This window comes from Phyllobates terribilis, unplaced genomic scaffold (genome assembly GCF_046119375.1).
Source record: "Phyllobates terribilis strain yellow unplaced genomic scaffold, ASM4611937v1 Scaffold_271__1_contigs__length_2588678, whole genome shotgun sequence".
NCBI classification, from domain to species: domain Eukaryota; kingdom Metazoa; phylum Chordata; class Amphibia; order Anura; family Dendrobatidae; genus Phyllobates; species Phyllobates terribilis.
The window spans coordinates 1,166,808-1,310,986 of record NW_027363031.1 but is presented as its reverse complement, the minus strand read 5'-3'; positions in this window follow the sequence as shown (position 1 = coordinate 1,310,986).

Below are 144,179 nucleotides of genomic sequence, written 5' to 3'. Positions count from 1 at the left end.
ACAGAGGAAGTGCAAAAAGTAAAGTTCTTACATTTCCAGGAGAGATTACAGAGGAAGTGCATAAAGTAAAGTTCTTACATTTCCAGGGGGAATTAACGAGGAAGTGCAGAAAGTGGAGTCCTTACAAATCCAGGAGGGATTACAGGGGATGTGCACAAAGTAGAGTTCTTACATTTCCAGGAGGATTTACAGAGGAAGTGCAAAAAGTAAAATTCTTACATTTCCAGGAGGGATTACAGAGGAAGTGCATAAAGTAAAGTTCTTACATTTCCAGGAGGGATTACAGAGGAAGTGCACAAAGTAGATTTCTTACATTTCCAGGAGGGATTACAGTGGAAGTGCATTAAGTAAAGTTCTTACATTTCCAGGAGGGATTACAGAGGAAGTGCATATAGTAAAGTTCTTAGATTTCCAGGAGGGATTATAGAGGAAGTGCATAAAGTAAAGTTCTTACATTTCCAGGAGTAATTAAAGAGGAAGTGCACAAAGTAGAGTCCTTACATTTCCAGGAGGATTTACAGAGGAAGTGCACAAAGTAAAGTTCTTACATTTCCAGGAGGGACTACAGAGGAAGTGCACAAAGTAGAGTCCTTACATTTCCAGGAGGGATTACAGGGGAAGTGCAGAAAGTAAAGTTCTTACATTTCCAGGAGGAATTACAGATGAAATGCACAACGTTCTTACATTTCCAGGAGGGATTACAGAGGAAGTGCACAAAGTAGATTTCTTACATTTCCAGGAGGGATTACAGAGGAAGTGCATAAAGTAAAGTTCTTACATTTCCAGGAGGGATTACAGAGGAAGTGCATAAAGTAAAGTTCTTACATTTCCAGGAGGGATTACAGAGGAAGTGCATAAAGCAAAGTTCGTACTTTTCCAGGAGGGATTACAGAGGAAGTGCATAAAGTAAAGTTCTTACATTTCCAGGAGGAATTACAGAGGAAATGCATAAAGTAAAGTTCTTACATTTCCAGGAGGGATTACAGGGGATGTGCACAAAGTAGAGTTCTTAAATTTCAGGAGGGATTACAGAGGAAGTGCATAAAGTAAAGTTCTTACATTTCCAGGAGGGATTACAGAGGAAGTGCATAAAGTAAAGTTCTTACATTTCCAGGAGGGATTACAGAGGAAATGCATAAAGTAAAGTTCTTACATTTCCAGGAGGGATTACAGGGGATGTGCACAAAGTAGAGTTCTTAAATTTCAGGAGGGATTACTGAGGAAGTGCATAAAGTAAAGTTCTTACATTTCCAGGAGGGATTACAGAGGAAGTGCATAAAGTAAAATTCTTACATTTCCAGGGGGGATTACAGAGGAAGTGCATAAAGTAAAGTTCTTACATTTCCAGGAGTAATTAAAGAGGAAGTGCACAAAGTAGAGTCCTTACATTTCCAGGAGGATTTACAGAGGCAGTGCACAAAGTAAAGTTCTTACATTTCCAGGAGGGATTACAGAGGAAGTGCATATAGTAAAGTTCTTACATTTCCATGAGGAATTAAAGAGGAAGTGCAGAAAGTAGAGTCCTTACATTTCCAGGAGGGATTACAGAGGAAGTGCACAAAGTAGAGTCCTTACATTTCCAGGAGGGATTACAGGGGATGTGCACAAAGTAGAGATCTTACATTTCCAGGAGTATTTTCAGACGTAGTGCAAAAAGTAAAGTTCTTACATTTCCAGGACCGATTACAGAGGAAGTGCATAAAGTAAAGTTCTTACATTTCCAGGAGGGATTACAGAGGAAATGCATAAAGTAAAGTTCTTACATTTCCAGGAGGGATTACAGGGGATGTGCACAAAGTAGAGTTCTTAAATTTCAGGAGGGATTACAGAGGAAGTGCATAAAGTAAAGTTCTTACATTTCCAGGAAGGATTACAGAGGAAGTGCATAAAGTAAAGTTCTTACATTTCCAGGAGGGATTACAGAGGAAATGCATAAAGTAAAGTTCTTACATTTCCAGGAGGGATTACAGGGGATGTGCACAAAGTAGAGTTCTTAAATTTCAGGAGGGATTACAGAGGAAGTGCCTAAAGTAAAGTTCTTACATTTCCAGGAGGGATTACAGAGGAAGTGCATGAAGTAAAATTCTTACATTTCCAGGAGGGATTACAGGGGAAGTGCAGAAAGTAGAGTTCTTACATTTCCAGGAGGGATTACAGAGGAAGTGCATGAATTAAAGTTCTTACATTTCCAGGAGTAATTAAAGAGGAAGTGCACAAAGTAGAGTCCTTACATTTCCAGGAGGATTTACAGAGGAAGTGCACAAAGTAAAGTTCTTACATTTCCAGGAGGGACTACAGAGGAAGTGCACAAAGTAGAGTCCTTACATTTCCAGGAGGGATTACAGGGGAAGTGCAGAAAGTAAAGTTCTTACATTTCCAGGAGGAATTACAGATGAAATGCACAACGTTCTTACATTTCCAGGAGGGATTACAGAGGAAGTGCATAAAGTAAAGTTCTTACATTTCCAGGAGGGATTACAGAGGAAGTGCATAAAGTAAAGTTCTTACATTTCCAGGAGGGATTACAGAGGAAGTGCATAAAGCAAAGTTCTTACTTTTCCAGGAGGGATTACAGAGGAAGTGCATAAAGTAAAGTTCTTACATTTCCAGGAGGAATTACAGAGGAAATGCATAAAGTAAAGTTCTTACATTTCCAGGAGGGATTACAGGGGATGTGCACAAAGTAGAGTTCTTAAATTTCAGGAGGGATTACAGAGGAAGTGCATAAAGTAAAGTTCTTACATTTCCAGGAGGGATTACAGAGGAAGTGCATAAAGTAAAGTTCTTACATTTCCAGGAGGGATTACAGAGGAAATGCATAAAGTAAAGTTCTTACATTTCCAGGAGGGATTACAGGGGATGTGCACAAAGTAGAGTTCTTAAATTTCAGGAGGGATTACAGAGGAAGTGCATAAAGTAAAGTTCTTACATTTCCAGGAGGGATTACAGAGGAAGTGCATAAAGCAAAGTTCTTACTTTTCCAGGAGGGATTACAGAGGAAGTGCATAAAGTAAAGTTCTTACATTTCCAGGAGGAATTACAGAGGAAATGCATAAATTAAAGTTCTTACATTTCCAGGAGGGATTACAGGGGATGTGCACAAAGTAGAGTTCTTAAATTTCAGGAGGGATTACAGAGGAAGTGCATAAAGTAAAGTTCTTACATTTCCAGGAGGGATTACAGAGGAAGTGCATAAAGTAAAGTTCTTACATTTCCAGGAGGGATTACAGAGGAAATGCATAAAGTAAAGTTCTTACATTTCCAGGAGGGATTACAGGGGATGTGCACAAAGTAGAGTTCTTAAATTTCAGGAGGGATTACAGAGGAAGTGCATAAAGTAAAGTTCTTACATTTCCAGGAGGGATTACAGAGGAAGTGCATAAAGTAAAATTCTTACATTTCCAGGGGGGATTACAGAGGAAGTGCATAAAGTAAAGTTCTTACATTTCCAGGAGTAATTAAAGAGGAAGTGCACAAAGTAGAGTCCTTACATTTCCAGGAGGATTTACAGAGGCAGTGCACAAAGTAAAGTTCTTACATTTCCAGGAGGGATTACAGAGGAAGTGCATATAGTAAAGTTCTTACATTTCCATGAGGAATTAAAGAGGAAGTGCAGAAAGTAGAGTCCTTACATTTCCAGGAGGGATTACAGAGGAAGTGCACAAAGTAGAGTCCTTACATTTCCAGGAGGGATTACAGGGGATGTGCACAAAGTAGAGATCTTACATTTCCAGGAGTATTTACAGACGTAGTGCAAAAAGTAAAGTTCTTACATTTCCAGGACGGATTACAGAGGAAGTGCATAAAGTAAAGTTCTTACATTTCCAGGAGGGATTACAGAGGAAATGCATAAAGTAAAGTTCTTACATTTCCAGGAGGGATTACAGGGGATGTGCACAAAGTAGAGTTCTTAAATTTCAGGAAGGATTACAGAGGAAGTGCATAAAGTAAAGTTCTTACATTTCCAGGAGGGATTACAGAGGAAGTGCATAAAGTAAAGTTCTTACATTTCCAGGAGGGATTACAGAGGAAATGCATAAAGTAAAGTTCTTACATTTCCAGGAGGGATTACAGGGGATGTGCACAAAGTAGAGTTCTTAAATTTCAGGAGGGATTACAGAGGAAGTGCATAAAGTAAAGTTCTTACATTTCCAGGAGGGATTACAGAGGAAGTGCATAAAGTAAAATTCTTACATTTCCAGGAGGGATTACAGGGGAAGTGCAGAAAGTAGAGTTCTTACATTTCCAGGAGGGATTACAGAGGAAGTGCATAAATTAAAGTTCTTATATTTCCAGGAGTAATTAAAGAGGAAGTGCACAAAGTAGAGTCCTTACATTTCCAGGAGGATTTACAGAGGAAGTGCACAAAGTAAAGTTCTTACATTTCCAGGAGGGATTACAGAGGAAGTGCACAAAGTAGAGTCCTTACATTTCCAGGAGGGATTACAGGGGAAGTGCAGAAAGTAAAGTTCTTACATTTCCAGGAGGAATTACAGAGGAAATGCACAATGTTCTTACATTTCCAGAAGGGATTACAGAGGAAGAGCACAAAGTAGATTTCTTACATTTCCAGGAGAGATTACAGAGGAAGTGCATAAAGTAAAGGTCTTACATTTCCAGGAGGGATTACAGAGGAAGTGCATAAAGTAAAGTTCTTACATTTCTTACATTTCCAGGAGGGATTACAGAGGAAGTGCATAAAGTAAAGTTCTTACATTTCCAGGAGAGATTACAGAGGAAGTGCATAAAGTAGAGTTCTTACATTTCCAGGAGGGATTACAGAGGAAGTGCAAAAAGTAAAGTTCTTACATTTCCAGGAGGGATTACAGAGGAAGTGCATAAAGTAAAGTTCTTACATTTCCAGGGGGAATTAACGAGGAAGTGCAGAAAGTGGAGTCCTTACATTTCCAGGAGGGATTACAGGGGATGTGCACAAAGTAGAGTTCTTACATTTCCAGGAGGATTTACAGAGGAAGTGCAAAAAGTAAAATTCTTACATTTCCAGGAGGGATTACAGAGGAAGTGCATAAAGTAAAGTTCTTACATTTCCAGGAGGGATTACAGAGGAAGTGCACAAAGTAGATTTCTTACATTTCCAGGAGGGATTACAGTGGAAGTGCATAAAGTAAAGTTCTTACATTTCCAGGAGGGATTACAGAGGAAGTGCATATAGTAAAGTTCTTACATTTCCAGGAGGGATTATAGAGGAAGTGCATAAAGTAAAGTTCTTACATTTCCAGGAGTAATTAAAGAGGAAGTGCACAAAGTAGAGTCCTTACATTTCCAGGAGGATTTACAGAGGAAGTGCACAAAGTAAAGTTCTTACATTTCCAGGAGGGACTACAGAGGAAGTGCACAAAGTAGAGTCCTTACATTTCCAGGAGGGATTACAGGGGAAGTGCAGAAAGTAAAGTTCTTACATTTCCAGGAGGAATTACAGATGAAATGCACAACGTTCTTACATTTCCAGGAGGGATTACAGAGGAAGTGCACAAAGTAGATTTCTTACATTTCCAGGAGGGATTACAGAGGAAGTGCATAAAGTAAAGTTCTTACATTTCCAGGAGGGATTACAGAGGAAGTGCATAAAGTAAAGTTCTTACATTTCCAGGAGGGATTACAGAGGAAGTGCATAAAGCAAAGTTCTTACTTTTCCAGGAGGGATTACAGAGGAAGTGCATAAAGTAAAGTTCTTACATTTCCAGGAGGAATTACAGAGGAAATGCATAAAGTAAAGTTCTTACATTTCCAGGAGGGATTACAGGGGATGTGCACAAAGTAGAGTTCTTAAATTTCAGGAGGGATTACAGAGGAAGTGCATAAAGTAAAGTTCTTACATTTCCAGGAGGGATTACAGAGGAAGTGCATAAAGTAAAGTTCTTACATTTCCAGGAGGGATTACAGAGGAAATGCATAAAGTAAAGTTCTTACATTTCCAGGAGGGATTATAGGGGATGTGCACAAAGTAGAGTTCTTAAATTTCAGGAGGGATTACAGAGGAAGTGCATAAAGTAAAGTTCTTACATTTCCAGGAGGGATTACAGAGGAAGTGCATAAAGTAAAATTCTTACATTTCCAGGGGGGATTACAGAGGAAGTGCATAAAGTAAAGTTCTTACATTTCCAGGAGTAATTAAAGAGGAAGTGCACAAAGTAGAGTCCTTACATTTCCAGGAGGATTTACAGAGGCAGTGCACAAAGTAAAGTTCTTACATTTCCAGGAGGGATTACAGAGGAAGTGCATATAGTAAAGTTCTTACATTTCCATGAGGAATTAAAGAGGAAGTGCAGAAAGTAGAGTCCTTACATTTCCAGGAGGGATTACAGAGGAAGTGCACAAAGTAGAGTCCTTACATTTCCAGGAGGGATTACAGGGGATGTGCACAAAGTAGAGATCTTACATTTCCAGGAGTATTTACAGACGTAGTGCAAAAAGTAAAGTTCTTACATTTCCAGGACGGATTACAGAGGAAGTGCATAAAGTAAAGTTCTTACATTTCCAGGAGGGATTACAGAGGAAATGCATAAAGTAAAGTTCTTACATTTCCAGGAGGGATTACAGGGGATGTGCACAAAGTAGAGTTCTTAAATTTCAGGAGGGATTACAGAGGAAGTGCATAAAGTAAAGTTCTTACATTTCCAGGAGGGATTACAGAGGAATTGCATAACGTAAAGTTCTTACATTTCCAGGAGGGATTACAGAGGAAATGCATAAAGTAAAGTTCTTACATTTCCAGGAGGGATTACAGGGGATGTGCACAAAGTAGAGTTCTTAAATTTCAGGAGGGATTACAGAGGAAGTGCATAAATTAAAGTTCTTACATTTCCAGGAGTAATTAAAGAGGAAGTGCACAAAGTAGAGTCCTTACATTTCCAGGAGGATTTACAGAGGAAGTGCACAAAGTAAAGTTCTTACATTTCCAGGAGGGACTACAGAGGAAGTGCACAAAGTAGAGTCCTTACATTTCCAGGAGGGATTACAGGGGAAGTGCAGAAAGTAAAGTTCTTACATTTCCAGGAGGAATTACAGATGAAATGCACAACGTTCTTACATTTCCAGGAGGGATTACAGAGGAAGTGCACAAAGTAGATTTCTTACATTTCCAGGAGGGATTACAGAGGAAGTGCATAAAGTAAAGTTCTTACATTTCCAGGAGGGATTACAGAGGAAGTGCATAAAGTAAAGTTCTTACATTTCCAGGAGGGATTACAGAGGAAGTGCATAAAGCAAAGTTCTTACTTTTCCAGGAGGGATTACAGTGGAAGTGCATAAAGTAAAGTTCTTACATTTCCAGGAGGAATTACAGAGGAAATGCATAAAGTAAAGTTCTTACATTTCCAGGAGGGATTACAGGGGATGTGCACAAAGTAGAGTTCTTAAATTTCAGGAGGGATTACAGAGGAAGTGCATAAAGTAAAGTTCTTACATTTCCAGGAGGGATTACAGAGGAAGTGCATAAAGTAAAGTTCTTACATTTCCAGGAGGGATTACAGAGGAAATGCATAAAGTAAAGTTCTTACATTTCCAGGAGGGATTACAGGGGATGTGCACAAAGTAGAGTTCTTAAATTTCAGGAGGGATTACAGAGGAAGTGCATAAAGTAAAGTTCTTACATTTCCAGGAGGGATTACAGAGGAAGTGCATAAAGTAAAATTCTTACATTTCCAGGGGGGATTACAGAGGAAGTGCATAAAGTAAAGTTCTTACATTTCCAGGAGTAATTAAAGAGGAAGTCCACAAAGTAGAGTCCTTACATTTCCAGGAGGATTTACAGAGGCAGTGCACAAAGTAAAGTTCTTACATTTCCAGGAGGGATTACAGAGGAAGTGCATATAGTAAAGTTCTTACATTTCCATGAGGAATTAAAGAGGAAGTGCAGAAAGTAGAGTCCTTACATTTCCAGGAGGGATTACAGAGGAAGTGCACAAAGTAGAGTCCTTACATTTCCAGGAGGGATTACAGGGGATGTGCACAAAGTTGAGATCTTACATTTCCAGGAGTATTTACAGACATAGTGCAAAAAGTAAAGTTCTTACATTTCCAGGACGGATGACAGAGGAAGTGCATAAAGTAAAGTTCTTACATTTCCAGGAGGGATTACAGAGGAAATGCATAAAGTAAAGTTCTTACATTTCCAGGAGGGATTACAGGGGATGTGCACAAAGTAGAGTTCTTAAATTTCAGGAGGGATTACAGAGGAAGTGCATAAAGTATAGTTCTTACATTTCCAGGAGGGATTACAGAGGAAGTGCATAAAGTAAAGTTCTTACATTTCCAGGAGGGATTACAGAGGAAATGCATAAAGTAAAGTTCTTACATTTCCAGGAGGGATTACAGGGGATGTGCACAAAGTAGAGTTCTTAAATTTCAGGAGGGATTACAGAGGAAGTGCATAAAGTAAAGTTCTTACATTTCCAGGAGGGATTACAGGGGAAGTGCAGAAAGTAAAGTTCTTACATTTACAGGAGGAATTACAGAGGAAATGCACAATGTTCTTACATTTCCAGAAGGGATTACAGAGGAAGAGCACAAAGTAGATTTCTTACATTTCCAGGAGAGATTACAGAGGAAGTGCATAAAGTAAAGGTCTTACATTTCCAGGAGGGATTACAGAGGAAGTGCATAAAGTAAAGTTCTTACATTTCTTACATTTCCAGGAGGGATTACAGAGGAAGTGCATAAAGTAAAGTTCTTACATTTCCAGGAGAGATTACAGAGGAAGTGCATAAAGTAGAGTTCTTACATTTCCAGGAGGGATTACAGAGGAAGTGCAAAAAGTAAAGTTCTTACATTTCCATGAGGGATTACAGAGGAAGTGCATAAAGTAAAGTTCTCACATTTCCAGGGGGAATTAACGAGGAAGTGCAGAAAGTGGAGTCCTTACATTTCCAGGAGGGATTACAGGGGATGTGCACAAAGTAGAGTTCTTACATTTCCAGGAGGATTTACAGAGGAAGTGCAAAAAGTAAAATTCTTACATTTCCAGGAGGGATTACAGAGGAAGTGCATAAAGTAAAGTTCTTACATTTCCAGGAGGGATTACAGAGGAAGTGCACAAAGTAGATTTCTTACATTTCCAGGAGGGATTACAGTGGAAGTGCATAAAGTAAAGTTCTTACATTTCCAGGAGGGATTACAGAGGAAGTGCATATAGTAAAGTTCTTACATTTCCAGGAGGGATTATAGAGGAAGTGCATAAAGTAAAGTTCTTACATTTCCAGGAGTAATTAAAGAGGAAGTGCACAAAGTAGAGTCCTTACATTTCCAGGAGGATTTACAGAGGAAGTGCACAAAGTAAAGTTCTTACATTTCCAGGAGGGACTACAGAGGAAGTGCACAAAGTAGAGTCCTTACATTTCCAGGAGGGATTACAGGGGAAGTGCAGAAAGTAAAGTTCTTACATTTCCAGGAGGAATTACAGATGAAATGCACAACGTTCTTACATTTCCAGGAGGGATTACAGAGGAAGTGCACAAAGTAGATTTCTTACATTTCCAGGAGGGATTACAGAGGAAGTGCATAAAGTAAAGTTCTTACATTTCCAGGAGGGATTACAGAGGAAGTGCATAAAGTAAAGTTCTTACATTTCCAGGAGGGATTACAGAGGAAGTGCATAAAGCAAAGTTCTTACTTTTCCAGGAGGGATTACAGAGGAAGTGCATAAAGTAAAGTTCTTACATTTCCAGGAGGAATTACAGAGGAAATGCATAAAGTAAAGTTCTTACATTTCCAGGAGGGATTACAGGGGATGTGCACAAAGTAGAGTTCTTAAATTTCAGGAGGGATTACAGAGGAAGTGCATAAAGTAAAGTTCTTACATTTCCAGGAGGAATTACAGAGGAAGTGCATAAAGTAAAGTTCTTACATTTCCAGGAGGGATTACAGAGGAAATGCATAAAGTAAAGTTCTTACATTTCCAGGAGGGATTACAGGGGATGTGCACAAAGTAGAGTTCTTAAATTTCAGGAGGGATTACAGAGGAAGTGCATAAAGTAAAGTTCTTACATTTCCAGGAGGGATTACAGAGGAAGTGCATAAAGTAAAATTCTTACATTTCCAGGGGGGATTACAGAGGAAGTGCATAAAGTAAAGTTCTTACATTTCCAGGAGTAATTAAAGAGGAAGTGCACAAAGTAGAGTCCTTACATTTCCAGGAGGATTTACAGAGGAAGTGCACAAAGTAAAGTTCTTACATTTCCAGGAGGGATTACAGAGGAAGTGCATATAGTAAAGTTCTTACATTTCCATGAGGAATTAAAGAGGAAGTGCAGAAAGTAGAGTCCTTACATTTCCAGGAGGGATTACAGAGGAAGTGCACAAAGTAGAGTCCTTACATTTCCAGGAGGGATTACAGGGGATGTGCACAAAGTAGAGATCTTACATTTCCAGGAGTATTTACAGAGGTAGTGCAAAAAGTAAAGTTCTTACATTTCCAGGAGGGATTACAGAGGAAATGCATAAAGTAAAGTTCTCACATTTCCATGAGGAATTAAAGAGGAAATGCACAAAGTAGAGTTCTTACATTTCCAGGAGGGATTACAGAGGAAGTGCATAAAGTAGAGTTCTTACATTTCCAGGAGGGATTACAGAGGAAGTGCAAAAAGTTAAGTTCTTACATTTCCAGGAGGGATTACAGAGGAAGTGCATAAAGTAAAGTTCTTACATTTCCAGGGGAAATTAAAGAGGAAGTGCAGAAAGTGGAGTCCTTACATTTCCAGGAGGGATTACAGGGGATGTGCACAAAGTAGAGTTCTTACATTTCCAGGAGGATTTACAGAGGAAGTGCAAAAAGTAAAATTCTTACATTTCCAGGAGGGATTACAGAGGAAGTGCATAAAGTAAAATTCTTACATTTCCAGGAGGGATTACAGAGGAAGTGCATAAAGTAAAGTTCTTACATTTCCAGGAGGGATTACAGGGGATATGCACAAAGTAGAGTTCTTACTTTTCCAGGAGGATTTACAGAGGAAGTGCATAAAGTAAAATTCTTACATTTCCAGGAGGGATTACAGGGGATGTGCACAAAGTAGAGTTCTTACATTTCCAGGAGGGATTACAGAGGAAGTGCATAAAGTAAAGTTCTTACATTTCCAGGAGGTATTACAGAGGAAGTGCATTAAGTAAAGTTCTTACATTTCCAGGACGGATTACAGAGGAAGTGCATAAAGTAAAGTTCTTACATTTCCAGGAGGGATTACAGAGGAAATGCATAAAGTAAAGTTCTTACATTTCCAGGAGGGATTACAGGGGATGTGCACAAAGTAGAGTTCTTAAATTTCAGGAGGGATTACAGAGGAAGTGCATAATGTAAAGTTCTTACATTTCCAGGAGGGATTACAGAGGAAGTGCATAAAGTAAAGTTCTTACATTTCCAGGAGGGATTACAGAGGAAATGCATAAAGTAAAGTTCTTACATTTCCAGGAGGGATTACAGGGGATGTGCACAAAGTAGAGTTCTTAAATTTCAGGAGGGATTACAGAGGAAGTGCATAAAGTAAAGTTCTTACATTTCCAGGAGGGATTACAGAGGAAGTGCATAAAGTTAAATTCTTACATTTCCAGGAGGGATTACAGGGGAAGTGCAGAAAGTAGAGTTCTTACTTTTCCAGGAGGGATTACAGAGGAAGTGCATAAATTAAAGTTCTTACATTTCCAGGAGTAATTAAAGAGGAAGTGCACAAAGTAGAGTCCTTACATTTCCAGGAGGATTTACAGAGGAAGTGCACAAAGTAAAGTTCTTACATTTCCAGGAGGGATTACAGAGGAAGTGCACAAAGTCGAGTCCTTACATTTCCAGGAGGGATTACAGGGGAAGTGCAAAGTAAAGTTCTTACATTTCCAGGAGGAATTACAGAGGAAATGCACAATGTTCTTACATTTCCAGAAGGGATTACAGAGGAAGAGCACAAAGTAGATTTCTTACATTTCCAGGAGAGATTACAGAGGAAGTGCATAAAGTAAAGGTCTTACATTTCCAGGAGGGATTACAGAGGAAGTGCATAAAGTAAAGTTCTTACATTTCCAGGAGAGATTACAGAGGAAGTGCATAAAGTAGAGTTCTTACATTTCCAGGAGGGATTACAGAGGAAGTGCAAAAAGTAAAGTTCTTACATTTCCAGGAGGGATTACAGAGGAAGTGCATAAAGTAAAGTTCTTACATTTCCAGGGGGAATTAACGAGGAAGTGCAGAAAGTGGAGTCCTTACATTTCCAGGAGGGATTACAGGGGATGTGCACAAAGTAGAGTTCTTACATTTCCAGGAGGATTTACAGAGGAAGTGCAAAAAGTAAAATTCTTACATTTCCAGGAGGGATTACAGAGGAAGTGCATAAAGTAAAGTTCTTACATTTCCAGGAGGGATTACAGAGGAAGTGCACAAAGTAGATTTCTTACATTTCCAGGAGGGATTACAGTGGAAGTGCATAAAGTAACGTTCTTACATTTCCAGGAGGGATTACAGAGGAAGTGCATATAGTAAAGTTCTTACATTTCCAGGAGGGATTATAGAGGAAGTGCATAAAGTAAAGTTCTTACATTTCCAGGAGTAATTAAAGAGGAAGTGCACAAAGTAGAGTCCTTACATTTCCAGGAGGATTTACAGAGGAAGTGCACAAAGTAAAGTTCTTACATTTCCAGGAGAGACTACAGAGGAAGTGCACAAAGTAGAGTCCTTACATTTCCAGGAGGGATTACAGGGGAAGTGCAGAAAGTAAAGTTCTTACATTTCCAGGAGGAATTACAGATGAAATGCACAACGTTCTTACATTTCCAGGAGGGATTACAGAGGAAGTGCACAAAGTAGATTTCTTACATTTCCAGGAGGGATTACAGAGGAAGTGCATAAAGTAAAGTTCTTACATTTCCAGGAGGGATTACAGAGGAAGTGCATAAAGTAAAGTTCTTACATTTCCAGGAGGGATTACAGAGGAAGTGCATAAAGCAAAGTTCTTACTTTTCCAGGAGGGATTACAGAGGAAGTGCATAAAGTAAAGTTCTTACATTTCCAGGAGGAATTACAGAGGAAATGCATAAAGTAAAGTTCTTACATTTCCAGGAGGGATTACAGGGGATGTGCACAAAGTAGAGTTCTTAAATTTCAGGAGGGATTACAGAGGAAGTGCATAAAGTAAAGTTCTTACATTTCCAGGAGGGATTACAGAGGAAGTGCATAAAGTAAAGTTCTTACATTTCCAGGAGGGATTACAGAGGAAATGCATGAAGTAAAGTTCTTACATTTCCAGGAGGGATTACAGGGGATGTGCACAAAGTAGAGTTCTTAAATTTCAGGAGGGATTACAGAGGAAGTGCATAAAGTAAAGTTCTTACATTTCCAGGAGGGATTACAGAGGAAGTGCATAAAGTAAAGTTCTTACATTTCCAGGAGGGATTACAGAGGAAGTGCATAAAGTAAAGTTCTTACATTTCCAGGACGGATTACAGAGGAAGTGCATAAAGTAAAGTTCTTACATTTCCAGGAGGGATTACAGAGGAAATGCATAAAGTAAAGTTCTTACATTTCCAGGAGGGATTACAGGGGATGTGCACAAAGTTGAGTTCCTAAATTTCAGGAGGGATTACAGAGGAAGTGCATAAAGTAAAGTTCTTACATTTCCAGGAGGGATTACAGAGGAAGTGCATAAAGTTAAATTCTTACATTTCCAGGAGGGATTACAGGGGAAGTGCAGAAAGTAGAGTTCTTACATTTCCAGGAGGGATTACAGAGGAAGTGCATAAATTAAAGTTCTTACATTTCCAGGAGTAATTAAAGAGGAAGTGCACAAAGTAGAGTCCTTACATTTCCAGGAGGATTTACAGAGGAAGTGCACAAAGTAAAGTTCTTACATTTCCAGGAGGGATTACAGAGGAAGTGCACAAAGTCGAGTCCTTACATTTCCAGGAGGGATTACAGGGGAAGTGCAGAAAGTAAAGTTCTTACATTTCCAGGAGGAATTACAGAGGAAATGCACAATGTTCTTACATTTCCAGAAGGGATTACAGAGGAAGAGCACAAAGTAGATTTCTTACATTTCCAGGAGAGATTACAGAGGAAGTGCATGAAGTAAAGGTCTTACATTTCCAGGAGGGATTACAGAGGAAGTGCATAAAGTAAAGTTCTTACATTTCCAGGAGAGATTACAGAGGAAGTGCATAAAGTAGAGTTCTTACATTTCCAGGAGGGATTACAGAGGAAGTGCAAAAAGTAAAGTTCTTACATTTCCAGGAGGGATTACAGAGGAAGTGCATAAAGTAAAGTTCTTACATTTCCAGGGGGAATTAACGAGGAAGTGCAGAAAGTGGAGTCCTTACATTTCCAGGAGGGATTACAGGGGATGTGCACAAAGTAGAGTTCTTACATTTCCAGGAGGATTTACAGAGGAAGTGCAAAAAGTAAAATTCTTACATTTCCAGGAGGGATTACAGAGGAAATGCATAAAGTAAAGTTCTTACATTTCCAGGAGGGATTACAGAGGAAGTGCACAAAGTAGATTTCTTACATTTCCAGGAGGGATTACAGTGGAAGTGCATAAAGTAAAGTTCTTATATTTCCAGGAGGGATTACAGAGGAAGTGCATATAGTAAAGTTCTTACATTTCCAGGAGGGATTATAGAGGAAGTGCATAAAGTAAAGTTCTTACATTTCCAGGAGTAATTAAAGAGGAAGTGCACAAAGTAGAGTCCTTACATTTCCAGGAGGATTTACAGAGGAAGTGCACAAAGTAAAGTTCTTACATTTCCAGGAGAGACTACAGAGGAAGTGCACAAAGTAGAGTCCTTGCATTTCCAGGAGGGATTACAGGGGAAGTGCAGAAAGTAAAGTTCTTACATTTCCAGGAGGAATTACAGATGAAATGCACAACGTTCTTACATTTCCAGGAGGGATTACAGAGGAAGTGCACAAAGTAGATTTCTTACATTTCCAGGAGGGATTACAGAGGAAGTGCATAAAGTAAAGTTCTTACATTTCCAGGAGGGATTACAGAGGAAGTGCATAAAGTAAAGTTCTTACATTTCCAGGAGGGATTACAGAGGAAGTGCATAAAGCAAAGTTCTTACTTTTCCAGGAGGGATTACAGAGGAAGTGCATAAAGTAAAGTTCTTACATTTCCAGGAGGAATTACAGAGGAAATGCATAAAGTAAAGTTCTTACATTTCCAGGAGGGATTACAGGGGATGTGCACAAAGTAGAGTTCTTAAATTTCAGGAGGGATTACAGAGGAAGTGCATAAAGTAAAGTTCTTACATTTCCAGGAGGGATTACAGAGGAAGTGCATAAGGTAAAGTTCTTACATTTCCAGGAGGGATTACAGAGGAAATGCATAAAGTAAAGTTCTTACATTTCCAGGAGGGATTACAGGGGATGTGCACAAAGTAGAATTCTTAAATTTCAGGAGGGATTACAGAGGAAGTGCATAAAGTAAAGTTCTTACATTTCCAGGAGGGATTACAGAGGAAGTGCATAAAGTAAAATTCTTACATTTCCAGGAGGGATTACAGGGGAAGTGCAGAAAGTAGAGTTCTTACATTTCCAGGAGGGATTACAGAGGAAGTGCATAAATTAAAGTTCTTACATTTCCAGGAGTAATTAAAGAGGAAGTGCACAAAGTAGAGTCCTTACATTTCCAGGAGGATTTACAGAGGAAGTGCACAAAGTAAAGTTCTTACATTTCCAGGAGGGATTACAGAGGAAGTGCACAAAGTAGAGTCCTTACATTTCCAGGAGGGATTACAGGGGAAGTGCAGAAAGTAAAGTTCTTACATTTCCAGGAGGAATTACAGAGGAAATGCACAATGTTCTTACATTTCCAGAAGGGATTACAGAGGAAGAGCACAAAGTAGATTTCTTACATTTCCAGGAGAGATTACAGAGGACGTGCATAAAGTAAAGGTCTTACATTTCCAGGAGGGATTACAGAGAAAGTGCATAAAGTAAAGTTCTTACATTTCCAGGAGAGATTACAGAGGAAGTGCATAAAGTAGAGTTCTTACATTTCCAGGAGGGATTACAGAGGAAGTGCAAAAAGTAAAGTTCTTACATTTCCAGGAGGGATTACAGAGGAAGTGCATAAAGTAAAGTTCTTACATTTCCAGGGGGAATTCACGAGGAAGTGCAGAAAGTGGAGTCCTTACATTTCCAGGAGGGATTACAGGGGATGTGCACAAAGTAGAGTTCTTTCATTTCCAGGAGGATTTACAGAGGAAGTGCAAAAAGTAAAATTCTTACATTTCCTGGAGGGATTACAGAGGAAGTGCATAAAGTAAAGTTCTTACATTTCCAGGAGGGATTACAGAGGAAGTGCACAAAGTAGATTTCTTACATTTCCAGGAGGGATTACAGTGGAAGTGCATAAAGTAAAGTTCTTACATTTCCAGGAGGGATTACAGAGGAAGTGCATATAGTAAAGTTCTTACATTTCCAGGAGGGATTATAGAGGAAGTGCATAAAGTAAAGTTCTTACATTTCCAGGAGTAATTAAAGAGGAAGTGCACAAAGTAGAGTCCTTACATTTCCAGGAGGATTTACAGAGGAAGTGCACAAAGTAAAGTTCTTACATTTCCAGGAGGGACTACAGAGGAAGTGCACAAAATAGAGTCCTTACATTTCCAGGAGGGATTACAGGGGAAGTGCAGAAAGTAAAGTTCTTACATTTCCAGGAGGAATTACAGATGAAATGCACAACGTTCTTACATTTCCAGGAGCGATTACAGAGGAAGTGCACAAAGTAGATTTCTTACATTTCCAGGAGGGATTACAGAGGAAGTGCATAAAGTAAAGTTCTTACATTTCCAGGAGGGATTACAGAGGAAGTGCATAAAGTAAAGTTCTTACATTTCCAGGAGGGATTACAGAGGAAGTGCATAAAGCAAAGTTCTTACTTTTCCAGGAGGGATTACAGAGGAAGTGCATAAAGTAAAGTTCTTACATTTCCAGGAGGAATTACAGAGGAAGTCCATAAAGTAAAGTTCTTACATTTCCAGGAGGGATTACAGGGGAAGTGCAGAAAGTAAAGTTCTTACATTTCCAGGAGGAATCACAGAGGAAATGCACAACGTTCTTACATTTCCAGGAGGGAATACAGAGGAAGTGCACAAAGTAGATTTCTTACGTTTCCAGGAGGGATTACAGAGGAAGTGCATAAAGTAAAGTTTTTACATTTCCAGGAGGGATTACAGAGGAAGTGCATTAAGTAAAGTTCATACATTTCCAGGAGGGATTACAGAGGAAGTGCATAAAGCAAAGTTCTTACATTTCCAGGAGGGATTACAGAGGAAGTGCATAAAGTAAAGTCCTTACATTTCCAGGAGGAATTACAGAGGAAGTCCATAAAGTAAAGTTCTTACATTTCCAGGAGGAATTACAGAGGAAGTGCACAAAGTAAAGTTCTTACATTTCCAGGAGGGATTACAGAGGAAGTCCATGAAGTAAAGTTCTTACATTTCCAGGAGGAATTACAGAGGAAATGCACAACGTTCTTACATTTCCAGGAGGGATTACAGAGGAAGTGCACAAAGTAGATTTCTTACGTTTCCAGGAGGGATTACAGAGGAAGTGCATAAAGTAAAGTTCTTACATTTCCAGGAGGTATTACAGAGGAAGTGCATAAAGTAAAGTTCATACATTTCCAGGAGGGATTACAGAGGAAGTGCATGAAGCAAAGTTCTTACATTTCCAGGAGGGATTACAGAGGAAGTGCATAAAGTAAAGTTCTTACATTTCCAGGAGGAATTACAGAGGAAGTCCATAAAGTAAAGTTCTTACATTTCCAGGAGGGATTACAGAGGAAGTCCATAAAGTAAAGTTCTTACATTTCCAGGAGGAATTACAGAGGAAATGCACAACGTTCTTACATTTCCAGGAGGGATTACAGAGGAAGTGCACAAAGTAGATTTCTTACATTTCCAGGAGGGATTACGGAGGAAGTGAAGTAAAGTTCTTGCATTTCCAGGAGGGATTACAGAGGAAGTGCATAAAGTTCTTACATTTCCAGGAGGGATTACATAGGAAGTGCATAAAGTAAAGTTCTTACATTTCCAGGAGGGATTACAGAGGAAGTGCATAAAGTAAAGTTCTTACATTTCCAGGAGGGATTACAGAGGAAGTGCATAAAGTAAAGTTCTTACATTTTCAGGAGTAATAAAAGAGGAAGTGCACAAAGTAGAGTCCTTACATTTCCAGGAGGATTTACAGAGGAAGTGCACAAAGTAAAGTTCTTACATTTCCAGGAGGGATTACTGAGGATGTGCACAAAGTAGAGTCCTTACATTTCCAGGAGGGATTACAGGGGAAGTGCAGAAAGTAAAGTTCTTACATTTCCAGGAGGAATTACAGAGGAAATGCACAACGTTCTTACATTTCCAGGAGGGATTACAGAGGAAGTGCACAAAGTAGATTTCTTACATTTCCAGGAGGGATTACGGAGGAAGTGAAGTAAAGTTCTTTCATTTCCAGGAGGGATTACAGAGGAAGTGCATAAAGTAAAGTTCTTACATTTCCAGGAGGGATTACAGAGGAAGTGCATAAAGTAAAGTTCTTACATTTCCAGGAGGGATTACAGAGGAAGTGCATAAAGTAAAGTTCTTACATTTCCAGGAGTAATAAAAGAGGAAGTGCACAAAGTAGAGTCCTTACATTTCCAGGAGGATTTACAGAGGAAGTGCACAAAGTAAAGTTCTTACATTTCCAGGAGTAATTAAAGAGGAAGTGCACAAAGTAGAGTCCTTACATTTCCAGGAGGATTTACAGAGGAAGTGCACAAAGTAAAGTTCTTACATTTCCAGGAGGGACTACAGAGGAAGTGCACAAAGTAGAGTCCTTACATTTCCAGGAGGGATTACAGGGGAAGTGCAGAAAGTAAAGTTCTTACATTTCCAGGAGGAATTACAGATGAAATGCACAACGTTCTTACATTTCCAGGAGCGATTACAGAGGAAGTGCACAAAGTAGATTTCTTACATTTCCAGGAGGGATTACAGAGGAAGTGCATAAAGTAAAGTTCTTACATTTCCAGGAGGGATTACAGAGGAAGTGCATAAAGTAAAGTTCTTACATTTCCAGGAGGGATTACAGAGGAAGTGCATAAAGCAAAGTTCTTACTTTTCCAGGAGGGATTACAGAGGAAGTGCATAAAGTAAAGTTCTTACATTTCCAGGAGGAATTACAGAGGAAGTCCATAAAGTAAAGTTCTTACATTTCCAGGAGGGATTACAGGGGAAGTGCAGAAAGTAAAGTTCTTACATTTCCAGGAGGAATTACAGAGGAAATGCACAACGTTCTTACATTTCCAGGAGGGATTACAGAGGAAGTGCACAAAGTAGATTTCTTACGTTTCCAGGAGGGATTACAGAGGAAGTGCATAAAGTAAAGTTCTTACATTTCCAGGAGGGATTACAGAGGAAGTGCATTAAGTAAAGTTCATACATTTCCAGGAGGGATTACAGAGGAAGTGCATAAAGCAAAGTTCTTACATTTCCAGGAGGGATTACAGAGGAAGTGCATATAGTAAAGTCCTTACATTTCCAGGAGGAATTACAGAGGAAGTCCATAAAGTAAAGTTCTTACATTTCCAGGAGGAATTACAGAGGAAGTGCACAAAGTAAAGTTCTTACATTTCCAGGAGGGATTACAGAGGAAGTCCATGAAGTAAAGTTCTTACATTTCCAGGAGGAATTACAGAGGAAATGCACAACGTTCTTACATTTCCAGGAGGGATTACAGAGGAAGTGCACAAAGTAGATTTCTTACGTTTCCAGGAGGGATTACAGAGGAAGTGCATAAAGTAAAGTTCTTACATTTCCAGGAGGGATTACAGAGGAAGTGCATAAAGTAAAGTTCATACATTTCCAGGAGGGATTACAGAGGAAGTGCATGAAGCAAAGTTCTTACATTTCCAGGAGGGATTACAGAGGAAGTGCATAAAGTAAAGTTCTTACATTTCCAGGAGGAATTACAGAGGAAGTCCATAAAGTAAAGTTCTTACATTTCCAGGAGGGATTACAGAGGAAGTCCATAAAGTAAAGTTCTTACATTTCCAGGAGGAATTACAGAGGAAATGCACAACGTTCTTACATTTCCAGGAGGGATTACAGAGGAAGTGCACAAAGTAGATTTCTTACATTTCCAGGAGGGATTACGGAGGAAGTGAAGTAAAGTTCTTGCATTTCCAGGAGGGATTACAGAGGAAGTGCATAAAGTTCTTACATTTCCAGGAGGGATTACATAGGAAGTGCATAAAGTAAAGTTCTTACATTTCCAGGAGGGATTACAGAGGAAGTGCATAAAGTAAAGTTCTTACATTTCCAGGAGGGATTACAGAGGAAGTGCATAAAGTAAAGTTCTTACATTTTCAGGAGTAATAAAAGAGGAAGTGCACAAAGTAGAGTCCTTACATTTCCAGGAGGATTTACAGAGGAAGTGCACAAAGTAAAGTTCTTACATTTCCAGGAGGGATTACTGAGGATGTGCACAAAGTAGAGTCCTTACATTTCCAAGAGGGATTACAGGGGAAGTGCAGAAAGTAAAGTTCTTACATTTCCAGGAGGAATTACAGAGGAAATGCACAACGTTCTTACATTTCCAGGAGGGATTACAGAGGAAGTGCACAAAGTAGATTTCTTACATTTCCAGGAGGGATTACGGAGGAAGTGAAGTAAAGTTCTTTCATTTCCAGGAGGGATTACAGAGGAAGTGCACAAAGTAGATTTCTTACGTTTCCAGGAGGGATTACAGAGGAAGTGCATAAAGTAAAGTTCTTACATTTCCAGGAGGGATTACAGAGGAAGTGCATAAAGTAAAGTTCATACATTTCCAGGAGGGATTACAGAGGAAGTGCATGAAGCAAAGTTCTTACATTTCCAGGAGGGATTACAGAGGAAGTGCATAAAGTAAAGTTCTTACATTTCCAGGAGGAATTACAGAGGAAGTCCATAAAGTAAAGTTCTTACATTTCCAGGAGGGATTACAGAGGAAGTCCATAAAGTAAAGTTCTTACATTTCCAGGAGGAATTACAGAGGAAATGCACAACGTTCTTACATTTCCAGGAGGGATTACAGAGGAAGTGCACAAAGTAGATTTCTTACATTTCCAGGAGGGATTACGGAGGAAGTGAAGTAAAGTTCTTGCATTTCCAGGAGGGATTACAGAGGAAGTGCATAAAGTTCTTACATTTCCAGGAGGGATTACATAGGAAGTGCATAAAGTAAAGTTCTTACATTTCCAGGAGGGATTACAGAGGAAGTGCATAAAGTAAAGTTCTTACATTTCCAGGAGGGATTACAGAGGAAGTGCATAAAGTAAAGTTCTTACATTTTCAGGAGTAATAAAAGAGGAAGTGCACAAAGTAGAGTCCTTACATTTCCAGGAGGATTTACAGAGGAAGTGCACAAAGTAAAGTTCTTACATTTCCAGGAGGGATTACTGAGGATGTGCACAAAGTAGAGTCCTTACATTTCCAAGAGGGATTACAGGGGAAGTGCAGAAAGTAAAGTTCTTACATTTCCAGGAGGAATTACAGAGGAAATGCACAACGTTCTTACATTTCCAGGAGGGATTACAGAGGAAGTGCACAAAGTAGATTTCTTACATTTCCAGGAGGGATTACGGAGGAAGTGAAGTAAAGTTCTTTCATTTCCAGGAGGGATTACAGAGGAAGTGCATAAAGTAAAGTTCTTACATTTCCAGGAGGGATTACAGAGGAAGTGCATAAAGTAAAGTTCTTACATTTCCAGGAGTAATAAAAGAGGAAGTGCACAAAGTAGAGTCCTTACATTTCCAGGAGGATTTACAGAGGAAGTGCACAAAGTAAAGTTCTTACATTTCCAGGAGTAATTAAAGAGGAAGTGCACAAAGTAGAGTCCTTACATTTCCAGGAGGATTTACAGAGGAAGTGCACAAAGTAAAGTTCTTACATTTCCAGGAGGGACAACAGAGGAAGTGCACAAAGTAGAGTCCTTACATTTCCAGGAGGGATTACAGGGGAAGTGCAGAAAGTAAAGTTCTTACATTTCCAGGAGGAATTACAGATGAAATGCACAACGTTCTTACATTTCCAGGAGGGATTACAGAGGAAGTGCACAAAGTAGATTTCTTACATTTCCAGGAGGGATTACAGAGGAAGTGAATAAAGTAAAGTTCTTACATTTCCAGGAGGGATTACAGAGGAAGTTCATAAAGTAAAGTTCTTACATTTCCAGGAGGGATTACAGAGGAAGTGCATAAAGCAAAGTTCTTACTTTTCCAGGAGGGATTACAGAGGAAGTGCATAAAGTAAAGTTCTTACATTTCCAGGAGGAATTACAGAGGAAATGCATAAAGTAAAGTTCTTACATTTCCAGGAGGGATTACAGGGGATGTGCACAAAGTAACAAAGTAGAGTTCTTAAATTTCAGGAGGGATTACAGAGGAAGTGCATAAAGTAAAGTTCTTACATTTCCAGGAGGGATTACAGAGGAAGTGCATAAAGTAAAGTTCTTACATTTCCAGGAGGGATTACAGAGGAAATGCATGAAGTAAAGTTCTTACATTTCCAGGAGGGATTACAGGGGATGTGCACAAAGTAGAGTTCTTAAATTTCAGGAGGGATTACAGAGGAAGTGCATAAAGTAAAGTTCTTACATTTCCAGGAGAGATTACAGAGGAAGTGCATAAAGTAAAATTCTTACATTTCCAGGAGGGATTACAGAGGAAGTGCATAAATTAAAGTTCTTACATTTCCAGGAGTAATTAAAGAGGAAGTGCACAAAGTAGAGTCCTTACATTTCCAGGAGGATTTACAGAGGAAGTGCACAAAGTAAAGTTCTTACATTTCCAGGAGGGATTACAGAGGAAGTGCACAAAGTAGAGTCCTTACATTTCCAGGAGGGATTACAGGGGAAGTGCAGAAAGTAAAGTTCTTACATTTCCAGGAGGAATTACAGAGGAAATGCACAATGTTCTTACATTTCCAGAAGGGATTACAGAGGAAGAGCACAAAGTAGATTTCTTACATTTCCAGGAGAGATTACAGAGGAAGTGCATAAAGTAAAGGTCTTACATTTCCAGGAGGGATTACAGAGGAAGTGCATAAAGTAAAGTTCTTACATTTCCAGGAGAGATTACAGAGGAAGTGCATCAAGTAGAGTTCTTACATTTCCAGGAGGGATTACAGAGGAAGTGCAAAAAGTAAAGTTCTTACATTTCCAGGAGGGATTACAGAGGAAGTGCATAAAGTAAAGTTCTTACATTTCCAGGGGGAATTAACGAGGAAGTGCAGAAAGTGGAGTCCTTACATTTCCAGGAGGGATTACAGGGGATGTGCACAAAGTAGAGTTCTTACATTTCCAGGAGGATTTACAGAGGAAGTGCAAAAAGTAAAATTCTTACATTTCCAGGAGGGATTACAGAGGAAGTGCATAAAGTAAAGTTCTTACATTTCCAGGAGGGATTACAGAGGAAGTGCACAAAGTAGATTTCTTACATTTCCAGGAGGGATTACAGTGGAAGTGCATAAAGTAAAGTTCTTACATTTCCAGGAGGGATTACAGAGGAAGTGCATATAGTAAAGTTCTTACATTTCCAGGAGGGATTATAGAGGAAGTGCATAAAGTAAAGTTCTTACATTTCCAGGAGTAATTAAAGAGGAAGTGCACAAAGTAGAGTCCTTACATTTCCAGGAGGATTTACAGAGGAAGTGCACAAAGTAAAGTTCTTACATTTCCAGGAGGGACTACAGAGGAAGTGCACAAAGTAGAGTCCTTACATTTCCAGGAGGGATTACAGGGGAAGTGCATAAAGTAAAGTTCTTACATTTCCAGGAGGGATTACCGAGGAAGTGCATAAAGTAAAGTTCTTACATTTCCAGGAGGGATTACAGAGGAAGTGCATAAAGCAAAGTTCTTACTTTTCCAGGAGGGATTACAGAGAAAGTGCATAAAGTAAAGTTCTTACATTTCCAGGAGGAATTACAGAGGAAGTCCATAAAGTAAAGTTCTCACATTTCCAGGAAGGATTACAGGGGAAGTGCAGAAAGTAAAGTTCTTACATTTCCAGGAGGAATTACAGAGGAAATGCACAACGTTCTTACATTTCCAGGAGGGATTACAGAGGAAGTGCACAAAGTAGATTTCTTACGTTTCCAGGAGGGATTACAGAGGAAGTGCATAAAGTAAAGTTCTTACATTTCCAGGAGGGATTACAGAGGAAGTGCATAAAGTAAAGTTCATACATTTCCAGGAGGGATTACAGAGGAAGTGCATAAAGCAAAGTTCTTACATTTCCAGGAGGAATTACAGAGGAAATGCACAACGTTCTTACATTTCCAGGAGGGATTACAGAGGAAGTGCACAAAGTAGATTTCTTACATTTCCAGGAGGGATTACGGAGGAAGTGAAGTAAAGTTCTTGCATTTCCAGGAGGGATTACAGAGGAAGTGCATAAAGTTCTTACATTTCCAGGAGGGATTACAGAGGAAGTGCATAAAGTAAAGTTCTTACATTTCCAGGAGGGATTACAGAGGAAGTGCATAAAGTAAAGTTCTTACATTTCCAGGAGGGATTACAGAGGAAGTGCATGAAGTAAAGTTCTTACATTTCCAGGAGTAATAAAAGAGGAAGTGCACAAAGTAGAGTCCTTACATTTCCAGGAGGATTTACAGAGGAAGTGCACAAAGTAAAGTTCTTACATTTCCAGGAGGGACTACAGAGGAAGTGCACAAAGTAGAGTCCTTACATTTCCAGGAGGGATTACAGGGGAAGTGCAGAAAGTAAAGTTCTTACATTTCCAGGAGGGACTACAGAGGAAGTGCACAACGTTCTTACATTTCCAGGAGGGATTACAGAGGAAGTGCACAAAGTAGATTTCTTACATTTCCAGGAGGGATTACAGAGGAAGTGCACAAAGTAAAGTTCTTACATTTCCAGGAGGGATTACAGGGGAAGTGCAGAAAGTAAAGTTCTTACATTTCCAGGAGGAATTACAGAGGAAATGCACAACGTTCTTACATTTCCAGGAGGGATTACAGAGGAAGTGCACAAAGTAGATTTCTTACATTTCCAGGAGGGATTACAGAGGAAGTGCATAAAGTAAAGTTCTTACATTTCCAGGAGGGATTACAGAGAAAGTGCATAAAGTAAAGTTCTTACATTTCCAGGAGGAATTACAGAGGAAGTCCATAAAGTAAAGTTCTTACATTTCCAGGAGGGATTACAGGGGAAGTGCAGAAAGTAAAGTTCTTACATTTCCAGGAGGAATTACAGAGGAAATGCACAACGTTCTTACATTTCCAGGAGGGATTACAGAGGAAGTGCACAAAGTAGATTTCTTACGTTTCCAGGAGGGATTACAGAGGAAGTGCATAAAGTAAAGTTCTTACATTTCCAGGAGGGATTACAGAGGAAGTGCATAAAGTAAAGTTCATACATTTCCAGGAGGGATTACAGAGGAAGTGCATGAAGCAAAGTTCTTACATTTCCAGGAGGGATTACAGAGGAAGTGCATAAAGTAAAGTTCTTACATTTCCAGGAGGAATTACAGAGGAAGTCCATAAAGTAAAGTTCTTACATTTCCAGGAGGGATTACAGAGGAAGTCCATAAAGTAAAGTTCTTACATTTCCAGGAGGAATTACAGAGGAAATGCACAACGTTCTTACATTTCCAGGAGGGATTACAGAGGAAGTGCACAAAGTAGATTTCTTACATTTCCAGGAGGGATTACGGAGGAAGTGAAGTAAAGTTCTTGCATTTCCAGGAGGGATTACAGAGGAAGTGCATAAAGTTCTTACATTTCCAGGAGGGATTACATAGGAAGTGCATAAAGTAAAGTTCTTACATTTCCAGGAGGGATTACAGAGGAAGTGCATAAAGTAAAGTTCTTACATTTCCAGGAGGGATTACAGAGGAAGTGCATAAAGTAAAGTTCTTACATTTTCAGGAGTAATAAAAGAGGAAGTGCACAAAGTAGAGTCCTTACATTTCCAGGAGGATTTACCGAGGAAGTGCACAAAGTAAAGTTCTTACATTTCCAGGAGGGATTACTGAGGATGTGCACAAAGTAGAGTCCATACATTTCCAGGAGGGATTACAGGGGAAGTGCAGAAAGTAAAGTTCTTACATTTCCAGGAGGAATTACAGAGGAAATGCACAACGTTCTTACATTTCCAGGAGGGATTACAGAGGAAGTGCACAAAGTAGATTTCTTACATTTCCAGGAGGGATTACGGAGGAAGTGAAGTAAAGTTCTTTCATTTCCAGGAGGGATTACAGAGGAAGTGCATAAAGTAAAGTTCTTACATTTCCTGGAGGGATTACAGAGGAAGTGCATAAAGTAAAGTTCTTACATTTCCAGGAGGGATTACAGAGGAAGTGCATAAAGTAAAGTTCTTACATTTCCAGGAGTAATAAAAGAGGAAGTGCACAAAGTAGAGCCCATACATTTCCAGGAGGATTTACAGAGGAAGTGCACAAAGTAAAGTTCTTACATTTCCAGGAGGGATTACAGAGGAAGTGCACAAAGTAGAGTCCTTACATTTCCAGGAGGGATTACAGGGGAAGTGCAGAAAGTAAAGTTCTTACATTTCCAGGAGGAATTACAGAGGAAATGCACAACGTTCTTACATTTCCAGGAGGGATTACAGAGGAAGTGCACAAAGTAGATTTCTTACATTTCCAGGAGGGATTACAGAGGAAGTGCATAAAGTAAAGTTCTTACATTTCCAGGAGGGATTACAGAGGAAGTGCATAAAGTAAAGTTCTTACATTTCCAGGAGGGATTACAGAGGAAGTGCATAAAGCAAAGTTCTTACTTTTCCAGGAGGGATTATAGAGGAAGTGCATAAAGCAAAGTTCTTACATTTCCAGGAGGAATTACAGAGGAAGTCCATAAAGAAAAGTTCTTACATTTCCAGGAGGGATTACAGGGGGAGTGCAGAAAGTAAAGTTCTTACATTTCCAGGAGGAATTACAGAGGAAATGCACAACGTTCTTACATTTCCAGGAGGGATTACAGAGGAAGTGCACAAAGTAGATTTCTTACGTTTCCAAGAGGGATTACAGAGGAAGTGCATAAAGTAAAGTTCTTACATTTCCAGGAGGGATTACAGAGGAAGTGCATAAAGTAAAGTTCATACATTTCCAGGAGGGATTACAGAAGAAGTCCATAAAGCAAAGTTCTTACATTTCCAGGAGGAATTACAGAGGAAGTGCAAAAAGTAAAGTTCTTACATTTCCAGGAGGGATTACAGAGGAAGTCCATAAAGTAAAGTTCTTACATTTCCAGGAGGAATTACAGAGGAAATGCACAACGTTCTTAAATTTCCAGGAGGGATTACAGAGGAAGCGCACAAAGTAGATTTCTTACATTTCCAGGAGGGATTACGGAGGAAGTGAATTAAAGTTCTTGCATTTCCAGGAGGGATTACAGAGGAAGTGCATAAAGTAAAGTTCTTACATTTCCAGGTGGGATTACAGAGGAAGTGCATAAAGTAAAGTTCTTACATTTCCAGGAGGGATTACAGAGGAAGTGCACAAAGTAAAGTTCTTACATTTCCAGGAGTAATTAAAGAGGAAGTGCAAAAAGTAGAGTCCTTCCATTTCCAGGAGGATTTACAGGGGAAGTGCACAAAGTAAATTTCTTACATTTCCAGGAGGGATTACAGAGGAAGTGCACAAAGTAGAGTCCTTACATTTCCAGGAGGGATTACAGGGGAAGTGCAGAAAGTAAAGTTCTTACATTTCCAGGAGGAATTACAGAGGAAATGCACAACGTTCTTACATTTCCAGGAGGGATTACAGAGGAAGTGCACAAAGTAGAATTCTTACATTTCCAGGAGGGATTACAGAGGAAGTGCACAAAGTAGATTTCTTACATTTCCAGGAGGGATTACAGAGGAAGTGCATAAAGTAAAGTTCTTACATTTCCAGGAGGGATTACAGAGGAAGTGCATAAAGTAAAGTTCTTTCATTTCCAGGAGGAATTACAGAGGAAGTCCATAAAGTAAAGTTCTTACATTTCCAGGAGGGATTACAGAGGAAGTGCACAAAGTAGATTTCTTACATTTCCAGGAGGGATTACAGAGGAAGTGCATAAAGTAAAGTTCTTACATTTCCAGGAGGGATTACAGAGGAAGTGCATAAAGTAAAGTTCTTACATTTCCAGGAGGGATTACAGAGGAAGTGCATAAAGCAAAGTTCTTACTTTTCCAGGAGGGATTATAGAGGAAGTGCATAAAGTAAAGTTCTTACATTTCCAGGAGGAATTACAGAGGAAGTCCGTAAAGTAAAGTTCTTACATTTCCAGGAGGGATTACAGGGGGAGTGCAGAAAGTAAAGTTCTTACATTTCCAGGAGGAATTACAGAGGAAATGCACAACGTTCTTACATTTCCAGGAGGGATTACAGAGGAAGTGCACAAAGTAGATTTCTTACATTTCCAGGAGGGATTACGGAGGAAGTGAAGTAAAGTTCTTGCATTTCCAGGAGGGATTACAGAGGAAGTGCATAAAGTTCTTACATTTCCAGGAGGGATTACATAGGAAGTGCATAAAGTAAAGTTCTTACATTTCCAGGAGGGATTACAGAGGAAGTGCATAAAGTAAAGTTCTTACATTTCCAGGAGGGATTACAGAGGAAGTGCATAAAGTAAAGTTCTTACATTTTCAGGAGTAATAAAAGAGGAAGTGCACAAAGTAGAGTCCTTACATTTCCAGGAGGATTTACCGAGGAAGTGCACAAAGTAAAGTTCTTACATTTCCAGGAGGGATTACTGAGGATGTGCACAAAGTAGAGTCCATACATTTCCAGGAGGGATTACAGGGGAAGTGCAGAAAGTAAAGTTCTTACATTTCCAGGAGGAATTACAGAGGAAATGCACAACGTTCTTACATTTCCAGGAGGGATTACAGAGGAAGTGCACAAAGTAGATTTCTTACATTTCCAGGAGGGATTACGGAGGAAGTGAAATAAAGTTCTTTCATTTCCAGGAGGGATTACAGAGGAAGTGCATAAAGTAAAGTTCTTACATTTCCTGGAGGGATTACAGAGGAAGTGCATAAAGTAAAGTTCTTACATTTCCAGGAGGGATTACAGAGGAAGTGCATAAAGTAAAGTTCTTACATTTCCAGGAGTAATAAAAGAGGAAGTGCACAAAGTAGAGCCCATACATTTCCAGGAGGATTTACAGAGGAAGTGCACAAAGTAAAGTTCTTACATTTCCAGGAGGGATTACAGAGGAAGTGCACAAAGTAGAGTCCTTACATTTCCAGGAGGGATTACAGGGGAAGTGCAGAAAGTAAAGTTCTTACATTTCCAGGAGGAATTACAGAGGAAATGCACAACGTTCTTACATTTCCAGGAGGGATTACAGAGGAAGTGCACAAAGTAGATTTCTTACATTTCCAGGAGGGATTACAGAGGAAGTGCATAAAGTAAAGTTCTTACATTTCCAGGAGGGATTACAGAGGAAGTGCATAAAGTAAAGTTCTTACATTTCCAGGAGGGATTACAGAGGAAGTGCATAAAGCAAAGTTCTTACTTTTCCAGGAGGGATTATAGAGGAAGTGCATAAAGCAAAGTTCTTACATTTCCAGGAGGAATTACAGAGGAAGTCCATAAAGTAAAGTTCTTACATTTCCAGGAGGGATTACAGGGGGAGTGCAGAAAGTAAAGTTCTTACATTTCCAGGAGGAATTACAGAGGAAATGCACAACGTTCTTACATTTCCAGGAGGGATTACAGAGGAAGTGCACAAAGTAGATTTCTTACGTTTCCAAGAGGGATTACAGAGGAAGTGCATAAAGTAAAGTTCTTACATTTCCAGGAGGGATTACAGAGGAAGTGCATAAAGTAAAGTTCATACATTTCCAGGAGGGATTACAGAAGAAGTCCATAAAGCAAAGTTCTTACATTTCCAGGAGGAATTACAGAGGAAGTGCAAAAAGTAAAGTTCTTACATTTCCAGGAGGGATTACAGAGGAAGTCCATAAAGTAAAGTTCTTACATTTCCAGGAGGAATTACAGAGGAAATGCACAACGTTCTTAAATTTCCAGGAGGGATTACAGAGGAAGCGCACAAAGTAGATTTCTTACATTTCCAGGAGGGATTACGGAGGAAGTGAATTAAAGTTCTTGCATTTCCAGGAGGGATTACAGAGGAAGTGCATAAAGTAAAGTTCTTACATTTCCAGGTGGGATTACAGAGGAAGTGCATAAAGTAAAGTTCTTACATTTCCAGGAGGGATTACAGAGGAAGTGCACAAAGTAAAGTTCTTACATTTCCAGGAGTAATTAAAGAGGAAGTGCAAAAAGTAGAGTCCTTCCATTTCCAGGAGGATTTACAGGGGAAGTGCACAAAGTAAAGTTCTTACATTTCCAGGAGGGATTACAGAGGAAGTGCACAAAGTAGAGTCCTTACATTTCCAGGAGGGATTACAGGGGAAGTGCAGAAAGTAAAGTTCTTACATTTCCAGGAGGAATTACAGAGGAAATGCACAACGTTCTTACATTTCCAGGAGGGATTACAGAGGAAGTGCACAAAGTAGAATTCTTACATTTCCAGGAGGGATTACAGAGGAAGTGCACAAAGTAGATTTCTTACATTTCCAGGAGGGATTACAGAGGAAGTGCATAAAGTAAAGTTCTTACATTTCCAGGAGGGATTACAGAGGAAGTGCATAAAGTAAAGTTCTTTCATTTCCAGGAGGAATTACAGAGGAAGTCCATAAAGTAAAGTTCTTACATTTCCAGGAGGGATTACAGAGGAAGTGCACAAAGTAGATTTCTTACATTTCCAGGAGGGATTACAGAGGAAGTGCATAAAGTAAAGTTCTTACATTTCCAGGAGGGATTACAGAGGAAGTGCATAAAGTAAAGTTCTTACATTTCCAGGAGGGATTACAGAGGAAGTGCATAAAGCAAAGTTCTTACTTTTCCAGGAGGGATTATAGAGGAAGTGCATAAAGTAAAGTTCTTACATTTCCAGGAGGAATTACAGAGGAAGTCCATAAAGTAAAGTTCTTACATTTCCAGGAGGGATTACAGGGGGAGTGCAGAAAGTAAAGTTCTTACATTTCCAGGAGGAATTACAGAGGAAATGCACAACGTTCTTACATTTCCAGGAGGGATTACAGAGGAAGTGCACAAAGTAGATTTCTTACGTTTCCAAGAGGGATTACAGAGGAAGTGCATAAAGTAAAGTTCTTACATTTCCAGGAGGGATTACAGAGGAAGTGCATAAAGTAAAGTTCATACATTTCCAGGAGGGATTACAGAAGAAGTCCATAAAGCAAAGTTCTTACATTTCCAGGAGGAATTACAGAGGAAGTGCAAAAAGTAAAGTTCTTACATTTCCAGGAGGGATTACAGAGGAAGTCCATAAAGTAAAGTTCTTACATTTCCAGGAGGAATTACAGAGGAAATGCACAACGTTCTTAAATTTCCAGGAGGGATTACAGAGGAAGCGCACAAAGTAGATTTCTTACATTTCCAGGAGGGATTACGGAGGAAGTGAGTTAAAGTTCTTGCATTTCCAGGAGGGATTACAGAGGAAGTGCATAAAGTAAAGTTCTTACATTTCCAGGTGGGATTACAGAGGAAGTGCATAAAGTAAAGTTCTTACATTTCCAGGAGGGATTACAGAGGAAGTGCATAAAGTAAAGTTCTTACATTTCCAGGAGTAATTAAAGAGGAAGTGCAAAAAGTAGAGTCCTTACATTTCCAGGAGGATTTACAGGGGAAGTGCACAAAGTAAAGTTCTTACATTTCCAGGAGGGATTACAGAGGAAGTGCACAAAGTAGAGTCCTTACATTTCCAGGAGGGATTACAGGGGAAGTGCAGAAAGTAAAGTTCTTACATTTCCAGGAGGAATTACAGAGGAAATGCACAACGTTCTTACATTTCCAGGAGGGATTACAGAGGAAGTGCACAAAGTAGAATTCTTACATTTCCAGGAGGGATTACAGAGGAAGTGCACAAAGTAGATTTCTTACATTTCCAGGAGGGATTACAGAGGAAGTGCATAAAAAAAAGTTCTTACATTTCCAGGAGGGATTACAGAGGAAGTGCATAAAGTAAAGTTCTTTCATTTCCAGGAGGAATTACAGAGGAAGTCCATAAAGTAAAGTTCTTACATTTCCAGGAGGGATTACAGGCGAAGTGCAGAAAGTAACGTTCTTACATTTCCAGGAGGAATTACAGAGGAAATGCACAACGTTCTTACATTTCCAGGAGGGATTACAGAGGAAGTGCACAAAGTAAATTTCTTACGTTTCCAGGAGGGATTACAGAGGAAGTGCAAAAAGTAAAGTTATTACATTTCCAGGAGAGATTACAGAGGAAGTGCATAAAGTAAAGTTCATACATTTCCAGGAGGGATTACAGAGGAAGTGCATAAAGTAAAGTTCTTACATTTCCAGGAGGGATTACAGAGGAAGTGCATAAAGTAAAGTTCATACATTTCCAGGAGGGATTACAGAAGAAGTCCATGAAGCAAAGTTCTTACATTTCCAGGAGGGATTACAGAGGAAGTGCATAAAGCAAAGTTCTTACATTTCCAGGAGGAATTACAGAGGAAGTCCATAAAGTAAAGTTCTTACATTTCCAGGAGGAATTACAGAGGAAGTGCAAAAAGTAAAGTTCTTACATTTCCAGGAGGGATTACAGAGGAAGTCCATAAAGTAAAGTTCTTACATTTCCAGGAGGAATTACAGAGGAAATGCACAACGTTCTTACATTTCCAGGAGGGATTACAGAGGAAGTGCACAAAGTAGATTTCTTACATTTCCAGGAGGGATTACGGAGGAAGTGAAGTAAAGTTCTTGCATTTCCAGGAGGGATTACAGAGGAAGTGCATAAAGTAAAGTTCTTACATTTCCAGGAGGGATTAGAGAGGAAGTGCATCAAGTAAAGTTCTTACATTTCCAGGAGGGATTACAGAGGAAGTGCACAAAGTAGATTTCTTACATTTCCAGGAGGGATTACGGAGGAAGTGAAGTAAAGTTCTTTCATTTCCAGGAGGGATTACAGAGGAAGTGCATAAAGTAAAGTTCTTACATTTCCAGGAGGGATTACAGAGGAAGTGCATAAAGTAAAGTTCTTACATTTCCAGTAGGGATTACAGAGGAAGTGCATAAAGTAAAGTTCTTACATTTCCAGGAGTAATAAAAGAGGAAGTGCACAAAGTAGAGTCCTTACATTTCCAGGAGGATTTACAGAGGAAGTGCACAAAGTAAAGTTCTTACATTTCCAGGAGGGATTACAGAGGAAGCGCACAAAGTAGAGTCCTTACATTTCCAGGAGGGATTACAGGGGAAGTGCAGAAAGTAAAGTTCTTACATTTCCAGGAGGAATTACAGAGGAAATGCACAACGTTCTTACATTTCCAGGAGGGATTACAGAGGAAGTGCACAAAGTAGATTTCTTACATTTCCAGGAGGGATTACGGAGGAAGTGAAGTAAAGTTCTTTCATTTCCAGGAGGGATTACAGAGGAAGTGCATAAAGTAAAGTTCTTACATTTCCTGGAGGGATTACAGAGGAAGTGCATAAAGTAAAGTTCTTACATTTCCAGGAGGGATTACAGAGGAAGTGCATAAAGTAAAGTTCTTACATTTCCAGGAGTAATAAAAGAGGAAGTGCACAAAGTAGAGCCCATACATTTCCAGGAGGATTTACAGAGGAAGTGCACAAAGTAAAGTTCTTACATTTCCAGGAGGGATTACAGAGGAAGTGCACAAAGCAGAGTCCTTACATTTCCAGGAGGGATTACAGGGGAAGTGCAGAAAGTAAAGTTCTTACATTTCCAGGAGGAATTACAGAGGAAATGCACAACGTTCTTACATTTCCAGGAGGGATTACAGAGGAAGTGCACAAAGTAGATTTCTTACATTTCCAGGAGGGATTACAGAGGAAGTGCATAAAGTAAAGTTCTTACATTTCCAGGAGGGATTACAGAGGAAGTGCATAAAGTAAAGTTCTTACATTTCCAGGAGGGATTACAGAGGAAGTGCATAAAGCAAAGTTCTTACTTTTCCAGGAGGGATTATAGAGGAAGTGCATAAAGCAAAGTTCTTACATTTCCAGGAGGAATTACAGAGGAAGTCCATAAAGTAAAGTTCTTACATTTCCAGGAGGGATTACAGGGGGAGTGCAGAAAGTAAAGTTCTTACATTTCCAGGAGGAATTACAGAGGAAATGCACAACGTTCTTACATTTCCAGGAGGGATTACAGAGGAAGTGCACAAAGTAGATTTCTTACGTTTCCAAGAGGGATTACAGAGGAAGTGCATAAAGTAAAGTTCTTACATTTCCAGGAGGGATTACAGAGGAAGTGCATAAAGTAAAGTTCATACATTTCCAGGAGGGATTACAGAAGAAGTCCATAAAGCAAAGTTCTTACATTTCCAGGAGGAATTACAGAGGAAGTGCAAAAAGTAAAGTTCTTACATTTCCAGGAGGGATTACAGAGGAAGTCCATAAAGTAAAGTTCTTACATTTCCAGGAGGAATTACAGAGGAAATGCACAACGTTCTTAAATTTCCAGGAGGGATTACAGAGGAAGCGCACAAAGTAGATTTCTTACATTTCCAGGAGGGATTACGGAGGAAGTGAATTAAAGTTCTTGCATTTCCAGGAGGGATTACAGAGGAAGTGCATAAAGTAAAGTTCTTACATTTCCAGGTGGGATTACAGAGGAAGTGCATAAAGTAAAGTTCTTACATTTCCAGGAGGGATTACAGAGGAAGTGCATAAAGTAAAGTTCTTACATTTCCAGGAGTAATTAAAGAGGAAGTGCAAAAAGTAGAGTCCTTCCATTTCCAGGAGGATTTACAGGGGAAGTGCACAAAGTAAAGTTCTTACATTTCCAGGAGGGATTACAGAGGAAGTGCACAAAGTAGAGTCCTTACATTTCCAGGAGGGATTACAGGGGAAGTGCAGAAAGTAAAGTTCTTACATTTCCAGGAGGAATTACAGAGGAAATGCACAACGTTCTTACATTTCCAGGAGGGATTACAGAGGAAGTGCACAAAGTAGAATTCTTACATTTCCAGGAGGGATTACAGAGGAAGTGCACAAAGTAGATTTCTTACATTTCCAGGAGGGATTACAGAGGAAGTGCATAAAGTAAAGTTCTTACATTTCCAGGAGGGATTACAGAGGAAGTGCATAAAGTAAAGTTCTTTCATTTCCAGGAGGAATTACAGAGGAAGTCCATAAAGTAAAGTTCTTACATTTCCAGGAGGGATTACAGAGGAAGTGCACAAAGTAGATTTCTTACATTTCCAGGAGGGATTACAGAGGAAGTGCATAAAGTAAAGTTCTTACATTTCCAGGAGGGATTACAGAGGAAGTGCATAAAGTAAAGTTCTTACATTTCCAGGAGGGATTACAGAGGAAGTGCATAAAGCAAAGTTCTTACTTTTCCAGGAGGGATTATAGAGGAAGTGCATAAAGTAAAGTTCTTACATTTCCAGGAGGAATTACAGAGGAAGTCCATAAAGTAAAGTTCTTACATTTCCAGGAGGGATTACAGGGGGAGTGCAGAAAGTAAAGTTCTTACATTTCCAGGAGGAATTACAGAGGAAATGCACAACGTTCTTACATTTCCAGGAGGGATTACAGAGGAAGTGCACAAAGTAGATTTCTTACGTTTCCAAGAGGGATTACAGAGGAAGTGCATAAAGTAAAGTTCTTACATTTCCAGGAGGGATTACAGAGGAAGTGCATAAAGTAAAGTTCATACATTTCCAGGAGGGATTACAGAAGAAGTCCATAAAGCAAAGTTCTTACATTTCCAGGAGGAATTACAGAGGAAGTGCAAAAAGTAAAGTTCTTACATTTCCAGGAGGGATTACAGAGGAAGTCCATAAAGTAAAGTTCTTACATTTCCAGGAGGAATTACAGAGGAAATGCACAACGTTCTTAAATTTCCAGGAGGGATTACAGAGGAAGCGCACAAAGTAGATTTCTTACATTTCCAGGAGGGATTACGGAGGAAGTGAGTTAAAGTTCTTGCATTTCCAGGAGGGATTACAGAGGAAGTGCATAAAGTAAAGTTCTTACATTTCCAGGTGGGATTACAGAGGAAGTGCATAAAGTAAAGTTCTTACATTTCCAGGAGGGATTACAGAGGAAGTGCATAAAGTAAAGTTCTTACATTTCCAGGAGTAATTAAAGAGGAAGTGCAAAAAGTAGAGTCCTTACATTTCCAGGAGGATTTACAGGGGAAGTGCACAAAGTAAAGTTCTTACATTTCCAGGAGGGATTACAGAGGAAGTGCACAAAGTAGAGTCCTTACATTTCCAGGAGGGATTACAGGGGAAGTGCAGAAAGTAAAGTTCTTACATTTCCAGGAGGAATTACAGAGGAAATGCACAACGTTCTTACATTTCCAGGAGGGATTACAGAGGAAGTGCACAAAGTAGAATTCTTACATTTCCAGGAGGGATTACAGAGGAAGTGCATAAAAAAAAGTTCTTACATTTCCAGGAGGGATTACAGAGGAAGTGCATAAAGTAAAGTTCTTTCATTTCCAGGAGGAATTACAGAGGAAGTCCATAAAGTAAAGTTCTTACATTTCCAGGAGGGATTACAGGCGAAGTGCAGAAAGTAACGTTCTTACATTTCCAGGAGGAATTACAGAGGAAATGCACAACGTTCTTACATTTCCAGGAGGGATTACAGAGGAAGTGCACAAAGTAAATTTCTTACGTTTCCAGGAGGGATTACAGAGGAAGTGCAAAAAGTAAAGTTATTACATTTCCAGGAGAGATTACAGAGGAAGTGCATAAAGTAAAGTTCATACATTTCCAGGAGGGATTACAGAGGAAGTGCATAAAGTAAAGTTCTTACATTTCCAGGAGGGATTACAGAGGAAGTGCATAAAGTAAAGTTCATACATTTCCAGGAGGGATTACAGAAGAAGTCCATAAAGCAAAGTTCTTACATTTCCAGGAGGGATTACAGAGGAAGTGCATAAAGCAAAGTTCTTACATTTCCAGGAGGAATTACAGAGGAAGTCCATAAAGTAAAGTTCTTACATTTCCAGGAGGAATTACAGAGGAAGTGCAAAAAGTAAAGTTCTTACATTTCCAGGAGGGATTACAGAGGAAGTCCATAAAGTAAAGTTCTTACATTTCCAGGAGGAATTACAGAGGAAATGCACAACGTTCTTACATTTCCAGGAGGGATTACAGAGGAAGTGCACAAAGTAGATTTCTTACATTTCCAGGAGGGATTACGGAGGAAGTGAAGTAAAGTTCTTGCATTTCCAGGAGGGATTACAGAGGAAGTGCATAAAGTAAAGTTCTTACATTTCCAGGAGGGATTAGAGAGGAAGTGCATCAAGTAAAGTTCTTACATTTCCAGGAGGGATTACAGAGGAAGTGCACAAAGTAGATTTCTTACATTTCCAGGAGGGATTATGGAGGAAGTGAAGTAAAGTTCTTTCATTTCCAGGAGGGATTACAGAGGAAGTGCATAAAGTAAAGTTCTTACATTTCCAGGAGGGATTACAGAGGAAGTGCATAAAGTAAAGTTCTTACATTTCCAGTAGGGATTACAGAGGAAGTGCATAAAGTAAAGTTCTTACATTTCCAGGAGTAATAAAAGAGGAAGTGCACAAAGTAGAGTCCTTACATTTCCAGGAGGATTTACAGAGGAAGTGCACAAAGTAAAGTTCTTACATTTCCAGGAGGGATTACAGAGGAAGCGCACAAAGTAGAGTCCTTACATTTCCAGGAGGGATTACAGGGGAAGTGCAGAAAGTAAAGTTCTTACATTTCCAGGAGGAATTACAGAGGAAATGCACAACGTTCTTACATTTCCAGGAGGGATTACAGAGGAAGTGCACAAAGTAGATTTCTTACATTTCCAGGAGGGATTACAGAGGAAGTGCATAAGGTAAAGTTCTTACATTTCCAGGAGGGATTACAGAGGAAGTGCATAAAGTAAAGTTCTTACATTTCCAGGAGGGATTACAGAGGAAGTGCATAAAGCAAAGTTCTTACTTTTCCAGGAGGGATTATAGAGGAAGTGCATAAGGTAAAGTTCTTACATTTCCAGGAGGGATTACAGGGGAAGTGCAGAAAGTAAAGTTCTTACATTTCCAGCAGGAATTACAGAGGAAATGCACAACGTTCTTACATTTCCAGGAGGGATTACAGAGGAAGTGCACAAAGTAGATTTCTTACGTTTCCAGGAGGGATTACAGAGGAAGTGCATAATGTAAAGTTCTTACATTTCCAGGAGGGATTACAGAGGAAGTGCATAAAGTAAATTTCATACATTTCCAGGAGGGATTACAGAAGAAGTCCATAAAGCAAAGTTCTTACATTTCCAGGAGGAATTACAGAGGAAGTGCAAAAAGTAAAGTTCTTACATTTCCAGGAGGGATTACAGAGGAAGTCCATAAAGTAAAGTTCTTACATTTCCAGGAGGAATTACAGAGGAAATGCACAACGTTCTTAAATTTCCAGGAGGGATTACAGAGGAAGCGCACAAAGTAGATTTCTTACATTTCCAGGAGGGATTACGGAGGAAGTGAATTAAAGTTCTTGCATTTCCAGGAGGGATTACAGAGGAAGTGCATAAAGTAAAGTTCTTACATTTCCAGGAGGGATTACAGAGGAAGTGCGTAAAGTAAAGTTCTTACATTTCCAGGTGGGATTACAGAGGAAGTGCATAAAGTAAAGTTCTTACATTTCCAGGAGGGATTACAGAGGAAGTGCATAAAGTAAAGTTCTTACATTTCCAGGAGTAATTAAATAGGAAGTGCAAAAAGTAGAGTCCTTACATTTCCAGGAGGATTTACAGAGGAAGTGCACAAAGTAAAGTTCTCACATTTCCAGGAGGGATTACAGAGGAAGTGCACAAAGTAGAGTCCTTACATTTCCAGGAGGGATTACAGGGGAAGTGCAGAAAGTAAAGTTCTTACATTTCCAGGAGGAATTACAGAGGAAATGCACAACGTTCTTACATTTCCAGGAGGGATTACAGAGGAAGTGCACAAAGTAGAATTCTTACATTTCCAGGAGGGATTACAGAGGAAGTGCACAAAGTAGATTTCTTACATTTCCAGGAGGGATTACAGAGGAAGTGCATAAAGTAAAGTTCTTACATTTCCAGGAGGGATTACAGAGGAAGTGCATAAAGTAAAGTTCTTACATTTCCAGGAGGAATTACAGAGGAAGTCCATAAAGTAAAGTTCTTACAATTCCAGGAGGGATTACAGGCGAAGTGCAGAAAGTAACGTTCTTACATTTCCAGGAGGAATTACAGAGGAAATGCACAACGTTCTTACATTTCCAGGAGGGATTACAGAGGAAGTGCACAAAGTAGATTTCTTACGTTTCCAGGAGGGATTACAGAGGAAGTGCATAAAGTAAAGTTCTTAAATTTCCAGGAGAGATTACAGAGGAAGTGCATAAAGTAAAGTTCATACATTTCCAGGAGGGATTACAGAGGAAGTGCATAAAGTAAAGTTCTTACATTTCCAGGAGGGATTACAGAGGAAGTGCATAAAGTAAAGTTCATACATTTCCAGGAGGGATTACAGAAGAAGTCCATAAAGCAAAGTTCTTACATTTCCAGGAGGGATTACAGAGGAAGTGCATAAAGCAAAGTTCTTACATTTCCAGGAGGGATTACAGAGGAAGTGCATAAAGTAAAGTTCTTACATTTCCAGGAGGGATTACAGAGGAAGTGCATAAAGCAAAGTTCTTACTTTTCCAGGAGGGATTATAGAGGAAGTGCATGAGGTAAAGTTCTTACATTTCCAGGAGGGATTACAGGGGAAGTGCAGAAAGTAAAGTTCTTACATTTCCAGCAGGAATTACAGAGGAAATGCACAACGTTCTTACATTTCCAGGAGGGATTACAGAGGAAGTGCACAAAGTAGATTTCTTACGTTTCCAGGAGGGATTACAGAGGAAGTGCATAATGTAAAGTTCTTACATTTCCAGGAGGGATTACAGAGGAAGTGCATAAAGTAAATTTCATACATTTCCAGGAGGGATTACAGAAGAAGTCCATAAAGCAAAGTTCTTACATTTCCAGGAGGAATTACAGAGGAAGTGCAAAAAGTAAAGTTCTTACATTTCCAGGAGGGATTACAGAGGAAGTCCATAAAGTAAAGTTCTTACATTTCCAGGAGGAATTACAGAGGAAATGCACAACGTTCTTAAATTTCCAGGAGGGATTACAGAGGAAGCGCACAAAGTAGATTTCTTACATTTCCAGGAGGGATTACGGAGGAAGTGAATTAAAGTTCTTGCATTTCCAGGAGGGATTACAGAGGAAGTGCATAAAGTAAAGTTCTTACATTTCCAGGAGGGATTACAGAGGAAGTGCGTAAAGTAAAGTTCTTACATTTCCAGGTGGGATTACAGAGGAAGTGCATAAAGTAAAGTTCTTACATTTCCAGGAGGGATTACAGAGGAAGTGCATAAAGTAAAGTTCTTACATTTCCAGGAGTAATTAAATAGGAAGTGCAAAAAGTAGAGTCCTTACATTTCCAGGAGGATTTACAGAGGAAGTGCACAAAGTAAAGTTCTCACATTTCCAGGAGGGATTACAGAGGAAGTGCACAAAGTAGAGTCCTTACATTTCCAGGAGGGATTACAGAGGAAATGCACAACGTTCTTACATTTCCAGGAGGGATTACAGAGGAAGTGCACAAAGTAGAATTCTTACATTTCCAGGAGGGATTACAGAGGAAGTGCACAAAGTAGATTTCTTACATTTCCAGGAGGGATTACAGAGGAAGTGCATAAAGTAAAGTTCTTACATTTCCAGGAGGGATTACAGAGGAAGTGCATAAAGTAAAGTTCTTACATTTCCAGGAGGAATTACAGAGGAAGTCCATAAAGTAAAGTTCTTACAATTCCAGGAGGGATTACAGGCGAAGTGCAGAAAGTAACGTTCTTACATTTCCAGGAGGAATTACAGAGGAAATGCACAACGTTCTTACATTTCCAGGAGGGATTACAGAGGAAGTGCACAAAGTAGATTTCTTACGTTTCCAGGAGGGATTACAGAGGAAGTGCATAAAGTAAAGTTCTTACATTTCCAGGAGAGATTACAGAGGAAGTGCATAAAGTAAAGTTCATACATTTCCAGGAGGGATTACAGAGGAAGTGCATAAAGTAAAGTTCTTACATTTCCAGGAGTAATTAAATAGGAAGTGCAAAAAGTAGAGTCCTTACATTTCCAGGAGGATTTACAGAGGAAGTGCACAAAGTAAAGTTCTCACATTTCCAGGAGGGATTACAGAGGAAGTGCACAAAGTAGAGTCCTTACATTTCCAGGAGGGATTACAGAGGAAATGCACAACGTTCTTACATTTCCAGGAGGGATTACAGAGGAAGTGCACAAAGTAGATTTCTTACATTTCCAGGAGGGATTACAGAGGAAGTGCATAAAGTAAAGTTCTTACATTTCCAGGAGGGATTACAGAGGAAGTGCATAAAGTAAAGTTCTTACATTTCCAGGAGGAATTACAGAGGAAGTCCATAAAGTAAAGTTCTTACAATTCCAGGAGGGATTACAGGCGAAGTGCAGAAAGTAACGTTCTTACATTTCCAGGAGGAATTACAGAGGAAATGCACAACGTTCTTACATTTCCAGGAGGGATTACAGAGGAAGTGCACAAAGTAGATTTCTTACGTTTCCAGGAGGGATTACAGAGGAAGTGCATAAAGTAAAGTTCTTACATTTCCAGGAGAGATTACAGAGGAAGTGCATAAAGTAAAGTTCATACATTTCCAGGAGGGATTACAGAGGAAGTGCATAAAGTAAAGTTCTTACATTTCCAGGAGGGATTACAGAGGAAGTGCATAAAGTAAAGTTCATACATTTCCAGGAGGGATTACAGAAGAAGTCCATAAAGCAAAGTTCTTACATTTCCAGGAGGGATTACAGAGGAAGTGCATAAAGCAAAGTTCTTACATTTCCAGGAGGAATTACAGAGGAAGTCCATAAAGTAAAGTTCTTACATTTCCAGGAGGAATTACAGAGGAAGTGCAAAAAGTAAAGTTCTTACATTTCCAGGAGGGATTACAGAGGAAGTCCATAAAGTAAAGTTATTACATTTCCAGGAGGAATTACAGAGGAAGTGCATAAAGTAAAGTTCTTACATTTCCAGGAGGGATTACAGAGGAAGTGCATAAAGTAAAGTTCTTACATTTCCAGGAGGGATTACAGAGGAAGTGCATAAAGTAAAGTTCTTACATTTCCAGGAGTAATAAAAGAGGAAGTGCACAAAGTAGAGTCCTTACATTTCCAGGAGGATTTACAGAGGAAGTGCACAAAGTAAAGTACTTACATTTCCAGGAGGGATTACAGAGGAAGTGCACAAAGTAGAGTCCTTACATTTCCAGGAGGGATTACAGGGGAAGTGCAGAAAGTAAAGTTCTTACATTTCCAGGAGGAATTACAGAGGAAATGCACAACGTTCTTACATTTCCAGGAGGGATTACAGAGGAAGTGCAAAAAGTAGATTTCTTACATTTCCAGGAGGGATTACAGAGGAAGTGCATAAAGTAAAGTTCTTACATTTCCAGGAGGGATTACAGAGGAAGTGCATAAAGTAAAGTTCTTACATTTCCAGGAGGGATTACAGAGGAAGTGCATAAAGCAAAGTTCTTACTTTTCCAGGAGGGATTATAGAGGAAGTGCATAAAGTAAAGTTCTTACATTTCCAGGAGGAATTACAGAGGAAGTCCATAAAGTAAAGTTCTTACATTTCCAGGAGGGATTACAGGGGAAGTGCAGAAAGTAAAGTTCTTACATTTCCAGCAGGAATTACAGAGGAAATGCACAACGTTCTTACATTTCCAGGAGGGATTACAGAGGAAGTGCACAAAGTAGATTTCTTACGTTTCCAGGAGGGATTACAGAGGAAGTGCATAAAGTAAAGTTCTTACATTTCCAGGAGGGATTACAGAGGAAGTGCATAAAGTAAAGTTCATACATTTCCAGGAGGGATTACAGAAGAAGTCCATAAAGCAAAGTTCTTACATTTCCAGGAGGAATTACAGAGGAAGTGCAAAAAGTAAAGTTCTTACATTTCCAGGAGGGATTACAGAGGAAGTCCATAAAGTAAAGTTCTTACATTTCCAGGAGGAATTACAGAGGAAATGCACAACGTTCTTAAATTTCCAGGAGGGATTACAGAGGAAGCGCACAAAGTAGATTTCTTACATTTCCAGGAGGGATTACGGAGGAAGTGAATTAAAGTTCTTGCATTTCCAGGAGGGATTACAGAGGAAGTACATAAAGTAAAGTTCTTACATTTCCAGGAGGGATTACAGAGGAAGTGCGTAAAGTAAAGTTCTTACATTTCCAGGTGGGATTACAGAGGAAATGCATAAAGTAAAGTTCTTACATTTCCAGGAGGGATTACAGAGGAAGTGCATAAAGTAAAGTTCTTACATTTCCAGGAGTAATTAAAGAGGAAGTGCAAAAAGTAGAGTCCTTACATTTCCAGGAGGATTGAGAGAGGAAGTGCACAATGTAAAGTTCTTACATTTCCAGGAGGGATTACAGAGGAAGTGCACAAAGTAGAGTCCTTACATTTCCAGGAGGGATTACAGGGGAAGTGCAGAAAGTAAAGTTCTTACATTTCCAGGAGGAATTACAGAGGAAATGCACAACGTTCTTACATTTCCAGGAGGGATTACAGAGGAAGTGCACAAAGTAGAATTCTTACATTTCCAGGAGGGATTACCGAGGAAGTGCACAAAGTAGATTTCTTACATTTCCAGGAGGGATTACAGAGGAAGTGCATAAAGTAAAGTTCTTACATTTCCAGGAGGGATTACATAGGAAGTGCATAAAGTAAAGTGCTTACATTTCCAGGAGGAATTACAGAGGAAGTCCATAAAGTAAAGTTCTTACGTTTCCAGGAGGGATTACAGGCGAAGTGCAGAAAGTAACGTTCTTACATTTCCAGGAGGAATTACAGAGGAAATGCACAACGTTCTTACATTTCCAGGAGGGATTACAGAGGAAGTGCACAAAGTAGATTTCTTACGTTTCCAGGAGGGATTACAGAGGAAGTGCATAAAGTAAAGTTCTTACATTTCCAGGAGAGATTACAGAGGAAGTGCATAAAGTAGAGTTCATACATTTCCAGGAGGGATTACAGAGGAAGTGCATAAAGTAAAGTTCTTACATTTCCAGGAGGGATTACAGAGGAAGTGCATAAAGTAAAGTTCATACATTTCCAGGAGGGATTACAGAAGAAGTCCATAAAGCAAAGTTCTTACATTTCCAGGAGGGATTACAGAGGAAGTGCATAAAGCAAAGTTCTTACATTTCCAGGAGGAATTACAGATGAAGTCCATAAAGTAAAGTTCTTACATTTCCAGGAGGAATTACAGAGGAAGTGCAAAAAGTAAAGGTCTTACATTTCCAGGAGGGATTACAGAGGAAGTCCATAAAGTAAAGTTCTTACATTTCCAGGAGGAATTGCAGAGGAAGTGCATAAAGTAAAGTTCTTACATTTCCAGGAGGAATTACAGAGGAAATGCATAATGTAAAATTCTTACATTTCCAGGAGGAATTACAGAGGAAATGCACAACGTTCTTACATTTCCAGGAGGGATTACAGAGAAAGTGCACAAAGTAGATTTCTTACATTTCCAGGAGGGATTACAGAGGAAGTGCATAAAGTAAAGTTCTTACATTTCCAGGAGGGATTACAGAGGAAGTGCATAAAGTAAAGTTCTTACATTTCCAGGAGGGATTACAGAGGAAGTGCACAAAGTAGATTTCTTACATTTCCAGGAGGGATTACAGTGGAAGTGCATAAAGTAAAGTTCTTACATTTCCAGGAGGGATTACAGAGGAAGTGCGTAAAGTAAAGTTCTTACATTTCCAGGAGTAATTAAAGAGGAAGTGCACAAAGTAGAGTCCTTACATTTCCAGGAGGATTTACAGAGGAAGTGCACAAAGTAAAGTTCTTACATTTCCAGGAGGGATTACAGAGGAAGTGCATATAGTAAAGTTCTAACATTTCCATGAGGAATTAAAAAGGAAGTGCAGAAAGTAGAGTCCTTACATTTCCAGGAGGGATTACAGAGGAAGTGTACAAAGTAGAGTTCTTACATTTCCAGGAGGGATTACAGGGGATGTGCACAAAGTAGAGTTCTTATATTTGCAGGAGTATTTACAGTGGAAGTGCAAAAAGTAAAGTTCTTACATTTCCAGCAGGGATTACAGAGGAAGTGCATAAAGTAAAGTTCTTACATTTCCAGGGGGAATTAAAGAGGAAGTGCAGAAAGTAGAGTCCTTACATTTCCAGGAGGTATTACAGGGGATGTGCACAAAGTAGAGTTCTTACATTTCCAGGAGGATTAACAGAGGAAGTGCAAAAAGTAAAGTTCTTACATTTCCAGGAGGAATTACAGAGGAAGTCCATAAAGTAAAGTTCTTACATTTCCAGGAGGAATTACAGTGGAAGTGCAAAAAGTAAAGTTCTTACATTTCCAGGAGAGATTACAGAGGAAGTCCATAAAGTAAAGTTCTTACATTTCCAGGAGGAATTACAGAGGAAATGCACAACGTTCTTAAATTTCCAGGAGGGATTACAGAGGAAGCGCACAAAGTAGATTTCTTACATTTCCAGGAGGGATTACGGAGGAAGTGAATTAAAGTTCTTGCATTTCCAGGAGGGATTACAGAGGAAGTGCATAAAGTGAAGTTCTTACATTTCCAGGAGGGATTACAGAGGAAGTGCGTAAAGTAAAGTTCTTACATTTCCAGGTGGGATTACAGAGGAAGTGCAAAAAGTAGAGTCCTTACATTTCCAGGAGGATTTACAGAGGAAGTGCACAATGTAAAGTTCTTACATTTCCAGGAGGGATTACAGAGGAAGTGCACAGAGTAGAGTCCTTACATTTCCAGGAGGGATTACAGTGGAAGTGCAGAAAGTAAAGTTCTTACATTTCCAGGAGGAATTACAGAGGAAATCCACAATGTTCTTACATTTCCAGGAGGGATTACAGAGGAAGTGCACAAAGTAGAATTCTTACATTTCCAGGAGGGATTACAGAGGAAGTGCACAAAGTAGATTTCTTACATTTCCAGGAGGGATTACAGAGGAAGTGCATAAAGTAAAGTTCTTACATTTCCAGGAGGGATTACAGAGGAAGTGCATAAAGTAAAGTTCTTCCATTTCCAGGAGGAATTACAGAGGAAGTCCATAAAGTAAAGTTCTTACATTTCCAGGAGGGATTACAGGCGAAGTGCAGAAAGTAACGTTCTTACATTTCCAGGAGGAATTACAGAGGAAATGCACAACGTTCTTACATTTCCAGGAGGGATTACAGAGGAAGTGCACAAAGTAGATTTCTTACGTTTCCAGGAGGGATTACAGAGGAAGTGCATAAAGTAAAGTTCTTACATTTCCAGGAGAGATTACAGAGGAAGTGCATAAAGTAAAGTTCATACATTTCCAGGAGGGATTACAGAGGAAGTGCATAAAGCAAAGTTCTTACATTTCCAGGAGGGATTACAGAGGAAGTGCATAAAGTAAAGTTCTTACATTTCCAGGAGGAATTACAGAGGAAGTCCATAAAGTAAAGTTCTTACATTTCCAGGAGGAATTACAGAAGAAGTGCAAAAAGTAAAGTTCTTACATTTCTAGGAGGGATTACAGAGGAAGTCCATAAAGTAAAGTTCTTACATTTCCAGGAGGAATTACAGAGGAAATGCACAACGTTCTTACATTTCCAGGAGGAATTACAGAGGAAGTACACAAAGTAGATTTCTTACATTTCCAGGAGGGATTACGGAGGAAGGGAAGTAAAGTTCTTGCATTTCCAGGAGGGATTACAGAGGAAGTGCATAAAGTAAAGTTCTTACATTTCCAGGAGGGATTACAGAGGAAGTGCATAAAGTAAAGTTCTTACATTTCCAGGAGGGATTACAGAGGAAGTGCATAAAGTAAAGTTCTTACATTTCCAGGAGGGATTACAGAGGAAGTGCATAAAGTAAAGTTCTTACATTTCCAGGAGTAATTAAAGGGGAAGTGCACAAAGTAGAGTCCTTACATTTCCAGGAGGATTTACAGAGGAAGTGCACAAACTAAAGTTCTTACATTTCCAGGACGGATTACAGAGGAAGTGCATAAAGTAAAGTTCTTACATTTCCAGGAGGAATTACAGAGGAAATGCACAACGTTCTTACATTTCCAGGAGGGATTACAGAGGAAGTGCACAAAGTAAATTTCTTACGTTTCCAGGAGGGATTACAGAGGAAGTGCAAAAAGTAAAGTTATTACATTTCCAGGAGAGATTACAGAGGAAGTGCATAAAGTAAAGTTCATACATTTCCAGGAGGGATTACAGAGGAAGTGCATAAAGTAAAGTTCTTACATTTCCAGGAGGGATTACAGAGGAAGTGCATAAAGTAAAGTTCATACATTTCCAGGAGGGATTACAGAAGAAGTCCATAAAGCAAAGTTCTTACATTTCCAGGAGGGATTACAGAGGAAGTGCATAAAGCAAAGTTCTTACATTTCCAGGAGGAATTACAGAGGAAGTCCATAAAGTAAAGTTCTTACATTTCCAGGAGGAATTACAGAGGAAGTGCAAAAAGTAAAGTTCTTACATTTCCAGGAGGGATTACAGAGGAAGTCCATAAAGTAAAGTTCTTACATTTCCAGGAGGAATTACAGAGGAAATGCACAACGTTCTTACATTTCCAGGAGGGATTACAGAGGAAGTGCACAAAGTAGATTTCTTACATTTCCAGGAGGGATTACGGAGGAAGTGAAGTAAAGTTCTTGCATTTCCAGGAGGGATTACAGAGGAAGTGCATAAAGTAAAGTTCTTACATTTCCAGGAGGGATTAGAGAGGAAGTGCATCAAGTAAAGTTCTTACATTTCCAGGAGGGATTACAGAGGAAGTGCACAAAGTAGATTTCTTACATTTCCAGGAGGGATTACGGAGGAAGTGAAGTAAAGTTCTTTCATTTCCAGGAGGGATTACAGAGGAAGTGCATAAAGTAAAGTTCTTACATTTCCAGGAGGGATTACAGAGGAAGTGCATAAAGTAAAGTTCTTACATTTCCAGTAGGGATTACAGAGGAAGTGCATAAAGTAAAGTTCTTACATTTCCAGGAGTAATAAAAGAGGAAGTGCACAAAGTAGAGTCCTTACATTTCCAGGAGGATTTACAGAGGAAGTGCACAAAGTAAAGTTCTTACATTTCCAGGAGGGATTACAGAGGAAGCGCACAAAGTAGAGTCCTTACATTTCCAGGAGGGATTACAGGGGAAGTGCAGAAAGTAAAGTTCTTACATTTCCAGGAGGAATTACAGAGGAAATGCACAACGTTCTTACATTTCCAGGAGGGATTACAGAGGAAGTGCACAAAGTAGATTTCTTACATTTCCAGGAGGGATTACAGAGGAAGTGCATAAGGTAAAGTTCTTACATTTCCAGGAGGGATTACAGAGGAAGTGCATAAAGTAAAGTTCTTACATTTCCAGGAGGGATTACAGAGGAAGTGCATAAAGCAAAGTTCTTACTTTTCCAGGAGGGATTATAGAGGAAGTGCATAAGGTAAAGTTCTTACATTTCCAGGAGGGATTACAGGGGAAGTGCAGAAAGTAAAGTTCTTACATTTCCAGCAGGAATTACAGAGGAAATGCACAACGTTCTTAGATTTCCAGGAGGGATTACAGAGGAAGTGCACAAAGTAGATTTCTTACGTTTCCAGGAGGGATTACAGAGGAAGTGCATAATGTAAAGTTCTTACATTTCCAGGAGGGATTACAGAGGAAGTGCATAAAGTAAATTTCATACATTTCCAGGAGGGATTACAGAAGAAGTCCATAAAGCAAAGTTCTTACATTTCCAGGAGGAATTACAGAGGAAGTGCAAAAAGTAAAGTTCTTACATTTCCAGGAGGGATTACAGAGGAAGTCCATAAAGTAAAGTTCTTACATTTCCAGGAGGAATTACAGAGGAAATGCACAACGTTCTTAAATTTCCAGGAGGGATTACAGAGGAAGCGCACAAAGTAGATTTCTTACATTTCCAGGAGGGATTACGGAGGAAGTGAATTAAAGTTCTTGCATTTCCAGGAGGGATTACAGAGGAAGTGCATAAAGTAAAGTTCTTACATTTCCAGGAGGGATTACAGAGGAAGTGCGTAAAGTAAAGTTCTTACATTTCCAGGTGGGATTACAGAGGAAGTGCATAAAGTAAAGTTCTTACATTTCCAGGAGGGATTACAGAGGAAGTGCATAAAGTAAAGTTCTTACATTTCCAGGAGTAATTAAATAGGAAGTGCAAAAAGTAGAGTCCTTACATTTCCAGGAGGATTTACAGAGGAAGTGCACAAAGTAAAGTTCTCACATTTCCAGGAGGGATTACAGAGGAAGTGCACAAAGTAGAGTCCTTACATTTCCAGGAGGGATTACAGGGGAAGTGCAGAAAGTAAAGTTCTTACATTTCCAGGAGGAATTACAGAGGAAATGCACAACGTTCTTACATTTCCAGGAGGGATTACAGAGGAAGTGCACAAAGTAGAATTCTTACATTTCCAGGAGGGATTACAGAGGAAGTGCACAAAGTAGATTTCTTACATTTCCAGGAGGGATTACAGAGGAAGTGCATAAAGTAAAGTTCTTACATTTCCAGGAGGGATTACAGAGGAAGTGCATAAAGTAAAGTTCTTACATTTCCAGGAGGAATTACAGAGGAAGTCCATAAAGTAAAGTTCTTACAATTCCAGGAGGGATTACAGGCGAAGTGCAGAAAGTAACGTTCTTACATTTCCAGGAGGAATTACAGAGGAAATGCACAACGTTCTTACATTTCCAGGAGGGATTACAGAGGAAGTGCACAAAGTAGATTTCTTACGTTTCCAGGAGGGATTACAGAGGAAGTGCATAAAGTAAAGTTCTTACATTTCCAGGAGAGATTACAGAGGAAGTGCATAAAGTAAAGTTCATACATTTCCAGGAGGGATTACAGAGGAAGTGCATAAAGTAAAGTTCTTACATTTCCAGGAGGGATTACAGAGGAAGTGCATAAAGTAAAGTTCATACATTTCCAGGAGGGATTACAGAAGAAGTCCATAAAGCAAAGTTCTTACATTTCCAGGAGGGATTACAGAGGAAGTGCATAAAGCAAAGTTCTTACATTTCCAGGAGGGATTACAGAGGAAGTGCATAAAGTAAAGTTCTTACATTTCCAGGAGGGATTACAGAGGAAGTGCATAAAGCAAAGTTCTTACTTTTCCAGGAGGGATTATAGAGGAAGTGCATGAGGTAAAGTTCTTACATTTCCAGGAGGGATTACAGGGGAAGTGCAGAAAGTAAAGTTCTTACATTTCCAGCAGGAATTACAGAGGAAATGCACAACGTTCTTACATTTCCAGGAGGGATTACAGAGGAAGTGCACAAAGTAGATTTCTTACGTTTCCAGGAGGGATTACAGAGGAAGTGCATAATGTAAAGTTCTTACATTTCCAGGAGGGATTACAGAGGAAGTGCATAAAGTAAATTTCATACATTTCCAGGAGGGATTACAGAAGAAGTCCATAAAGCAAAGTTCTTACATTTCCAGGAGGAATTACAGAGGAAGTGCAAAAAGTAAAGTTCTTACATTTCCAGGAGGGATTACAGAGGAAGTCCATAAAGTAAAGTTCTTACATTTCCAGGAGGAATTACAGAGGAAATGCACAACGTTCTTAAATTTCCAGGAGGGATTACAGAGGAAGCGCACAAAGTAGATTTCTTACATTTCCAGGAGGGATTACGGAGGAAGTGAATTAAAGTTCTTGCATTTCCAGGAGGGATTACAGAGGAAGTGCATAAAGTAAAGTTCTTACATTTCCAGGAGGGATTACAGAGGAAGTGCGTAAAGTAAAGTTCTTACATTTCCAGGTGGGATTACAGAGGAAGTGCATAAAGTAAAGTTCTTACATTTCCAGGAGGGATTACAGAGGAAGTGCATAAAGTAAAGTTCTTACATTTCCAGGAGTAATTAAATAGGAAGTGCAAAAAGTAGAGTCCTTACATTTCCAGGAGGATTTACAGAGGAAGTGCACAAAGTAAAGTTCTCACATTTCCAGGAGGGATTACAGAGGAAGTGCACAAAGTAGAGTCCTTACATTTCCAGGAGGGATTACAGAGGAAATGCACAACGTTCTTACATTTCCAGGAGGGATTACAGAGGAAGTGCACAAAGTAGAATTCTTACATTTCCAGGAGGGATTACAGAGGAAGTGCACAAAGTAGATTTCTTACATTTCCAGGAGGGATTACAGAGGAAGTGCATAAAGTAAAGTTCTTACATTTCCAGGAGGGATTACAGAGGAAGTGCATAAAGTAAAGTTCTTACATTTCCAGGAGGAATTACAGAGGAAGTCCATAAAGTAAAGTTCTTACAATTCCAGGAGGGATTACAGGCGAAGTGCAGAAAGTAACGTTCTTACATTTCCAGGAGGAATTACAGAGGAAATGCACAACGTTCTTACATTTCCAGGAGGGATTACAGAGGAAGTGCACAAAGTAGATTTCTTACGTTTCCGGGAGGGATTACAGAGGAAGTGCATAAAGTAAAGTTCTTACATTTCCAGGAGAGATTACAGAGGAAGTGCATAAAGTAAAGTTCATACATTTCCAGGAGGGATTACAGAGGAAGTGCATAAAGTAAAGTTCTTACATTTCCAGGAGTAATTAAATAGGAAGTGCAAAAAGTAGAGTCCTTACATTTCCAGGAGGATTTACAGAGGAAGTGCACAAAGTAAAGTTCTCACATTTCCAGGAGGGATTACAGAGGAAGTGCACAAAGTAGAGTCCTTACATTTCCAGGAGGGATTACAGAGGAAATGCACAACGTTCTTACATTTCCAGGAGGGATTACAGAGGAAGTGCACAAAGTAGAATTCTTACATTTCCAGGAGGGATTACAGAGGAAGTGCACAAAGTAGATTTCTTACATTTCCAGGAGGGATTACAGAGGAAGTGCATAAAGTAAAGTTCTTACATTTCCAGGAGGGATTACAGAGGAAGTGCATAAAGTAAAGTTCTTACATTTCCAGGAGGAATTACAGAGGAAGTCCATAAAGTAAAGTTCTTACAATTCCAGGAGGGATTACAGGCGAAGTGCAGAAAGTAACGTTCTTACATTTCCAGGAGGAATTACAGAGGAAATGCACAACGTTCTTACATTTCCAGGAGGGATTACAGAGGAAGTGCACAAAGTAGATTTCTTACGTTTCCAGGAGGGATTACAGAGGAAGTGCATAAAGTAAAGTTCTTACATTTCCAGGAGAGATTACAGAGGAAGTGCATAAAGTAAAGTTCATACATTTCCAGGAGGGATTACAGAGGAAGTGCATAAAGTAAAGTTCTTACATTTCCAGGAGGGATTACAGAGGAAGTGCATAAAGTAAAGTTCATACATTTCCAGGAGGGATTACAGAAGAAGTCCATAAAGCAAAGTTCTTACATTTCCAGGAGGGATTACAGAGGAAGTGCATAAAGCAAAGTTCTTACATTTCCAGGAGGAATTACAGAGGAAGTCCATAAAGTAAAGTTCTTACATTTCCAGGAGGAATTACAGAGGAAGTGCAAAAAGTAAAGTTCTTACATTTCCAGGAGGGATTACAGAGGAAGTCCATAAAGTAAAGTTCTTACATTTCCAGGAGGAATTACAGAGGAAGTGCATAAAGTAAAGTTCTTACATTTCCAGGAGGGATTACAGAGGAAGTGCATAAAGTAAAGTTCTTACATTTCCAGGAGGGATTACAGAGGAAGTGCATAAAGTAAAGTTCTTACATTTCCAGGAGTAATAAAAGAGGAAGTGCACAAAGTAGAGTCCTTACATTTCCAGGAGGATTTACAGAGGAAGTGCACAAAGTAAAGTACTTACATTTCCAGGAGGGATTACAGAGGAAGTGCACAAAGTAGAGTCCTTACATTTCCAGGAGGGATTACAGGGGAAGTGCAGAAAGTAAAGTTCTTACATTTCCAGGAGGAATTACAGAGGAAATGCACAACGTTCTTACATTTCCAGGAGGGATTACAGAGGAAGTGCAAAAAGTAGATTTCTTACATTTCCAGGAGGGATTACAGAGGAAGTGCATAAAGTAAAGTTCTTACATTTCCAGGAGGGATTACAGAGGAAGTGCATAAAGTAAAGTTCTTACATTTCCAGGAGGGATTACAGAGGAAGTGCATAAAGCAAAGTTCTTACTTTTCCAGGAGGGATTATAGAGGAAGTGCATAAAGTAAAGTTCTTACATTTCCAGGAGGAATTACAGAGGAAGTCCATAAAGTAAAGTTCTTACATTTCCAGGAGGGATTACAGGGGAAGTGCAGAAAGTAAAGTTCTTACATTTCCAGCAGGAATTACAGAGGAAATGCACAACGTTCTTACATTTCCAGGAGGGATTACAGAGGAAGTGCACAAAGTAGATTTCTTACGTTTCCAGGAGGGATTACAGAGGAAGTGCATAAAGTAAAGTTCTTACATTTCCAGGAGGGATTACAGAGGAAGTGCATAAAGTAAAGTTCATACATTTCCAGGAGGGATTACAGAAGAAGTCCATAAAGCAAAGTTCTTACATTTCCAGGAGGAATTACAGAGGAAGTGCAAAAAGTAAAGTTCTTACATTTCCAGGAGGGATTACAGAGGAAGTCCATAAAGTAAAGTTCTTACATTTCCAGGAGGAATTACAGAGGAAATGCACAACGTTCTTAAATTTCCAGGAGGGATTACAGAGGAAGCGCACAAAGTAGATTTCTTACATTTCCAGGAGGGATTACGGAGGAAGTGAATTAAAGTTCTTGCATTTCCAGGAGGGATTACAGAGGAAGTACATAAAGTAAAGTTCTTACATTTCCAGGAGGGATTACAGAGGAAGTGCGTAAAGTAAAGTTCTTACATTTCCAGGTGGGATTACAGAGGAAATGCATAAAGTAAAGTTCTTACATTTCCAGGAGGGATTACAGAGGAAGTGCATAAAGTAAAGTTCTTACATTTCCAGGAGTAATTAAAGAGGAAGTGCAAAAAGTAGAGTCCTTACATTTCCAGGAGGATTGACAGAGGAAGTGCACAATGTAAAGTTCTTACATTTCCAGGAGGGATTACAGAGGAAGTGCACAAAGTAGAGTCCTTACATTTCCAGGAGGGATTACAGGGGAAGTGCAGAAAGTAAAGTTCTTACATTTCCAGGAGGAATTACAGAGGAAATGCACAACGTTCTTACATTTCCAGGAGGGATTACAGAGGAAGTGCACAAAGTAGAATTCTTACATTTCCAGGAGGGATTACCGAGGAAGTGCACAAAGTAGATTTCTTACATTTCCAGGAGGGATTACAGAGGAAGTGCATAAAGTAAAGTTCTTACATTTCCAGGAGGGATTACAGAGGAAGTGCATAAAGTAAAGTGCTTACATTTCCAGGAGGAATTACAGAGGAAGTCCATAAAGTAAAGTTCTTACGTTTCCAGGAGGGATTACAGGCGAAGTGCAGAAAGTAACGTTCTTACATTTCCAGGAGGAATTACAGAGGAAATGCACAACGTTCTTACATTTCCAGGAGGGATTACAGAGGAAGTGCACAAAGTAGATTTCTTACGTTTCCAGGAGGGATTACAGAGGAAGTGCATAAAGTAAAGTTCTTACATTTCCAGGAGAGATTACAGAGGAAGTGCATAAAGTAGAGTTCATACATTTCCAGGAGGGATTACAGAGGAAGTGCATAAAGTAAAGTTCTTACATTTCCAGGAGGGATTACAGAGGAAGTGCATAAAGTAAAGTTCATACATTTCCAGGAGGGATTACAGAAGAAGTCCATAAAGCAAAGTTCTTACATTTCCAGGAGGGATTACAGAGGAAGTGCATAAAGCAAAGTTCTTACATTTCCAGGAGGAATTACAGATGAAGTCCATAAAGTAAAGTTCTTACATTTCCAGGAGGAATTACAGAGGAAGTGCAAAAAGTAAAGGTCTTACATTTCCAGGAGGGATTACAGAGGAAGTCCATAAAGTAAAGTTCTTACATTTCCAGGAGGAATTGCAGAGGAAGTGCATAAAGTAAAGTTCTTACATTTCCAGGAGGAATTACAGAGGAAATGCATAATGTAAAATTCTTACATTTCCAGGAGGAATTACAGAGGAAATGCACAACGTTCTTACATTTCCAGGAGGGATTACAGAGAAAGTGCACAAAGTAGATTTCTTACATTTCCAGGAGGGATTACAGAGGAAGTGCATAAAGTAAAGTTCTTACATTTCCAGGAGGGATTACAGAGGAAGTGCATAAAGTAAAGTTCTTACATTTCCAGGAGGGATTACAGAGGAAGTGCACAAAGTAGATTTCTTACATTTCCAGGAGGGATTACAGTGGAAGTGCATAAAGTAAAGTTCTTACATTTCCAGGAGGGATTACAGAGGAAGTGCGTAAAGTAAAGTTCTTACATTTCCAGGAGTAATTAAAGAGGAAGTGCACAAAGTAGAGTCCTTACATTTCCAGGAGGATTTACAGAGGAAGTGCACAAAGTAAAGTTCTTACATTTCCAGGAGGGATTACAGAGGAAGTGCATATAGTAAAGTTCTAACATTTCCATGAGGAATTAAAAAGGAAGTGCAGAAAGTAGAGTCCTTACATTTCCAGGAGGGATTACAGAGGAAGTGTACAAAGTAGAGTTCTTACATTTCCAGGAGGGATTACAGGGGATGTGCACAAAGTAGAGTTCTTATATTTGCAGGAGTATTTACAGTGGAAGTGCAAAAAGTAAAGTTCTTACATTTCCAGCAGGGATTACAGAGGAAGTGCATAAAGTAAAGTTCTTACATTTCCAGGGGGAATTAAAGAGGAAGTGCAGAAAGTAGAGTCCTTACATTTCCAGGAGGTATTACAGGGGATGTGCACAAAGTAGAGTTCTTACATTTCCAGGAGGATTAACAGAGGAAGTGCAAAAAGTAAAGTTCTTACATTTCCAGGAGGAATTACAGAGGAAGTCCATAAAGTAAAGTTCTTACATTTCCAGGAGGAATTACAGTGGAAGTGCAAAAAGTAAAGTTCTTACATTTCCAGGAGAGATTACAGAGGAAGTCCATAAAGTAAAGTTCTTACATTTCCAGGAGGAATTACAGAGGAAATGCACAACGTTCTTAAATTTCCAGGAGGGATTACAGAGGAAGCGCACAAAGTAGATTTCTTACATTTCCAGGAGGGATTACGGAGGAAGTGAATTAAAGTTCTTGCATTTCCAGGAGGGATTACAGAGGAAGTGCATAAAGTGAAGTTCTTACATTTCCAGGAGGGATTACAGAGGAAGTGCGTAAAGTAAAGTTCTTACATTTCCAGGTGGGATTACAGAGGAAGTGCAAAAAGTAGAGTCCTTACATTTCCAGGAGGATTTACAGAGGAAGTGCACAATGTAAAGTTCTTACATTTCCAGGAGGGATTACAGAGGAAGTGCACAGAGTAGAGTCCTTACATTTCCAGGAGGGATTACAGTGGAAGTGCAGAAAGTAAAGTTCTTACATTTCCAGGAGGAATTACAGAGGAAATCCACAATGTTCTTACATTTCCAGGAGGGATTACAGAGGAAGTGCACAAAGTAGAATTCTTACATTTCCAGGAGGGATTACAGAGGAAGTGCACAAAGTAGATTTCTTACATTTCCAGGAGGGATTACAGAGGAAGTGCATAAAGTAAAGTTCTTACATTTCCAGGAGGGATTACAGAGGAAGTGCATAAAGTAAAGTTCTTCCATTTCCAGGAGGAATTACAGAGGAAGTCCATAAAGTAAAGTTCTTACATTTCCAGGAGGGATTACAGGCGAAGTGCAGAAAGTAACGTTCTTACATTTCCAGGAGGAATTACAGAGGAAATGCACAACGTTCTTACATTTCCAGGAGGGATTACAGAGGAAGTGCACAAAGTAGATTTCTTACGTTTCCAGGAGGGATTACAGAGGAAGTGCATAAAGTAAAGTTCTTACATTTCCAGGAGAGATTACAGAGGAAGTGCAAAAAGTAAAGTTCTTACATTTCCAGGAGGAATTACAGAGGAAGTCCATAAAGTAAAGTTCTTACATTTCCAGGAGGAATTACAGAGGAAGTGCAAAAAGTAAAGTTCTTACATTTCCAGGAGGGATTACAGAGGAAGTCCATAAAATAAAGTTCTTACATTTCCAGGAGGAATTACAGAGGAAATGCACAACGTTCTTAAATTTCCAGGAGGGATTACAGAGGAAGCACACAAAGTAGATTTCTTACATTTCCAGGAGGGATTACGGAGGAAGTGAATTAAAGTTCTTGCATTTCCAGGAGGGATTACAGAGGAAGTGCATAAAGTAAAGTTCTTACATTTCCAGGAGGGATTACAGAGGAAGTGCGTAAAGTAAAGTTCTTACCTTTCCAGGTGGGATTACAGAGGAAGTGCATAAAGTAAAGTTCTTACATTTCCAGGAGGGATTACAGAGGAAGTGCATAAAGTAAAGTTCTTACATTTCCATGAGTAATTAAAGAGGAAGTGCAAAAAGTAGAGTCCTTACATTTCCAGGAGGATTTACAGAGGAAGTGCACAAAGTAAAGTTCTTACATGTCCAGGAGGGATTACAGAGGAAGTGCACAAAGTAGAGTCCTTACATTTCCAGGAGGGATTACAGGGGAAGTGCAGAAAGTAAAGTTCTTACATTTCCAGGAGGAATTACACAGGAAATGCACAACGTTCTTACATTTCCAGGAGGGATTACAGAGGAAGTGCACAAAGTAGAATTCTTACATTTCCAGGAGGGATTACAGAGGAAGTGCACGAAGTAGATTTCTTACATTTCCAGGAGGGATTACAGAGGAAGTGCATAAAGTAAAGTTCTTACATTTCCAGGAGGGATTAGAGAGGAAGTCCATAAAGTAAAGTTCTTACATTTCCAGGAGGGATTACAGGCGAAGTGCAGAAAGTAACGTTCTTACATTTCCAGGAGGAATTACAGAGGAAATGCACAACGTTCTTACATTTCCAGGAGGGATTACAGAGGAAGTGCACAAAGTAGATTTCTTACGTTTCCAGGAGGGATTACAGAGGAAGTGCATAAAGTAAAGTTCTTACATTTCCAGGAGAGATTACAGAGGAAGTGCATAAAGTAAAGTTCATACATTTCCAGGAGGGATTACAGAGGAAGTGCATAAAGCAAAGTTCTTACATTTCCAGGAGGGATTACAGAGGAAGTGCATAAAGTAAAGTTCTTACATTTCCAGGAGGAATTACAGAGGAAGTCCATAAAGTAAAGTTCTTACATTTCCAGGAGGAATTACAGAAGAAGTGCAAAAAGTAAAGTTCTTACATTTCCAGGAGGGATTACAGAGGAAGTCCATAAAGTAAAGTTCTTACATTTCCAGGAGGAATTACAGAGGAAATGCACAACGTTCTTACATTTCCAGGAGGAATTACAGAGGAAGTACACAAAGTAGATTTCTTACATTTCCAGGAGGGATTACGGAGGAAGTGAAGTAAAGTTCTTGCATTTCCAGGAGGGATTACAGAGGAAGTGCATAAAGTAAAGTTCTTACATTTCCAGGAGGGATTACAGAGGAAGTGCATAAAGTAAAGTTCTTACATTTCCAGGAGGGATTACAGAGGAAGTGCATAAAGTAAAGTTCTTACATTTCCAGGAGGGATTACAGAGGAAGTGCATAAAGTAAAGTTCTTACATTTCCAGGAGTAATTAAAGGGGAAGTGCACAAAGTAGAGTCCTTACATTTCCAGGAGGATTTACAGAGGAAGTGCACAAAGTAAAGTTCTTACATTTCCAGGACGGATTACAGAGGAAGTGCATAAAGTAAAGTTCTTACATTTCCAGGAGGATTTACAGAGGAAGTGCATATAGTAAAGTTCTTACATTTCCATGAGGAATTAAAGAGGAAGTGCAGAAAGTAGAGTCCTTACATTTCCAGGAGGGATAACAGAGGAAGTGCGTATAGTAAAGTTCTTACATTTCCATGAGGAATTAAAGAGGAAGTGCACAAAGTAGAGTCCTTACATTTCCAGGAGTATTTACAGAGGAAGTGCAAAAAGTAAAGTTCTTACATTTCCAGGAGGGATTACAGAGGAAGTGCATAAAGTAAAGTTCTTACATTTCCAGGAGGGATTACAGAGGAAGTGCATAAAGTAAAGTTCTTACATTTCCAGGAGGGATTACAGAGGAAGTGCACAAAGTAGATTTCTTACATTTCCAGGAGGGATTACAGTGGAAGTGCATAAAGTAAAGTTCTTACATTTCCAGGAGGGATTACAGAGGAAGTGCATAAAGTAAAGTTCTTACAGTTCCAGGAGGGATTACAGAGGAAGTGCGTAAAGTAAAGTTCTTACATTTCCAGGAGTAATTAAAGAGGAAGTGCACAAAGTAGAGTCCTTACATTTCCAGGAGGATTTACAGAGGAAGTGCACAAAGTAAAGTTCTTACATTTCCAGGAGGGATTACAGAGGAAGTGCATATAGTAAAGTTCTTACATTTCCATGAGGAATTAAAAAGGAAGTGCAGAAAGTAGAGTCCTTACATTTCCAGGAGGGATTACAGAGGAAGTGTACAAAGTAGAGTTCTTACATTTCCAGGAGGGATTACAGGGGATGTGCACAAAGTAGAGTTCTTACATTTGCAGGAGTATTTACAGTGGAAGTGCAAAAAGTAAAGTTCTTACATTTCCAGGAGGGATTACAGAGGAAGTGCATAAAGTAAAGTTCTTACATTTCCAGGGGGAATTAAAGAGGAAGTGCAGAAAGTAGAGTCCTTACATTTCCAGGAGGTATTACAGGGGATGTGCACAAAGTAGAGTTCTTACATTTCCAGGAGGATTAACAGAGGAAGTGCAAAAAGTAAAGTTCTTACATTTCCAGGAGGAATTACAGAGGAAGTCCATAAAGTAAAGTTCTTACATTTCCAGGAGGAATTACAGAGGAAGTGCAAAAAGTAAAGTTCTTACATTTCCAGGAGGGATTACAGAGGAAGTCCATAAAATAAAGTTCTTACATTTCCAGGAGGAATTACAGAGGAAATGCACAACGTTCTTAAATTTCCAGGAGGGATTACAGAGGAAGCACACAAAGTAGATTTCTTACATTTCCAGGAGGGATTACGGAGGAAGTGAATTAAAGTTCTTGCATTTCCAGGAGGGATTACAGAGGAAGTGCATAAAGTAAAGTTCTTACATTTCCAGGAGGGATTACAGAGGAAGTGCGTAAAGTAAAGTTCTTACCTTTCCAGGTGGGATTACAGAGGAAGTGCATAAAGTAAAGGTCTTACATTTCCAGGAGGGATTACAGAGGAAGTGCATAAAGTAAAGTTCTTACATTTCCATGAGTAATTAAAGAGGAAGTGCAAAAAGTAGAGTCCTTACATTTCCAGGAGGATTTACAGAGGAAGTGCACAAAGTAAAGTTCTTACATGTCCAGGAGGGATTACAGAGGAAGTGCACAAAGTAGAGTCCTTACATTTCCAGGAGGGATTACAGGGGAAGTGCAGAAAGTAAAGTTCTTACATTTCCAGGAGGAATTACAGAGGAAATGCACAACGTTCTTACATTTCCAGGAGGGATTACAGAGGAAGTGCACAAAGTAGAATTCTTACATTTCCAGGAGGGATTACAGAGGAAGTGCACAAAGTAGATTTCTTACATTTCCAGGAGGGATTACAGAGGAAGTGCATAAAGTAAAGTTTTTACATTTCCAGGAGGGATTACAGAGGAAGTGCATAAAGTAAAGTTCTTACATTTCCAGGAGGAATTACAGAGGAAGTCCATAAAGTAAAGTTCTTACATTTCCAGGAGGGATTACAGGCGAAGTGCAGAAAGTAACGTTCTTACATTTCCAGGAGGAATTACAGAGGAAGTCCATAAAGTAAAGTTCTTACATTTCCAGGAGGAATTACAGAGGAAATGCACAATGTTCTTACATTTCCAGGAGGGATTACAGAGGAAGTGCACAAAGTAGATTTCTTACGTTTCCAGGAGGGATTAAAGAGGAAGTGCATAAAGTAAAGTTCTTACATTTCCAGGAGAGATTACAGAGGAAGTGCATAAAGTAAAGTTCATACATTTCCAGGAGGGATTACAGAGGAAGTGCATAAAGCAAAGTTCTTACATTTCCAGGAGGGATTACAGAGGAAGTGCATAAAGTAAAGTTCTTACATTTCCAGGAGGAATTACAGAGGAAGTCCATAAAGTAAAGTTCTTACATTTCCAGGAGGAATTACAGAAGAAGTGCAAAAAGTAAAGTTCTTACATTTCCAGGAGGGATTACAGAGGAAGTCCATAAAGTAAAGTTCTTACATTTCCAGGAGGAATTACAGAGGAAATGCACAACGTTCTTACATTTCCAGGAGGGATTACAGAGGAAGTGCACAAAGTAGATTTCTTACATTTCCAGGAGGGATTACGGAGGAAGTGAAGTAAAGTTCTTGCATTTCCAGGAGGGATTACAGAGGAAGTGTATAAAGTAAAGTTCTTACATTTCCAGGAGGGATTACAGAGGAAGTGCATAAAGTAAAGTTCTTACATTTCCAGGAGGGATTACAGAGGAAGTGCATAAAGTAAAGTTCTTACATTTCCAGGAGGGATTACAGAGGAAATGCACAACGTTCTTACATTTCCAGGAGGGATTACAGAGGAAGTGCACAAAGTAGATTTCTTACGTTTCCAGGAGGGATTACAGAGGAAGTGCATAAAGTAAAGTTCTTACATTTCCAGGAGAGATTACAGAGGAAGTGCATAAAGTAAAGTTCATACATTTCCAGGAGGGATTACAGAGGAAGTGCATAAAGCAAAGTTCTTACATTTCCAGGAGGGATTACAGAGGAAGTGCATAAAGTAAAGTTCTTACATTTCCAGGAGGAATTACAGAGGAAGTCCATAAAGTAAAGTTCTTACATTTCCAGGAGGAATTACAGAAGAAGTGCAAAAAGTAAAGTTCTTACATTTCCAGGAGGGATTACAGAGGAAGTCCATAAAGTAAAGTTCTTACATTTCCAGGAGGAATTACAGAGGAAATGCACAACGTTCTTACATTTCCAGGAGGGATTACAGAGGAAGTGCACAAAGTAGATTTCTTACATTTCCAGTAGGGATTACGGAGGAAGTGAAGTAAAGTTCTTGCTTTTCCAGGAGGGATTACAGAGGAAGTGCATAAAGTAAAGTTCTTACATTTCCAGGAGGGATTACAGAGGAAGTGCATAAAGTAAAGTTCTTACATTTCCAGGAGGGATTACAGAGGAAGTGCATAAAGTAAAGTTCTTACATTTCCAGGAGGGATTACAGAGGAAGTGCATAAAGTAAAGTTCTTACATTTCCAGGAGTAATTAAAGGGGAAGTGCACAAAGTAGAGTCCTTACATTTCCAGGAGGATTTACAGAGGAAGTGCACAAAGTAAAGTTCTTACATTTCCAGGAGGGATTACAGAGGAAGTGCATAAAGTAAAGTTCTTACATTTCCAGGAGCATTTACAGAGGAAGTGCATATAGTAAAGTTCTTACATTTCCATGAGGAATTAAAGAGGAAGTGCAGAAAGTAGAGTCCTTACATTTCCAGGAGGGATTACAGAGGAAGTGCGTATAGTAAAGTTCTTACATTTCCATGAGGAATTAAAGAGGAAGTGCACAAAGTAGAGTCCTTACATTTCCAGGAGTATTTACAGAGGAATTGCAAAAAGTAAAGTTCTTACATTTCCAGGAGGGATTACAGAGGAAGTGCATAAAGTAAAGTTCTTACATTTCCAGGAGGGATTACAGAGGAAGTGCATAATGTAAAGTTCTTACATTTCCAGGAGGAATTACAGAGGAAATGCACAACGTTCTTACATTTCCAGGAGGGATTACAGAGGAAGTGCACAAAGTAGATTTCTTACATTTCCAGGAGGGATTACAGAGGAAGTGCACAAAGTAGATTTCTTACATTTCCAGGAGGGATTACAGAGGAAGTGCATAAAGTAAAGTTCTTACATTTCCAGGAGGGATTACAGAGGAAGTGCATAAAGTAAAGTTCTTACATTTCCAGGAGGAATTACAGAGGAAGTCCATAAAGTAAAGTTCTTACATTTCCAGGAGGGATTACAGGCGAAGTGCAGAAAGTAACGTTCTTACATTTCCAGGAGGAATTACAGAGGAAATGCACAACGTTCTTACATTTCCAGGAGGGATTACAGAGGAAGTGCACAAAGTAGATTTCTTACGTTTCCAGGAGGGATTACAAAGGAAGTGCATAAAGTAAAGTTCTTACATTTCCAGGAGAGATTACAGAGGAAGTGCATAAAGTAAAGTTCATACATTTCCAGGAGGGATTACAGAGGAAGTGCATAAAGCAAAGTTCTTACATTTCCAGGAGGGATTACAGAGGAAGTGCATAAAGTAAAGTTCTTACATTTCCAGGAGGAATTACAGAGGAAGTCCATAAAGTAAAGTTCTTACATTTCCAGGAGGAATTACAGAAGAAGTGCAAAAAGTAAAGTTCTTACATTTCCAGGAGGGATTACAGAGGAAGTCCATAAAGTAAAGTTCTTACATTTCCAGGAGGAATTACAGAGGAAATGCACAACGTTCTTACATTTCCAGGAGGGATTACAGAGGAAGTGCACAAAGTAGATTTCTTACATTTCCAGGAGGGATTACGGAGGAAGTGAAGTAAAGTTCTTGCATTTCCAGGAGGGATTACAGAGGAAGTGTATAAAGTAAAGTTCTTACATTTCCAGGAGGGATTACAGAGGAAGTGCATAAAGTAAAGTTCTTACATTTCCAGGAGGGATTACAGAGGAAGTGCATAAAGCAAAGTTCTTACATTTCCAGGAGGGATTACAGAGGAAGTGCATAAAGTAAAGTTCTTACATTTCCAGGAGTAATTAAAGGGGAAGTGCACAAAGTAGAGTCCTTACATTTCCAGGAGGATTTACAGAGGAAGTGCACAAAGTAAAGTTCTTACATTTCCAGGAGGGATTACAGAGGAAGTGCATAAAGTAAAGTTCTTACATTTCCAGGAGCATTTACAGAGGAAGTGCATATAGTAAAGTTCTTACATTTCCATGAGGAATTAAAGAGGAAGTGCAGAAAGTAGAGTCCTTACATTTCCAGGAGGGATTACAGAGGAAGTGCGTATAGTAAAGTTCTTACATTTCCATGAGGAATTAAAGAGGAAGTGCACAAAGTAGAGTCCTTACATTTCCAGGAGTATTTACAGAGGAATTGCAAAAAGTAAAGTTCTTACATTTCCAGGAGGGATTACAGAGGAAGTGCATAAAGTAAAGTTCTTACATTTCCAGGAGGGATTACAGAGGAAGTGCATAATGTAAAGTTCTTACATTTCCAGGAGGAATTACAGAGGAAATGCACAACGTTCTTACATTTCCAGGAGGGATTACAGAGGAAGTGCACAAAGTAGATTTCTTACATTTCCAGGAGGGATTACATAGGAAGTGCATAAAGTAAAGTTCTTACATTTCCAGGAGGGATTACAGAGGAAGTGCATAAAGAAAAGTTCTTACATTTCCAGGAGGGATTACAGAGGAAGTGTACAAAGTAGATTTCTTACATTTCCAGGAGGGATTACAGTGGAAGTGCATAAAGTAAAGTTCTTACATTTCCAGGAGGGATTACAGAGGAAGTGCATAAAGTAAAGTTCTTACATTTCCAGGAGGGATTACAGAGGAAGTGCATAAAGTAAAGTTCTTACATTTCCAGGAGTAATTAAAGAGGAAGTGCACAAAGTAGAGTCCTTACATTTCCAGGAGGATTTACAGAGGAAGTGCACAATGTAAAATTCTTACATTTCCAGGAGGGATTACAGAGGTAGTGCATATAGTAAAGTTCTTACATTTCCATGAGGAATTAAAAAGGAAGTGCAGAAAGTAGAGTCCTTACATTTCCAGGAGGGATTACAGAGGAAGTGCACAAAGTAGAGTTCTTACATTTCCAGGAGGGATTACAGAGGAAGTGCACAAAGTAGATTTCTTACGTTTCCAGGAGGGATTACAGAGGAAGTGCATAAAATAAAGTTCTTACATTTCCAGGAGGAATTACAGAGGAAGTCCATAAAGTAAAGTTCTTACATTTCCAGGAGGGATTACAGGCGAAGTGCAGAAAGTAACGTTCTTACATTTCCAGGAGGAATTACAGAGGAAATGCACAACGTTCTTACATTTCCAGGAGGGATTACAGAGGAAGTGCACAAAGTAGATTTCTTACGTTTCCAGGAGGGATTACAGAGGAAGTGTATAAAGTAAAGTTCTTACATTTCCAGGAGAGATTACAGAGGAAGTGCATAAAGTAAAGTTCATACATTTCCAGGAGGGATTACAGAGGAAGTGCATAAAGCAAAGTTCTTACATTTCCAGGAGGGATTACAGAGGAAGTGCATAAAGTAAAGTTCTTACATTTCCAGGAGGAATTACAGAGGAAGTCCATAAAGTAAAGTTCTTACATTTCCAGGAGGAATTACAGAAGAAGTGCAAAAAGTAAAGTTCTTACATTTCCAGGAGGGATTACAGAGGAAGTTCATAAAGTAAAGTTCTTACATTTCCAGGAGGAATTACAGAGGAAATGCACAACGTTCCTACATTTCCAGGAGGAATTACAGAGGAAGTGCACAAAGTAGATTTCTTACATTTCCAGGAGGGATTACAGAGGAAGTGCATAAAGTAAAGTTCTTACATTTCCAGGAGGGATTACAGAGGAAGTGCATAAAGTAAAGTTCTTACATTTCCAGGAGGGATTACAGAGGAAGTGCATAAAGTAAAGTTCTTACATTTCCAGGAGGGATTACAGAGGAAGTGCATAAAGTAAAGTTCTTACATTTCCAGGAGTAATTAAAGGGGAAGTGCACAAAGTAGAGTCCTTACATTTCCAGGAGGATTTACAGAGGAAGTGCACAAAGTAAAGTTCTTACATTTCCAGGAGGGATTACAGAGGAAGTGCATAAAGTAAAGTTCTTACATTTCCAGGAGGATTAACAGAGGAAGTGCATATAGTAAAGTTCTTACATTTCCATGAGGAATTAAAGAGGAAGTGCAGAAAGTAGAGTCCTTACATTTCCAGGAGGGATTACAGAGGAAGTGCGTATAGTAAAGTTCTTACATTTCCATGAGGAATTAAAGAGGAAGTGCACAAAGTAGAGTCCTTACATTTCCAGGAGTATTTACAGAGGAATTGCAAAAAGTAAAGTTCTTACATTTCCAAGAGGGATTACAGAGGAAGTGCATAAAGTAAAGTTCTTACATTTCCAGGAGGGATTACAGAGGAAGTGCATAATGTAAAGTTCTTACATTTCCAGGAGGAATTACAGAGGAAATGCACAACGTTCTTACATTTCCAGGAGGGATTACAGAGGAAGTGCACAAAGTAGATTTCTTACATTTCCAGGAGGGATTACATAGGAAGTGCATAAAGTAAAGTTCTTACATTTCCAGGAGGGATTAAAGAGGAAGTGCATAAAGTAAAGTTCTTACATTTCCAGGAGGGATTACAGAGGAAGTGTACAAAGTAAATTTCTTACATTTCCAGGAGGGTGTATAGTGGAAGTGCATAAAGTAAAGTTCTTACATTTCCAGGAGGGACTACAGAGGAAGTGCATAAAGTAAAGTTCTTACATTTCCAGGAGGGATTACAGAGGAAGTGCATAAAGTAAAGTTCTTACATTTCCAGGAGTAATTAAAGAGGAAGTGCACAAAGTAGAGTCCTTACATTTCCAGGAGGATTTACAGAGGAAGTGCACAATGTAAAGTTCTTACATTTCCAGGAGGGATTACAGAGGAAGTGCATATGGTAAAGTTCTTACATTTCCATGAGGAATGAAAAAGGAAGTGCAGAAAGTAGAGTCCTTACATTTCAAGGAGGGATTACAGAGGAAGTGCACAAAGTAGAGTTCTTACATTTCCAGGAGGGATTACAGAGGAAGTGCACAAAGTAGATTTCTTACGTTTCCAGGAGGGATTTCAGAGGAGGTGCATAAAGTAAACTTTTTACATTTCCAGGAGAGATTACAGAGGAAGTGCATAAAGTAAAGTTCATACATTTCCAGGAGGGATTACAGAGGAAGTGCATAAAGCAAAGTTCTTACATTTCCAGGAGGTATTACAGAGGAAGTGCATAAAGTAAAGTTCTTACATTTCCAGGAGGAATTACAGAGGAAGTCCATAAAGTAAAGTTCTTACATTTCCAGGAGGAATTACAGAAGAAGTGCAAAAAGTAAAGTTCTTACATTTCCAGGAGGGATTACAGAGGAAGTCCATAAAGTAAAGTTCTTACATTTCCAGGAGGAATTACAGAGGAAATGCACAACGTTCTTACATTTCCAGGAGGAATTACAGAGGAAGTGCACAAAGTAGATTTCTTACATTTCCAGGAGGGATTACGGAGGAAGTGAAGTAAAGTTCTTGCATTTCCAGGAGGGATTACAGAGGAAGTGCATAAAGTAAAGTTCTTACATTTCCAGGAGGGATTACAGAGGAAGTGCATAAAGTAAAGTTCTTACATTTCCAGGAGGGATTACAGAGGAAGTGCATAAAGTAAAGTTCTTACATTTCCAGGAGGGATTACAGAGGAAGTGCATAAAGTAAAGTTCTTACATTTCCAGGAGTAATTAAAGGGGAAGTGCACAAAGTAGAGTCCTTACATTTCCAGGAGGATTTACAGAGGAAGTGCACAAAGTAAAGTTCTTACATTTCCAGGAGGGATTACAGAGGAAGTGCATAAAGTAAAGTTCTTACATTTCCAGGAGGATTTACAGAGGAAGTGCATATAGTAAATTTCTTACATTTCCATGAGTAATTAAAGAGGAAGTGCAGAAAGTAGAGTCGTTACATTTCCAGGAGGGATTACAGAGGAAGTGCGTATAGTAAAGTTCTTACATTTTCATGAGGAATTAAAGAGGAAGTGCACAAAGTAGAGTCCTTACATTTACAGGAGTATTTACAGAGGAATTGCAAAAAGTAAAGTTCTTACATTTCCAGGAGGGATTACAGAGGAAGTGCATAAAGAAAAGTTCTTACATTTCCAGGAGGGATTACAGAGGAAGTGCATAATGTAAAGTTCTTACATTTCCAGGAGGAATTACAGAGGAAATGCACAACGTTCTTACATTTCCAGGAGGGATTACAGAGGAAGTGCACAAAGTAGATTTCTTACATTTCCAGGAGGGATTACAGAGGAAGTGCATGAAGTAAAGTTCTTACATTTCCAGGAGGGATTACAGAGGAAGTGCATAAAGTAAAGTTCTTATATTTCCAGGAGGGATTACAGAGGAAGTGCATAAAGTAAAGTTCTTACATTTCCAGCAGGGATTACAGAGGAAGTGCATAAAGTAAAGTTCTTACATTTCCAGGAGGGATTACAGAGGAAGTGCATAAAGTAAAGTTCTTACATTTCCAGGAGTAATTAAAGGGGAAGTGCACAAAGTAGAGTCCTTACATTTCCAGGAGGATTTACAGAGGAAGTGCACAAAGTAAAGTTCTTACATTTCCAGGAGGGATTACAGAGGAAGTGCATAAAGTAAAGTTCTTACATTTCCAGGAGGATTTACAGAGGAAGTGCATATAGTAAAGTTCTTACATTTCCATGAGGAATTAAAGAGGAAGTGCAGAAAGTAGAGTCCTTATATTTCCAGGAGGGATTACAGAGGAAGTGCGTATAGTAAAGTTCTTACATTTTCATGAGGAATTAAAGAGGAAGTGCACAAAGTAGAGTCATTACATTTCCAGGAGTATTTACAAAGGAATTGCAAAAAGTAAAGTTCTTACATTTCCAGGAGGGATTACAGAGGAAGTGCATAAATAAAGTTCTTACATTTCCAGGAGGGATTACAGAGGAAGTGCATAATGTAAAGTTCTTACATTTCCAGGAGGAATTACAGAGGAAATGCACAAAGTTCTTACATTTCCAGGAGGGATTACAGAGGAAGTGCACAAAGTAGATTTCTTACATTTCCAGGAGGGATTACAGAGGAAGTGCATAAAGTAAAGTTCTTCCATTTCCAGGAGGGATTACAGAGGAAGTGCATAAAGTAAAGTTCTTACATTTCCAGGAGGGATTACAGAGGAAGTGTACAAAGTAGATTTCTTACATTTCCAGGAGGGATTACAGTGGAAGTGCATAAAGTAAAGTTCTTACATTTCCAGGAGGGATTACAGAGGAAGTGCATAAAGTAAAGTTCTTACATTTCCAGGAGGGATTACAGAGGAAGTGCATAAAGTAAAGTTCTTACATTTCCAGGAGTAATTAAAGAGGAAGTGCACAAAGTAGAGTCCTTACATTTCCAGGAGGATTTACAGAGGAAGTGCACAATGTAAAGTTCTTACATTTCCAGGAGGGATTACAGAGGAAGTGCATATAGTAAAGTTCTTACATTTCCATGAGGAATTAAAAAGGCAGTGCAGAAAGTAGAGTCCTTACATTTCCAGGAGGGATTACAGAGGAAGTGCACAAAGTAGAGTTCTTACATTTCCAGGAGAGATTACAGAGGAAGTGCATAAAGTAAAGTTCTTACATTTCCAGGAGGGATTACAGAGGAAGTGCATAACGTAAAGTTCTTACATTTCGAGGAGAGATTACAGAGGAAGTGCATAAAGTAAAGTTCATACATTTCCAGGAGGGATTACAGAGGAAGTGCATAAAGCAAAGTTCTTACATTTCCAGGAGGGATTACAGAGGAAGTGCATAAAGTAAAGTTCTTACATTTCCAGGAGGAATTACAGAGGAAGTCCATAAAGTAAAGTTCTTACATTTCCAGGAGGAATTACAGAAGAAGTGCAAAAAGTAAAGTTCTTACATTTCCAGGAGGGATTACAGAGGAAGTCCATAAAGTAAAGTTCTTACATTTCCAGGAGGAATTACAGAGGAAATGCACAACGTTCCTACATTTCCAGGAGGAATTACAGAGGAAGTGCACAAAGTAGATTTCTTACATTTCCAGGAGGGATTACGGAGGAAGTGAAGTAAAGTTCTTGCATTTCCAGGAGGGATTACAGAGGAAGTGCATAAAGTAAAGTTCTTACATTTCCAGGAGGGATTACAGAGGAAGTGCATAAAGTAAAGTTCTTACATTTCCAGGAGGGATTACAGAGGAAGTGCATAAAGTAAAGTTCTTACATTTCCAGGAGGGATTACAGAGGAAGTGCATAAAGTAAAGTTCTTACATTTCCAGGAGTAATTAAAGGGGAAGTGCACAAAGTAGAGTCCTTACATTTCCAGGAGGATTTACAGAGGAAGTGCACAAAGTAAAGTTCTTACATTTCCAGGAGGGATTACAGAGGAAGTGCATAAAGTAAAGTTCTTACATTTCCAGGAGGATTTACAGAGGAAGTGCATATAGTAAAGTTCTTACATTTCCAGGAGGATTTACAGAGGAAGTGCATATAGTAAAGTTCTTACATTTCCATGAGGAATTACAGAGGAAGTGCAGAAAGTAGAGTCCTTACATCTCCAGGAGGGATTACAGAGGAAGTGCGTATAGTAAAGTTCTTACATTTCCATGAGGAATTAAAGAGGAAGTGCACAAAGTAGAGTTCTTACATTTCCAGGAGGGATTACAGAGGAAGTGCACAAAGTAGATTTCTTACGTTTCCAGGAGGGATTTCAGAGGAGGTGCATAAAGTAAACTTCTTACATTTCCAGGAGAGATTACAGAGGAAGTGCATAAAGTAAAGTTCATACATTTCCAGGAGGGATTACAGAGGAAGTGCATAAAGCAAAGTTCTTACATTTCCAGGAGGTATTACAGAGGAAGTGCATAAAGTAAAGTTCTTACATTTCCAGGAGGAATTACAGAGGAAGTCCATAAAATAAAGTTCTTACATTTCCAGGAGGAATTACAGAAGAAGTGCAAAAAGTAAAGTTCTTACATTTCCAGGAGGGATTACAGAGGAAGTCCATAAAGTAAAGTTCTTACATTTCCAGGAGGAATTACAGAGGAAATGGACGACGTTCTTACATTTCCAGGAGGGATTACGGAGGAAGTGAAGTAAAGTTCTTGCATTTCCAGGAGGGATTACAGAGGAAGTGCATAAAGTAAAGTTCTTACATTTCCAGGAGGGATTACAGAGGAAGTGCATAAAGTAAAGTTCTTACATTTCCAGGAGGGATTACAGAGGAAGTGCATAAAGTAAAGTTCTTACATTTCCAGGAGGGATTACAGAGGAAGTGCATAAAGTAAAGTTCTTACATTTCCAGGAGTAATTATAGGGGAAGTGCACAAAGTAGAGTCCTTACATTTCCAGGAGGATTTACAGAGGAAGTGCACAAAGTAAAGTTCTTACATTTCCAGGAGGGATTACAGAGGAAGTGCATAAAGTAAAGTTCTTACATTTCCAGGAGGATTTACAGAGGAAGTGCATATAGTAAATTTCTTACATTTCCATGAGTAATTAAAGAGGAAGTGCAGAAAGTAGAGTCGTTACATTTCCAGGAGGGATTACAGAGGAAGTGCGTATAGTAAAGTTCTTACATTTCCATGAGGAATTAAAGAGGAAGTGCACAAAGTAGAGTCCTTACATTTACAGGAGTATTTACAGAGGAATTGCAAAAAGTAAAGTTCTTACATTTCCAGGAGGGATTACAGAGGAAGTGCATAAAGAAAAGTTCTTACATTTCCAGGAGGGATTACAGAGGAAGTGCATAATGTAAAGTTCTTACATTTCCAGGAGGAATTACAGAGGAAATGCACAACGTTCTTACATTTCCAGGAGGGATTACAGAGGAAGTGCACAAAGTAGATTTCTTACATTTCCAGGAGGGATTACAGAGGAAGTGCATAAAGTAAAGTTCTTACATTTCCAGGAGGGATTACAGAGGAAGTGCATAAAGTAAAGTTCTTATATTTCCAGGAGGGATTACAGAGGAAGTGCATAAAGTAAAGTTCTTACATTTCCAGCAGGGATTACAGAGGAAGTGCATAAAGTAAAGTTCTTACATTTCCAGGAGGGATTACAGAGGAAGTGCATAAAGTAAAGTTCTTACATTTCCAGGAGTAATTAAAGGGGAAGTGCACAAAGTAAAGTCCTTACATTTCCAGGACGATTTACAGAGGAAGTGCACAAAGTAAAGTTCTTACATTTCCAGGAGGGATTACAGAGGAAGTGCATAAAGTAGAGTTCTTACATTTCCAGGAGGATTTACAGAGGAAGTGCATATAGTAAAGTTCTTACATTTCCATGAGGAATTAAAGAGGAAGTGCAGAAAGTAGAGTCCTTATATTTCCAGGAGGGATTACAGAGGAAGTGCGTATAGTAAAGTTCTTACATTTTCATGAGGAATTAAAGAGGAAGTGCACAAAGTAGAGTCATTACATTTCCAGGAGTATTTACAAAGGAATTGCAAAAAGTAAAGTTCTTACATTTCCAGGAGGGATTACAGAGGAAGTGCATAAATAAAGTTCTTACATTTCCAGGAGGGATTACAGAGGAAGTGCATAATGTAAAGTTCTTACATTTCCAGGAGGAATTACAGAGGAAATGCACAAAGTTCTTACATTTCCAGGAGGGATTACAGAGGAAGTGCACAAAGTAGATTTCTTACATTTCCAGGAGGGATTACAGAGGAAGTGCATAAAGTAAAGTTCTTACATTTCCAGGAGGGATTACAGAGGAAGTGCATAAAGTAAAGTTCTTACATTTCCAGGAGGGATTACAGAGGAAGTGCATAAAGTAAAGTTCTTACATTTCCAGGAGTAATTAAAGGGGAAGTGCACAAAGTAGAGTCCTTACATTTCCAGGAGGATTTACAGAGGAAGTGCACAAAGTAAAGTTCTTACATTTCCAGGAGGGATTACAGAGGAAGTGCATAAAGTAAAGTTCTTACATTTCCAGGAGTAATTAAAGGGGAAGTGCACAAAGTAGAGTCCTTACATTTCCAGGAGGATTTACAGAGGAAGTGCACAAAGTAAAGTTCTTACATTTCCAGGAGGGATTACAGAGGAAGTGCATAAAGTAAAGTTCTTACATTTCCAGGAGGATTTACAGAGGAAGTGCATATAGTAAAGTTCTTACATTTCCATGAGGAATTAAAGAGGAAGTGCAGAAAGTAGAGTCCTTACATTTCCAGGAGGGATTACAGAGGAAGTGCGTATAGTAAAGTTCTTACATTTTCATGAGGAATTAAAGAGGAAGTGCACAAAGTAGAGTCATTACATTTCCAGGAGTATTTACAGAGGAATTGCAAAAAGTAAAGTTCTTACATTTCCAGGAGGGATTACAGAGGAAGTGCATAAAGTAAAGTTCTTACATTTCCAGGAGGGATTACAGAGGAAGTGCATAATGTAAAGTTCTTACATTTCCAGGAGGAATTACAGAGGAAATGCACAACGTTCTTACATTTCCAGGAGGGATTACAGAGGAAGTGCACAAAGTAGATTTCTTACATTTCCAGGAGGGATTACAGAGGAAGTGCATAAAGTAAAGTTCTTACATTTCCAGGAGGGATTACAGAGGAAGTGCATAAATAAAGTTCTTACATTTCCAGGAAGGATTACAGAGGGAGTGTACAAAGTAGATTTCTTACATTTCCAGGAGGGATTACAGTGGAAGTGCATAAAGTAAAGTTCTTACATTTCCAGGAGGGATTACAGAGGAAGTGCATAAAGTAAAGTTCTTACATTTCCAGGAGGGATTACAGAGGAAGTGCATAAAGTAAAGTTCTTACATTTCCAGGAGTAATTAAAGAGGAAGTGCACAAAGTAGAGTCCTTACATTTCCAGGAGGATTTACAGAGGAAGTGCACAATGTAAAGTTCTTACATTTCCAGGAGGGATTACAGAGGAAGTGCATATAGTAAAGTTCTTAAATTTCCATGAGGAATTAAAAAGGAAGTGCAGAAAGTAGAGTCCTTACATTTCCAGGAGGGATTACAGAGGAAGTGCACAAAGTAGAGTTCTTACATTTCCAGGAGGGATTACAGGGGATGTGCACAAAGTAGAGTTCTTACATTTGCAGGAGGGATTACAGAGGAAATGCATAAAGTAAAGTTCTTACATTTCCATGAGGAATTAAAGAGGAAGTGCAGAAAGTAGAGTCCTTACATTTCCAGGAGGTATTACAGGGGATGTGCACAAAGTAGAGTTCTTACATTTCCAGGAGGATTTACAGAGGAAGTGCAAAAAGTAAAATTCTTACATTTCCAGAAGGGATTACAGAGGAAGTGCATAAAGTAAAATTCTTACATTTCCAGGAGGGATTACAGAGGAAGTGCATAAAGTAAAGTTCTTACATTTCCAGGAGAGATTACAGGGGATGTGCACAAAGTACAGTTCTTACTTTTACAGGAGGATTTACAGAGGAAGTGCATGAAGTAAAATTCTTACATTTCCAGGAGGGATTACAGGGGATGTGCACAAAGTAGAGTTCTTACATTTCCAGGAGGGATTACAGAGGAACTGCATAAAGTAAAGTTCTTACATTTCCAGGAGGGATTAGAGAGGAAGTGCGTAAAGTAAAGTTCTTACATTTCCATGAGGGATTACAGAGGAAGTGCATAAAGTAAAGTTCTTACATTTCCAGGAGGGATTACAGAGGAAATGCATAAAGTAAAGTTCTTACATTTCCAGAAGGGATTGCAGGGGATGTGCACAAAGTAGAGTTCTTACATTTCCAGGAGGGATTACAGAGGAAGTGCATAAAGTAAAGTTCTTACATTTCCAGGAGGGATTACAGAGGAAGTGCATAAAGTAAAGTTCTTACATTTCCAGGAGGGATTACAGAGGAAGTGCATAAAGTAAAGTTCTTACATTTCCAGGAGGGATTACAGAGGAAGTGCATAAAGTAAAGTTCTTACATTTCCAGGAGGGATTACAGAGGAAGTGCATAAAGTAAAATTCTTACATTTCCAGGAGGGATTACAGGGGATGTGCACAAAGTAGAGTTCTTACATTTCCAGAAGGGATTACAGAGGAAGTGCATAAAGTAAAGTTCTTAAATTTCCAGGAGGGATTACAGAGGAAGTGCATAAAGTAAAGTTCTTACATTTCCAGGAGGGATTACAGAGGAAATGCATAAAGTAAAGTTCTTACATTTCCAGGAGGGATTACAGGGGATGTGCACAAAGTAGAGTTCTTACATTTCCAGGAGGGATTACAGAGGAAGTGCATAAAGTAAAGTTCTTACATTTCCAGGAGGGATTACAGAGGAAGTGCGTAAAGTTCTTACATTTCCAGGAGGGATTACAGAGGAAGTGCATAAAGTAAAGTTCTTACATTTCCAGGAGGGATTACAGAGGAAGTGCATAAAGTAAAGTTCTTACATTTCCAGGAGAGATTACAGAGGAAGTGCACAAAGTAGATTTCTTACATTTCCAGGAGGGATTACAGTGGAAGTGCATAAAGTAAAGTTCTTACATTTCCAGGAGGGATTACAGAGGAAGTGCATAAAGTAAAGTTCTTACATTTCCAGGAGTAATTAAAGAGGAAGTGCACAATGTAGAGTCCTTACATTTCCAGGAGGATTTACAGAGGAAGTGCACAAAGTAAAGTTCTTACATTTCCAGGAGGGATTACAGAGGAAGTGCATATAGTAAAGTTCTTACATTTCCATGAGGAATTAAAGAGGAAGTGCAGAAAGTAGAGTCCTTACATTTCCAGGAGGGATTACAGAGGAAGTGCACAAAGTAGAGTTCTTACATTTCCAGGAGGGATTACAGGGGATGTGCACAAAGAAGAATTCTTACATTTCCAGGAGTATTTACAGAGGAAGTGCAAAAATTAAAGTTCTTATATTTCCAGGAGGGATTACAGAGGAAATGCATAAAGTAAAGTTCTTACATTTCCATGAGGAATTAAAGAGGAAGTGCAAAAAGTAAAGTTCTTACATTTCCAGGAGGGATTACAGAGGAAGTGCATAAAGTAAAGTTCTTACATTTCCAGGGGGAATTAAAGAGTAAGTGCAGAAAGTAGAGTCCTTACATTTCCAGGCCAGGAGGGATTACACGGGATGTGGACAAAGTAGAGTTCTTACATTTCCAGGAGGATTTACAGAGGAAGTGCAAAAAGTAAAATTCTTACATTTCCAGGAGGGATTACAGAGGAAGTGCATAAAGTAAAATTCTTACATTTCCAGGAGGGATTACAGAGGAAGTGCATAAAGTAAAGTTCTTACATTTCCAGGAGGGATTACAGGGGATGTGCACAAAGTAGAGTTCTTACTTTTCCAGGAGGATTTACAGAGGAAGTGCATGAAGTAAAATTCTTACATTTCCAGGAGGGATTACAGGGGATGTGCACAAAGTAGAATTCTTACATTTCCAGGAGGGATTACAGAGGAACTGCATAAAGTAAAGTTCTTACATTTCCAGGAGGGATTACAGAGGAAGTGCGTAAAGTAAAGTTCTTACATTTCCAGGAGGGATTACAGAGGAAGTGCATAAAGTAAAGTTCTTACATTTCCAGGAGGGATTACAGAGGATATGCATAAAGTAAAGTTCTTACATTTCCAGGAGGGATTACAGAGGAAGTGCATAAAGTAAAGTTCCTACATTTCCAGGAGTGATTACAGAGGAAGTGCACAAAGTAAAGTTCTTACATTTCCAGGAGGATTTATGGAGGAAGTGCATAAAGTAAATTTCTTACATTTCCAGGAGGGATTACAGAGGCAGTGCATAAAGTAGAGTTCATACATTTCCAGGAGGGATTACAGAGGAAGTGCATAAAGTAAAGTTCTTACATTTCCACGAGGGATTACAGAGGAAGTGCATAAAGTAGAGTTCTTACATTTCCAGGAGGATTTACAGAGGAAGTGCATGAAGTAAAATTCTTACATTTCCAGGAGGGATTACAGAGGAAGTGCATAAAGTAAAGTTCTTACATTTCCAGGGGGAATTAAAGAGGAAGTGCAGAAAGTAGAGTCCTTACATTTCCAGGAAGGATTACAGGGCATGTGCACAAAATAGAGCTCTATGAAATAAGCCTCCCGATTTGGTATTTCATGGAGAACAAAGGAATTTAATGAAACAGATATGTAAAAAAGAACTAAGTTTAATTTGAATTCTCTGTTATCCCTCCTGGAAATGAATGTCTCAACTGATAACTGGGTGATACAATTTCATGGTAAAAATATCAAACTGTGTAGAGACTCACCACACATTAAAAAAGGAGCACCCTTCTTGTCAAGTAATTTACACATTTCCAGGAGGAATAATAGAGGAACAGCATAAAAAATGCTACAGAATTGTAAAGAAAGTGTATAGTATAAGCCCAGCACTAAGAGAAGAGCATTCTCCTGTGTCCGCAGGGTGGTCCGGCCCCCCGGAGGATACGTCATCCAGGGCTATATCTGTCCTTGTCACTGAGTCAAGTGCCCTGTCAGGACTAGACCCTGTCTGTGACCACCAGGGAATCTGCACTATTCCCAGACCGCATAGTGCCAGGACGCAGGCTGTGATCAGCGCCCCCCCTGGCATGTAGGAAATACTGCACCCAAAGTCTCTCCAACTTCTGCACTAATTGAGTGACTCAAAAAATTTGAGGGGACAAGACGGGAAAAATAATCAGTATTTAGATAAAATATTTTAAAATTTTATTTTACTTTATCGGCCCATTGTTATATAGATCAGTGAAAAGAACTTGACTTTAAAAAAAAAAAGTGCCGTTCCTCTATTATTCCTCCTGGAAATGACTAAATAGGCAACTGGGTCTTATCGTTCCATTATTCATGAGTGTCCAATCAGTACTGACAATATTAGTCACACTCTGTTTTAAATGGGAATGATTGTGCCAAGTTATAAATTGACGCACAGATTTCCAAGAGGAATAACAGAGGACAAGACAGGAGAATTAATCAGTATTTGATCCAAAATGACACTTATTTCCAACATTTCAGGTATTTTATTGGCCCAATGTTATAGATTAGTGAGATGGATTTTGCAGCATTTTTTTTTCTTCTTAAAATTGTGCCACTCCTCTGTTATTCTTCCTGGAAATGTATGACTAAATCGACAATGTTATAGTTTAGTGCATTGGATTTACATAAAGGATCTGTCCTGACATATCACTGATACTTCCCCCAAAAAACAATAATTTGGGAATATTTTTCCTCTGTTATTCTTCCTGGAAATGTATGACCAAATTGACAACTACATGTTACCGTTCCTTTGTCTTTGAGAATGTTTCTGTCCTATCAGTGCTGCTGATTACGATAGCCACGCCCTATTGAAAAGTAAGTGGGTGTGTCAATGGGGCGTGTCTCTACACAGAATGTCCCTCTCTAATCACTACTGACAATGTTAGTCACGCCCTGTTGTAAGGTTAGTACATTTCCAGGAGGAACAACAGGTGAACAGCAAAAAAAAATAAAAAAATAAAAAACAAAATGTGTTCTAAAATAGTCATTCCCCCTGTTGTTCCTCTTGGAAATGTATTTACCTTATAATAGGGCGTGACAAACATTGTCAGCCCTGATTGGACAGGGACATTGTGTAGGGACACGCCTCACTGACACAACCTATAAAATAACAATTCTGGAACATATTTTTTTTTCTGTTCCAATGTTGTTCCTCCTGGAAATGTAAAGTGAAGACATTTCAAGAGGAACAACATGGGAAATAGTTATTCTGGAACATTTTTTTTTTTTTATTGATGTTCCCATATTGTTCCTCCTGGAAATGTATTGACCTTTCATTATTTTTGAAAGAAAAGCAAATTTTTTTCAATGAAGCTAACATTAAATGAATCAGAAATACACTCTATACATTGTTAATGTGGTAAATGACTATTCTAGCTGTAAACGTCTTGTTTTTATTGCAATATCTACATAGGTGTATAGAGGCCCATTTCCAACAACCACCACTCCAGTGTTTTAATGGTACATTGTGTTTGCTAACTGTGTAAGAAGGCTAATGGATGTTTAGAAAACCCTTGCACAAGTATGTTAGCCCAGCTGAAAACGGTTTGGCTGATTTGAGAAGCTATAAAATTGACCTTCCTTTGAGCTAGTTGAGAATCTGGAGCATTGCATTTGTTTGTTCTACGAAACTCTCAAAATGGCCAGAAAAAGAGAACTTTCATGTGAAACTCGACAGTCTATTCTTGTTCTTAGAAATGAAGGCTATTCCATGTGAGAAATTGCCAAGAAACTGAAGATTTCCTACAACGGTGTGTACTACTCCCTTCAGAGGAGAGCACAAACAGGCTCTAACCAGAGTAGAAAGAGAAGTGGGAGCCCCGCAGCACAACTGAGCAACAAGACAAATACATTAGAGTCTCTAGTTTGAGAAATCGACGTCTCACAGCTCCTCAACTGGCAGCTTCATTAAAGAGTACACGCGAAACGCCAGTGTCAACGTCTACAGTGAAGAGGCGACTCCGGGATGCTGGCCTTCAGGGCAAAGTGGCAAAGAAAAAGCCATATCTGAGACTGACTAATAAAAGGAAAAGATTAATATGGGCAAAAGAACACAGACATTGGACAGAGGAAGATTGGAAAAAAGTTTTATGGACAGACAAATCAAAGTTTGAGGTGTTTGGATCACACAGAAGAACATTTGTGAGACGCAGAACAACTGAAAAGATGCTGAAAGAGTGCCTGACGCCATCTGTCAAGCATGGTGGAGGTAATGTGATGGTCTGGGGTTGCTTTGGTGCTGGTAAAGTGGAAGATTTGTACAAGGTAAATGGGATTTTGAATAAGGAAGGCTATCATTCCATTTTGCAATGCCATGCCATACCCTGTGGACAGCGCTTGATTGGAGCCAATTTCAACCTACAACAGGAAGATGACCCAAAGCACACCTCCAAATTATGCATGAACTATTTAGGGAGCAGGCAGCTGGTATTCTATCTGTAATGGAGTGTCCAGCGCAGTCACCAGATCTCAACCCCATTGAGCTGTTGTGGGAGCAGCTTCACCGTATGGTGCGCAAAAAGTGCCCATCAAGCCAATCCAACTTGTGTGAGGGGCTTCAGGAAGCATGGGGGGAAATTTCTCAAGATTACCTCAGCAAATTAACAGCTAGAATGCCAAAGGTCTGCAATGCAGTAATTGCCCCAAAGGGAGCATTCTGAGACGAAAGCAAAGTTTGAAGCAGAAATTATTCTTTCTAATAAAAATCATTATTTCTAACCTTGTCAATGTCTGGACTATTTTCTATTAATTTTTCAACTCATTTGATGAATAAAAGTATGAGTTTTCATGGAAAAAACAAAATTGTCTGGGTGACCCCAAACTTTTGAACGGTAGTGTGTATGTATGTATGTGTATATATATATATATATAAATATATATATACATATATATATATATATATATATATATATATATATATATATATATATACTGCTCAAAGAAATAAAGAGGGAGCATCATGTGACACTCCCTCTCCCATCATTCCTCCTCTGCGTCTGACGCAGCGGCATGATGACGCGCCACGCTGTGTCAGACAGTGGAGCTGGCAGCTGCTGAGGTGATCAGCTGCAGAGACTGAAGCAGCAGGGAACGAGGAGCGGTAAGTATGTATTTATTTTTAAATCAGTGTGTACTGATAATACTGGAGGACTGGGGCTGCATTTTACCCTATGGGGGGCTGCATTATACTTCGTACAGGACCATGGGGGAATGCATTATACTGAGTGGGGAGCCATGGCGAGTGTCTTATACTGTGTGGAGGACCATGGGGAAGCGCATTATACTGTGTGGAGGACCACGTGGGAGTGCATTATACTGCGTGGAGGACCACGAGGGAGTGCATTATACTACGTGGAGGACCACGAGGGAGTGCATTATACTGCGTGGAGGACCACGAGGGAGTGCATTATACTGCGTGGAGGACCATGGGGAGTGCATTACACTGCGTGGAGGACCATGGGGACTGTATTATACTGCGTGGAGGACCACGAGGGAGTGCATTATACTGCGTGGAGGACCATGGGAGTGCATTATACTGTGTGGAGGACCATGGCGAGAGTCTTATACTGTGTGAAGGACCATGGCGAGTGCATTATACTCTATGGAGTGTGGAGAGGTGTGGGGCAGTTGGGGCATCATACTGTGTTGGTGTCATCATACTTTACCCTGGGAGTTGAGGTCGGGTACAGTAGGGTCATTATACTGCGCATATGGAGAAATTCACCATGGGGGTATCATACCGTGTTTGGGGGGCACTTTTGTTGGCACCACACTTTATGGGCAATGAAAAAGGATCTAGGAAAATTACTATGTAAAGGCTGGAAGGTTGTGAGATCTGCTCTTCTGTGACCCCGACAATTATTTACATTTTTACATTTTTTTGTTGGGGGGCCCTATTAGAACTTCTGCTATGGGGCCCCATGATTCCTATGTACGCCCCTGATTGTACCAAATCCTCAGCTGTGCTGGTACTAAGGATATGGACACTCAGACATTTTGGGCTAAATATATACATACAAATATTTTTTCAATAACGTTTCATAAACAATTTGGCTTTTTTATTTCCTTTGCATTGCTAGTTGCAGAATGAGCTCACTGAGAATTTATCAGTGAGCTCATTCTGACCTTCTCTGTGCTGATTATGTTCACAGACCAGCATGAAAGTTGGGCTGATCTCTGATGCAGTCATAAATCATCGCAGAAATAAAAGAGCTGGAAACTCCACATCATAAGGAGCTCACTGACTGAATCTCAAGTTAACTCATTCTGCAGCCATCAATGTGCTGCTGGGAAACAAAAAGCTGGTAAAGGCCGAACAGAGCAAATGTTACAAGAAGCAAAATAGTAAAAAGTATTTTTAGACCAATATACATGTATTTAAAGGGATTGTCCGGTGTGAAGCTGAAGGCCTGCAGTCATCTGTGTGACTCTCTGTGACTGCAGACTTGTAATCCTCACATCATGTAGACTGCGCGCTGCCAGCATTATTCTCAGCCCAGAGATGGCAGAAGCCCCTGTATCATGTGTACAGGAATTGTGCCCCCTCTCCCCGAGGAGCAGCAGTGCCTCGTCCTCCAGATACATGAGGGTCCCATCGGGGAGATCCGCATGTACCGGCCATGATGTCATCTCCATGGATACGGCATCAATGTGCAGAGCAGAAGACCCCTGTAAGGGAGAGCTCAGACGTGGGGGGATTGATGTGGATGTGAGGAGCAGATCCCCCCCATATTCACAGATTATCGCACAATACATGTGGCCTTGCACAGGAAAAACTGTGAGGAAAGAAGAAATCAGATTTCTTACAATATAGAATAATGTCCTCCTGCCCTCGCTCATGTCCAGTATTATTTATCCCCTGACCTTTTGGGTGGGGAACCCCTCCTGAGCCCCCTCCAGTATATAGGAGCCATATATCTGCTCCATTACTGGCAGAAGGTAAGGAGCCAATCACACTGCACGGCTTCTACTTCCTGCTCTAAGCCCCGCCCACCTGCCTTCCCTTGAGATCTCCATGACAACCCTTGTGTGACTACAGTGACAGGCCACGCCCCCGAGGATTCTGATCAGTGCGGATGTCTCCATATTGCTGAGGAAAAGAGCGGCTGATGGGCGGAGCCAGCAGCGATGTGAGGGGCGGAGCCAGCAGCGATATGAGGGGCGGAGCCAGCAGCGACATGAGGGGCGGAGCCAGCAGCGATATGAGGGGCGCTCACAGCGCTGACAGGAGCAGGTGTGTGTGCAGCCAGTTCCTCTGCTGTGGGTGTTGTGGTGTGTGAGCTTCGCCGTGTATATAATATACACACATATATATATATATATATACACAGTTGAAATCAGAAGTTTCCATACACTGTATAAATAGACACATCTGCAGGTTTTTCTCAATATCTGACATGAAATCAGAATAAACCTTTCCCTTTTTAGGTCAATTAGGATTACCATCATTTTTAATATTTGCCAAATGCCAGAATAATGAGAGAGAGAGAGAATGTTTTAGGACATTTTTATTACTTACTGCTAAGTCAAAAGTTTCCCTCTTTCCCTCTCATTCATTGGGAGTGGGGCGCGGAGGATGCTGGGTGGGACGCGTGGGGTAACCCCCGCCCACAGCCCAGCATCCACCGCGGGGTCCGCGACTCTAATGTCACCCCTCATTTGACGTGACATCAGCGGAAGAAAGAGCCGGCTGCAGCCGGGGGGTCACGTGATGCCTGTGAGTGGCGCTATCGCCAGTCCCTCCTACAGGAAATCAACCCCACATGATGCTGCCACCCCCATGTTTCACAGTTGGGATGGTGTTCTTAGGCTTCCAAGCTTCTCCTTTTTTCTTCCAAAAGTAACGATGGTCACTATGCCCAAAAAGTTCAATTTTAGTTTCATCAGACCACGGGACATGTCTCCAAAAATTAAGGTCTTTGTTCCTGTGTGCATTTGCAAACATTAATCTGGCTTTTTTATCTTTCTTTTGGAGTAATGGCTTCTTCCTGGCACAGTGGCCTTTCAGCCTATATTGATACAGTACTAATTTCACTGTGGATATTGACACAATCTTATCAGCTTTCCCTATCATCTTCACAAGATCTTTTTCTTTTGTCCTTGATATGCACATATCGGACCAAAGCACGTTCATCTCTGGGACACAGAACCCGTCTCCTTCCTGAGCGGTATGATGGCTGGACATTCCCATCTTGTTTGTACTTGCATATAATTGTTTGTACAGATTAACGAGACACTTTCAGGTATCTAGAAATTGTACCCAAGGATGAGCCAGACTTGTGCAAGTCCACAATTCTCTTCCTGATATCTTGGTTGATTTCTTTAGACTTTCCCATGATGCTACACAAAGAAGCAGTGTGTTTCAGGTGTGCATTAAAAAACATCCACAGGTGTGTCTCTAATTAACTGAGATGTTGCCAAAAAAACTCAGAAGTTTCCAAACACATGACATCATCATATGGGCAGTCCAGAATTGTTTAAAGGTATAGCAATATTAGTGTATGTAAACTTATGACTTTGCAGTAAGTAATAAAAATGCTTTAAAACATTCTCTCTCTCTCTTATTATTCTGGCATTTGGCAAATCTTAAAAATTATGGTAATCCTAATTGACCTAAAACGTGAAGGTTTATTCTGATTTCATGTCAGATATTGAGAAAAACATGCAGATGTGTCTTTTTATTGTTATGATCTGCAACAAGTACTAAGGAAAGAAAGGAGAAAGCTATCCCTACAGTAAGACTAAGCTGAATCCCTACGATGTAGCGGCTGCCTGTTCCTAGCGAACAGACCCGCCTTAGTCCTCGGCTAGTCTGAACGAAGACCTATAGCATAAAGGAGAGGGGTCCCTAAAAGAACTAAGGACTGGAACAAAAATGGGACATCTCCTAAACAGAGAAGTTGTTACAAAACACAAAAAGATAAACTGACAAAAAGGTACTAGAGGTCCCAGAAGGACCAAGCGAACTGACAGAGAAAGGCACAGAAGCACCTGGCTAGAAAAGCAGTCAAACAACACTGAAGTCCAACACAGCCAAAAGGGCGGAGCTGGAATATAAAGGCAGATGGTCTTGTGACCGCAAAACACAAGATGGAAAAAACAAACAGGAGGGTTCTAACATTTATATAGTGTATGTAAATTTCTGGTTTCAACTGTGTATACAGGTGACAGGAGCAGGTGTGTGTGCAGCCAGGTCCGCTCTTTTTGTGGCGCCGCAGCGGAGCGTGTTGTGGTGTGTGAGCTCTGCCGTGTATATAGTACAGAGGAGTATATATATATGTGTGTATGTATATATATATATATATATACATATGTAGCACCCTGAGGATTCGGCTGCTACAGGGGTATTGCACCTCAACCCAGAGGTGTGATATTCCACTCCCGGGTAAGGATGGAGTGTGGAACTGAGCTCGGTAGGCTGCATGCACTACATACATCCCATTTCCGAGGAACAGGCCGACGGTACTCCCACTTAGAAATGTGCAGGTACGACCGAGTCTGTTCCTGGCTGGAGTGGGAGGGGGGGTGGTACATCCCAAGTAGTGTAGGGGCAGATAGGGGGAGCAGCCTGGGTAAAGATAGGAGCTCATTGGGTGCTGGTCACCTGAGCTCACACATAGAGGGTGTATATAAGGTGGGCACCATCAAAGAACAGGGTCAGTCAGTCTTTGCAGGCAAGTCAGTCTGTCAGCCTTTGCAGAGAAGTAAGAAGCAGAGGAGCAGAGCAGCCCCAGAGAGAGAGAGAGGAGAAAGCAAGAGAGACCCAGAGGGGGAAACAGAAGAGAGGACTCTGAGACCCCAAATCCAATCCACGGGTGAAGAGTCGGCATCAGGGTACCGGAACCCAAGCTGGTGGGGGCAAAAACACACCCCAGCCAGAGACCGGAGGCCGTGGGCAGCGTCTGCCACGGCCACCCACCACATCCACCCCGAAGGCATGCCACGTGGAGGGTCAGGGAACCCAAGGCCAAGGGTCTCCCAACAGAAGGCCCGAGGGAGCTGGACCTGGGTGGATCACTAGTGGGGACGGCCAGAGAAAGGACAGAAGGAGAGCTCAGGGTCACGCTCCGGACTCGCTTGGGGGTTGGCTGGATCCAGGACCTGGTGGATGCAGCACGGCTCGGGAGGTCACTTGAAGCTGGAGTGACCGGAACATCAGCAGTGAGTAAATACCCTTAACTGCATAACCCGACTCTGTCTTCCTTTAACATCTATGCTGCACCACCACAACCCCCATCCTCTGCACCTGACCCCCTGAGGCTATACCCCACCCGTTGGGGGTTATACCATCAAAAGCTGCACCTACACCATCAGCCTCAGCGGACCCTGCTGCAGCGGCGGCCATAGTGACCGCAATACAACGGGTGGCGTAGTCGACATTAAGAACTTATTAACATCTGTAGGACTGCCACATACAACTGAGTTTGACACCCTGGGCACGGACCGGGTCACAGCCACTCGGAAGACTACAACTCCCATCTGATCCGGCTCCGGATATTCCCCCTAAAGAATATGGCCCAGGGGGCGCGTCACATACACACAGCCGGGGCATGCAGGAGTTTTTAGTTTACCAGTTTGGGTCCATGCGGAGCAGCTATAGGATTCACTGGTAACATTTTGGGGAACAGACAACGTTTTTATAATTTTTATTCCATTTTTCTTTTGCGTGAGATTAATAAAAAAACAATTCTGCTGATGTTTTTTTATTTTTTCCAGCATTCAATGGCAAAACCCCAGGAATGGTTCTTATATTTTTTCTTTCCAGCGTTTATCATGCAGTATAGAGACAAAATGAACAAAAGCTACAATTTTGCCATTAATTCTTACTATTTTATTCTTGATGCTGTTTTTCGTGCCAGATAAATCATGTGATCGTTGTACAGTTTGGGTTGTTGTTCTCTGCGATGTTAATCAGGTTTAGTTGTTTTGTTCTTGTTTTTTGGGGGTTTATTTTAATAAAATCTAGTTTTAATGTAAGAAAAAAAATTATATTTGAGTTTTTACTTTGTATATTTCCAAATATTTTATTGAAACGGAGTAAAGGAAAGAAGGATGAACTAGTGGGAGAGCAACTGTAAAGGACCCCTGCCAGTCCCTAAAACTAAAGGGGCCTGTGACGACACAGCATTTAATCGTAATTATCCAGATGTAAATTCCATAGGCCCAGAATGATAGACTATTGCCTGAATTATTAACTATTGAATTTATGTGTTTCTTTCTTCGGTTGGTCAACGCACATGATCTTTTGTCATTAGTCCGAATGTTGACTCATCTTGTAGGTTGAGGTGATATTTGTTAATTGATAAATGGTTATTTACCTCTTATATCAACTCTTCTGGTTTATTGTACTGTTATCTTTGCAATACAGGGACGTAGGCTCTTTGAACAATGGATGTTTGCTAAATATGTTGATTACCATTTTATAAGTCCATGCAATTTGTTGACTTGCATTGTTTCGGAATTTATAGTTTATCCTTCAATGTTTGCAATGTTTGCAAGTCAACATTGGGGGATGAACTGTGGATGCTCCAGTAATGAGAATTAGTAACACCACCCCTTTCTCTTGACCTGTGGATGAAGTCATGAAGAAGGACAGTTGTAAACTACATAAAGGAGTCTTTTTACAAAACCACTGCCAGGAACACTCTATGGGACAGCTCTACAGAACACCATGAATCCATTAAGAGGGACACAGATTTGGTTTCTACAGGATGCCAGCTTAAGGGACCACAGCCCTGGCTGGAGGAATACAGATCTGCTCCATTGACTACTATAGAACCCATGGATACATCTGGGAAAACCAGGTTGGGACCCACCAGTCACCTGGTCCCATGGAGATGTTTGGAGTAGCCAGGTTGGGACACTCCGGCCACCTGGAACTCGTGAATATGCTCGGAAAAAGCCAAGTCGGGACCTTCCGGTCACCTAGTTAAATGGATATGTTCGGAGAAGCCAGGTTGGAACTTTCTGGTCTCCTGGCCACGTACCTCAATGGACTGTCAGCTTTCTAAGCTTGTTGTTACCTCCTCTTTGTGGGTGCTCTTTGGTGGGGGTGCCATTGGTGGGGGTAGTCAGCCCCAGAAGCCCCTCGGATTGGCAGCTGCTTTAATCCCAGCGAGTCAGCGGAAAGGTGAGACTCTGTAATTTGCACCATATTAGGTATTTGCTGGGACTGTTCGATATGTTTATTGTGTGTTTGGTGGCTCAATAAAATATTACCTCACTGTTTTACAATCATCCTGTGTTGTTGTTTATGTATCTTCTATCAGTGATGGATTATAATGAGTGTGATCTGCTCCACCATGAGGGGCCCGATCCTCCCGGGGGTCCACGTTCAAAGATCCCAGCACGGCTCAGGACGGATTCTTGTAGTGCTGATGTTTGATAAATAGGATAATAGAGCGCTCATAGAAAATAAATGTCTGACCTCTTCTTTCTGATGGGCATTTTAGAGCGAGGAGCTGCGCTCTGGACTCACCGCTGCACTCCCCATGCCATTGCGGTGGCCATCTTAATATCGATCTGTGCGGAGGAGACTGTGGGAGTCAGACGGAGGTGTCAAATGTACGGACCCTTTTAATCACAGGATAGAGGGTCACTGTGAATATTAATTCATGAACCACTGTGCATAGTGACTCGCCCCCAGGGCCGTGGGGCACTCGGCAGCCGGGCCTCTGGTTGCCGGGGGATATCACGGTGGCTGGCCCAGTCCGTGGCCCAGGGCGGTCACTCAAAGGGGGGGGGGATGCTTATAGGGGAAATTGTCGTGATGCCACCTGTGGATTCTGGTAAGAGGTTACCAGCGCTGCGACAGTCCACTGAGGCTGATGTTAGGGGCAGCTATGATGGGACGGCTCCCCACAGGTAGAGCAGGCCTCAGGGCAGTGTAGAGGTGTAGAAAGATGGTGGAAGCAGGAGGGAGACGGCAGGACGGTCCCAAAGGAAGTACAGGCACACACACAAGGGTAAACTTCAATACCTTTACTGGTGGTGATGCAGGTACGGTCCAGGGCTTGTGGGGGCCCCGGGGGGATGCTGCGGGCTTGTGGGGGCCCTAAGGGGATGCTGCGGGCTTGTGGGGCCCTGGGGGGGATTCTGCGGGCTTGTGGGGCCCTGGAGGGGATGCTGTGGGCTTGTGGGTGCTCTGGGGGGGATGCTGCAGGCTTGTGGGGTCTATGGGGGGGATGCTGCAGGCATGTGGGGGCTCTGGGGGGGGGTGATGCAGGCTTGAGGGGGGCCCTGGGGTAATGCAGCCGGCTTGTGGGGGCCCCGGGGAGGATGCAGCGGGCTTGTGGGGCCTCTGTATGGGGTCCAGCCTGCATATGGCATTACATGGGGACCAGGCAGTATTCTCTATGGTGAATTATATGGGATCCAGTATTTTGTATGGAGCATTATGTAGGGCTCATAATACTGTATGGAGGACTTAGTGGTGCCATAACACTGTATGGAGGACTATACTGTCCGGTCTGCACTGTGCGCTGTGAGGATTCACCGGTTTCTGAGCTATTGTAGAATTTACAAAAGATATCACTCATGAAATGTAAGAAGTCAGTGAAATTTTTGGCATTGTACTATATCTATAATTTCTCTGCTGTATCTGTGCATCATGAATGGTTGGATGTGTTAAAGGGGCCACTGAGACTCTTTCGCCCGGGGCCCACGAAAACCTGGAGGAGGGAGCATCATGTGACACTCCCTCTCCCTTCATTCCTCCTCTGCGTCTGACGCAGCAGCATGATGACGCGCCACGCTGTGTCAGACAGTGGAGCTGGCAGCTGCTGAGGTGATCAGCTGCAGAGACTGAAGCAGCAGGGAACGAGGAGCGGTAAGTATGTATTTATTTTTAAATCAGTGTGTACTGATAATACTGGAGGACTGGGGCTGCATTTTACCCTACGGGTGGGGGGGGCTGCATTTTACCCTATGGGGGGCTGCATTATACAGCGTACAGGACCATGGGGGAATGCATTATACTGAGTGGAGAACCATGGCGAGTGTCTTAAGGCCCCGTCACACTAAGCGATGCAGCAGCGATCCCGACAACGATACGACCTGTCAGGGATCGTTGCTGCATCGCTAATACATCGCTGGTGAGCTGTCAAACAGGCAGGCTCACCAGCGATCAGGGGAGCAGCGATATCGTGGAAAGAATCGTTCCACGATGTCCTGCTCCTGTTACCAGCCTGCTGCTTAAGCAGGAGCAGGCTGGTAACTATGGTAAACATCGGGTTACTAAGTGCGCATGTGCCCCTAGTAACCCGCTGTTTATCATGGATACCACTCTGCTAAGGTGAACGGTAGCCTCCGCGCACCATAGCAGAGTGGTATCCATGGTAAACAGCGGGTTACTAAGTGCGCGCGTGCCCCTAGTAACCCGATGTTTATCATGGATACGACTCTGCTAAGGTGAACGGTAGCCTCCGCGCACCGTAGCAGAGTGGTATCCATGGTAAACAGCGGGTTACTAAGTGCGCGCGTGCCCCTAGTAACCCGATGTTTACCATGGTTACCAGCCAGATCGTTGGTCCCGCTGGTCACACACAGCGATGTGTGCTGGCCAGCGGGAGGCCAACGACCAAAAAATGGTCCAGGACACTTTGCAGCGATCAGCAACCTCACAGCAGGGGCCTGATCGTTGCAAAGTGTCACACATAGCGACATCGCTGGTGAGGTCGCTGGTGAGTCACCAAAACCGTGACTCAGCAGCGATCTCGCTAGCGATATCGCTATGTGAGACGGGGGCTTTATACTGTGTGGAGGACCATGGGGGAGTACATTGTACAGTGTGGAGGACCATGGGGGAGTGCATTGTACTGTGTGGAGGACCATGGGGGAGTGCATTGTACTGTGTGGAGGACCATGGGGGAGTGCATTATACTGTGTGGAGGACCACGGGGAGTGCATTGTACTGTGTGGAGGACCACGAGGGAGTGCATTATACTGCGTGGCGGACCACGTGGGAGTGCATTATACTGCGTGGAGGACCACGAGGGAGTGCATTATACTGCGTGGAGGACCATGGCGAGTGCCTTATACTGTGTGGAGAACCATGGCGAGAGTCTTATACTGAGTGCATTATACTCTATGGAGTGTGGAGAGGTGTGGGGCAGTTGAGGGATCATACTTTACCCTGGGAGTTGAGGTCGGGTACAGTAGGGTCATTATACTGCGCATATGGAGGAATTCACCATGGGGGTATCATACCGTGTTTGGGGGGGACTTTTGTTGGCACCACACTTTATGGGCAATGAAAAAGGGATCTAGGACTTCAGCAGGAGGAAAATTACTATGTAAAGGCTGGAAGGTTGTGAGATCTGATCTTCTGCGACCCCGACAATTATTTACATTTTTGTTGCTGGGGGGGGGGCCCAATTAAAACTTCTGCGTCCTATGTACGCCCCTGATTGTACCAAATCCTCAGCTGTGCTGGCACTAAGGATATGGACACTCAGACATTTTGGGCTAAATATATACATACAAATATTTTTTCAATAACGTTTCATAAACAATTTGGCTTTTTTATTTCCTTTGCATTGCTAGTTGCAGAATGAGCTCACTGAGAATTTATCAGTGAGCTCATTCTGACCTTCTCTGTGCTGATTATGTTCACAGACCAGCATGAAAGTTGGGCTGATCTCTGATGCAGTCATAAATCATCGCAGAAATAAAAGAGCTGGAAACTCCAGATCATAAGGAGCTCACTGACTGAATCTCAAGTTAACTCATTCTGCAGCCATCAATGTGCTGCTGGGAAACAAAAAGCTGGTAAAGGCCGAACAGAGCAAATGTTACATGAAGCAAAATAGTAAAAAGTATTTTTAGACCAATATACATGTATTTAAAGGGATTGTCCAGTGTGAAGCTGAAGGCCTGCAGTCATCTGTGTGACTCTCTGTGACTGCAGACTTGTAATCCTCACATCATGTAGACTGCGCGCTGCCAGCATTATTCTCAGCCCAGAGATGGCAGAAGCCCCTGTATCATGTGTACAGGAATTGTGCCCCCTCTCCCCGAGGAGCAGCAGTGCCTCGTCCTCCAGATACATGAGGGTCCCATCGGGGAGATCCGCATGTACCGGCCATGATGTCATCTCCATGGATACGGCATCAGTGTGCAGAGCAGAAGACCCCTGTAAGGGAGAGCTCAGACGTGGGGGGATTGATGTGGATGTGAGGAGCAGATCCCCCCCATATTCACAGATTATCGCACAATACATGTGGCCTTGCACAGGAAAAACTGTGAGGAAAGAAGAAATCAGATTTCTTACAATATAGAATAATGTCCTCCTGCCCTCGTTCATGTCCAGTATTATTTATCCCCTGACCTTTAGGGTGGGGAACCCCTCCTGAGCCCCCTCCATTATATAGGAGCCATATATCTGCTCCATTACTGGCAGAAGGTAAGGAGCCAATCACACTGCACGGCTTCTACTTCCTGCTCTAAGCCCCGCCCACCTGCCTTCCCTTGAGATCTCCATGACAACCCTTGTGTGACTACAGTGACAGGCCACGCCCCCGAGGATTCTGATCAGTGTGGATGTCTCCATATTGCTGAGGAAAAGAGCGGCTGATGGGCGGAGCCAGCAGCGATGTGAGGGGCAGAGCCAGCAGCGATATGAGGGGCGGAGCCAGCAGCGATATGATGGGCGGAGCCAGCAGCGATATGAGGGGCGGAGCCAGCAGCGATGTGAGGGGCAGAGCCAGCAGCGATATGAGGGGCGGAGCCAGCAGCGACATGAGGGGCGGAGCCAGCAGTGATATGAGAGGCGGAGCCAGCAGCAATATGAGGGGCGGAGCCAGCAGCGATATGAGGAGCGCTCACAGCACTGACAGGAGCAGGTGTGTGTGCAGCCCGTTCCTCTGCTGTGGGTGTTGTGTTGTGTTGTGTGAGCTTCGCCGTGTATATATTATACACACATATATATATATATATATATATATATATATATATATATATATATATACATACACAGTTGAAATCAGAAGTTTCCATACACTGTATAAATAGACACATCTGCAGGTTTTTCTCAATATCTGACATGAAATCAGAATAAACCTTTCCCATTTTAGGTCAATTAGGATTACCATCATTTTTAATATTTGCCAAATGCCAGAATAATGAGCGTCTCTTGTATGGGGCATTAAAAGAGTCTTGTTATACCACTCTGACCTCCACGTGTCTTGTAAGGGGCATTAAAACCGTCTTGTTATACCACTCTGACCTCCACGTGTCTTGTAAAGGGCATTAAAACCGTCTTGTTATACCACTCTGACCTCCACGTCTCTTCAGAGGGGCATTAAAACCATCTTGTTATACCACTCTGACCTCCACGTCTCTTCTGAGGGGCATTAAAACCATCTTGTTATACCACTCTGACCTCCACGTCTCTTGTAAGGGGCATTAAAACCGTCTTGTTATACCACTCTGACCTCCACGTCTCTTCTGAGGGGCATTAAAAGCGTCTTGTTAAGCTACTGGGACCTCCACGACTCTTCGAACGGGCATTGCATTTCCTCATAATTTTTGGAAGCTTTTGCTTGGAAGGCATAAGCAAATACTATGGGAGACCCACTCCCCAACAATGGGAATAATGTTTTTAAGATGCTGTACTGTATGGCTCTTGTAAGGGGCATTAAAACCATCTTGTTAAGCTACTGTGACCTCCACGTCTCTTCAAAGGGGCATTAAAAGCGTCTTCTTAAGCCACTCTGAACTCCACAGCTCTTTCAAGGGGCATTGAAATGTTGTTTTTAATTACCTTACCTCTAATCTCCACAACTCTTCCAACGGGCATTGCATTTCCTCCTAATTTTAGTCAGCTTTTGCTTTTCAATGCAAAGGTGAAAACTAAGGGAGACACACTCCCCAATAATGGGTAGAAGGTTTTTAGTACGCTGTAATCCACGTCTGTTTCCAGGGGCATTGCAGTTCCTTATAATTTTTGGAAAGCCTTCCATTCACTGCTTAGGCCAACAGTGCACAGGAGACCCAGTTGCCATAAATGGAAAAAAAGGTTTAGTTAAGGCCCTCTGACCTCCATGTCATTTCCAAGGGGCATTGGAGTGCCTCAAAAGTTTTGGTAGGCATTGCACTCACTGTATGCCCTATAACTGTGTAGCCAAACCGCTCCTTTTGTTACAGAAACATATCCTACAAGACATATGTGGTTGACTGGCCTGATATTGATGTGAATGGTCCCTGTTCCTCCTGCTCTTTCTCCTTTGCCACTACCTCATCCATCATTTATCACTTGAAGCTTTGTTTTAACGAGAGTCATAGAACTTGGATAGTAGCAGGAAAACATCCAGCAATCCTCGGAGGAGGTAGGATATGCGCCAAAACGCTGACCACCTCAGGCCTAGCCGCTACTACATACATAGAATCATAGAATCATAGAATGGTAGAGTTGGAAGGGACCTCCTGGGTCATCTGGTCCAACCCCCTGCTCAAAGCAGGATTCACTAAATCATCTCAGACAGATGTCTGTCCAGCCTCTGTTTGAAGACGTCCAAACAGAGGACGCTTGCATTCCTTGAAAACAAAGCAGATGCTAACTTCTATCATCCTCATCATGCTCCTCACCTTGGCACTCTCAACTCCCCTGATAGAGAAGCCAGGGCCCACCGGAGAAGTCGGGTTCTTTGGTGGGCTCGTCCAATGCTGCCCTAAAGCAGGCCAGTCTAAGAAAAGTGTGTGGGGATGTTCCGCGGAGAAATCGGGGCGGCTTGGAACCGTTTATGGACACCTGGCCGCGGGGCGGCTGGGGACCGAGTGTGGACACCCGGCCGCCCCCTGGCGGCTGGGGACCGAGCATGGACACCCGGCCGCCGGGCGGCTGGGGACTGAGTATCGATACCTCGCTGCCGAAGCAGCCATGAGGTAGTGGCCAGCTCTGGCCTCCACATGTCTAAAAGGCCCAATTTCAAGTGCACGCATGCTAGCAGTATGGTATTGCAGCCTCGGGGTGGGTTGGTGGCAGGTTGCACACTTATGCTTGCATTCCAACAAAACAAAGCAGATGCTAACTTCTATCATCATCATGCTCCTCACCTTGGCATTCTCACCTCCCCTGATGGAGTCGGGTTCTCTAGTGGGCTCATCCAATGCTGCCCTAAAGCAGGCCAGTCTAAGAAAAGTGTGTGGGGATGTTCCGCGGAGAAATCGGGGTGGCTGGGGACCGTCTATGGACACCCCGCCGCCCCCAGGCGGCTGGGGACCAGGTGTGGACACCCCGCCGCCGGGCGGCTGGGGACTGAGTATGGATACCTCGCTGCCGAAGCAGCCATGAGGTAGTGGCCAGCTTCGGCCTCCTCAAAACTAAAAGGCCCAATTTCAAGTGCAAGCTAGCAGTATGGTATTGCAGCCTGGGGGTGGGTGGGTGGTTGGCTGCATATTTGCGCTTGCATTGCAAGGAATGGGGGAGGTACAATTGAACACTGCCCTGGGACAAGGACTTGCACGGGGATAGTTGCAAGTCTGCATCTTCTGATGCGGCAAGGATCACTTCTGATGGGCACATTTTTAGGCAGTGACCTGGGAGTCAGAGATCCTTCCAGGGGTCTTCCCCATGCTGTTCCCATGTCTTTTCAGCACTGTATGCATGTGTCACACAGCACATGGCCAGATAAGGTTGTAAAATGTTAAAATGACATTTCCTGGTGAATGCATTTGTCACAGTTGAAAGCAATACAAAAGTGCAAAAACGCATAAAAAATGCTACTTGTGAACATAGCCCAAGGTGTGGAGGAGTATTTTTGTTTTTGGTTATTTATTTTACCTTATACACAAGTCTTTACCCTGGAAAAGAAATTCCTTAACATATTTCACAGGAAAAAAGTTTCACTTTCGTTTTTGAACATTTTCTTATGAGCCTGTAAAAGTGGCTTAATACCTCTGACCACGTTGTTGACAACAGTGACCTGGGGGTCAGAAATGCTTCCTGGGGCGATCCCCATGCTGTCCCCATGTCATCTGTGCACTGTCACTATCATTTTGGGCACTTTTTAGGCTTTCTACAGACTGCCGGGGGTGCCTCCGCAAAAATGCTCGGGTCTCCCATAGACTATCATGGGCTCGTTGCTCAGGTCGAGCACCCGAGTATCACGGCGAGCTCGGGCCGAGCTTCGAGCACCCGAGCATTTTAGTGCTCGCTCAACACTATTTATAACGGGGGCACAAGCTAGTGACTGATTTATATTCTCAGTGGAGCAGACTTCATTGCGGTGAATGATATACTCATGGGCACAGTGTGGCACATATTTGCATTTGGTGGCACAGTGGGCGGCATTATTTATTTAAGTCGCTTATATTTGTAACATTTTTGTTTTTCAGGAGTGTGGTGATCTGCTGAAAAGTGCGGAGCAGCCGAAACCTGGACAGCAAACTGCAAAGACGAATCATGGCGGGAAGTCGTCACGAAAGACTGGACTAGGTAAAGAAGAGAAGAAAGAGAGCGACTGCAGTGTATAAACTGGAGGGTTAGGTGGGGCCCATTATATTATAATAAATCTATGTGGGGCCCATTATATTATAATAAATCTATGTGGGGCCCATCATATTATAATAAATCTATGTGGGGTCCATAATATTAAAGGGACGGATATGTGGGGCCCATTATATAATAATAAAATCTATGTGGGGTCCATAATATTATAATAAATCTATGTGGGGTCCATAATATTAAAGGGACGGATATGTTGGGCCCATTATATTATAATAAATCTATGTGGTGCCCATTATATTAAAGGGAAAGCTATGTGGGGCCAATTATATTAAAGGGAAAGCTATGTGGGGCCAATTATATTAAGGGGAAAGCTATGTGGGGCCCGTTATATTAAAGGGAAAGCTATGTGGGGCCCATTATATTAAAGAGAAAGCTATGTGGGGCCAATTATATTAAAGAGAAAGCTATGTGGGGCCCATTATATTAAAGAGAAAGCTATGTGGGGCCCATTATATTAAAGAGAAAGCTATGTGGGGCCAATTATATTAAAGAGAAAGCTATGTGCGGCCCATTATATTAAAGAGAAAGCTATGTGCGGCCCATTATATTAAAGATAAAGCTATGTGGGGCCCATTATATTAAAGAAAAAGCTATGTGGGGCCCATTATATTAAAGGGAAAGCTATGTGGGGCCCATTATATTAAAGGGAAAGCTATGTGGGGCCCATTATATTAAAGGGAAAGCTATGTGCGGCCCATTATATTAAAGAGAAAGCTATGTGGGGCCCATTTTATTAAAGAGAAAGCTATGTGGGGCCCATTATATTAAAGAGAAAGCTATGTGGGGCCCATTATATTAAAGGGAAAGCTATGTGGGGCCCATTATATTAAAGAAAAAGCTATGTGGGGCCCATTATATTAAAGAAAAAGCTATGTGGGGCCCATTATATTAAAGAGAAAGCTATGTGGGGCCCATTATATTAAAGGGAAAGCTATGTGGGGCCCATTATATTAAAGAGAAAGCTATGTGGGGCCCATTATATTAAAGAGAAAGCTATGTGCGGCCCATTATATTAAAGATAAAGCTATGTGGGGCCCATTATATTAAAGAAAAAGCTATGTGGGGCCCATTATATTAAAGGGAAAGCTATGTGGGGCCCATTATATTAAAGGGAAAGCTATGTGGGGCCCATTATATTAAAGGGAAAGCTATGTGCGGCCCATTATATTAAAGAGAAAGCTATGTGGGGCCCATTTTATTAAAGAGAAAGCTATGTGGGGCCCATTATATTAAAGAGAAAGCTATGTGGGGCCCATTATATTAAAGAAAAAGCTATGTGGGGCCCATTATATTAAAGGGAAAGCTATGTGGGGCCCATTATATTAAAGGGAAAGCTATGTGCGGCCCATTATATTAAAGAGAAAGCTATGTGGGGCCCATTTTATTAAAGAGAAAGCTATGTGGGGCCCATTATATTAAAGGGAAAGCTATGTGGGGCCCATTATATTAAAGAAAAAGCTATGTGGGGCCCATTATATTAAAGAAAAAGCTATGTGGGGCCCATTATATTAAAGGGAAAGCTATGTGGGGCCCATTATATTAAAGGGAAAGCTATGTGGGGTCCATTATATTAAAGGGAAAGCTATGTGGGGCCCATTATATTAAAGAGAAAGCTATGTGGGGCCCATTATATTAAAGGGAAAGCTATGTGGGGCCCATTATATTAAAGGGAAAGCTATGTGGGGCCCGTTATCTTAAAGGGACATCTACGTAGGGCCCATTATATTAAATGGATGGCTATGTGGGGCCCATTATATTAAAGAGAGAGCTATGTGGGGCCGATTATATTAAAGAGAAAGCTATGTGGGGCCCATTATATTAAAGAGAAAGCTATGTGGGGCCCATTATATTAAAGGGAAAGCTATGTGGGGCCCATTATATTAAAGAGAAAGCTATGTGGGGCCCATTATATTAAAGGGAAAGCTATGTGGGGCCCATTATATAATAATAAAATCTATGTGGGGCCCATTATATTAAAGGGAAAGCTATGTGGGGCCCGTTATCTTAAAGGGACATCTACGTATATGATAAATTCTATATGGGGCCCATGATATTTAATGGAAGGCTATGTGAGGCCCATTATATTAAATAGAGAGCTATGTGGGGACCAATACATTAAAAAGAAAGCTATATTGGGGCCCACTATGTTATCTGGAAGGTTTTGTGGGGCCCTCTGTATTAAATTGAGGGCTATGTGAGGCCTATTAAATTAAATGGAAAGCGTTGCGGGGCCCATAATATTATATGGAGGGCTATGTGAGGCGCATTTATCAAATAAAGGGCTATGTAGCGCCAATTATATTAAATGGAAGCCTGTGTTTTGTCCATTATATTAAATAGAGATGTATCTTGGCTCCATTATATTAAATGGAAGGCAATGTGGGGACCATTATATTAAATGGAGGGTTATGTGGGGCCCATTATATTAAATGGAAGCCTATATGGAGCCCAGTAAATTAAATGTAAAGCTATGTGGGGCCCAATATTTTAGATGGAAGGTTAAGTGGGGCCAGTTGTATTAAATAGAGGGCTATGTGGTGCCCAATATAAAACATGGAAGGCTTTTTGGTGCCCATTATATTAAATAGAGGGATATTTTTGCCCCATTTTATTAAATGGAAGGCTGTGTCAGGTCCAATATATTAAATGGAGTCCAGTGCGGCCTATTATATTAAATTGACGGTTATGTGGGGTTCAATAAATTAAATGAAAAGCTATGTGGAGCCCAATAAATTAAATTATAGTACATGGAAGGCAATGTGCGGCTCATTATACTATATAGAGGGCTATGTGGGGGCCATTATACTTTATAGAATTCTATGTGGGGGTCCATTATACTTTTGCCAATGGCAAATTGTGTGTTCCGGTGGCACTCCAAAGGTAAAGGGTGTGCTCCGGTGGCACTCCAACGTCATAGGGTGTGCTCTGGTGGCACACCAATGGCAAAAAGGCCAAAGAGTAGACTCTGGTGGCAGACTGAGCAGCCCTAGAGTGCGCCCCAGTGATAAGCAATAAGGACAAAGAATGTACCCTGGTGGTAGGCTAAAAAGCCCTAGAGTGCGCCCCAGTGGTAAGCAATAAGGCCAAAAAGTGCACCCCGGTGGCAGGCTAAAAAAGCCTAAAATGAGTGCCCCGGTGGTAAGCAAAATGGTCAGAGTGTACCCCGGTCGCAGTTAAAAAGCCCAAGTTGGGTGCCCCGGTGGTAAGCTAAAAGGCCAAAGAGTGCACCCCGGTGGAAGCTAAAAAGCCCAAGATGGGTGCCCCGGTGGTAAGCAAAAAAGGTCACATATTGGGCCCCTCTGGTAGGCCTACGGGAAATAGAGTTCTCCAATGGCACACCAACGGTAAAGGGTGTGCCCGATGGTACTCCAATGGTAAAGGGTGTGCTTCAGTGGCATGCCAGTGGCAAAAAGTGTACTCCGGTGGCATGCTAATGGTGAAAGGTGTGCTCTGTTGGCACCCCAACTGTAAAGAGTGTGTTCCAGTGGCACCCCAGCAGCCAATGGTGTACTTCGGTGGCAGACCATCGGGAAATGGTGTGATATGTAAGGCTCATCATAACAAAAGGGAGGGCTATGTGGGACCCATTATTTTATATGGAAAGCAAGGTGGGGCCCATTATATTAGTTAGGGGCTTATGTGGGGCTCTTTATATTAAATAAAAACATATGTGGGTCCCATTAAATAAAATGGAAGGCTATGTGGACCCCATTAAATTAAATGGAAGGCTATGTGGACCCCATTAAATTAAATGGAAGGCTATGTGGGGCCCATTATATTAAATGGAAGCCTATATGGGGCCCAATAAATTAAATGAAAAGCTACAGTATGTACAGCAATAATAAAAATGGTAATAATACAGGGTGGGCTATTTATATGGATACACCTAAATTAAATGGGAATGGTTGGTGATGTCAACTTCCTGTTTATGGCACATTAGTATATGGGAGGGGGAAACTTTTCCAGATGGGTGGTGACTATGGCGGCCATTTTGAAGTCGGCCATTTTGGATCTAACTTTATTTTTTTCAATGGGAAGAGGGTGATGTGACACATCAAACTCATTGAGAATTTCATAAGAAAATACAATGGTGTGCTTGGTTTTAACATAACTTTATTCTTTCATGAATTTTTTACAAGTTTATGACCACTTATAAAATGTGTTTAAAGTGCTGCCCATTGTGTTGGATTTGTCAATGCAACCCTCTTCTCCCACTCTTGACACACTGATAGCAACACCGCAGAAGAAATGCTAGCACAGGCTTTCAGTATCCATTGTTTCAGATGCTGAAAGGTTATATGGGGCCTATTAAAATAAATGGAAGACTATGCAGGACCTCTTGTAATAACTAGAAGGCAATTTGTGGCCCATCATATTAAACTAGATGGTGGCCCGATTCTAACTCATCGGGTATTCTAGAATATGTATGCGGCCGGCCGCGACCAATCAGCGAACCGTGTTAGTGAGGACCGGAGAGCATGTTTAAATTTGGCGCCAAAACCGGTGATTGGTCACGGCTGGCGGCCGCAACCAATCAGCGAATCGTATTAGTGAGAACCGGGGAGCGGGTACCTCCACTGTGAGCAGCCGGGAGATGACCGGCTGCTCGCAGCAGAAGTATCCCAACCGGCGGCGCCGCTCCCCGGTCCTCCCTTCACACTTGCCGTCGGGAGATCAGCGGCCCTAGCCGCTGATCTAGCGACGGTAGCCGCATGGAGGTCAGCGGCGCCGCAGGTCGGGGTACTTCTGCTGCAAGCAGCCGGGAGATGACCGGCTGCATCGCCACTGACCTCTGTGCAGAGCGGTGTTTAAATTTGGAGCCAATATCGCTGATTGGTCGTGGCCGCCGAATCGTATTAGTGAGGACAGGGGAGCGGCGCTGCCTGTGCGGGTACTTCCACTGCGAGCAGCCGGGAAATGACCGGCTGCTCGCAGCAGAAGTATCCCGACCGGTGGCGCCGCTCCCCGGTCCTCCCTTCACACTTTCCGTCGGAAGATCAGCGGCCCTAACCGCTGATCTCCCAACGGTAGCCGCATGGAGGTCAGCGGCGCCGCTGGTCGGGGTACTTCTGCTGCGAGCAACCGGGAGTTGACCGGCTAGCCCCAGTCATCTCCCGGCTACATCGCCGCTGACCTCCGTGCGGCAGATGAGCTGCTAATGGCCGCCATCTTTTTCTGAAATCCCACGTCGCTGATTGACCACGGTCGGACCAATCAGCGACGCAGGACTTCCTGGACAGAAGGACAAACAGACAGACATGATAAGACGATTATATATATTAAATGTAAGGTTATGTAGGGCCCAATATATTCAATGAAAAACTATATGGGCCCATTATATAAAAGAAAAAGCTAAGTGTGGCCAATTTTATTAAATGGATGATGGCGTGCTCCCTTGGCAAGCCAGCGGGAAAGTGGCGTGCTTCCGGTGGCAAGCCAGCGGGACAGTGGCGTGCTCCGGTGGCAAGCCAGCGGGAAAGTGGCGTGCTCCGGTGGCAAGCCAGCGGGAAAGTGGCGTGCTCCGGTGGCAAGCCAGCGGGAAAGTGGCGTGCTGCGGTGGCAAGCCAGCAGGAAAGTGGCGTGCTCCGGTGGCAAGCCAGCGGGAAAGTGGCGTGCTCCGGTGGCAAGCCAGCGGGAAAGTGGCGTGCTCCGGTGGCAAGCCAGCGGGAAAGTGGCGTGCTCCGGTGGCAAGCCAGCGGGACAGTGGCGTGCTCCGGTGGCAAGCCAGCGGGAAAGTGGCGTGCTCTGGTGGCAAGCCAACGGGAAAGTGGGGTGCTTCGGTGGCAAGCCAACGGGAAAGTTGCGTGCTCCGGTGGCAAGCCAACGGGAAAGTGGCGTGCTCCGTGGCTAGCCAACGGGAAAGTGGCGTGCTCCGGTGGCAAGCCAACGGGAAAGTGGCGTGCTCCGGTGGCAAGCCAACGGGAAAGTGGCGTGCTCCGGTGGCAAGCCAACGGGAAAGTGGCGTGCTCCGGTGGCAAGCCAACGGGACTGTGGCGTACTCCGGTGGCAAGCCAACGGGAAAGTGGCGTGCTCCGGTGGCAAGCCAACGGGAAAGTGGCGTGCTGCGGTGGCAAGCCAACGGGAAAGTGGCGTGCTCCGGTGGCAAGCCAACGGGAAAGTGGCGTGCTCCGGTGGCAAGCCAACGGGAAAGTGGCGTGCTCTGGTGGCAAGCCAACGGGAAAGTGGCGTGCTCCGGTGGCAAGCCAACGGGAAAGTGGCGTGCTCCGGTGGCAAGCCAACGGGAAAGTGGCGTGCTCCGGTGGCAAGCCAACGGGAAAGTGGCGTGCTCCGGTGGCAAGCCAACGGGACTGTGGCGTGCTCCGGTGGCAAGCCAACGGGAAAGTGGCGTGCTCCGGTGGCAAGCCAACGGGAAAGTGGCGTGCTCCGGTGGCAAGCCAACGGGAAAGTGGCGTGCTCCGGTGGCAAGCCAACGGGAAAGTGGTGTGCTCCGGTAGCAAGCCAACGGGAAAGTGGCGTGCTCCGGTGGCAAGCCAACGGGAAAGTGGCGTGCTCCGGTGGCAAGCCAACGGGACTGTGGCGTGCTCCGGTGGCAAGCCAACGGGAAAGTGGCGTGCTCCGGTGGCAAGCCAACGGGACTGTGGCGTGCTCCGGTGGCAAGCCAACGGGAAAGTGGCGTGCTCCGGTGGCAAGCCAACGGGAAAGTGGCGTGCTCCGGTGGCAAGCCAATGGGAAAGTGGCGTGCTCCGGTGGCAAGCCAACGGGAAAGTGGCATGCTCCGGTGGCAAGCCAACGGGAAAGTGGCGTGCTCCGGTGGCAAGCCAAAGGGAAAGTGGCGTGCTCCGGTGGCAAGCCAGCGGGACAGTGGCGTGCTCCGGTGGCAAGCCAATGGGACAGTAGCGTGCTCCGGTGGCAAGCCAACGGGACAGTGGCGTGCTCCGGTGGCAAGCCAACGGGACAGTGGCGTGCTCCGGTGGCAAGCCAACGGGACAGTGGCGTGCTCCGGTGGCAAGCCAACGGGAAAGTGGCATGCTCCGGTGGCAAGCCAACGGGAAAGTGGCGTGCTCCGGTGGCAAGCCAACGGGAAAGTGGCGTGCTCCGGTGGCAAGCCAACGGGACTGTGGCGTGCTCCGGTGGCAAGACAACGGGACTGTGGTGTGCTCCGGTGGCAAGCCAACGGGAAAGTGGCGTGCTCCGGTGGCAAGCCAACGGGAAAGTGGCGTGCTCCGGTGGCAAGCCAATGGGAAAGTGGCGTGCTCCGGTGGCAAGCCAATGGGAAAGTGGCGTGCTCCGGTGGCAAGCCAACGGGAAAGTGGCATGCTCCGGTGGCAAGCCAACGGGAAAGTGGCGTGCTCCGGTGGCAAGCCAAAGGGAAAGTGGCGTGCTCCGGTGGCAAGCCAGCGGGACAGTGGCGTGCTCCGGTGGCAAGCCAATGGGACAGTAGCGTGCTCCGGTGGCAAGCCAACGGGACAGTGGCGTGCTCCGGTGGCAAGCCAACGGGACAGTGGCGTGCTCCGGTGGCAAGCCAACGGGACAGTGGCGTGCTCCGGTGGCAAGCCAACGGGAAAGTGGCATGCTCCGGTGGCAAGCCAACGGGAAAGTGGCGTGCTCCGGTGGCAAGCCAACGGGAAAGTGGCGTGCTCCGGTGGCAAGCCAACGGGACTGTGGCGTGCTCCGGTGGCAAGCCAACGGGACTGTGGCGTGCTCCGGTGGCAAGCCAACGGGAAAGTGGCGTGCTCCGGTGGCAAGCCAACGGGAAAGTGGCGTGCTCCGGTGGCAAGCCAACGGGAAAGTGGCGTGCTCCGGTGGCAAGCCAACGGGAAAGTGGCGTGCTCCGGTGGCAAGCCAACGGGAAAGTGGCGTGCTCCGGTGGCAAGCCAACGGGAAAGTGGCGTGCTCCGGTGGCAAGCCAACGGGAAAGTGGCGTGCTCCGGTGGCAAGCCAACCGGAAAGTGACGTGCTCCGGTGGCAAGCCAACGGGAAAGTGGCGTGCTCCGGTGGCAAGCCAACGGGAAAGTGGCGTGCTCCGGTGGCAAGCCAACGGGAAAGTGGCGTGCTCCGGTGGCAAGCCAACGGGAAAGTGGCGTGCTCCGGTGGCAAGCCAACGGGAAAGTGGCGTGCTCCGGTGGCAAGCCAACGGGAAAGTGGCGTGCTCCGGTGGCAAGCCAACGGGAAAGTGGCGTGCTTCAGTGGCAAGCCAACGGGAAAGTGGCGTGCTCCGGTGGCAAGCCAACGGAAAAGTGGCGTGCTCCGGTGGCAAGCCAACGGGACTGTGGCGTGCTTCGGTGGCAAGCCAGCGGGAAATTGGCGTGCTCCGGTGGCAAGCCAACGGGAAAGTGGCGTGCTCCGGTGGCAAGCCAACGGGAAAGTGGCGTGCTCCGGTGGCAAGCCAAAGGGAAAGTGGCGTGCTCCGGTGGCAAGCCAACGGAAAAGTGGCGTGCTCCGGTGGCAAGCCAACGGGAAAGTGGCGTGCTCCGGTGGCAAGCCAACGGGAAAGTGGCGTGCTCCGGTGGCAAGCCAACGGGAAAGTGGCATGCTCCGGTGGCAAGCCAACGGGAAAGTTGCGTGCTCCGGTGGCAAGCCAACGGGAAAGTGGCGTGCTCCGGTGGCAAGCCAACGGGAAAGTGGCGTGCTCCGGTGGCAAGCCAACGGGAAAGTGGCGTGCTTCGGTGGCAAGCCAACGGGAAAGTGGCGTGCTCCGGTGGCAAGCCAACGGGAAAGTGGCGTGCTCCGGTGGGAAGCCAACGGGAAAGTGGCGTGCTCCGGTGGCAAGCCAACGGGAAAGTGGCGTGCTTCGGTGGCAAGCCAACGGGAAAGTGGCGTGCTCCGGTGGCAAGCCAACGGGAAAGTGGCGTGCTCCGGTGGCAAGCCAACGGGACTGTGGCGTGCTCCGGTGGCAAGCCAACGGGACTGTGGCGTGCTCCGGTGGCAAGCCAACGGGACTGTGGCGTGCTTCGGTGGCAAGCCAGCGGGAAAGTGGCGTGCTCCGGTGGCAAGCCAACGGGAAAGTGGCGTGCTCCGGTGGCAAGCCAACGGGAAAGTGGCGTGCTCCGGTGGCAAGCCAACGGGAAAGTGGCGTGCTCCGTTGGCAAGCCAACGGGAAAGTGGCGTGCTCCGGTGGCAAGCCAACGGGAAAGTGGCGTGCTCCGGTGGCAAGCCAACGGGAAAAGGTGTGCTCCGGTGGCATGCTAATGGTAAAGGTGTGCTCCAGTGGCATTCTAACGGTAAAGGTGTGCTGCGGTCACATGCTAATGGTAAAGGTGTGCTCCGGTGGCATGCTAACGGGAATTGGTGTGCTCCGATGGCATGCTAACGGGAATTCGTGTGCCCGGTGGCATACTAACGGGAAAAGGTGTGCTACGGTGGCATGCTAGCGGGAAATGGCGTGCTTCGGTGGCATGATAACGAGAAAAGGGGTACTCCATTGGCACCACAATGGTCAAGGGACTTGGAAATGTCACATGTGAAGTCATACTCGCATAGTGTCTGTTGTTGCAGGGATCAAAAGAGCGACCCGGTGGAACAAGATGTGGAGACTGTGCGGCAGATAGTGGTTTAAGGACAGCAAACAGCAAAATAAGACCAAGCAACAGCAAGAAAACAATCCAAGAATTACCGCAGCAGACAAGTAAGTGATTGTGATTCTTTTAAACGGTGATGTATGATCAGATGAAGTGGAATGCAGTAAGTTTGGAAATATGATTAACATGTTAATAAAGTGTCTGAAATGTATGAGCGAGAAAGAGAAAAAGGTGGATTGTTACAGGGGAACAGCTGAGAGTAGGGAGTTGCAGAGAAAGTCCTTGTGACAGGTTTAGGATGTATACGGCTGTTTATTGCCTCCTCCACATACAAAGGCAGGAGATGAGACTATCAATCTATTGAACTTGGAGTTGTCAGTAATGTTGGAGGCAAAATTAATAAAGCAAGTAAAATGGGAAAGAAAAAAAGGGGTTGTATGTTTGCCTGGTCAGAGGGATGTTTGCCTGGTCATGGGGATGTTTGTCTGGTCAGGGGGATGTTTGCCTGGTCAGGGGGATGTTTGCCTGGTCAGGGGGATGTTTGTCTGGTCAGGGGGATGTTTGCCTGGTCAGGGGGATGTTTGTCTGGTCAGGGGGATGTTTGTCTGGTCAGAGGGATGTTTGTCTGGTCAGAGGGATGTTTGCTTCACGTTGGGGAAGAGGGATAGGACTGAATGATCCGGCACCTGTCCTATCCACAGGATGGTCAGCTAGTGCCGCCATAGGGAAAGAGCTGACCTAGTGTCACTATCAATCATCAGAGTCTGCAGTACAACTGATTAGGGGTCCAGCAGGGGGGCGCTGATGACACAGGTGGACCTTGGGGCGGTTTTCCGGTTGCGGACGCTGCACCTAGAGGGTTTTCTTCATGTAATTATCCTCCTCACATTGGAGACTTGTGAACTTTATAAATTTTCTTCATTTGCTTATTTTCTTCCTTCTCTCCCAAACATGTTGCTGAAGTGCTATCTTACCCCCACTGCCCCCATCCAGAAGCTTCTTGTGGCTGCTGTTCAGCGAGATTTGTCCTCTATATACCAGCAGTCTGTGTATGGGCCTGTCTCTGTCTGATCCTCTCTGCTCTCCACCCCTGCACTCAGACATGGGAAACCCTGTACTCGGATTACTTCACATCTTGGTGAACAACAGCTGAAAGGACCCTATAAAGGAGCCTGTACCAGGCAGGTGACAGCGGTGCAGCATTGTGCTTGTGGGGGCAATCGGGCGGTGGAGTCAGAAATTGGGGAATACTTGGGTGCTCTCTGGGTGGACAATATTAGTGCTGCAGTAATTTCCCACAAGTTTTTGCACAGAGCGGCCACTAATATAGAATAAAGTAAAACAATTGTGCCCTGTAAATAATGGCTGTGCTTTGCTACAAATGCTTCATGTTTGCAGGAGGTTTTTTTTTCTTTAATAAATTTTATTTAGTTTATAATTGATTTTTTCTCTTTCTGCTAGATATCAGCACATGATAGAGGCCGTACGGGACTGGTATAAGAAGTTCTTGGCTGAGAAGGAAAGAAGCTTCATTCCTCCATGAGCTGCAGTTCTTTGTGTCCAGTCGGGAGCTCTATTAGTAAGTAGATTTTATCACCGGCGCAGACATTTCCGGGAAGGTTCCAATTGGCCGAATACAAGACGTTCATTAAACTCTTCATTTGAAATAAACGTCTGGTTATCATCCACAATACTTAATACCGATCACTTGTCACAAATTTGTATATTTTTTACCTGTTATAAAATGCTGCTCATCCCTTGAATCTTTTCTTTTTTTTTGTCATTTTAGACAAAACATTACATATTCCTGACAAGTCCCAGGTCTTTTCACACCACTCGTTTTGCAGATTCTTTAATGCTACAGCACTTATGTTATTGGGGTCATTTTTGTGCAGTTTGCAGTTACATGATTTTTTATACATGTTTTTTTTAGCTTTGTCTTGTTATTACATCACATTCATCTTTTTCCTCTCTTGCTTTCCTGGACTGAAGGAAACATATCTCCAAGTCATCCTGAGCTGCCGGCAGGAGAGATGGACCCTCAGGAGCCTCCTAGTCTTCAGAATCCACATGAAGGAGAAGTCCAAGAACAAGAAAGGCCTCCGACAGCAGAGCAACCTGTCCGCCAAAAAGTCCCAGAAGAAGAAGCGATGGTCCCGCAGCTCATCTGTGTTTTTCCTAAATGTGGTTTATACTTTTACTGATTGTAATTTTCTTGGTCGATACCAGATAAAGTTTTGGATGACAACTGTCTGGACTTGTGTCTTATTTTACATTTCTCCTTTTTTCTTCTTGCTTCCCCTCCAGTGAGATCTGGCTTAGGTGATAAAAGCCTTTCTCTATCCGGCATTTTTTCAGCAGGCTGGAGAAAGACTTTCTGGATGATAACTTGCCTTAGTCTCAGGTGCCCATACACTAGTTAGCTTTAGACCGGACGCTTGTCCACACAACACATCCCGACTCCCCCATATACATGAATGTGGTTATATGTGTGGGGGAGATGGCCCCATACACAGCACATGGTCGGCTGCTCCAGCAAAAATCCTTGGGTTTGACCTACCTTCCTGTAATATATATGGGGGGCCATTAGTTGGATGTTTGCAGGACCCCTCTTTGTCCGACAGCTTCCCTCCCCCACACAAAGCAAGCAGTGTACATACAAGCTCCCTTCCCGCACATACAGTATATATAGCATATAAAGAAAAAACCTAGAAGTCTGAACTGAAACATAAATTGATGTGCATGCAAAATGTAAATGCATGTTCACACAAGGCCACTAGACAAAGAAAAACCAAAGACAAGCAAAATACCCAAGTAACCGGAAGTGAATGGGTAAATCGCAAAGTGCAAAAATAATAAATAATGAAGGGTATTTAGTTAACATAATTTTGATAAAAATAATGCAAAAGCTATTCCGCCACATCACGGCAACCCTTATGGGACAGTCCTAACTCTAATATTAAAACCTTACCATTTGTCAAGTGACGTACATATGGATAAGGGCAGAGAGACTGACCCCCTAGTAGAAGCATAGACCTGAGGCAGAATAAACATTTCAGCTCAGACAAAGGGTGGCCACACCCTAATATGCACTAAAGCACACTGAACTACAAAGAAAAAACCTAGAAGTCTGAACTGAAACATAAATTGCAGGCAAAATTTAAATGCATGTTCACATAAGGCCACTAGACAAAGAAAAACCAAAGGCAAGCAAAATACCCAAGTAACCGGAAGTAAATGGGTAAATCGCAAAGTGCAAAAATAATAAATAATGAAGGGTATTTAGTAGTGAAGAGCGAGCACTAAAATGCTCGGGTGCTCGAAGTTCGGGCCGAGCTTGCCATGATACTCGGGTGCTCGACCTGAACCACGAGCCCAATGTTAGTCTATGGGAGACCCGAGCATTTTCGCGGCGGCATCCCCGGCTGTCTTTTAAAAGCCTAACAAGTGCCCAAAACGATAGTGACAGTGCTCAAATGACATGGGGACAGCATGGGGATCGCCCCAGGAAGCATTTCTGACCCCCAGGTCACTGCTGTCAACAATGTGGTCAGAGGTGTTAAGCCACTTTTAAGGGCTCACAATAAAACGTTCAAAAACTAAACTGAAACTGCTTTCCTGTGAAATATGTTAAGGAAGTTCCTTTCCAGGGTAAAGACTTGTGTATAAGGTAAAATAAATAACCAAAAAAAAAAATACTCCTCCACACCTTGGGCTATGTTCACAAGTAGCATTTTTAATGTGTTTTTGCACTTTTGTATTGCTTCAATCGTGACAAATGCATTCACCGGGAAATGTAATTTTAACATTTTACAACCTTATCTGGCCATGTGCTGTGTGACACATGTATACAGTGCTGAAAAGACATGGGGACAGCATGGGAAAGACCCCTGGAAGCATCTCTGACTCCCCGGTCACTGCCTAAAAGTGTGCCCATCAGAAGTCATCCTTGCCGCATCAGAAGATGCAGACTTGCAACTATCCCCGTGCAAGTTCTTGTCCCAGGGCAGAGTTCAATTGTACCTCCCCCATTCCTTGCAATGCAAGCGCAAATATGCAGCCAACCACCCACCCACCCCCAGGCTGCAATACCATACTGCTTGCTTGCACTTGAACTTGGGCCTTTTAGGCATGTGGAGGCGGAATCTGGCCACCATGTCATGGCAGCATTGGCGGCCTGGTATCCATACTCAGTCCCCAGCTGCCCAGCGGCGGGGTGTCCACACTCGGTCCCCAACTGCCAGGTGGCGGCCGGGTGTCCATACTCAGTCCCCAGCCGCCTGGGGGCAGCCGGGTGTCCATAAACGGTCCCCAGCCGCCCCTATTTCTCCTTGGAACATCCCCTCACACACTTTTCTTAGCCCGGCCTGCTTTAGGGCAGCATTGGACGAGCCCACCAGAGAACCAGACTCCTCCGGTGGGCCCTGGCTTCTCCATCAGGGGAGTTGAGAGTAACAAGGTGAGGACCATGATGATGATGATACAAGTTAGCATCTGCTTTGTTTTCTTGGAATGCAAGCGTAAGTGTGCAGCCTGCCACCCACCCACCGCCAGGCTGCATTACCATACTGCTTGCTTGCTTGCACTTGAAATTGGGCCTTTTTAGGCACATGGAGGCGGAATCTGACGACCGAGTCATGGCAGCATTGGCAGCCTGGAATCCATACTCAGTCCCCAGCCGCCCGGCTGCCAGGTGTTCACACTCGGTCCCCAGCCGCCAGGGGGCGGCCGGGTGTCCATACTCGGTCCCCAGCCGCCCCGCGGCCGGGTGTTCACACACGGTCCCCAGCCCCCTGGGGGCAGCCGGGTGTCCATAAACGGTCCCCAGGGGCCCCTATTTCTCCTTGGAACATCCCCCCCACACACTTTTCTTAGCCTGGCCTGCTTTAGGGCAGCATTGGACGAGCCCACCAGAGAACCAGACTCCTCCGGTGGGCACTGGCTTCTCCATCAGGGGAGTTGAGAGTGCCAAGGTGAGGACCATGATGATGATGATACAAGTTAGCATCTGCTTTGTTTTCTTGGAATGCAAGCGCATGTATGTAGTAGCGGCTAGGCCTGAAGTGGTCAGCGTTTTGGCGCATATCCTACCTCCTCCGAGGATTGCTGGATGTTTTCCTGCTACTATCCCAGTTCTATGACTCCCATTAAAACAAAGCTTCAGGTGATGAATGATGGATGAGGTGGTGGCAAAGGAGAAAGAGCAGGAGGAACAGGGACCATTCACATCAATATCAGGCCAGTCAACCACATATGTCTTGTAGGATATGTTTCTGTAACAAAAGGAGCGGTTTGGCTACACAGTTATAGGGCATACAGTGAGTGCAATGCCTACCAAAAATTTTGAGGCACTCCAATGTACCTTGGAAATGACATGGAGGTCAGAGGGCCTTAACTAAACCGTTTTTTCCATTTATATCAACTGGGTCTCCTGTACACTGTTGGCCTAAACAGTGAATGGAAGGCTTTCCAAAAATTATGAGGAACTGCAATGCCCCTTGAAACAGACGTGGATTACAGCGTACTAAAAACCTTCTACCCACTATTGGGGAGTGGGTCTCCCTTAGTTTTCGCCTTTGCATTGAAAAGCAAAAGCTGACTAAAATTAGGAGGAAATGCAATGTCCGTTGGAAGAGTCGTGGAGGTTAGAGGTAATTAAAAACAACATTTCAATGCCCCTAGGAAGAGCTGTGGAGTTCAGAGTGGCTTAAGAAGACTTTTGATGTTCCTTTCAACAGACGTGGAGGTCACAGTAGCTTAATAAGATGGTTTTAATGCCCCTTGGAAAAGACGTGGAGGTCCCAGTAGCTTAACCAGACGTTTTGAATGCCCCTCGGAAAAGGGGCTTTTAATGCCCCTTCCAAGAGCCATACAGTACAGCATAGTACAAACATTATTCCCATTATTGGGGAGTGTGTATCCCATAGTCATAGCTTATGCCTTCCAAGCAAAAGCTGCCAAAAATTAGGATGGAGAAACTTGCAATGCCCCTTACAAGAGCCATGCAGTACAGCATATTCCAAACATTATTCCCATTATTGGGGAGTGGGTCTCCCATAGTCTTTGCTTATGCCTTCCAAGCAAAAGCTGCCAAAAATTAGGACGGAGGAACTTGCAGTGCCCCTTACAAGAGCCATGCAGTACAGCATATTACAAACATTATTCCCATTATTGGGGAGTGGGTCTCCCATAGTATTTGCTTATGCCTTCCAAGAAAAAGCAGCCAAAAATTAAGAGGAAATGCAATGCCCGTTCGAAGAGTCGTGGAGGTTAGAGTTAATTAAAAACAACATATCAATGCCCCTTGGAAGAGTTGTGGAGTTCAGAGTGGTTAAATAAGACACTTTTAATGCCCCTCAAAAGAGATGTGGAGGTCCCAGTAGCTTAACAAGACGGTTTTAATGCCCTTCAGAAAAGTGGTGGAGGTCACAGTAGCTTAAGAAGAAGCTTTTAATGCCTCTCAGAAGAAACGTGGAGATCCTAGTAGCTTAACAAGATGGTTTTAATGCCCCTTGGAAAAGTGGTGGAGGTCGCAGTAGCTTAACAAGACGGTTTGAATGATCCTTGGAAGAGATGTGGAGGTCACAGTACCTTAACAAGACGGTTTGAATGCCCCTTGGAAGAGACGTGGAGGTCCCAGCAGCTTAACAAGACGGTTTTAATGCTCCTCAGAAAAGTGGTGGAGGTCCCAGTAGCTTAACAAGATGATTTTAATGCCCCTCAGAAACGTGGTATAGGTCCCAGTAGCTTAACAAGACTGTTTGAATGCTCCTTGGAAGAGACGTGGAGGTCCCAGTAGCTTAACTGGCCGGTTTAAATGCCCCTCGTAAAAGTGGTGGAGGTCACAGTAGCTTAACAAGACACTATTAATGCCCCTCAGAAGAGAAGTGGAGGTCCCAGTAGCTTAACAAGACAGTTTGAATGCCCCTTGGAAGAGACGAGGAGGTCCCAGTAGCTTAACAAGACGGTTTTAATGCTCCTCGGAAAAGTGGTGGAGGTCACAGTAGCTTAACAAGACGCTTTTAATGCCCCTCGGAAGAGACGTGGAGGTCCAAGTAGCTTAACAAGACGGTTTGAATGCCCCTTGGAAGAGACGTGGAGGTCCCAGTAGCTTAACAAGACGGTTTGAATGCCCCTCGGAAGAGACGTGGAGGTCCCAGTATCTTAGCAAGGTGGTTTTAATGCCCCTCGAAAAAGTGGTGGAGGTCACAGTAGCTTAACAAGACGCTTTTAATGTCCCTCAGAAGAGACGTGGAGGTCCCAGTAGCTTAACAAGACGGTTTGAATGCCCCTTGGAAGAGACGTGGAGGTCCCAGTAGCTTAACAAGACGGTTTTAATGCCCCTCGGAAAAGTGGTGGAGGTCACAGTAGCTTAACAAGTCGCTTTTAATGCCCCTGAGAAGAGACGTGGAGGTCGCAGTAGCTTAACAAGACGGTTTGAATGCCCCTTGGAAGAGACGTGGAGGTCCCAGTAGCTTAACAAGACGGTTTTAATGCTTCTCAGAAAAGTGGTGGAGGTCCCAGTAGCTTAATAAGACGCTTTTACTGCCCCTCGAAAAAGTGGCGGAGGTCGCAGTAGCTTAACAAGACGGTTTGAATGCCCCTTGGTAGAGACGTGGAGGTCGCAGTAGCTTAACAAAACGGTTTGAATGCCCCTTGGAAGAGACGTGGAGGTCCCAGTAGCTTAACAAGATGGTTTGAATGCCCCTCGGAAGAGACGTGGAGGTCCCAGTAGCTTAACAAGACGGTTTTATTGCCCCTCGAAAAAGTGGTGGAGGTCACAGCAGCTTAACAAGAAGCTTTTAATGCCCCTCAGATAAGTGGTGGAGGTCCCAGTAGCTTAACAAGACGGTATGAATGCCCCTTGGAAGAGACGTGGAGACGTGACATGCTAATGGTAAAGGTGTGCTCCGGTGGCATGCTAACGGGAATAGGTGTGCTCCGATGGCATGCTAACGGGAATAGGTGTGCCTGGTGGCATACTAACGGGAAAAGGTGTGCAACGGTGGCATGCTAGCGGGAAATTGTGTGCTTCGGGGGCATGATAATGAGAAAAGGGGTACTCCATTGGCACCACAATGGTAAAGGGACTTGGAAATGTCACATGTGAAGTCATACTCGCATAGTGTCTGTTGTTGCAGGGATCAAAAGAGCGACCCGGTGGAACAAGATGTGGACACTGTGCGGCAGATGGTGGTTTAAGGACAGCAAACAGCAAAATAAGACCAAGTAACAGCAAGAAAACAATCCAAGAATTACAGCAGCAGACAAGTAAGTGAGTGTGATTCTTTTAAACGGTGATGTATGATCAGATGAAGTGGAATGCAGTAAGTTTAGAAATATGATTAACATGTTAATAAAGTGTCTGAAATGTATGAGCGAGAAAGAGAAAAAGGTGGATTGTTACAGGGGGACAGCTGAGAGTAGGGAGTTGCAGAGAAAGTCCTTGTGACAGGTTTAGGATGTATACGGCTGTTTATTGTCTCCTCCACATACAAAGGCAGGAGATGAGACTATCAAACTATCGAACTTGGAGTTGTCAGTAATGTTGGAGGAGAAATTAATAAAGGAAGTAAAATGGGAAAGAAAATAAGGGGTTGTATGTTTGCCTGGTCAGAGGGATGTTTGCCTGGTCAGAGGGATGTTTGCCTGGTCAGGGGGATGTTTGCCTGGTCAGGGGGATGTTTGCCTGGTCAGGGGGATGTTTGCCTGGTCAGGGGGATGTTTGTCTGGTCAGGGGGATGTTTGTCTGGTCAGAGGGATGTTTGCTTCACGGGGAAGAGGGAAAGGACTGAATGATCCGGCACCTGTCCTATCCACAGGATGGTCAGCTAGTGCCGCCATAGGGAAAGAGCTGACCTAGTGTCACTATCAATCATCTGAGTCTGCAGTACAACTGATTAGGGGTCCAGCAGGGGGGGCGCTGATGACACAGGTGGACCTTGGGGCGGTTTTCCGGCTGCCAAAGCTGCACCTAGAGGGTTTTCTTCATGTAATTATCCTCCTCATATTGCAGACTTGTGAACTTTATAAATATTCTTCATTTGCTTATTTTCTTACTTCTCTCCCAAACACGTTGCTGAAGTGCTGTCTCACCCCCACTGCCCCCATCCAGAAGCTTCTTGTAGCTGCTGTTCAGCGAGATTTGTCCTCTATATACCAGCAGTCTGTGTATGGGCAGGTCCCTGTCTGATCCTCTCTGCTCTCCACCCCTGCACTCAGACATGGGAAACCCTGTACTCGGATTACTTCACATCTTGGTGAACAACAGCTGAAAGGACCCTATAAAGGAGCCTGTACCAGGCAGGTGACAGCGGTGCAGCATTGTGCTTGTGGGGGCAATCGGGCGGTGGAGTCAGAAATTGGGGAATACTTGGGTGCTCTCTGGACGGACAATATTAGTGCTGCAGTAATTTCCCACAAGTTTTTGCACAGAGCGGCCACTAATATAGAATAAAGTAAAACAATTGTGCTGTGTAAATAATGGCTGTGCTTTGCTACAAATGCTTCATGTTTGCAGGAGGTTTTTTTTTCTTTAATAAATTTTATTTAGTTTATAATTGATTTTTTCTCTTTCTGCTAGATATCAGGACATGATAGAGGCCGTACGGGACTGATATAAGAAGTTCTTGGCTGAGAAGGAAAGAAGCTTCATTCCTCCATGAGCTGCAGTTCTTTGTGTCCAGTCGGGAACTCTATTAGTAAGTAGATTTTATCACCGGCGCAGACATTTCCGGGAAGGTTCCATTTGGCCGAATACAAAATGTTCATTAAACTCTTCATTTGAAATAAACGTCTGTTTATCATCCACAATACTTAATACCGATCACTTGTCACAAATTTGTATATTTTTTACCTGTTATAAAATGCTGCTGATCCCTTGAATCTTTTCTTTTTTTTTGTCATTTTAGACAAAACATTACATATTTCTGACAAGTCCCAGGTCTTTTCACACCACTCGTTTTGCAGGTTCTTTAATACTACAGCACTTACGTTATTGGGGTCATTTTTGTGCAGTTTGCAGTTACATGATTTTTTATACGTTTTTTTTTAGGTTTGTCTTGTTATTACATCACATTCATCTTTTTCCTCTCTTGCTTTCCTGGACTGAAGGAAACATATCTCCAAGTCACTCTGTGCTGCCGGCAGGAGAGATGGACCCTCAGGAGCCTCCTAGTCTTCAGAATCCACATGAAGGAGAAGTCCAAGAACAAGAAAGGCCTCCGACAGCAGAGCAACCTGTCCGCCAAAAAGTCCCAGAAGAAGAAGCGATGGTCTCGCAGCTCATCTGTGTTTTTCCTAAATGTGGATTATACTTTTACTGATTGTAATTTTCTTGGTCGATACCAGATAAAGTTTTGGATGACAACTGTCTGGACTTGTGTCTTATTTTACATTTCTCCTTTTTTCTTCTTGATTCCCCTCCTGTGAGATCTGGCTTAGGTGATAAAAGCCTTTCTCTATCCGGCATTTTTTCAGCAGGCTGGAGAAAGACTTTCTGGATGATAACTTGCCTTAGTCTCAGGTGCCCATACACTAGTTAGCTTTAGACCGGACGCTTGTCCACACAACACATCCCGACTCCCCCATATACATGAATGTGGTTATATGTGTGGGGGAGATGGCCCCATACACAGCACATGGTCGGCTGCTCCAGCAAAATTCCTTGGGTTTGACTTACCTTCCTGTAATATATATGGGGGGCCATTAGTTGGATGTTTGCAGGACCCCTCTTTGTCCGACAGCTTCCCTCCCCCATACATAGCAAACAGTGTACATACAAGCTCCCTTCCCGCACATACAGCATATATAGCTTATAAAGAAAAAACCTAGAAGTCTGAACTGAAACATAAATTGATGTGCATGCAAAATGTAAATGCATGTTCACACAAGGCCACTAGACAAAGAAAAACCAAAGACAAGCAAAATACCCAAGTAACCGGAAGTGAATGGGTAAATCGCAAAGTGCAAAAATAATAAATAATGAAGGGTATTTAGTTAACATAATTTTGATAAAAATAATGCAAAAGCTATCCCGCCACATCACGGCAACCCTTATGGGACAGTCTTAACTCTAATATTAAAACCTTACCATTTGTCAAGTGACGTACATATGGATAAGGGCAGAGAGACTGACCCCCTAGTAGAAGCATAGACCTGAGGCAGAATAAACATTTCAGCTCAGACAAAGGGCGGCCACACCATTATATGTACTAAAGCACACTGAACTACAAAGAAAAAACCTAGAAGTCTGAACTGAAACATAAATTGATGTGCATGCAAAATGTAAATGCATGTTCACACAAGGCCACTAGACAAAGAAAAACCAAAGACAAGCAAAATACCCAAGTAACCGGAAGTGAATGGGTAAATCGCAAAGTGCAAAAATAATAAATAATGAAGGGTATTTAGTAGTGAAGAGCGAGCACTAAAATGCTTGGGGGCTCGAAGCTCGGGCCGAGCTCGCCATGATACTCGGTTGCTCGACCTGAGCCACGAGCCCAATGTTAGTCTATGGGAGACCCGAGAATTTTCACGGCGGCATCCCCGGCTGTCTGTTAAAAGCCTAACAAGTGCCCAAAACGATAGTGACAGTGCTAAAATGACATGGGGACAGCATGGGGATCGCCCCAGGAAGCATTTCTGACCCCCAGGTCACTGCTGTCAACAACGTGGTCAGAGGTATTAAGCCACTTTTAAGGGCTCACAATAAAACGTTCAAAAACGAAAATGAAACTGCTTTCAGTTAAGGAAGTTCCTTTCCAGGGTAAAGACTCGTGTATAAGGTAAAATAAATAACAAAAAAAAAAATACTCCTCCACACCTTGGGCTATGTTCACAAGTGGCATTTTTTATGCGTTTTTGCACTTTTGTATTGCTTCAACCGTGACAAATGCATTCACCGGGAAATGTCATTTTAACATTTTACAACCTTATCTGACCATGTGCTGTGTGACACATGCATACAGTGCTGAAAAGACATGGGGACAGCATGGGGAAGACCCCTGGAAGCATCTCTGACTCCCCGGTCACTGCCTAAAAGTGTGCCCATCAGAAGTCATCCTTGAAGCATCAGAAGATGCAGACTTGCAATTATCCCCGTGCAAGTTCTTGTCCCAGGGCAGGGTTCAATTGTACCTCTCCCATTCCTTGCAATGCAAGCGCAAATATGCAGCCAACCACCCACCCACCCCCAGGCTGCAATACCATACTGCTTGCTTGCACTTGAAATTGGGCCTTTTAGGCATGTGGAGGCGGAATCAGGCCACCATGTCATGGCAGCGTTGGCGGCCTGGTATCCATACTCAGTCCCCAGCCGCCCGGCGGCGGGGTGTCCACACTCGGTCCCCAACCGCCAGGGGGCGGCCGGGTGTCCATACTCGGTCCCCAGCCGCCTGGGGGCAGCCGGGTGTCCATAAACGGCCCCCAGCCGCCCCTATTTCTCCTTGAAACATCCCCCCACACACTTTTCTTAGCCCGGCCTGCTTTAGGGCAGCATTGGACGAGCCCACCAGAGAACCAGACTCCTCCGGTGGGCCCTGGCTTCTCCATCAGGGGAGTTGAGAGTGACAAGGTGAGGACCATGATGATGATGATACAAGTTAGCATCTGCTTTGTTTTCTTGGAATGCAAGCGAAGTGTGCAGCCTGCCATCCACCCACCCACCGCCAGGCTGCAATACCATACTGCTTGCTTGCTTGCACTTGAAATTGGGCCTTTTTAGGCATGTGGAGGCGGAATCTGACCACCGCGTCAAGGCAGCATTGGCGGCCTGTAATCCATACTCAGTCCCCAGCCGCCCGGCTGCCAGGTGTTCACACACGGTCCCCAGCCGCCTGGGGGCAGTCGGGTGTCCATAAACGGTCCCCAGTCGCCCCTATTTCTCCTTGGAACATCCCCACACACACTTTTCTTAGCCTGGCCTGCTTTAGGGCAGCATTGGACGAGCCCACCAGAGAACCAGACTCCTCCGGTGGGCCCTGGCTTCTCCATCAGGGGAGTTGAGAGTGACAAGGTGAGGACCATGATGATGATGATACAAGTTAGCATCTGCTTTGTTTTGTTGGAATGCAAGCGCATGTATGTAGTAGCGGCTAGGCCTGAGGTGGTCAGCGTTTTCGAGCATATCCTACCTCCTCCGAGGATTGCTGGATGTTTTCCTGCTACTATCCCAGTTCTATGACTCACGTTAAAACAAAGCTTCAGGTGATGAATGATGGATGAAGTGGTGGCAAAGGAGAAAGAGCAGGAGGAACAGGGACCATTCACATCAATATCAGGCCAGTCAACCACATATGTCTTGTAGGATATGTTTCTGTAACAAAAGGAGCAGTTTGGCTACACAGTTATAGGGCATACAGTGAGTGCAATGCCTACCAAAAATTTCGAGGCACTCCAATGTACCTTGGAAATGACATGGAGGTCAGAGGGCCTTAAGTAAACCGTTTTTTTCCATTTATAGCAACTGGGTCTCCTGTACACTGTTGGCCTAAGCAGTGAATGGAAAGCTTTCCAAAAATTATGAGGAACTGCAATGCCCCTTGAAACAGACATGGATTACAGCGTACTAAAAACCTTCTACCCACTATTGGGGAGTGGGTCTCCCTTAGTTTTCGCCTTTGCATTGAAACGCAAAAGCTGACTAAAATTAGGAGGAAATGCAATGTCCGTTGGAAGAGTCGTGGAGGTAAGAGGTAATTAAAAACAACATTTCAATGCCCCTAGGAAGAGCTGTGGAGTTCAGAGTGGCTTAAGAAGACTGTTTTAATGTCCCTTTGAAGAGACGTGGAGGTCACAGTAGCTTAACAAGATGGTTTTAATGTCCCTCGGAAAAGACGTGGAGGTCCCAGTAGCTTAACCAGACGATTTGAATGCCCCTTCCAAGAGCCATGCAGTACAGCATATTACAAACATTATTCCCATTATTGGGGAGTGGGTCTCCCATAGTCTTTGCTTATGCCTTCCAAGCAAAAGATGCCAAAAATTAGGACGGAGGAACTTGCAGTGCCCCTTACAAGAGCCATGCAGTACAGCATATTACAAACATTATATTAAGAGGAAATGCAATGCCCGTTCGAAGAGTCGTGGAGGTTAGAGTTAATTAAAAACAACATATCAATGCCCCTTGGAAGAGCTGTGGAGTTCAGAGTGGTTTAACAAGACACTTTTAATGCCCCTCAAAAGAGATGTGGAGGTCCCAGTAGCTTAACAAGACGGTGTTAATACACCTTGGTAAAGTGGTGGAGGTCCCAGTAGCTTAACAAGACGGTTTTAATGCCCCTCGGAAAAGTGGTGGAGGTCACAGTAGCTTAAGAAAAAGCTTTTAATGCCCCTCAGAAGAAACGTGGAGATCCCAGTAGCTTAACAAGACGGTTTTAATGCCCCTTGGAAAAGTGGTGGCGGTCACAGTAGCTCAACAAGACGCTATTAATGCCCCTCAGAAGAGACGTGGAGGTCCCAGTAGCTTAACAAGACGGTTTGAATGCCCCTTGGAAGAGACGTGGAGGTCCCAGTAGCTTAACAAGACAGTTTTAATGCTCCTCAGAAAAGTGGTGGAGGTCCCAGTAGCTTAACAAGACGGTTTTAATGCCCCTCGGAAAAGTGGTGGAGGTCACAGTAGCTTAACAAGACGCTTTTAATGCCCCTCGGAAGAGACGTGGAGGTCCAAGTAGCTTAACAAGACGGTTTGAATGCCCCTTGGAAGAGACGTGGAGGTCCCAGTAGCTTAACAATACGGTTTGAATGCCCCTCGGAAGAGACGTGGAGGTCCCAGTATCTTAACAAGACGGTTTTAATGCCCCTCGGAAAAGTGGTGGAGGTCACAGTAGCTTAACAAGACGCTTTTAATGACCCTCAGTAGAGACGTGGAGGTCCCAGTAGCTTAACAAGACGGTTTGAATGCCCCTTGGAAGAGACGTGGAGGTCCCAGTAGCTTAACAAGATGCTTTCAATGCCCCTCGGAAAAGTGGTGGAGGTCCCAGTAGCTTAACAAGACGGTTTTAATGCCCCTTGGAAAAGTGGTGGAGGTTGCAGTAGCTTAACAAGATGGTTTGAATGCCCCTTGGAAGAGACGTGGAGGTCCCAGTAGCTTAACAAGACGGTTTGAATGCCCCTCGGAAGAGACGTGGAGGTCCCAGTAGCTTAACAAGACGGTTTTAATGCCCCTCGAAAAAGTGGTGGAGGTCACAGTAGCTTAACAAGATGCTTTTAATGCCCCGCAGATAAGTGGTGGAGGTCCCAGTAGCTTAACAAGACGGTTTGAATGCCCCTTGGAAGAGACATGGAGGTCCCAGTAGCTTAACAAGACGGTTTTAATGCCCCTCGGAAAAGTGGTGGAGGTCACAGTAGCTTAACAAGACGCTTTTAATGCCTCTCAGAAGAGACGTGGAGGTCCCAGTAGCTTAACAAGATGGTTTGAATGCCCCTTGGAAGAGACGTGGAGGTCCCAGGAGCTTAACAAGACGGCTTGAATGACCCTTGGAAGAGACGTGGAGGTCCCAGTAGCTTAACAAGACGCTTTTAATGCTTCTCGGAAAAGTGGTGGAGGACCCAGTAGCTTAATAAGACGCTTTTACTGCCCCTTGAAAAAGTGGTGGAGGTCGCAGTAGCTTAACAAGACGGTTTGAATGCCCCTTGGTAGAGACGTGGAGGTCCCAGTAGCTTAACAAGACGGTTTGAATGCCCCTTGGAAGAGACGTTGATGTCCCAGTACCTTAAAAAGACGGTTTTAATGCCCCTCGGAAAAGTGGTGGAGGTCCCAGTAGCTTAACATGACGCTTTGAATGCCCCTTGGAAGAGACGTGGAGGTCTCAGTAGCTTAACAAGACTGTTTGAATGCCCCTTGGAAGAGACGTGGAGGTCCCAGTAGCTTAACAAGACGGTTTGAATGCCCCTCGGAAAAGTGGTGGAGGTCACAGTAGCTTAACAAGACGCTATTAATGTCCTCAGAAGAGACGTGGAGGTCTAAGTAGCTTAACAAGACTGTTTGAATGCCCCTTGGAAGAGACGTGGAGGTCCCAGGAGCTTAACAAGACGGCTTGAATGTCCCTTGGAAGAGACGTGGATGTCCCAGTAGCTTAACAAGACGGTTTTAATGCTTCTCGGAAAAGTGGTGGAGGACCCAGTAGCTTAATAAGACACTTTTACTGCCCCTCGAAAAAGTGGTGGAGGTAGCAGTAGCTTAACAAGACAGTTTGAATGCCCATTGGTAGAGACATGGAGGTCCCAGTAGCTTAACAAGACGGTTTGAATGCCCCTTGGAAGAGACGTTGAGGTCCCAGTAGCTTAACACGACTTTTTTAATGCCCCTCGGAAAAGTGGTGGAGGTCACAGTAGCTTAACACGTCACTTTTAATGCCCCTCAGAAGAGAAGTGGAGGTCCCAGTAGCTTAACAAGACGGTTTGAATGCCCCTTGGAAGAGACGTAGAGGTCCCAGTAGCTTAACAAGACTGTTTTAATGCCCCTCGGAAAAGTGGTGGAAGTCCCAGTAGCTTAACAAGACGGTTTTAATGCCCCTTTGAATAGTGGTGGAGGTCGCAGTAGCTTAACAAGACGGTTTGAATGCCCCTTGGAAGAGACGTTTAGGTCCCAGTAGCTTAACAAGACGGTTTAAATGCCCCTTTGAAGAGACGTGGAGGTCCCAGTAGCTTAACAAGTCGGTTTTAATGCCCCTCGCCAAAGTGGTGGAGGTCGCAGTAGCTTAGCAAGACGGTCAGAATGCTCCTTGGAAGAGACGTGGAGGTCACAGTAGCTTAACAAGATGGTTTTAATGCTCCTCGGAAAAGTGGTGGAGGTCCCAGTAGCTTAACAAGGTGGTTTTAATGCTCCTCGGAAAAGTGGTGGAGGTCCCAGTAGCTTAACAAGATGCTTTTAATGCCCCTCGGAAAAGTGGTGGAGGTCCCAGTAGCTTAACATGACGCTTTGAATGCCCCTTGGAAGAGACGTGGAGGTCCCAGTAGCTTAACAAGACTGTTTGAATGCCCCTTGGAAGAGACGTGGAGGTCCCAGTAGCTTAACAAGACGGTTTGAATGCCCCTCGGAAAAGTGGTGGAGGTCACAGTAGCTTAACAAGACGCTATTAATGTCCTCAGAAGAGACGTGGAGGTCTAAGTAGCTTAACAAGACTGTTTGAATGCCCCTTGGAAGAGACATGGAGGTCCCAGTAGCTTAACAAGACGGTTTTAATGCTCCTCAGAAAAGTGGTGGAGGTCCCAATAGCTTAACAAGATGCTTTTAATGCCCCTCGGAAAAGTGGTGGAGGTCCCAGTAGCTTAACAAGACGGTTTTAATGCCCCTTGGAAAAGTGGTGGAGTTCGCAGTAGCTTAACAAGACTGTTTGAATGCCCCTTGGAAAAGTGGTGCAGGTCCCAGTAGCTTAACAAGACGGTTTGAATGCCCCTTGGAAGAGACGTGGAGGTACCAGTACCTTAAAAAGACGGTTTTAATGCCCCTCGGAAAAGTGGTGGAGGTCCCAGTAGCTTAAGAAGACGCTTTTAATGCCTCTCAGAAGAGACGTGGAGGTCAGAGTAGCTTAACAAGACGGTTTGAATGCCCCTTGGAAGAGATGTGGAGGTCCCAGTAGCTTAAGAAGACGGTTTGAATGCCCCTTGGAAGAGACGTGGAGGTCCCAGTAGCTTAGCAAGACGGTTTTAATGCTTCTCGGAAAAGTGGTGGAGGTCCCAGTAGCTTAATAAGACCCTTTTAATGCCCCTCGAAAAAGAGGTGGAGGTCGCAGTAGCTTACCAAGACGGTTTGAATGCCCCTTGGAAGAGACGTGGATGTCCCAGTAGCTTAACAAGACAGTTTGAATTCCCCTTGGAAGAGACGTGGAGGTCCAACTAGCTTAACAAGACGTTTTTAATGCCCCTCGGAAAAGTGGTGGAGATCGCAGTAGCTTAACAAGACGGTTTGAATGCCCCTTGGAAGAGACGTGGAAGTCCACAAGACGGTTTTAATGCTCCTCGGAAAAGTGGTGGACGTCCCAGTAGCTTAACAAGACGCTTTTAATGGCCCTCGGAAAAGTGGTGGAGGTCGCAGTAGCTTAACAAGATGCTTTTAATGCCCCTTACAAGAGCCATACAGTACAGCATTTTAAATATATTATTCCCATTATTGGGGAGTGGGTCTCCCACAGTCTTTGCTTATGCCTTCCAAGCAAAAGCTGACAAAAATAAGGACTGAGGAACTTTCAATAATGGCAACACGGACCACGGTCACCCTGGTGGTATAGTGGTGGTGGAGGCTGAGGATAAGGAGAAGAACATAAAACAGCCGAAATGAGGAAGCGTATACCCATGTGTGGGTGTGAAGTGGTGCATTTGAATACACCTCCCGAAATAACACAGTGGATTTGACTTTATGTTACTCTGCTGTCATTTGGTGGTGATGAGAAGTCTGGCCCAATCCAGCTCTTGTTCATTTTGATAAGGGTCAGTTTGTCAGCATTGTCAGTTGACAGGCGAGTGCGCTTATCAGTTATAATTACCCCAGCAGCACTAAAAACACGCTCCGATAACACGCTAGCGGCAGGGCAGGCCAGGACCTCCAAGGCGTACAGAGCGATTTAATTCCAAGTGTCCAGCTTGGATACCCAATAATTAAAAGGCACAGAGGAATCACGGAGGACGCTGGTACGGTCGGCAAGGTACTCCCTCACCATCTTTTGAAATTTTCCACTCCTTGTGAGAGTACCCCGCGCCTCAGGGCCTGTAAGCTGGGCAGGTCTCAGAAAACTTTCCCAGAATGTTGACAGTGTTCCCCCAGCAAGGGCCTTCTGGTACTGCCCCATTTTTGTAGACCTCTCCACCTCAGGAATAAGAGAGTGAACGTTCTCCTTGTAGCGGGGGTCTAAAAGTGTCACCAACCAGTAATGACTGTCACCCAACATTTTGACAACGCGAGGGTCACGGTTAAGGCAGAGTAACAAAGTCAGCCATGCGCGCCAGACTGGTAACGGGCAAGACTTCCGTGTCCACACCAAGATGACGAATGACCATGCTCTCCTCCTCCTCCTCCCCCCTGTCCTCAGGCCACCCACGCTGAACCGACGGTATGACAGTTGTACAGGTACTACCGCCTACAGCGCATGATACAAGCTCCTGTTCTTCCTCCTCCTCCTCTCCCTCATTGTCCCCCAATGCACGTTGGGATGAGATGAGGCTGGGCTGTGTGTAATCGACCGCTACGGCTTCTTGATCCATCTCATCATACTCTGGCTGCAATGCCTCCTCTTTAATTCTCTGTAGAGAGCATTGCAAAAGACAGACAAGTGGAATGCTGACGCTAATGATGGAGTCATCGCCACTCACCATCTTGGTGGACTCCTCAAAGTTGGTCAAGATGGTACATACATTACAGACCAAAAGTTTGGACACACCTTCTCATTTAAAGATTTTTCTGTATTTTCATGACTATGAAAATTGTACATTCACACTGAAGGCATCAAAACTATGAATTAACACATGTGGAATTATATACTTAACAAAAAAGTGTGAAACAACTGAAAATATGTCTTATATTCTAGATTCTTCAAAGTAGCCACCTTTTGCTTTGATGACTGCTTTGCACACACTTGAGAGACTGCCATAAAGACTGAGAGGAGGGGGCATCTTTGCATGCAATATGGACAGGGGATTGCCGTGCACACACTACAGGTGACACCTGCTGACACTGGTCGTGGACCCTGTGGTTCGCCCCACAAAGTCGGGTGCTTTACTGCCATGTGCCTGATCATGCTGGTGGTGGTCAGGCTGGTAGTTTTGTCACCCCTGCTGATGCTGGCATGGCAGGTGGTACAAATGGCCTTTTTGGGGTTATCAGCAGAGTCTTTAAAAAAATTCCAGACTCTGGAAGACCCACAGGTTGTACTGGCAACGTCCCTCGTGTTGGTGTTACGGGGAACTGTTGCCGGCCTTCTGTGTGCGGCCACCACACTGCTTCTTCCTGCCTGTTGGGGTACTCTGTCTCCCTCACCCGGTCTGCTGCTGGCCTTGCTCTGCATGTCCTCCTGCCACGTTGGGTCAGTTACTAGATCATCCACCACCTCCTCCTCTTCCACTTGCGCACCACGATCCTCCTCCTCACTTCTTGGCAATTGTATTTCGTCATCGTCAACCTCTTGTGACAAATTGCCAGCGTTGACTTCCTGTGGCCGTGGCTGTTCAAATATTTGGGCATCTCTACATGGGATCTCCTCTTCCACCACTTCAAGCGGAGCAGGCGAGGGGCACAAATCTGGAAATGGACCAGTGAACAGCTCTTCAGAGTGTCCAAGTGTGGGATCAGTTGCTGTCTGACGACACTCGGCATGGTGGGAGGAAGGAGCATCAGGGTGAGGAGGAGTATGCAGTCGAGACTCACGGCTACTAAGAGTTGACCGTGTGGAAGACAGACCGGAAGTGGTGGTCTGCTATCCAATTAATAACCTGTTCACACTGATCAGTTCGCAATACTGGTGTTGTTCTGTGCTTCCCTAGTAATTCGGTCAAGAAGTGGGAGCGAGAAGATATGGCTGTTGGTTGTGGCACATTTTCACCTTGGCCACGGCCCCGTCCTCTGCATGTACCATCACCAGAACGTCCACTTCCATGTCCCTTGCCACGCGCCTTGCCCATTGTAAAGTAAGTAAAATAGCTTACACTCGCACCATCAATGGAAAAAGGGTAATAAAGTAGATTAGAACCGTGGAAGAGGAAAACCACAGTTCTATTTCTCTGGCCTACACCCGACTCTTTTAAACAATCTGAACAATCAGGGAGAAACTATTACTGTTTTTCTTTACGGAAAAAATACCAAAAGGTGAATAATAGAGATTTTTTACCGTGGAATGGCAAAACCACAGTTATTGTTTACTGGGGTATACCAGAAAATTTTAAATAGATATATTTGTGTCTGAACAATCAGGAGACAGTACTGTTTTTCTTTACAGCAAAAAATGCAAAAAAGCAGGATAATACAGAGATTTGACCCGTGGAACTGCAAAACCACACTTGTATTTCTCGGGCCTACACCAGACTATTTTCAACAGATATATTTGTGTCTGAACAATCAGGAGACACTACTACTGTTTTTCTTTGCAGCAAAAAATGCCAAAAGCAGGATAATAGAGATTTTTTACCGCGGAACAGCAAAACCACAGTTATAATTTACTGGTGTATATCAGACTATTTTCAACAGATATATTTGTGTCTGAACAATCAGGAGACACTATTAGTTTTTTTTTTACGGTGACACATATTACTATAACTTGCACCCATAGTGCAAAAAAAAACAAAAACCCCAAAAAACACAATGGGTTCAACCGTACTCAAATTGTTAACTAGGAGCAATGATTAGTGTGAATAAAATAATATTTTGATTGGAGATGATCCAACCTCTGGTTCCACCACTGATCCTGAGAATGAAGGAATGGGGAACCTATCAGCTTTTTTTTTTCCTGCACAGCTGTGCTCCCAACCACCCACAGTGCAAAAAAACCCCTAAAAAAACAATAGGTATAACCGTACTCAAATTGATAATTGGGAGCAACGATTAGTGTGAAGGATATAATATTGTGATTGGCGATGTTCCATCCACTGATTCTGAGAAAGAAGGAATGGGGAACCTATCAGCTTTTTTTCCTGCACAGCTGTGCTCCCACCCATTGCGCAAAAATACCCTAAAAAAATGCACGTACTCAAATTGTTAATTGGGAGCAATGATGAGTGTGAAGGAATATAATATCTTGATTGGCGATGGTCCGACCTGTGGTTCCGCCACCGATCCCAAGAATGAAGGAATTGAGAACCTGTAAGCTTTTTTTTTCCTGCACAGCTGTGCTCCCAACCACCCACAGTGCAAAAAAACCCCTAAAAAACAATAGGTATAACCGTACTCAAATTGATAATTGGGAGCAACGATTAGTGTGAAGGATATAATATTGTGATTGGCGATGTTCCATCCACTGATTCTGAGAAAGAAGGAATGGGGAACCTATCAGCTTTTTTTCCTGCACAGCTGTGCTCCCACCCATTGCGCAAAAATACCCTAAAAAAATGCACGTACTCAAATTGTTAATTGGCAGCAATGATGAGTGTGAAGGAATATAATATCTTGATTGGCGATGGTCCGACCTGTGGTTCCGCCACCGATCCCAAGAATGAAGGAATTGAGAACCTGTAAGCTTTTTTTTTCCTGCACAGCTGTGCTCCCAACCACCCACCCATAGTGCAAAAAATAAAAAAAACAATAGATCCAACTGTACTCAAATTGTTAAATTGGGAGTGTGAAAAAAATAATGCATCCACTTCTTTCTAAATCAGGCTGTCAGACCCCCAAGAATGACATCCTAGTAATATGCCATGACTTATACCTCTTTAAATGTATGCAAAGGATAAACCTGGATATCCAGGTATACGTTCTATTGATTGAATTCTATAAGGGCCTATTTACACATGTAAATGTGTATCTGCTACGGACATGAATGATCGGCTGCAGCCTTTCCACGTGGCCAGTCAATGGATCCGCAAATCACAACAAGTAATTCAAGGAAATGGAAAAGTAAAAAAAAAAATTCTAGTAACATTGCATAGCGTACCGGCGATTGCGCTATTTAACTTGCCATCAGTGATTGACGGCATATAAATGGTTAAACAGCAGTGATTGACGCTTCGCTCTGGCCGCTGCTGTTACAGCAAGATGTCAGCTATGTAGGATGGGGGCTCTGCTCCTGAGCCCACCTGAAACAGCAATCCAATGGACGGTTTCACACACCACATTATCCAGTGGTGTTTAATTTGCTTTCCTATTTAGGAAACAAAACCGTTTTAATAACGTTTTCCTTCTCTGGTATCTAGGAGCCATTTCAGCTATTTGTAAAGGGAATCTGTCAGCAGGTTTTTCTTGGCTATTCTGAGAGCAGCATGATGGGGTGAGCGCCACACTAGGAGTAGGACCACCGAGCCCAGAGCTATGGCAAGACGTGCAGACAATATATACCAGGTATGAATGAATCCAATACAACATTATTGTTACTTGGGAATGAACCTACTTGGATATAATACATCCCTTGATATATATATACCAAAAGGTCATTATCTTGGGAATGCCTATATTGGCTTTTATTATTTGGGATTATATCCTTTTACTATGTGACCTAGGATATACTATCAGTATGCATTAGCACAATTGGAGCTACTACTATTTAGCCCTGGTGTCTCTGCAATTCAAATATTTACATTATACCTCCTCACTATTATATGGTATTACTATATATATGTGTGTGTGTGCTCTTTTCTTTGCTGCCATGTACCCAAATTATTATAATAAAGGTCTTTTTTAACACATTGACCCCTTGTCGGATGTACTATATATTGGTTGTTGTTGAGAGCAGCATGATGTAGAGACAAAGACCCTGATTCTAGGGACGTCTCACTTACAGGGCTGCTTGTTGTAGTTTTGATAAAAATCACACTTTTATTAGCAGAAGATTATCACTAGAGGACTAGTAAACCTGCAGCCAGGTAGTCCAACCACGCCCCCCACCACTGATTGGCAGTTTATATACAGTGTACACAGAAAGCGGCCAATCAGTGGTGTGGGTGGGGTTATTATACAGAGCTCAGCATTCAGAGATCTGCATGAGAAAAAAAAACCTGCAATTTTATCAAAATAACACCAAGCAGCCCAGTAAGTGATACATCGTTGGAATCAGGGCCTCGGATTATGCTGCTCTCAAATGGGATAGCAAAAACCTGCTGACATATTCCATTTAAAGGGGCAGCTGCTACTAAATCCAGACATGGTGCAAAATGTAAATTCTGCTGCAGATTCACTGCTGTAGATTTTTAATTCCTAAAAATCCCTGTAGATTCAGAGGATCTCAACCTTTTCAATGCAAATTATTTTCAAGACTTATTCACAGATATTATGAAATATTACAGTAGAAATAAAAAAAAAAAAAAAACACAATACCTAAACCCCTTCCTTGGGAAAAATATACGGCAAGTATAAGAAAGACAAAAATTTATTCTGGAGTCATATTGAAGTGTAAATAGAATTGTAACCATACAATGTAAACAGCAGCGAATGTAAGTAGGATACACTGGATCTATATAAGAGGAACGCTTTCCAAAGCTGATCTTCTGAGCCCACCGCTATGCTGGCTGGACCGGCATTGTGATCGTCAGCACCTGGAATATACGTCACGTTTTACTGCAGCTCATAGAACCAAATGATAAGACGCAGAGCAGTGTGAGGCTTGTGACTCGCTATACACAAAATATACGACATGTTTGATGAATGGCATAAAGGAAAGCCGATGCATTCAGATGTCTCTGGGCAACTATATGTTGTGATAGATAAGTTCCTGTCAGGGTGAGGGGCAGCATCCTATCTGCTCACTCATCATGACAGGTTTACAACATGTTGACTCATGGACGTGATCAGTCAGTCAATCAATGACATAGATGCACGTTCTTGATTCCGACAGGTAGGTCAGAGATGTCCGTCTCAAACAGTTTACCTTCACCCATCTAGGATGGATGGCTGCTGACATCGTTGGCCATTATGTCCATACGCAATTATTATCCGCTAATTGTGATGTACAGTACAAATTTATATTGTGGTACCGTGTTAGCCAGAAAATTTGATGGAAATAATTTTATGCCCAAAAATGGCAAAAGTATTCTCGGAGTGATACCTTCTTCAGGCAGGATTACAAATGTTAAGAATTCATTTGTAATATTGCCTGAAGAAGGAGCCTCTGTGCTCTGAAAGCTTGCATATATTTTTTTTTTCTGGTTAGCCAATAAAGGTATCACTCCAAGAATACTTTTGCCATTTTTGGGCATAAAAGTATTCACATAGAATTATCCACTAATTAAAACAATTTATTTTTGGTAAATAAATGTATACATTTTTTAAAATTTTATTTTATACATTTTCTCAGAGAACCTCTTTAAGAAGATGATTTCAGAATGGGCTATAAGACATGTCCAGCTTTGCTTAATTGTCTCACCTTACTGTCCTTGTTGAACTGAGCTCCACTTTGTTCTTGGATGATATTGTAAGGAATGAAGACGTCTAGATGATACAAATCGGGACGTCTGACTATTCTGTCTTCACCCAAGTCCAACACAAGAGATCTAGCAGAAGACTGTAAAGAGAAGACCAGCGTGGTAACAACGCTTATGTCGCTGAATGCTTCTGTACGGGAAAGAAAGTTGTAACCAACAAGTGCACAAAAATCTAAACTTTTATCTTGATACGTGGCCAACTAGAAGTTACTGTGTAGCTCCACACGTCTCCTACATTAAATCTGACACGTGGAGGAACTGCTCACAGAAAATGCTGAAAAATATTTTTTAGGATTCACACTGCATTAAAAGGGGTTGTCCACCACTTTAATACTAATGGAATATCCTTAGGATAGGTCATCAATATGAAAGGGCCAGGCAACCCCTTTAAGTGAGGCATAATGAATGGTACCAGAATTTCAGATAATGTAGCCTTCATTAGTCAGAAGGCCCACTCGGTTATATGAAGAAATCTGGGGTCCCCAAAAGCAAACCCAGTAATCACCAGATTCCCGTGTGGTGACTACTTAATCTGCTTTTTGGGAAGACCAGAACTGACCCCTATATTTAACCAAGTGGGTCCCCTCAAGCTACATTATCCTGTCTGATGAAGGCTACATTAGCTGAAACATTCTTAATCTTCATTATGCCTCATTTAACGCAATGTGAATTATGGACATGAGAAAAACCAAATTAAAAAATAAATACATTTAAAGCATTTTCTGTGCGATTCCTCCAAATGTCGCATTAATATAGAAAAAATAAAGAGCGGCGTGTTCTACACTATTGCAACAAGCCTCTTTCATCATTTATATCATCATTATAACATCATTTATATGCACCAGCACCATGGAATCAATGGCACTATATAATTAAATAATAATAATAATATATACATCTTCCCACCAGCTTGTTTTCCCTCTATCTCCTCTCTGGATCTATGAAGCCAGAACTGTCAAAGAAGAGGTGATGGTGGAGATGGAGGGGAAACAAGCAGGGCGGAGGCTTATATAAATGACTGGTCCCGCTGTGAAGCACTGGGCGTCTGTGCTTGGTTTGAGCAGTCGTTCTCCGCTGACAGAGTCGTTTACAGAGATCTTCTTTCCAATTCCAACAGCTTGCAAACAACCCACCATGGTATGAAAAAAAAAATTATATCATCATCATCCAGTAAATGTGTCACAGCTGCCAGCAATTGGCTACTGTGGACACATCAAAGCTGTGATGATAAAAGTTGGCAGAGGAGGACCGGTAGCACGAGGTTGGCACAGACTTTTAATAAGGGAAGACTATTGGAGATCACATGAAATACAAAAAGGTCACAATCCTAAACCACATCTGAGGGTCTCACCACTTTAGGTAAAGAGATTTCAGCCACCAGAAAACTTGGGTGTCCTACAGGAGGTTCCGCCACAATCATGTAATCTGGTTTCACGGGTGAACTGATAAAAAAAAGGAAGGCAGCAGTATATTGCAAGGGTACACCATCAATTTATGATCTGTTGGGGTCAATCTCTAATATAATAAAGGGGCACTGATGCTGGTAATGAGGAACAGCCCCTTTCAGGGTCATTCCCTGCACATTGGCATCATGGCCTCCACTGTGCAGCGGAACGACAGCATAGATCCAGCAAAGTGAATGGGCTTAGCTGCAGTTCTCCTGCACAGTGAAAATCCGGGTAGCTGCCCCACACCAGCATATTCTTTAAAAAGGGCAGCGGGGTTACTTCCAGGCTGCAGCCCCCTTATTCTTGGAGTCCAAGAAGTTGGATATCCTATATCTTTTGTAAGATGGGATTCTAAAAAAAGTAAATGCATGCATTAAACCTCAAAGTAACCCAAACCTTTCAACTTCTGAGATGAGGGACTTGCTTGGAGTTAGCTGGGAGGGTCTGTAGGAAAAAAATAAAGAACATAAAGGCATAATAGTTAAAACAAAAAAAAAACAATGTCCACATTGTTCTTGCACCATAACAAGCCATTCTGCAACTTCCCCCATCTGTTGGGTTTAACCCATCACCACGAGGAGTGGCGCTCCCCCATCTGTTGGGTGTAACCCATCACCATGAGGAGTGGCGCTCCCCCATCTGTTGGGTGTAACCTATCACCATGAGGAGTGGCGCTGCCGCTTCTGTTGGGTATAACCTATCACCAGGAGGAGTGGCGCTCTTCATACTTTGTGTACCTAGAGGAAATGTGGTATTATAAGACATCCAATCAATTGAATGGCCGACCATGTACTGCATGGATGAGCGAGGAACATCAGAGAAGAAGCCGCCGATGTTCAACAGCAGCCTACTCTGTCGTCTTTTACAGACTGTATGCCATAGACTTGTACCTTAGAGTTTGGACTTACCCCATTGTGTCCATTTCCTGAATCATCGGTTTTGATTTGGTTCTGATATTCTGTTCAAAAATGGATCCCAGGAACTTCCGATTTTTCAGCATTTTCCACTCTGAAGGGAAACCATAGATGATTAACAGGGTCGGACTGGAACTGAAACTCAGCTCTGGCATGTGAGAGCACGCAGGCCCGCCCGACGCGCGTTGAATTTGAAATATTTTCGTGAATGATTTGGGTATATGTCACAATAAAAATTGCTGCAAACTGCACTTTATCATCGATAGACAAAAACTGACATAATGTAAAATATAAACTTCCCTCCAGTAAAATGTTAATTTCTTTCAACTGGAGGGACGGACATATTTGTAATATAGAGCTCCAAGTTCCCAAAAACGCTATGTTTGATAGTACCAGGAAAAGTAAATCCTTGCAGATTTGAAGCAGTTTCATGTCTATTCTTTCAGTATTTTTGCAGCGTTTCTAAAGAACGGGACAAAAAAAATCTCAAAAAACGCAAAATCAAGGGGATTTTCCTGCCGAGCGACATGCTTTTTGTGCAGAAATGTTCTTCCCTTTCTTTTTTGTTTATATTTTGTGTTATACACCAGTGGCCAAAATTGAGGCAACACCTTCACTTTTTCACCATCACCAATATTTAATGGAAGTTTTCACTGACCTACTTACTTGTACACACGCCCTCTTCTGCGATATGTATTCTATGTTGGTTTATAGTGACCTGGGTGTGATTTAAGACAGATATTGTGCGATTAAAATGCGGTTTTTATATTTTAAAGCCAGTTTGTCATCAGAAGGTAAGCAATTACATGTATTCGTTCTCAAAGTGTGTAAGCGGTTTCAAGAGACTGGTTCGATAAAGAATAAACCAGGTAGAGAAAGGAAGAAGGCTACAAGTCCTCAGACTGATAGAAGAATTGTTAGAATCACCCTAAATAACAGGGAATAAACTGCTGTTAACATCAACAAGGAGCTTATCAACACCGGAGTGACAGTGTCTGATCGGATGGTTCGACGACGACTGGTAAACGCGGGGTTAAGAGCCAGAATACCAGGTAAAAAGCCACTTTTGAATGCCTCACAGCGTCAGAAACGTCTGCAGGGGCCAAAGAACATTGTAAATGGACCATTGAACAATGGAGAAATGTTATATGGAGCGATGAGACACGCCTATCCATCTTTGGCAGCGACGGTGTCCGCTACGTTCGACGACGACCTGGAGAGGACTGGTTGCCAGAGGGTACAGTACCCACCATGAAGCCTCCTCTGAGTGTTATGGTGGGGGGCTGCGTGTCCAGAGATGCAGGTGGTAAGCTGCAGGTAATTGAAGAAACAGTTAATGCTGAAAAGTACGTCAAGGACGTCCTTCAGCCTAAACTCATTCCTTCGGCACATGATGTATTTAGTGAAGGGACACCGTTTATTTTAAGATGGAGCCCCATGCCATACAGCTAAAAAATGTCTCTCTTGGTTCAAGGACAAAAATGTCCAGCTATTGAATTGGCCAGGAAACAGCCCAGATCTCAATCCTATTGAGAATCTCTGGGCTCGCCTCAAAAGAGCGGTGTCAAAACAGCGGGCTTCACACAAGCAGGAACTCATTGCAGCCATCATCAAATCATGGCTTCATATCATCACACCATCTGATTTACACAAACTGGTAGATAGCATGCCAAGTAGATGCCAGGCCGTCATCAAGGCTGAGGGCTATCCAACTGAGTATTAACATTTAGTGTTAGATATGAAAATAGGACAAATCAATGGCTTTTCTCCCACAGTCATCTGAGTGACAATAGTGTCCAATTTGTTGACAAATGAACAAATTTCCTGCTAATATTGTGTTTCTATATGAGATTTTATTTCTACTTAAAAACTTTACTGTGAAATCAAAAACATTCATGAAATTTGTATTTGTATTGGCAAAATGCTAAAAATTTATAAATCTTGGGGGTGTTGCCTCAATTTTGGCCACTAGTGTATAGAGTTCCTCAGTATATTTATATGTTGTCCCCCATCACCTTTTTCATCTTTCCTTACAAGTATGCCTTGTATCTTAGCTAAAACATGGTAGTAAGTAGCATATTAAACCCTTTTATAATGGGCAGTGTAGAATCGCTGCATATTTCAGGGTTATGCGCTCCTGAGGACTCATTAGTGCTGCCCTCCTCAGGCGAAACCTGGTTGTGACCTCGTATAATATGGGGCTAGCCGGTCTCACCTACCAGTTTGGGTCAAAAACCCTTTTTCGTTTGCTTTGATGTTTTACTCATTATTTATTACGTTTACACCCCAAATCTCTGCTAATCCTGGAGATCAAACCTATGAAAGCAATTTATGAATGATCGTAACACCTCTATGAAGGGTAATTATCATCTCCTTCATAAATATACATTTATATGTATAAATACATATGTGGTCAATGCATAGTACTGGCACATGACTTATCACTTTCCAGGACCTTACAAAGCACCAGGAACATTCATAACAAGCGGAGGAGAAGCGATTCTGGCAACTTAATAGGAAAGGATTCTTTACAGTTAGAGCAGTCAGACTGTGGAATGCCAACCACAAGATATAGTAATGGCAGATAGTATAACAGCATTTATAGAAGGGCTGGATACTTTTTTAACAAAACATGACATTGTGGGTTATAAATAATCTAGTAAAAAGAAAATGGATAACTTTGGAGATAGACCAAGGACATTAAAGTTCAAACTTTTTCAACCTATGTAACTATGCAAGTATGCAGAATGCACATTAGGAAAATGCTTGAAATGCAATTCCCTATAATATTATTTTACAAGTAATTTCCTCTTAATTTTCTGCTTTGTAAAGTGCTAGTTATAAGCCCAATCTATGGATCTAAAAAGTGCAAAACACTCCTGAAACACTTGTACGTATGTTCTATAATCTATGTTTCTTATGGTGCCTAAGGGAAGCCGTAATTATAAGACTCCTGCTTGGTAACAAGTGCAGTTATTTGCCTCCATAATGAAAGTGAATTACCAATGATGAAAGGGTTAATACTTGGACCCTGCATCAGTAATAGCCCTTGTAGTAATCATGACAACTATTGTGAGGGCATAAACAAGTGTCATAAAGAAGATTCCATAAAAGAATGCCGCGCTGCCACGATCAGCGCCATTACTGATGATGCGCCTGAGGACCTTGAGCTTGACCACCCCACGTAATGTGCCAACGTTGGTGTAATTTGGAGGTTCTAGCAGGGAAAGGGGTTGTCTTCTTAGACACCCCGGGGGGAAGGGAAGGTAACAGAACGGGGGGTCCCCAAAACAGGATCCCCTTCTGTTACTATGTACAAACAGCTGCTCTTCTTTGGGAGTTCATGGATGGATCCTTGACTTTAATGGGTGATAAATTGGGAGGGGGAGGGGATACTCATCCTATTAGGGGTTATCCATAATGAGCAACCCCTGTAACCAAGTACCCAACTTCTTGAGAGACGGAGCTGGATCTGTAAGGGAGAAGTGGTAGATAAATCTGGGAAATCAGATCAACTAAATTCGTTCCAGCAACAAATGTGGTGACAGATATCGCAGCCAGATCTCTCCCACATCCAGTTTATCACATTAATAGTCTATATTTGTTATGTCGTTCTCTGTAAATATGTAGAAATTCTAAAACTCCGTCATATATCGGCACTAACTCTATAAGCCCAAGGGAAGGGCAGCCCTCCAGCCATGGTTCCCTAGAGGTTTCCTCCACAGTGGTTTTTCCTCTCCTGAGTGCTGGAGGGTGACTCTTCGTGAGTCGAGGGTTGTGCCATTTTCGGTGTCATGTAAATTTAAATAAAGTTGAGAACGTTTGACACCTAATTGCAATGCTTTGTGTATTTATTTTGTATGTGTCTGATTCATTTTGTTTGGGAGTCGGGGTCCATCACACTTCACTGAGTCATACGTCTGGACATCTGCTGCCAGCAGTTTTGCCCCAGGGGTTGCCCCTGCTCTGGGGAGTTTGATGGAGCAGAGAAGACAAGAACTATAGCACTCATCCTCAGAATAAGGACTTCTATTACAGTACTACAAGCAGCTTCCTCGCCTCATTCACACAGTGAGTATTTTGGGCACTAATTTACATCAGTATTTGTAAGCTGAAAACCAGATGGGAACAAACACAGTGAAAAATAGTAACTGAAACACTTTCACCTCTTCTGTTTTGGATCCACTCCTGGCATCTGCTAACAAATACTGATGCAAAATATCGCCATGGAAGTGCCCTAAATTCTTACTGACTGATTTGACTGTTTGAGTTGCAGTCAAGCAACAGAGGTTGCAAGCGTTAAAGGAGTTTTCTGGTATCAAAAACCCCTGTCCCCCTTGCCATTTTTCTCTATCCTGAACCTGTGCTGCCTGCCCCGATCTCAGACTGTCTGACCTAGTCCTTGTCTTCGCTCTCCTGTGTCTGGTACCCTGGTACCTCCGGAATGCTGCTACAGTCCCGGGGACTGCCCTGAAGTGGTACCTGGTGTCTATCGGCGGCCCAGTCTATCCTCACCGCCAGAGGTTCTAGTGGAGACCCAGTAGACACCTAGTCACAACCCTCCCGTGGGGCAGTGGGTCCATATCCACCAGTATTGCACCCACATAGCAAATGTATTACCAATATTCAAGAAGGGGATAACATCTGATCCTGGAATTTATAGACCAGTAAGTTTAACTTGTACTGTGGGCAACATCTTTGAGGGTTTGCTAAGAGATACTAACCTGGAGCACCTCAATAAGAATAACCTAAACATATGATTATGAGGGATCTGTCCTGCAAACTAATCTGAAAAGATTCTATGGGGAGGTAAGTTCTAGGTTGGACCAGGGAAACTTAGTGGATGTTGTCTATCTGGACTTTTCAAAGGCATTTGATACGGTGCCATACAACAGGTTGGTACATAAAAATTTTCTATATATTATATGGTAAACTTGCTCCACGAAAGAACAAGTCCTTGTGTGGTCGATGGAAAAAGCAAGGAAAATATCAGTGATGCGGTCGTTACCTCTTGACAGCTCCGTTCTCTAGTCCCTCCATGGCCACGGTGATAAAAAATTCCCTGAAAAGCTCATTATTCTAATAAAAAAAATACAAAGTAAGGAGCTGACACAAAGGAGAGCAGACAACTCGTATGTCGAAATAAGCAATTGCAGTTACCTTAATTTTCTCAAAGAAGGTGCCATTAATCACTATGTCGTATGCAGTGCAGCCGCATCCACCTGTAGGACAAAGTGCACCAGGACTTAGATACTTTGCGGTGCCGACTCAATCCATTGACCTTAGTAGGGCTGCTATGAATAAGTGGTATAAGTTCTTAAAGGGGAATCCAAGTAGTGGACAATTCCTTTAAGTCCCAAATCTAAACCAAAAAAGTTCAAAAGTCAACAACAAGATGTCAAACTTTATTCCGCAGACTGGAAGTGGACCTACCAGAACCTGTGGAGATGGCACCTTTGACCATTGAGGATTAGTAAGTTGTAATACTTGCTATTTTAACCCCTTTAAGGATATCTCTGGACTACCCCTTTAAAAAGAGACGCGCTGTATTAAAAAAAAACGTACTATTATCAACTTCAACGTGGGGCTCTCCAAGGCTCATGGGGACTCGATAGCCAGAGGGATCATCAGATTCCAGGATGCTGACTAACTCCTGCTCCGTCAGGTCCGGGGACGCTGGGATCTGGTTCGACTTGCAGATGTTAATAAAGATTTTGGTATTTTTGGATTGCGAGTTTTAATGCAGAAACCTAACACAGAAATAAAAACAAAAAGTGAACAAAAATACAATAAAATTGGCAAAAGCCAAGCAGCGTTTACATGTAACCAACTGTATAAGAAAAAACGATGTGACCCCCCACGTTGGTTGCATCATGTGACTGTTGCAGTCAATAAGACCCCACTGCCCCACTGTGGTATCTGTCACATAATATGCACAAAGTAATCTGGATAATAATCAGAGGACGCCCATCTCACCCGATTGGGGTCTGATCTGTCTGCTTTCTGGTAAGTTCGGTATTCTGCTCTGTATCTCCTGTTTGGCCTGAAATGAGGCAACAAGTGAGAATCAGTGAGTAACATGAACAGGATGGTTCTGCAAACTGATTTTTCCTGCACCAAAATAGTACAACTGTGAGGGGTCTAAAGCCAACAATACACATTAGGTAAATGTTGGAGACTGCAGCGCCCCCGGCGGCTGACGGAGGAGACATTCACCCGGTGATTGCTGGCCTCTCCAATTCATCTTTCGTACCTTCATCAGCATCTGTTCATACAGCGCTTCCTCCATGTTTGTGTTCATTTCTGCAGACAGCAGCGACTTGTCAGACGCCATTTTTTCGGTCAAAGACAGAAGCTCAGGGATCTTGTTTTATAAGAGAAAACCTGAAAAATGAAAATATGTATTAATCTTCTCCACAGACAACGACAAGGGGAGAGTGCGGGAGCCTGACAGCCCATGGCACGACGGGGTGCGGGAGACTGACAGCCCAGGGCACGAGGGGGTGCGGGAGCCTGACAGCCCATGACACGAGGGGGTGCGGGAGCCTGACAGCCCACGACACGAGGGGGTGCGGGAGCCTGACAGCCCACGGCACGAGGGGGTGCGGAAGCCTGACAGCCCACGACACCAGGGGGTGCAGGAGCCTGACAGACCACGACACCAGGGGGTGCGGGAGCCTGACAGCCCATGGCACGAGGGGGCGCGGGAGCCCCACTGCCCACGACACCAGGGGGTGCGGGAGCCTGACAGCCCACGACACCAGGGGGTGCGGGAGCCTGACAGCCCACGGCACGATGGGGCGCAGTAGCCTGACAGCCCACGACACGAGGGGGTGCGGGAGCCTGACAGCTCACGACATGAGGGGGTGTGGGAGCCTGACAGCCCACGACACGAGGGGGTGTGGGAGCCTGACAGCCCCCGACAAGAGGGGGTGCGGGAGCCTGACAGCCCACGACACGAGGGGGTGCGGGAGCCTGACAGCCCATGACACGAGGGGGTGCGGGAGCCCGACAGCCCACGACATGAAGGGTGCGGGAGCCCGACAGCCCACGACACGAGGGGGTGCGGGAGCCCGACAGCCCACAACACGAGGGGGTGCGGGAGCCCGACAGCCCACGACACGAGGGGGTGCGGGAGCCCGACAGCCCACGACACGAGGGGATGCGGGAGCCCGACAGCCCACGACACGAGGGGGTGCGGGAGCCCGACAGCCCACAACACCAGGGGGTGCGGGAGCCCGACAGCCCACGACACGAGGGGGTGCGGGAGCCCGACAGCCCACGACACGAGGGGGTGCGGGAGCCCGACAGCCCACGACACGAGGGGGTGTGGGAGCCCGACAGCCCACGACACGAAGGGGTGCGGGAGCCCGACAGCCCACGACACCAGGGGGTGCGGGAGCCCGACAGCCCACGACACCAGGGGGTGCGGGAGCCCGACAGCCCACGACACCAGGGGGTGCGGGAGCCCGACAGCCCATGACACCAGGGGGTGCGGGAGCCTGACAGCCCACGACACCAGGGGGTGCGGGAGCCTGACAGCCCACGGCACGATGGGGCGCAGTAGCCTGACAGCCCACGACACGAGGGGGTGCGGGAGCCTGACAGCTCACGACATGAGGGGGTGTGGGAGCCTGACAGCCCACGACACGAGGGGGTGTGGGAGCCTGACAGCCCCCGACAAGAGGGGGTGCGGGAGCCTGACAGCCCACGACACGAGCGGGTGCGGGAGCCTGACAGCCCATGACACGAGGGGGTGCGGGAGCCCGACAGCCCACGACATGAAGGGTGGGGGAGCCCGACAGCCCACAACACGAGGGGGTGCGGGAGCCCGACAGCCCACGACACGAGGGGGTGCGGGAGCCCGACAGCCCACGACACGAGGGGGTGCGGGAGCCCGACAGACCACGACACCAGGGGGTGCGGGAGCCTGACAGCCCATGGCACGAGGGGGCGCGGGAGCCCCACTGCCCACGACACCAGGGGGTGCGGGAGCCTGACAGCCCACGACACCAGGGGGTGCGGGAGCCTGACAGCCCACGGCACGATGGGGCGCAGTAGCCTGACAGCCCACGACACGAGGGGGTGCGGGAGCCTGACAGCTCACGACATGAGGGGGTGTGGGAGCCTGACAGCCCACGACACGAGGGGGTGTGGGAGCCTGACAGCCCCCGACAAGAGGGGGTGCGGGAGCCTGACAGCCCACGACACGAGGGGGTGCGGGAGCCTGACAGCCCATGACACGAGGGGGTGCGGGAGCCCGACAGCCCACGACATGAAGGGTGCGGGAGCCCGACAGCCCACGACACGAGGGGGTGCGGGAGCCCGACAGCCCACAACACGAGGGGGTGCGGGAGCCCGACAGCCCACGACACGAGGGGGTGCGGGAGCCCGACAGCCCACGACACGAGGGGATGCGGGAGCCCGACAGCCCACGACACGAGGGGGTGCGGGAGCCCGACAGCCCACAACACCAGGGGGTGCGGGAGCCCGACAGCCCACGACACGAGGGGGTGCGGGAGCCCGACAGCCCACGACACGAGGGGGTGCGGGAGCCCGACAGCCCACGACACGAGGGGGTGTGGGAGCCCGACAGCCCACGACACGAAGGGGTGCGGGAGCCCGACAGCCCACGACACCAGGGGGTGCGGGAGCCCGACAGCCCACGACACCAGGGGGTGCGGGAGCCCGACAGCCCACGACACCAGGGGGTGTGGGAGCCCGACAGCCCATGACACCAGGGGGTGCGGGAGCCTGACAGCCCACGACACCAGGGGGTGCGGGAGCCTGACAGCCCACGGCACGATGGGGCGCAGTAGCCTGACAGCCCACGACACGAGGGGGTGCGGGAGCCTGACAGCTCACGACATGAGGGGGTGTGGGAGCCTGACAGCCCACGACACGAGGGGGTGTGGGAGCCTGACAGCCCCCGACAAGAGGGGGTGCGGGAGCCTGACAGCCCACGACACGAGCGGGTGCGGGAGCCTGACAGCCCATGACACGAGGGGGTGCGGGAGCCCGACAGCCCACGACATGAAGGGTGGGGGAGCCCGACAGCCCACAACACGAGGGGGTGCGGGAGCCCGACAGCCCACGACACGAGGGGGTGCGGGAGCCCGACAGCCCACGACACGAGGGGGTGCGGGAGCCCGACAGCCCACGACACGAGGGGGTGTGGGAGCCCGACAGCCCACGACACGAAGGCGTGCGGGAGCCTGACAGCCCACGACACCAGGGGATGCGGGAGCCCGACAGCCCACGACACCAGGGGGTGCGGGAGCCCGACAGCCCATGACACCAGGGGGTGCGGGAGCCCGACAGCCCATGACACCAGGGGGTGCGGGAGCCTGACAGCCCACGACACCAGGGGGTGCGGGAGCCTGACAGCCCACGGCACGATGGGGCGCAGTAGCCTGACAGCCCACGACACGAGGGGGTGCGGGAGCCTGACAGCTCACGACATGAGGGGGTGTGGGAGCCTGACAGCCCACGACACGAGGGGGTGTGGGAGCCTGACAGCCCCCGACAAGAGGGGGTGCGGGAGCCTGACAGCCCACGACACGAGCGGGTGCGGGAGCCTGACAGCCCATGACACGAGGGGGTGCGGGAGCCCGACAGCCCACGACATGAAGGGTGCGGGAGCCCGACAGCCCACGACACGAGGGGGTGCGGGAGCCCGACAGCCCACGACACGAGGGGGTGCGGGAGCCCGACAGCCCACGACACGAGGGGGTGCGGGAGCCCGACAGCCCACGACACGAGGGGATGCGGGAGCCTGACAGCCCACGACACGAGGGGGTGTGGGAGCCCGACAGCCCACGACACCAGGGGGTGCGGGAGCCCGACAGCCCACGACACGAGGGGGTGCGGGAGCCCGACAGCCCACGACACGAGGGGGTGCGGGAGCCCGACAGCCCACGACACGAGGGGGTGTGGGAGCCCGACAGCCCACGACACGAAGGGGTGCGGGAGCCTGACAGCCCACGACACCAGGGGGTGCGGGAGCCCGACAGCCCACGACACCAGGGGGTGCGGGAGCCCGACAGCCCACGACACCAGGGGGTGCGGGAGCCCGACAGCCCATGACACCAGGGGGTGCGGGAGCCTGACAATATTGGGAGTGGGATTCTGCACACCTACAGCTAGCTACTTATTGTCCTGAATGTAGTAATCACCTTGGCACATTCCCATCTTCTTACCTGTAGTACAGACGCCAAACACCACTACTCTGACCATCACTCTCCCTCCTGGTCAAATAGCCCTTACACAGCCTGGAGGTGTGTTTGGGGTCATTGTCCTTTTGAAAAATAAATGATGGTCCAACTAAACGCAAACCGGATGGAATAGCATGCCGCTGCAAGATGCTGTGGTAGCCATGCTGGTTCAGTATGCCTTCAATTTTGAATAAATCCCCAACAGTGTCACCAGCAAAGCACCCCCACACCATCACACCTCCTCCTCCATGCTTCACGGTGGGAACCAGGCATGTAGAGTCCATCCGTTCACCTTTTCTGCGTTGCACAAAGACACGGTGGTTGGAACCAAAGATCTCAAATTTGACTCATCAGACCGAAGCACAGATTTCCACTGGTCTAATGTCCATTCCTTGTGTTCTTTAGCCCAAACAAGTCTCTTCTGCTTGTTGCCTGTCCTTAGCAGTGGTTTCCTAGCAGCTATTTTACCATGAAGGTCTACTGCACAAAGTCTCCTCTTAACAGTTGTTGAAGAGATGTGTCTGCTGCTAGAACTCTGTGTAGCATTGACCTGGTCTCTAATCTGAGCTGCTGTTAACCTGCGATTTCTGAGGCTGGTGACTCGGATAAACTTATCCTCAGAAGCAGAGGTGACTCTTGGTCTTCCTTTCCTGGGGTGGTCCTCATGTGAGCCAGTTTCTTTGTAGCGCTTGATGGTTTTTGCAACTGCACTTGGGGACACTTTCAAAGTTTTCCCAATTTTTCGGACTGACTGACCTTCATTTCTTAAAGTAATGATGGCCACTCGTTTTTCTTTACTTAGCTGCTTTTTTCTTGCCATAATACAAATTCTAACAGTCTATTCAGTAGGACTATCAGCTGTGTATCCACCAGACTTCTGCACAACACAACTGATGGTCCCAACCCCATTTATAAGGCAAGAAATCCCACTTATTAAACCTGACAGGGCACACCTGTGAAGTGAAAACCATTTCCGGTGACTACCTCTTGAAGCTCATCAAGAGAATTCCAAGAGTGTGCAAAGCAGTCATCAAAGGAAAAGGTGGCTACTTTGAAGAACCTAGAATATAAGACATATTTTCAGTTGTTTCACACTTTTTTGTTAAGTATATAATTCCACATGTGTTAATTCATAGTTTTGATGCCTTCAGTGTGAATGTACAATTTTCATAGTTATGAAAATACAGAAAAATCTTTAAATGAGAAGGTGTGTCCAAACTTTTGGTCTGTACTGTAGGTAGATAGATAAGAGCAGCAATCACCCACTTATACAAATGAGTACC